Source organism: Biomphalaria glabrata, chromosome 4, assembly GCF_947242115.1.
Source record: "Biomphalaria glabrata chromosome 4, xgBioGlab47.1, whole genome shotgun sequence".
NCBI classification, from domain to species: Eukaryota; Metazoa; Mollusca; class Gastropoda; family Planorbidae; genus Biomphalaria; species Biomphalaria glabrata.
This window is the reverse complement of record NC_074714.1, coordinates 53,499,371-53,643,549: the sequence shown is the minus strand read 5'-3', so window position 1 is coordinate 53,643,549 and position 144,179 is coordinate 53,499,371. Positions and strand designations below refer to the sequence as shown.

At 36.2% G+C, this 144,179-nt stretch overlaps 3 protein-coding genes across 4 annotated transcripts in view; 1 reads left to right on the top strand and 2 right to left on the bottom strand.

The window, feature by feature from the left end:
- Nucleotides 1-2,269: 2,269 nt before the first annotated feature.
- LOC106062642 (transient receptor potential cation channel subfamily M member 2-like) lies at nucleotides 2,270-60,144 on the bottom strand. The gene is made up of 26 exons (XM_056027600.1): nucleotides 60,025-60,144; nucleotides 57,249-57,332; nucleotides 55,805-55,867; nucleotides 54,032-54,125; nucleotides 53,347-53,465; nucleotides 53,064-53,169; nucleotides 50,370-50,620; nucleotides 49,662-49,672; nucleotides 40,530-40,600; nucleotides 35,056-35,162; nucleotides 33,098-33,229; nucleotides 32,381-32,453; nucleotides 28,780-28,859; nucleotides 28,578-28,678; nucleotides 28,123-28,345; nucleotides 26,236-26,295; nucleotides 25,031-25,162; nucleotides 18,223-18,477; nucleotides 16,588-16,771; nucleotides 14,053-14,200; nucleotides 11,825-11,976; nucleotides 9,283-9,370; nucleotides 9,138-9,169; nucleotides 7,476-7,536; nucleotides 6,527-6,576; nucleotides 2,270-3,324 (listed from the first exon to the last, which is right to left on the bottom strand). Exons 2-26 carry the CDS (start codon nucleotides 57,309-57,311, stop codon nucleotides 3,233-3,235), a joined length of 2,748 nt encoding a protein of 915 aa, XP_055883575.1. The 5' UTR covers nucleotides 57,312-57,332; nucleotides 60,025-60,144; the 3' UTR covers nucleotides 2,270-3,232.
- A 6,280-nt stretch (nucleotides 60,145-66,424) lies between these two features.
- On the bottom strand, nucleotides 66,425-127,040 carry LOC106077793 (transient receptor potential cation channel subfamily M member 1-like). 2 transcript variants are annotated; one of them, XM_056026187.1, is made up of 27 exons: nucleotides 126,896-127,040; nucleotides 123,044-123,221; nucleotides 114,546-114,617; nucleotides 113,060-113,122; nucleotides 110,528-110,621; nucleotides 106,697-106,818; nucleotides 104,527-104,635; nucleotides 102,828-103,108; nucleotides 100,105-100,115; nucleotides 99,335-99,408; nucleotides 97,675-97,778; nucleotides 96,701-96,832; nucleotides 95,235-95,310; nucleotides 94,551-94,580; nucleotides 93,903-93,982; nucleotides 91,215-91,315; nucleotides 89,267-89,516; nucleotides 86,847-86,903; nucleotides 84,010-84,141; nucleotides 81,549-81,815; nucleotides 80,305-80,491; nucleotides 78,460-78,513; nucleotides 76,805-76,961; nucleotides 75,464-75,615; nucleotides 71,508-71,595; nucleotides 69,531-69,589; nucleotides 66,425-67,078 (listed from the first exon to the last, which is right to left on the bottom strand). In XM_056026187.1, the coding sequence occupies exons 2-27, from the start codon at nucleotides 123,071-123,073 to the stop codon at nucleotides 67,044-67,046; spliced, it is 2,817 nt and encodes a 938-aa protein (XP_055882162.1). In that variant the 5' UTR covers nucleotides 123,074-123,221; nucleotides 126,896-127,040; the 3' UTR covers nucleotides 66,425-67,043. The 2 variants fall into 2 exon arrangements, with proteins under 2 accessions (XP_055882162.1, XP_055882161.1); XM_056026186.1 differs by having other exon boundaries at nucleotides 126,907-127,040.
- Nucleotides 127,041-144,035: 16,995 nt separating this feature from the next.
- LOC106062716 (transient receptor potential cation channel subfamily M member 2-like) overlaps nucleotides 144,036-144,179 on the top strand; it is a 61,691-nt gene continuing 61,547 nt past the window's right edge. Inside the window, exon 1 of the mRNA XM_056027599.1 lies at nucleotides 144,036-144,124. The gene's annotated coding sequence lies outside the window, so the exon portion shown is untranslated. The remainder of the gene's footprint in view (nucleotides 144,125-144,179) is intronic.

Here is a 144,179-nt window from a genome sequence, read left to right as displayed (position 1 = left end):
TTTCTTACTGTGTCTAGCTATCTTATTGTCTTTCACCCCTACCTCTCTCTCTCTCTCTCTCTCTTTCTCTGTCTCTCTTTCTCTCTCTCTCTCACTCTCTCTCTCTCTCTTAGTTACTTTGTTTCTCGTCATTTCATCCCCTCGCATTTTATCTCTTTTGCCTTCTCTCTACACTCCCTCTTTCGCACTCTCTTACTTTCTCTCACCTTCATTTCCTCTCTCTTTCTCTCGCCTTTTTATCTTTCTTTTTTCTGTTTTTCTTACTGTGTCTAGCTATCTTATTGTCTTTCACCCCTACCTCTCTCTCTCTCTCTCTCTCTTTCTCTGTCTCTCTTTCTCTCTCTCTCTCTCTCTCTCTCTCTCTTAGTTACTTTGTTTCTCGTCATTTCATCCCCTCGCATTTTATCTCTTTTGCCTTCTCTCTACACTCCCTCTTTCGCACTCTCTTACTTTCTCTCACCTTCATTTCCTCTCTCTTTCTCTCGCCTTTTTATCTTTCTTTTTTCTCTGTTTTTCTTACTGTGTCTAGCTATCTTATTGTCTTTCACCCCTACCTCTCTCTCTCTCTCTCTCTCTTTTTCTCTGTCTCTCTTTCTCTCTCTCTCTCTCTCTCTCCGTCTCTGTTATTATTTCTCTTGTTTTTTTTATTTTTTATTTTTGTGTGTGTTGCTATCAGTGAAATTTCTTATACCATTACAAACGTGTAGATTATATTTATAGATGAATGTATTTAGTTCGATGAATTTAATTTTCTAATATTTATTTATTAGTTTACTATCTTCTTATCTTATCTTATATAATACAGACGTTACTTCAAAATAGAAAAAAAAAAAAAGATGATTAGGTCCTACTTGTCATGCATCTAGTCATGCATATTAACCAATGACTTAAATTCAAGTTCAAGCGTACTTACCCTCTCGACCACGCTTCCCACTTTCATTAGTGCTATTAGAGCATAAAATGGGTTGCCTGAGTCAGCCAGGAAAATTAGTGACTTGGCAGAATTAAAGTCATTGGTTAACATGCATGCCTAGATACATTAATATTAAAAAAATAGTTCTACCTCTTGAGTTTTCTCTTCACAAATTTGTTATTTAACATTTACCCAAAACATAAAGAGAAATAACTATGAGTGCGAACAAAAAACAAAAAAAGTTATTAAATTTAATTAATTAGTGAAAATAATTCTGAACCATGTTATATTTTATAGTTTAAAGTTATAAGTTTATTAGTTTAATTGCGTTTTAAGGAAATCGATTTCATTTTAATACAATTAAAACGAAACAAAATTAACTCAACTTTGATCAATGTAAACACAAAGTAGCAATTTTGTCAATATCGCGTAATATTTACAAGAAGTTTCCGAGCAATTTTTTAATTTTCTTCATAGAAGGAAGCACGGAAATATTCTCATAAATTCCCCCCCCCCCAAACAGATCCGTAAAAGTGATAAGCATAATGGTTGCGCAAAAATAGAACAACTAATTAAAATATTTCAAATCGCACAAATATATAATCGATAGTCTCTAGAATGCCGTGACTGATTCAAATTTTTTTTTAAAATTAAATAACAAGCTTTCACTTTAGCCTTAAGCATGGCAAACTTTAAACTAGATTTAGACTAGACCCTTAAAAACTACAACCGAACAACAGCCATCGTGAAATTGCTCTGGATATTTATTCTGATAATTACTAAATACACACTATTTCAACACATATCTAGATCAACCTCAGTCAACACTAAACTTAAAAAAGAAACAGTCATTACCAATCATCACACTATGTTTGCTGTAAAAACTGTTTGACATGTTTTGGATGTTCCTTCATAGCTGAAGATAGTTTACTTCCTAGTCCAAACCTCCCACAGGACGACGTGGGATAGGAGCGGGCAGGGTTTGAACCCTCGACCATCGATAAATCCGAACGACAGTCCAGCGCGCAAACCGCACGACCAGGAAGCCATCCTATAGATCAATGCAACTTCAAAAATAATCTAACATACACATCCATAACATTAAAGATAGAAACATTACATACAAGTTAAATAATGTTTGATATTGTGATAATAAAATATTCAACAAGCATATGCAGGGTTGACAAAAGTAGCATAGTAAAAAAGTATAATATAATATAATATAATATAATATAATATAATAATAATTATAATTATAATTATAATATAATATAATATAATATAATATAATATAATATAATATAATATAATATAATATAATATAATATAATATAATATAATATAATATAATATAATATAATATAATAGCTGTGATAGTAAAACGTCCAACAAGTAAGTCAATAAATTAAACTTTTATTTAATGGACTAGCGTACAAAAAAAAAAAGAAAAACATTTAAAATCTATAGTACGTTTTCTTTATAAAATAAAAATAAAAAAACAGAGTAGTTATGAACAATTCATAAAATAAATTCAATAACGTAATATGAAATTTTCAGACCTAGTTTTCTTCTGGGGGAGAAGGGTGCTGGGGGTGGATGATAAAAGCACAATGTTATAGTGTTTTGTTTTTTTTTGGAAGTCGTTTAGTCCTGGCAACTCTAATGGGTACCTAACATGCGTTGAAGATGTAATGACGGCTGGTCGTGGTGCTGGCCACAATGACGACGCTGTCAACCGTCATAAATCGAAACGGTTAAGATGATATATGATTTATGGCTTTCATTAAAACTGTACACATAAAAACAATTACAAATCCAGCAAAGTAAAAATATATTTATCTATAGTTCTGTATATGTCTAGGTTCTACGTTTCGTTCGCCAATCCTAAATTTTAAAAGTACTCTTTTAAAATCATATCAACTGGGATAAGACTCATATTTACCAGTTAGCATTGTTAAATGTAATTTTATCAAATATCACTAGGTAATCACGATTCATCGTTCTGATATATGTATCCATTTTACGTTATACAGTAAACTATTAAGAAGTATATAGGATGCCACCCAACCAGGTCGGATATTGAACGCAGCACAATATGTGACGTTACTAAAATATATGGAATAGTAGAATATGAGTTGAACTGATTGTTACTGCACATACAAAATGTAACCAGGGGACAGAAGGCCGAGACGTCTTTCCTAGATTATTAAAGAAACTGATGTTAACGCAGTAGCCATGGTATCTATCTTGTAAATTGTAAAATGAATTTATATAATGTTAATAACAGTTCCAGAAGTTTGCAGATGCAATGTCCTGAATCTATAGTCTTGTTGTAGGGTATTTTCTGCCACCATCTAAGCCGGTGAGCTTGTCTTCTTCAAGTCTGCTGGAGTTGAGCTGATCGTCAAAGCCTAGAGTTAAAAATGACATTTCTTATTTTTATTTTTTTTTTTTAAATTTAACAATGTCTAACAAATTTAACTATGCCAGACAAATTTAACAATGTCAAAAAATATAACAATGTTAGATGAATTGAACAACGTCAGACAAGTTTATCAATGTCAAACAAATTTAACATTGTCAAACAAATTTAACAGTGTCAAACACATTTAACCATGTCAGACAAGTTTAACAATGTCAAACACATTTAACAATGTCACACAAATTTACAATGTCAAGCAAATTTAACAATGTCAAACAAATTTAATGTCAAACAAATTTAACAATGTCAAACAAATTTAACAATGTGAAACAAATTTAACAATGTCAAACAAATTTAACAATGCCAAACAAATTTAATGTCAAACAATTTTAACAATGTCAAACACATTTAACAATGTCAGACAAGTTTAACAATGTCAAACAAGTTTAACAATGTCAAAGACATTTAACAATGTCAGACAAGTTTAACAATGTCAAACAAGTTTAACAATGTCAAACAAATTTAACAATGTCAAACAAATTTAACAATGTCAAACAAGTTTAACAATGTCAAACACATTTAACAATGTCAGACAAGTTTAACAATGTCAAACAAATTTAACAATGTCAAACACATTTAACAATGTCAAACACATTTAACAATGTCAAACACATTTAACAATGTCAGACAAGTTTCACAATGTCAAACAAGTTTAACAATGTCAAACAAATTTAACAATGTCAAACAAATTTAACAATGTCAAACACATTTAACAATGTCAAACACATTTAATGTCAAACAAATTTAACAATGTCAAACAAATTTAACAATATCAAACGACAAAAAAGGCATCGTGTACGTTTAACGTTAAAAAACCGGAGGAGCCCAGTGTGTGTGTCACGGATATCATCACAACAAATAGTCATCGACTCCAATAGAAAAAAAAAATCCACTTTTGTTTAATCAGCACAAATTCCAAGATACGAGTGGCACCGGCCACTGACCATATAAGGGGGGTGCAGTGGCTGAACGGTTAAGCGTTTTGCTTCCGAAACTGGGGTTCTGGGTTCGAATCATGGTGAATTTCACGATTTAACATCATCTGCCCGACAGATCGCAAGGTCTAAAAAGGGAACTTTACTTTTTTTTCAATGACCGGATAATGCCGTGAGCTGTTGTTTGGTTCGCTACGTTTAAGAAATAAAATGTTATCAGAATATGAGACTTAAAAGCCGAACTCAAAGACCAACTCAACATTCTCATTCAATAAACGTATTTCTAAGGAATACTACGACATTCACACTTGAATGACTTTGCCACGGATGTCCTTACGGTCATACCTGACACCAAACACAAGTGGTATCAATAACTTTAACTCCATATAACTGTTGAGTACTTCGAACTGACGATTTTATCAGAATTACTTTTTTTCCTTTAGTATCTCTACCCTAGATAAAATCGGTAATCTTTACTATAAAGTAGAAAGTAAGGCGTATGTATGTTTGTATGTATGTATGTTACCAATAGAAATCAAAACCGCTTGACCAATCTTGATAAAACTTGGCAGAAATGTTCCTTGGGTACCGACTTAGACCGTAGTGTATGTATTGTAGCCATAAAACAGACTTAAGACCCTCAAAAAAAAAAAGTTGACCAACTCTATTAAAGGTATAGTATTTTTTGGATCTAGGCTTTGATTACAATGTTGACATGAGAAAAGATCGAAAGGATTTAGATCTAGATCTACTTTTAAGAAGTACACTTTGCACAAATAGTTTTTTAGTTTGACACAGACACATGTAGATACAAAAGATAGTCTATTGATTTCATTACGTAACAAATTAACCTTCAAATTTGTGTTTCAAAAACATTTTTACATAAATTTGTTCCATATAACTGCGAATTCAGAACGTCCTGACGTACTTTATAATCCCTTTCATTTAACAAATCGGGTAAACCATCATCTATCGCTTCTTTCGTTTTTAATAGATATGAATGTATCGGCTTCGGGTAAACCCAATTTCGCAAAACTAATTTTATTTCGTAGCGAAAGACAAAAAGTTGAAAGGATCATTAGCTAAGTTTAACATACATCTAAATACAGTCCACTAGAATAGTAAACACAAACTAAGGCCCGCAGGCCGCGGGTAATGTCCAGCTAGTTCCAAATAAAATTGGGTAATTCGAAATTGATTTTTGTAAAATCTGACCTACTTGTTGCCCTTTAGTATCTCTACGCTAGATGAAAATTGTATTTATTTTTATGAAACCAAAAAAAAAAAAAGGGTAACATTAAAATAATTTATTAACTATCCCCTATTTTGTGAAATTTTAAACCGCTACACTATAACCATTGGAGGCGCTGTGGCTGTGCGGTAAAGCGCTTGGCTTCCGAACCGGGGACCAGGGTTCGAATCCTGGTGAAGACTGGCATTTTTAATTTTGGGCGCCTTTGAGTCAACCCAGCTCTAATGGGTACCTGGCATTAGTTAGGGAAAAGTAAAGGCGGTTGGTCGTTGTGCTGGCCACATGACACCCTTGTAGGCCACAGAATTAGATGACCTTTACATCATCTGACCTATAGACCAAAAGGTCTGAAAGGGGAACTTTTTTTTTTTACACTATAATCATTAAGCTTTTAAATTTTGAATGTCACAATTACTATATTTTTTTACTCCCTCAATCAATTTGGAGAAAAGCTTATTAGAAACTGCAATGGCTATTTATTTTCATCTATACCGAATACGCACTAATTGAATATATCTCAGTTTAACCAAAACCGAAAATGAAATTTTTGACAGTAATTACCAATCGAGACATCATAGACCAATTCAATCTCAAAAACAATTTTTGACGAATTGCCTTCGCATTCAACAAAACATATAATTTAAACTACAAAAGGAAAATAAGAATTAGAAAAAGTAGAAAAAAAAATGTACATATTATTTTTCACGTTAGAAACTAAGAATGTAGAATCAAACAGTTGAACCACAGACCTAAGACTGAACATGCAGATAATTTAAAATTACAAAGAATTTGAAAAGCTTTTCAATAATTTACTCGTACCATAAACGTTGGTGTGAAAATAAATAATTTGTATATTTAGGTGGCAGTGAGAAAATTGACACAAAATAGACACAAATAAATGATGACACCTCATAAAAAAACAGGTGAATAGCTTGGAGACTAACCTTGTGATTTTTTTTGTGCCGCACCTCTCCGCAATTCAGCCATTATTTGACTGTAAAGATGAAACATTAAAAAAAAAATTGTGTACATAAGCATTTCAGCAATGCATTTAATATATATCTGTTTTGGTTTTCATGTTTTGAAGCGCAAATAACTTTAAAATGTAAATTGAAAACACATTTTCTTTCGAACATTATATTTTCTCATGCCTAAACATATTTAATTTTAATTATTTCTCATTGACTATACTTGGATCACAAGATAAAACTTTAGATGTGTACACAGCAAACAATCATTCTAATCTTAACTTTTTTCTCTCCGTAATTACTTGTCCTCGTTTTGAGGGAATTCTTCATTTTGCTCATTACTATTTCACTGCCCCTGTTATGATTAAGCTTCAATAACTTTGTTGTTTGTTATCAGACAATGTTGTATTAGGTCTAGAAATCAAGGGAATTACAAGCTCTTTTTATATAACACAAAGTAATGTTTATTTAATCAAACATAAATTTAATTTAATGAGCTTAAATTAAGGATGGTATAGTCAATTAAGAGAGAAAGAATTAAACTATATCTTAGCAAAATTCATACTAATTGTTCAGCATTGCTGCTATCATATCTTATCATATCATATCATATCTTATCTTATCATATCTTATCATATCTTATCTTATCTTATCTTATCCTATCCTATCTTATCATATCATATCTTTTCTTATCTTATCTTATCTTATCATGTCTTATCTTATCATATCTTATCTTATCTTATCATGTCTTATCTTATCTTATCTTATCGATTACAAAAGTTACTTAAAAAAAAAAGAAAGCTACGTCCTGCGCATTTCATGCGTCATTCTAGTCATATCACTAAGTGACATAACTACTACTTCGCTTATTTTGGGCAAACGTGCATATCCACTTGCCCAACTATCTTATGATCTAAACACTGACCTTTTCAGAACATTTTCTGGTAGCTCGGTTAACAATTTATTGACTTGTGCAACAAAAAATGCTTTAATAGAAAAAAAAAGATTTATAAATACAAAAATCCTCGTATATCTTTTTCAAATGCATAGTTTATAAAAAAATGTTTTCAATTCTGTACACTAAAACACTAAAAAAAAACAACATATGTAGAATTATTCGACATTGATGGAAATCTCCTAAACATATTTCAAGAAACCACTTAGACTATCCTTTTTACAATATCTCTATTACACTCGTAACTTCGTGAAAAAAACGTCTGGGATCAATTTGAAATTTTGCAAGATTATCTCTTTTACCTGACAACACAAGAATCAATAAAAAAAATGAAACGATTATTGGTAATTTATTATTTAGTTTTGTATCTTGGAAAAGGGAAAGAGATTTTACTTGACTGAAGTAGAGAAGTAAGCTGAATGATAGCAGCGTATACTCAAGAAACATGCCGTAGTGCACTCCTGACAGCAGTCACCTTGTTGTACAAGGAGACTGCTATCAGGTCCTTGGAAGCTGGAGTGATGTTTTTTCAACATAGTGTGGCGGTCACATAATAAATCTATCGATAAATTCTGCGAAATTAGCCTCAAAGACCGGGCTGGAGGTCTGCTATGACAAACTGTGTAACAGAACCAAGTAATGGTTATATCATTTCAGCTAGCTTCATACGGGATTAGGTGAGGAACTCATGAGGAACTAGGTGAGGTGAAAGCCTGTGTACTGAGAGAAAGTCATCACAGTGGTCAAGGGGATTAAGTCATTTCACTACTCCCATTCACCAAAACTGACTTTATTTAACCTCAGTTCTCTGGGAACGATCGTTTCCAATGCACCTGAATCCTTAATTTCCGTGGTATAGATTTTCAAAGTTTAGTAGTCAAGGCCGAGGCTTCAAAGCCATTTCGTATGTGTGTGGTTGTGAGGAGGGGTGTATACATTATCGTATTCGATAGAGCGCAACCATTTCATGGAGGCATGGATGGGACGGACGTGGTTTGAACCCGGCACATTAAAGAGGATAGTCCAGAGTGCCTACTACCTGACCAAGCAGCAAGCCAGTGGGAAAGAATCAGCCAATCGTTAACAGTTGTCAATAAACTTGTACAATCAAATAATTATTGGCATAAAAATATACAATGTCGGCGTTTACATGCTAAACAAAAAATACAATAGAGATAATACAAGTCCATTCTTGAGCATTTCGATGAGAGAAATGTTTCAAAACAATTGATAGCAGTTTAAATATTTAAAAAAACATAATAATATGTTCACTGTATTTGAGAAGCAGAATCAAAGAGCTTTCATATATTAATCGGCACAGACTTTACTATCGATATGAGCCAGAAAAAAATCTTTTTGAAATTTAAGATAACTTTGACTGGTAAAAGAATTTCTGTACACATCAAATATATTGTAACCGTTTCACTCGTATTGTGATTTTGTTATGTATTACTAGCTTAATCAATGATAAATTTAATAACTTTTGAAATTTTATTAGACTGCTTTCGGCTCATGGTATTGTTTCCTCTCACAACCATGTTCTGTTATATAAGTTGAAAATAAATGAATCCTTTTCTAATATAAAAAAATAAAAATCAATCATCTTAAACGTTTGAACTTAATGTACTTTACCTTTCATATCTTCTGCATCGTTTTTACCATATCTGTATAAAAAAAACAACAAAATAAAACTTTAAAATAATCTACTAGCACGACAACAAAATTTGCAGTCTGAATTTATATATTCTTGAAAACGTTAAACAAATAAGGTTTTTACCTACAATGGACGATTTCATAAATTATCTTTTTTGCTGCGCCTTTTTCAAAGTTCTTCAGAAAAATGTTTTTTTTCCTTAAATCTGATTCTGAAAAAAACATGTGAAGTCAGTGATTCTTTGTATTCTTTTAGCAATCGCTTAGTAAAATAAGTATGTTAGTGACGTTAATCAAAATTAATATTATAGTGTTGTTGTTTTTTTCTCTATGGTAAAACCATTTTAACCTTATACCATAAATCTTTTAATACAAAATCAATGAAACATCAAAGTTAATTTATTTATGAATGTCTAAAATATATTATTTTTTTTATAAATATTTATTTATTTATTTACTAGCTCCTGGCCCTCAAATTCGACTAACTTGCACCTCCTTAGACTAAACATTTTTACCTTTACCTATCCCTTAGTCTGTTCAACCGTTGGTGGGGGGGGGGGCAAGACTTGTCGACCGTCTTTCTTAATTCCTCTCTGTCTTTTGCCTTGTTTAGAACCTCTCTCAATAGCAGGCCTGTCCATTCTTTTATGTTGTCCTCCCATCGCTTTCTCTGTCTGCCTCTTCTTCTATTTCCTGGTACTGTTCCCTGAAGGAAGGTCTTTGCGAGCCCCGCAGATGTTATAATATGGCCACAAATTTTAAGCTTGCGTTTTTTTTACAATAGTTAGCAGGTCATCATGGGGTCCGATCGCTGCAGTAACCCAGTCTCTAATCTCTTGGTTTGTGATTCGGTCTTTAAATGTGATACCTAGGATCCTTCTGTAGCATCTTAATTCATTGCTAGGATCCTTCTCTCTAGCTCTGCAGTCAGCATCCACGACTCGCAAGCATACAAAATGTGGCCATGACCAGGGAGCGCATCAGTCTGATTTCGGTGCCGAGGATATTATATATATAATATATTTTAAGTATTATATTATTTTGAGTTTTGAAAGGGCTGCTGTGGGCTGTGCTATTCGGGCTAATAGTTCGGGTTTCGTTCCCTCATCTGAGACTATAGTTCCGAGGTATTTGAAGCTGCTTACAATAGTCAGCTTTTCACCTCCAATACCGATGCCCCTTTTAAAGCCCTGTTGGCTATTGGTCATAATTTGAGTTTTTTTCAGCATTTATTTGCTTGCGATATGCTGCGGAAGTCTTGTCAATGCGCATCAACAGGTCAGCTAGTTCTTCTTCTGTCCCTGCTAGGCCGTCAATGTCATCTGCGAAGCGCAAGTTAGTAATTCTTCTTCCTCCAGTACCTTCTTAGCCCTCGAGGGCATCTTCCATTATCCTTTCAAGGAAGATATTGAAGAGTGTTGGTGAAAGTAGGCAGCCTTGTCTTACTCTAACTGTGGTTTTGAACCAGTCCCCAATATTATTGTTGAAGTACACCGCACTGGTGGCATCCTTGTAGAGGTTCTGGATAACTTTGATTATGTTTTTATTAATGTTGTACTTTTCCATTGTCGCCCAGAGTGCCCCGTGCCATACTCGATCGAAAGCTTTCTTGAAATCAATAAAGACATGGAAAAGATTCTCTTAGTGTTGGAGGTATTTTTCATAGAAAAATTGAGGATTAGGAGTTGTTCTGTTGTGATGCGACCTTATCTAAAACCCGCTTTCCTTGTGATATGATTTTGTATGCTATCGGTTTTAGTCGATGTAATATAATTTTTAACAGTACTTTGCTGGGATGAGGCTAACGGTGTAATAGTTTTGACAGAGTTGTAAATTGGTTGCTTTTCTATGGAAGGGTTATGATGAGTGATTGGGTCTAGGGTTTGGGCCATTCTCCTGATTGACAGATCTTATTGTATGGAGTGCGTTTATCATGGTTTCTCTTCCATCCTGTAGAAGTTCCCGAGGAATTTTTCAACTCCGGCCGATTTTCCATTTTTCAGGGCTTTTACTGCTGCTGCTACTTCCGAGCGAAAAATTGGATAGGCGTCAATATTGGGTACAGCCGGGACATTTAGTATCTCTGTATCTCCTGAGATTTCAAAGTTGTATAACTCTGAGCAGTATTCACCGAGGCCTCGTGATTGGCTAAGGCCGCCTCTGCTGAAATGGTTTGTTTGACCTGAAATATTTTTACTTTGATATGCCAACCTTTTTTATGCATTTTTGGCAGAAGCTTTTTTAAAATCATGTAACAAACCACATATTACAGCTTCGCAAAAATAAATAACACTCGAACGCACGTTCCATTATCTTTAGCTTATTATAAAATTGGCCTACATATAAATCTTAGTCGTACCATAGAGGCTTAAACCAATAGTTCCACATGGAAATATTTGATAGACTCTCTAAAAACGTTAAGATAAAAAAATAGCAATGACAAAATATCGTCAATACTTTTTATCTTAATTTTACTTATTATTATTCATTCATTTTTTTTAGAAAATACTTAATTAATCGAAAAATAGAAATTCACAAACAAAAATTACTACAGGCTAAAACAAAATTATTTTGATAATTTATTTAAAATGTGAGGCGAAATAAATCACTACGCGTGCTTACAAAAAATCACTATAAAAAAAACATGTAACTTATTTTACACTTACTAAATGGATTTCCATACTTTCCTTTTAGTAAGAAAATTACAATTAAAAAAGGAGGTAATAGAATTTTGCTCTTCGAATACTGAAGGGTCATCAGAAATTTTTGGTACCTCCAGATCATGTCTCTCTTTGCTTCATTTTCTGAGATAGCATTGCTGAATGGACAGATATTTAAAGAATTACACAAACTTGATCTTGTAAAAAATACTTCATATAACTCATTTATAATAGAGGTTTTGGTCTAGCAGTTGCTTCAGATGACTAGTCTAACTTCACATGCTTGGTTTATTTTTGTTTGTTTGATATAAAAATTAAACTAATTTTTCTACAAACAAAGTTAACTAAACTTTCTATTATAAATGTAAACTACATTCAGTTGGGATGTAGAAAAGTTTCGAAATTTAATTACATTTAGCAATGCCCAATGTACTTAACAATATACTCCAGAATTGAACATATTTGGTTTAATCTTCTGTTGTACGTAGGCTACGACTGCTATTCGACACATCTTAATCTAGTCGCTCGAATAGTCCTTAAAAAAACTAGACGAGATTCTGCTACTACTCTTTTGCGCACGCTCCATTGACTTCCCGTGAAAGCGAGAATCGAATACAAGGTCGCCACACTTTGTCATCAGTGTATATATAACAATGAGATGCCCTTGTACCTTAGCGAACTGATTACTCCATATGTCCCCCAGAGAGCCCCTGCGCTCAATGGACTCAACGCTTTTAGTGGTGTCACGTTTCTCCCTCAAAAGCTACGGTCTGCGGGCTTTTTCAGTTCACGGACCAAAGGTTTGGAACTCACTCCCCATTGATCTCAGACAGACAGCATGCTACACCACTTTTAAGAAGAACATTAAGACCTATCTGTTTAAAACTTTTTTAGATTAACTGTCATTTTAGCTCTCGTGTTTTTGTTTGTAATGTTATTACAGTGCCTTGAGCCTACATTTTGTTTGTTAACAGCGCATTATAAATAAAATTATTATTATTATTATTATTAGTCATCTGTCAAAATCCTTCTTAAAAGTCTCTAGGACTTAAACATTAGACACGTATAATATTTGCAAACGTCAGTATTCTTTGTTATATACATTATTTACTTTCCAAATAACAATATCCTTCTTCAACTCAATCTATAATACATATTTTCTCACTTATAATATTGACTTTTATTTTTTTTTATTTCTCACAATTTACATCTTTTTATAATAAAAAAAAAATAAAAAGATTATACAAATTTCTATACTTCATACTGTTGTCGTGGGAACCGTGGTCTAGAGGGTAAGTACGCTTGAACTTGAGTACCTATGAAGGGGTGTTGAGGTTCGACACCCGATTCGGGCAGAGTTTTTGTTTACTGAGCGCCTAAAGGCAGCATGGAGAGCCTTCTCCCATATAACCACTCCCCCCCACTGGTCAACAAATAAGATTGGATCATAATGCTCTGAGCACGCTATAAGCATAAAAGCTATGACTTTTAAAAATATTGTAACACAAATATCTTAGTTTAATACATTATTTTACCGACACATCTAGATTGCATTTTTGCATCTTAGAATGGAAGCGTAGCTGATGTGGCTGAGTGTTAGAGTGCTTGAATTCGGAGACGGGGGACCTGGGTGCGAATCCTGGTGAAGACTCGGCTTTTTTTTTCTTACTTCGGCGTCTTCTGGCGCCATTGGGTCAACGCAACTCTATTGGGTACCAGATTTCCGGAAAAGTAAAGCCGGTTGTCGTTGTGCTGGTCAAAGAAACAGACAACCTTTACATCATCTTTTTAATATAGATTTTTACAATAGCTGCAATTCATGTATAAAGTGCGCAGCCTATATTGAGCATCACTGTGATACTAATAAATAAAGAATGTAACTAACAACTACATCTAAGTGAAGGTACAATGGCCTATGTGTGCAAAAGTACGCTGATTTAAACAATGACAAGGTGCCATTTTGCCCTATATTAATACATAGCCGATCGCGAGCATCTTATCTTTTCTCTGCCAAGCGTAGATAAGATAAGAAGATTAAGATTAGAAGATTAAGATTAGAAGATTAAGATTAGAAGATTAAGATTAGAAGATTAAGATTAGTAGATTAAGATTAGAAGATTAAGATTAGAAGATTAAGATTAGAAGATTAAAATTAGAAGATTAAGATTAGAAGATTAAGATTAGAAGATTAAGATTAGAAGATTAAGATTAGGACTAAAACAGTGAACACTTACTTGAACAAGGCGATGAGTAAGCTGAACATCAGAATCTGAACAAACAAAACATAGGCAGCCAACAAAACTGGCACGGAGTATTCCCCGTCTTTAGTTGGGCAGCTATTTATAGAGGTATTGGCTGAGTTCAGATTGTTGCAATTACCAACTGAAGATACATCGAGATTTTTTTTTGAGGGGATTAATTATAGTATAATTTAAATCTACATTTACATTTAAACCATTATTGGATCGATACTTTTAAGCGGTGGAGACTTTTTTTTTTCTTCAGCAGAAGCGGTCAAAAGATGATGGTTCAATGTTCTGAGAAAATTCAAACGTTTTAACATACGCAAAACGGATATAATTGGTTTGGCGATAACATACTAAAATTTCAAATTTTTTAAGAACCTTTTGAATTATGTTTTTACTTAAATACATTAACTTGATACGTTTTCAAATATAAATTTATAGGCCTTTAATACATTTGAAACACAAGCGATAGTTATTTCTAGAAACACAAATATCTGAAAGTTTTACCCTCCACTTCAAAATTCATCTTTTGTTCCCCTTTGTACTTCAAAGTTTCTTATCAATTCTAAATTTTCCAAAACATATTTTAAAGAGTTCAAAAAAAAATGTAGTAAGCCATATTTGACTGTTCTGCTTTAAGAGTCATGTTTTGGCTAAAAAGTCGAAGATAAGGTAGCATAAAAAAATTCAAAGATAAGGTAGCACAAAAAAGAGTCAAAGATAAGTTAGCATAAAAAAGTCAAAGATAAGGTAGCATAAAGAAGTCGAAGATAAGGTAGCATAAAAAAAATTCAAAGATAAGGTAGCAAAAAAAAAGTCAAAGATAAGGTAGCATAAAAAAGTCGACGATAATGTAGCATAAAAAAGTCGAAGATAAGGTAGCATAAAAAAGTCGAAGATAAGGTAGCATAAAATAAGTCGAAGGTAGCATAAAGAAAGTCGAAGATAATGTAGCATTAAAAAAGTTGAAGATAAGGTAGCATAAAGAAAGTCGAAGATAATGTAGCATAAAAAAGTTGAAGATAAGGTAGCATAAAAAAGTTGAAGATAAGGTAGCATAAAGAAAGTCGAAGATAATGTAGCATTAAAAAAGTTGAAGATAAGGTAGCATAAAAAAGTTGAAGATAAGGTAGCATAAAGAAAGTCGAAGATAATGTAGCATTAAAAAAGTTGAAGATAAGGTAGCATAAAAAAGTTGAAGATAAGGTAGCATAAAGAAAGTCGAAGATAATGTAGCATTAAAAAAGTTGAAGATAAGGTAACATAAAAAAGTCGAAGTAATGTAGCATAAAAAAGTCGAAGATAAGGTAGCATAAAAAAGTTGAAGATAAGGTAACATGAAGATAAGGTAGCATAAAAAAGTCAAAGATAAGGTAGCATAAAAAAAGTCGAAGATAAGGTAGCATAAAAATGTCGAAGATAAGGTAGCATAAAAAAAGTCAAAGATAAGGTAGCATAAAAAAGTCAAAGATAAGGTAGCATAAAAAAAGTCAAAGATAAGGTAGCATAAAAAAAGTCAAAGATAAGGTAGCATAAAAAAGTCAAAGATAAGGTAGCATAAAAAAGTCGAAGATAAGGTAGCATAAAAAAGTCGAAGATAAGGTAGCATAAAAAAGTCGAAGATAAGGTAGCATAAAAAAAGTCAAAGATAAGGTAGCATAAAAAAGTCAAAGATAAGGTAGCATAAAAAAGTCAAAGATAAGGTAGCATAAAAAAGTCGAAGATAAGGTAGCATAAAAAAGTCAAAGATAAGGTAGCATAAAAAAAGTCAAAGATAAGGTAGCATAAAAAAGTCAAAGATAAGGTAGCATTAAAAAAGTCAAAGATAAGGTAGCATTAAAAAAGTCGAAGATAAGGTAGCATAAAAAGGGAATAACAGTTACTGATCTCTCTATCCATTTCATATTTATTAATAATGTTTGAATTAGACATTTGCGAGTTGGAGCGACTCCATATAAGAATATAACATATTGCATATGCACAAAAAAAAATTTTTAATAATAAAATATAATGACGACATACTATAATAATGGGTTTAAATTTCTAAAAAAAATGCATATAATATATGGATATCTGGTTAATTTTGTTCACAAATTGTGATTTCTTGCTAAGAAAAAAAAATAAGTCGCCCCTTTTCATTTAAGATAGGGTTGGATGTTATATGAACAATTCAAACACAACAGTGTTGGCCAACATAACAGAGGAGGGCACACAAATCAAAATTTTAATAAAATATAAATAATTTGTATATATTTTTTAAACATTAAATAATTTCCTACACAAATTATGTCATTTCTCTAGAATAAGGAAGTAGAGCTAGAAGGGCGGGAAGCGAGCGCCTCTACCAATTCAAACCTCCCCTCCAATCCACCAATGATTTAAGATAACTACATAAACTTTTGTACTTTAAAAACTTAAGTAATGAAATAGAACATGTTCACATTGCAAAATTGACTTATTTAGTAACAAAAACTGAGACATAACATATTTAATGCTATACTACATTTACAGTATCTCTTCTACCTGAGTAGTGTTCTATTTCATCTAGGAAATATTCTCCCATCATGGCCCAGAATCCTCTGCGAAAGACTGAATAGACGATATCTGCTTCCAGCTCCTTCTCTGGAAATAATATACTCTCTGATACTACGGAGTAGGTCACCCAGAAGATCGCCAGTATTAAAAGAAAATAAATGTAGGTTTTCACCTAAGACATAAAAAAAAATCATATTACTTATAAAATTGTATGGTAGAGATTGTATATATCTAATATATAAAGCATAAAGTAAGGCGTATGTATGTATGTATGTATGTATGTATGTGTGTATGTATGTGTGTATGTATGTCCCCGTATAGAAATCAAAACCGTTTGACCTATCTTGATAAAACTTGGGTACCAACTTAGACCGTAGTGTATGTATTGTAGCCCTAAAACAAACTTAAAACCCTCAAAAAAAAGTTGAACAGCTCTATGAAAGCATTATAACTTCATCGATCTAGGCCATGTTTACTTGTATGTAAGGATCTAGACCTAGATCTAATTTTAAGAACTACACTTTGCGCTGGTAGTTTTTTACTTTGACACATGAAAATACAAAATATGGTCCATTGATTTCATTATTTAATAAAATTAACCTTCAAATTTGTGTTTCAAAAGCATTTTTTTTTACATAAATTCGTTCCTTATATCTGCGAATGTAGAATTCCTGATGAGCATTCTTTCATTAGACAATACCGTAATGTTACACATCTTTTTATTCCTAGGTCTAAAACTCTAATTCAACTCTAAGATGTTATAACTTCTCTTCGCAAAGATAGTTTTATACTTTAACACATGGGCCTACTAATTATAGTCCATTCATTTCATATTTAAATCAAATTAACATTCAAATTAGTTTTTTTCTAAAGCGTTTTTCATGCATTCGTTCGCTAAAGCTGCGAAGCCGTATTGAGATATATTCTAATAGTTTCATTCATTCGCGTACATCTAATTAAAAAGGTCACGCGTGCGCACGTGCAAAATGAACTCTATCCAAGCCAATATTTAACTCTAGATTTCTCTAGATCTAGATCTATGTCTAACTCAAGATCTACTTTATTCTTTAACACATGAACATACAAAATTAGGTCTATTCATTTAATTTTAATCAAATATATGTAGGCCTACAAGCAAATGTTTTTATTTGAAAAAAATGGATTTAAGTCGATTAGCTATTTTGATAGCTCCATTCATACTATTTTTACATTTACGCATTCGCTTTACTTATAGCATTATTATTTCGTTTCACTGTTTACAAAACACTCTCAGTGATCGACAGTTATACGCAAACAAAAAACCCGCGGGCCGAGGGTAATATATGTCTAGTACATATATATATATATATATATATATATATATATATATATATATTGCCTTACGTACCACTGGGTCGATATCAAATCCAAGTAAATACAAGGATTTAGAACTTCGGGACCTCGGAAATCCCCTGAAAACAACTAATGTCATAACATTATGTTCGTGGACACACGAAGTCATGAGGCCGTCTTAATACGCTGTTTTGAGTTCACAAGGGAGTACCTATACTAACCTTGTTATTAAGACTAAGAGACTAAAAGTGATACAATATTTACTTACAAAATGGGACACACTGGACATACCATGTTTATGATGAGTACCAAAATGGGTCCAAGAAATTTGTTCTGATAGAAGAACTCCAGGAAACGGAACATGTAGAGCATGAAGTTAAGACACAGAAGGTAGCGAGCTGCGATCATCAGTCTCTCCTCTTCGGGTTTGGTGTAAGCCGCCCACCGAAGAGACCAGGCAAGGATGGCAATCGTAATTGACAGCATATCCAAGATATTAAATGGATCGTAAATATAGCGCCAGCTCCTTTTCAGATTTTTGAAAAACTAAGGTAAAAAAAAAAATCAAAAAAAAAAAAAAAAAAAAAAATCACAATTTTAGAGCAAAGTATAAATTTCAAAAAAAAAAAAAAAAAAATTTATTATAATACAAAGAATAGAGGACGTAATTATTTAATTATCGGCCTTATCCACCGGCTAAGCCCACTGATTTGTTCCAGAAATATATAATGTTTATTGTTACGAATCTCACTATCCAGGCTCTCTGCAAACTGCACCATACACCACCAACTTAAAGAACTTGACAAGTCAGGGCTCCAAAATAACGTAAAGGTTTAATGTCCATAAATAACAGCCAATACTGTACAATTGGCAGCACGTAGAACAGTACAAATAGCTCTGCGATAACAAATATCTCTCCGATAACACCGTTCCGCCGTATCAAGTCTTGCACTGGTCTCTCCGTCTCGTTCCGGGCTTGCACTGGGTTCAACAGTTCAGGACTGACTTCACACACTAGGCTCGTTGTGTCGGACTCGATCACGGACCAAGATCAAGACGCCAGCCGTCTCAACTGTACTTGATAGTACTCCGCACTGAACCGTCGTAATGCTCCGTACAGGACCACACCGTTGAACTGTGCTGTAGTCGACCGTGTTCTGAACTCCTGTCGTAAACCCGCTTTCTGAACCGTCTTGACTGCGACACCTCCGCTCTTTATATAGGGTCCCTACTGGCCTTCTAGAACCGGACAGAACGTCGCTCGACCATTCTGGGACGCTCCTGAGCTCTGTTCACGACGCCGATCCTACTCGAACCTTCATGTTGTTAACTCGTCTCGGCCGATCGTCGTAACTCGTCACGGTTGACCGCTCGTCTAGCGCTGGCCTGGGGCGATTTGCGTCGGCTGACTACACACACACCACTACCCCTCTCTGTGCCACCACCAGGTTTATAACACTGCCCCCTCCTTAGATCTGTCCGTCCCGGACAGAATCAACATCATGGCATTGGCTGTGAAGTTTCATCGCTGTAGGTGGGGGTCGATCGGTGGCAGTTGGCTTGCCTCTTGAGCTTGACGGAGTCATCCATGTTACAGTCAGCAATGGTCGCTTCCTTCTTCTTCGCCAGTTTGCCTCGACCTGGTTGCCCCGCCGTCGTGCTTTCATTGCCATCCACGTGGAATTCAGAAGACGTTTTCTTCTCCTCCAGTTAGCCTTCATCTGGTTGCATCGATGTCGTGAGCGCATCGTCATCCATGTTGCACTCAGGAAAAGTCGCCTTCTTCTTCTTCTCCGCCAGTTGGTCTTCATGTGGCTGCAGTTATTTCTTGGTTGAATCACCATGCACGTTGGACTACGCAAACGCCGCCTTCTTCTTTTCCTCCAGTTGATCGTCCTCTTGTTGCAGTGACGTTTTGGTTGCATCGCTCTCTTTTCTGTCAGTACTGAGGACAGCCACTTGACACATGGAGAGGTATAGGATGTAAGGGCAGGGATTACCAAGATTGTTGACCAAAGAGGTGGCTTCATAGGGCTTTGCGAAGAAGGACTGGGATGGGCTTCAAATCCACAGGACAGGGAATTGTTGGACAGGTCATCATCTTCAGCCTTGTCTGGGGGGCATGCTTGTGGGGCAGGTTGGTAACACTCCTCGTGCAAAGGTCCCTTGTCTTCGGCTTCAGGCTCCATTTGGCTTTCTTCACCACCATCAGGACCTCTCTCTCTCGTCTCAGTATCGGGCCAATCGCCTGTTGGTTTCAGACCTGGTCGATGACTTTCATCGTGCGAATGTCCATCAACTTCAACGTCAAGCTTCCTTGGATTCTTTTCACCACCATCAGGACTTTCCTCTCCAGTCTTGACAGCCTGACCAACGTCTGTTGGGTGCCGATCTGGCTGGTATCTTCCGACTTGCAATTGTCTCTCAACGACTTCATCAGGTATCAATGGGTTCTCACGATCACCATCAGGGCTTCTCTCGCTGATCTTAGCATCTGGACGAACGTCTGTAGAGTCCAAGCCTCGTCGGTAGCTTTCATCATGTAAACGTCCCTCAGCAACAGGCTTGTAGGCAAACTCAGCGTTCTCTTGATCTGTCTCTTTCGGCTCCACAAGTCTGTACTCCTTGTTTTCGGATTCACAGGCAGCACCACCTTCATCAGCATTGCCATTGTTACTGCTTATTGATTCGCAGCATTGGGTGGGTAATTGTTCAATGTCCAACGATGGTGAATCTCCTTCATCTTTCAAGTCTCCTTGGTCGTACAAGGTTTCTTCCACCACGTCCATCGTTTTCACCACGGGGCTCGTCATTTCCTTCACTGAGGTACCCATCTTTTTAATCTCTCTACAGAACTCCTCGGTGTTCTTCTTCAATGTCACACTCATCTCTTCTAGCATGATACGGGTACTGGTGAGCTGTTGCTGCATGCTACTGGTGAGCTGTTCCAGCAAGTTAGGTTCGACTTCAAAAAGATATGTGTCCGGATCTTCTTTTTCTTCCAACATGTCTTCTCGGAGGCGTGCTTGTAAAGTTTCCTTGTTACCATATACCTTCAGCCTTCGTCCACGGAGTTCTTCCTTCAGTTCTCTAAATTCAAGTTCGTACAGCAGTTTCAGACAAGCCATAGTAGATCCGATCCAATCCGATTCCGATCCGATCCCACTTCTGACACCAGTTGTTACGAATCTCACTATCCAGGCTCTCTGCAAACTGCACCATACACCACCAACTTAAAGAACTTGACAAGTCAGGGCTCCAAAATAACGTAAAGGTTTAATGTCCATAAATAACAGCCAATACTGTACAATTGGCAGCACGTAGAACAGTACAAATAGCTCTGCGATAACAAATATCTCTCCGATAACACCGTTCCGCCGTATCAAGTCTTGCACTGGTCTCTCCGTCTCGTTCCGGGCTTGCACTGGGTTCAACAGTTCAGGACTGACTTCACACACTAGGCTCGTCGTGTCGGACTCGATCACGGACCAAGATCAAGACGCCAGCCGTCTCAACTGTACTTGATAGTACTCCGCACTGAACCGTCGTAATGCTCCGTACAGGACCACACCGTTGAACTGTGCTGTAGTCGACCGTGTTCTGAACTCCTGTCGTAAACCCGCTTTCTGAACCGTCTTGACTGCGACACCTCCGCTCTTTATATAGGGTCCCTACTGGCCTTCTAGAACCGGACAGAACGTCGCTCGACCATTCTGGGACGCTCCTGAGCTCTGTTCACGACGCCGATCCTACTCGAACCTTCATGTTGTTAACTCGTCTCGGCCGATCGTCGTAACTCGTCACGGTTGACCGCTCGTCTAGCGCTGGCCTGGGGCGATTTGCGTCGGCTGACTACACACACACCACTACCCCTCTCTGTGCCACCACCAGGTTTATAACATTATTTTTAGCAGTAAACTCAACCTTATTTTCTTTAATCAACTTTCAACAATAATAAGGCTTGTTTTAGAGTCCGAAGGTAAGTGAAGAATGTAACATTTCCCCTTGGCTGCGCAGCCCCAGCCTCAATCTACATACTTTACGTGGACCACCTTTTAGCTCACCAAAAAGGACTGCCTTTTGCATACGTTCGTCTCCCATACGGGATACGTGCCCTGCATAGCGTGATTGTCGGACCATAAGAAGTCACTCATAAGAAGTCCATATCGGCGATCGCAATGACATCGCTGTCTGTAGTGCGGTCCATCAATACAACGGTTGAAAAATCCTATTTATTGCATCCTACGCATCTTTACGCTCTCTGGTAGGAACCCCTCCCAATCTTTTTTATTCATTTTCGGCAGTTAGTTTTTTCCCGAATTTACTTTTAGCCCTTAAAATCAAGTATCTTTTACTGCGGATTAAAAGGGTTAACTTTACATCACGCCTCCACACCCCCCTACCCAATTTTTGACTGTGATTTAAGAACTTTGTTTCCGTCACCTCCATCTGTTATGGGATTTTTTGTTTCTCATCACATCTATTAGTATACGCTCTACAATGTCCTCTCGACGATCTCAAACCCAAATGGTTGATCACACATTAATAATAATGAAACCACTCCCAACCAGCCAACACATGTCCTCAATTTTTTTATCTCTTACTATTCTTTGGATTCTCAGGTCAGTATCGAAACATATATAGGCTTAATTCTGCTTGCGTTTTTTTTTGTTTTTTTTTTATATTTTTTTATGGCCGGAAAGTAAAGTTCCCATTTTTATGTGGTCTATAGGGAGGATGATGTAAACGTAATCTTTTTCTGTGGCCCACTGTTCTGTGGCCCACTGTTAACGAGCAGGGTGTCATGTGGCCAGCACAACGACCTACCGCTTTTAATTTTCCTCACCTAATGCCAGGTACATATTAGAGATGTTTTAACTTAGATGCGTTCTAAGTATCACAAAATGAAAAAAAATCCTAATCTTCTCAAGGATTCGAACTCTGGAACTCCCGTTCGGCACCAAGAGCTTTATTACTCAGCCACCACGCCTTCTTTTTTGTAAAAGATTTTTAAAGTTCTCAGTTAGTTTAAAGTAGACTTATGCTAAAGAATAACTGTCATTTTTTCGAAAATAATAAATTAAAATACCCCACTAACAGACTTGTTATATATATATATATATATATATATATATATATATATATATATATATATATATATATATATATATATATATATATATATATATATATTAGGGGTGCACCGGATAGTCCCTCCGGCTCCGGCTTCTGCCGAATATCCGGCATTTTTTACTATCCGGTGCTATTCGGCTCCGGTCGGATATCACTACCGGATAGTAAACCGGATAGTAAAATATATATATATATATATCTAGATGAATAGGCCTTCATTTACTACAAGACTTTTTCAAATTTTAAATCCATATATAACTCATGTCGATCTAGAATATTGATCTAATTCATCCTAGATCGTACATACTTTTCTTCTTAACAGAATACATGGTAATAAAATAGTACTTCAAATGTTTTTGACTTCTTACAGATATTCTGTGATCTACATATTTTGCCACATCCTTTACCTTCATTGAGGGTCAGCAAGGAATCGGCGCAAAAAAAAGGATATCCAACGACCATGCGTGGACCGGGACCTCTTCCCTCCAAATCCTGTCTGCTGATTCAGATATATGGCGAATCCCTTACAAAGCACTGGATGTCGAAAAGCAAATAATTAAATTTAATTTGGATTTCTTTCTTTCAGGAGACGAAACTCAGTATCGAAGCTCGATAGAAGAGTTTACAAACTGGTGCACCGACAACTTTCTAGAACTAAATGTCACAAAAACTAAAGAACTTATAAAAGATTTTAGAAAGAAAAAACAAACTATACGTGAACTGCAAATAAACACTACATCTATAGAACAAGTAAAGGCATATAAATATCTAGGCGGTATTGTCAACAACAAGCTTTCATGGGAAGACCACCTTGGAACTCTGACAATGAAAACAGCCCAGCGACTCTTTTTTTCTATACAAACTCAATAGCTTTAAACTAAACAAGAAGATCCTTGAGACTTTTTACGGCGCAACTATACAAAATCTGCAAACATACGGAATAACTTGTTGGCAAGGCAACGCCTCATCTAAACTGTTGCGACGTCTAGAAAACATCATAAAAAAGCATCAAAAATTACAATCACAGCATTACCACATTTAAAGGAACTTTTTGAACAAAAGTGTCTAAGGAAAATCGAAAAAATCATGGAAGACAACGGCCACCCGCTCCATCAGAACTACGCTAGGTCGTCGCGAAGTGGGCGACTGCTGTCAATCAAAACAAGAACGGAGCGGTACAAAAACTCGTTCATACCTCACTCGGTCAGACTCTATCACCGCCACTCATTGATCAGGGAACATGAAATGCACCAAGATACCTATGTGTAGTCGCTGAATGAACTCTTTATGTTGTCTGTTGTATTTATGTGTATTTTTCTGTTGTGTTGTCTTTATATGAGAAAAGAGTCCTTGTAATCACAACACATTTCCGTAAGGATCAATAGAGCAGTCTAAGTCTTAGTCTTAGTCTTAGTCTTAGTCTTAGTCTTAGTCTTAGTCTTAGTCTCAGTCTCAGTCTCAGTCTTAGTCTTAGTCTTAGTCTTAGTCTTAGTCTTAGTCTTAGTCTTAGTCTTAGTCTTAGTCTTAGTCTTAGTCTTGATTTCTTTTTTTTTTTTTCGCCTTTTTCTTTTCTAGAAGGTAAAGAATTACGAATTAAGCCAATAAAATAGAGAGAACAAAGTTACGCCCGAATCGGCTAGAGACCTAGACCGAGTCAATATAAACGTTGTAAAAATAGCCCAAAAACAGCTCAAAACCATCTTGCATAAAACACTAGTATGTCACATTTTTACTTAATTTGACCCTCAACTCTACCCGCCGGCCTTATCCCATCTCATTGTAACAACAAAATAAATGCTGATCTATATGCGCGTTTTGCGCACTGGACTGTCGTTCGGATTTATCGATGGTCGAGGGTTCGAGTCCTGCCCGCTCCCATCCCTCGTCGTCCTGCGGGAGGTTTGGACTAGGAAGTAAACTATCTTCAACTCTGAAGGAACATCCGAAACATGTCAAACATTTTTACCTGGTCGAACTCCTTTACAATAAAGGTAACTATATAGACCATGACCACAGCCTCCAGCCAGTGAAACGTTGTCTGGTGTAGTGTTGAGACCAACAGAAAGCTGTAAGCTGTTAAAAATATCAAATAGGAGATCTGTAAAGAAAAGAAATACATTCCTTTAGACAAGAAAAATGTCTATATTTTAAACTATGTACTTCCATTGACCAATAATTTGTAATATAGTTCATCTACCCTGATCATCAAAAAAGTGTTTTCATCCTCTCCTTGTCCTCTTATTTTTCTTGCTAAGTAATACGAGATAGTTAACTGAATATTTTCGGTTTTCTAGCTTTTACAGAATATCTTTATAATACTAGTATTTCTAATTTGGGGTGTTTAAAAAGTTGATACATTACAGAACGTGTGATCATGATACTAAAGAATTACATATTGGTTACTGGCATGGTGCGGTGGCTTAGCCTATAAAGTCCCGTGTTCGAATCCTGGTGAAGATTGGGATTTTTAATTTCGGGACCTTTCGGCGTCTCTGAGTCCACATTAGTAATATTAGTTGGGGGAAAAAGCAATGGCGGTTGGTTGTTGTGCTGGCGACATAGCATCCTCGTTAAGCCGTAGGCCAATAAAATCAAAACAGATGACCTTTACATCATCTGCCCTATAGACCACAATGTCTGAAAGGGGAAATGTACTTTTACGTAGCGGCATGGCAAGATATCTTGAATGTTCAGGTTTCTTCTTTTTTTTTTTAACGGAAAAAAATATCAATAACACATCGTGTAAATGTTAATGTTTCTTTAAGAAATAATCAGCCAAAATCATCTATATTGCAAAAATTATCTAGCTGCTTTATTACTGAATTTAGTTTTAAATTTAGGATATTTATTGAATATAAAAAAAAAACATCGATCGTAATAGTATTATGGATCTGGTCGTGCGGTTTGCACGCTGGGCTGTCGTTCAGATTTATCGATGGTCCCGGGTTCAAACCCTGCCCGCTCCCATCCCCCGTCGTCCTGCGGGAGGTTTGGACTAGGAAGTAATTATCTTCAACTCTGAAGGAACATCCGAAACATGTAAAACATTTTAAACATTTTATTTTTATTTGAAGCAACCATACCTCTATACATGACTTGCTCGTCCAGTGCTTGAATGAAAATAATTTTCACAGATTAAAGATACACATTTACACACAAAAAATAACTTACCATATCCATTTTACAACGTCCATGGGGTGAAAGAAAAGATTCTTTTTTGTCGCGGCTGGACTGGTGAAATGCAAATAATTGTTTGAAAATTACTTTAAAAAAAAACATCATTTTGTATAAGTTCATCATCAAATCATTTTCTTAAGAGTTATTAGTGGGACTGCTATAAGTACCTCAATGCAACTAGTGTTTCCATCACTATTTCCAGTCAATTTGTTTGAAAATTACTTAAAAAAAAACATCCTTTTGTATAAGTTCATCATCAAATCATTTTCTTAAGAGTTATTAGTGGGACTGCTATAAGTACCTCAATGCAACTAGTGTTTCCATCACTATTTCCAGTCAATTTGTTTGAAAATTACTTTAAAAAAACATCCTTTTGTATAAGTTCATCATCAAATCATTTTCTTAAGAGTTATTAGTGGGACTGCTATAAGTACCTCAATGCAACTAGTGTTTCCATCACTATTTCCAGTCAACTTAAACAATTAAGGATAAACTAGTAAAAATACTCCTAACATATTTTTTTAGCTTTGATCTCTCTGCTTTTATACTACTCTATATTTGTATTAAAGATTATATCAACTCCCTCTGTCTGTATGGTAAAAAAAATGTGAACACGTTATTTCTCCCACATCAAATCTCGAATTTAGTTGACATTTTTCACAATTATACTTTCTTACCTGGCGAAAAAAAAAATCAATGTAAAAAAAAAAAAAATTAGTTAATGGACTATTGTTATTTAATTTTCTGTTGATATCTTCAACAAAGAAAATAAATCGTACTTGACAGATGAGTTGATATAAGTTGAATTAGCCCCCTTGAATACTATTGAGCCTTTAGTGATTTTTTTTTTTATGCATATAAAAAAGAACGTGTAAGCATTCGCCAAGATACCCCATTCTTCTCTCCCCCTTTCACGACTGGTCAAGAGAAATGAAGGATCATAGCGTATTGAGAGAGTTAAAAGCAAAAAAAAAAAAAAAAAAAAAATTGGTACACATTTTTCTAATCGCATAGATTTGTTATGTCTACGAAAACAGTACACACAATTACATTGTTAATCCAAACTATTTGATACCATTACACTTAATATAAGTTTTTTTTGTAAGTATTTTCCCCCCCTGTTCTCTTTTTACATGAACACGATCCAATGTAGAAACATTAATATTGTATAAACATTTCTTGTCGAAGCATTTCTTGTCAAAACATTTTTTTGTCGAAACATTTGTTGTCGAAACATTTTTTGTCGAAACATTTTTTGTCGAAACATTTTTTGTCGAAACATTTTTTGTCGAAACATTTTTTGTCGAAACATTTTTTGTCGAAACATTTTTTGTCGAAACATTTTTTGTTGAAACATTTTTTTGTCGAAACATTTTTTGTTGAAACATTTTTTGTTGAAACATTTTTTTGTCGAAACATTTTAAAACATTTTTTGTCGAAACATTTTTTGTCGAAACATTTTTTGTTGAAACATTTTTTTGTCGAAACATTTTAAAACATTTTTTGTCGAAACATTTTTTGTCGAAACATTTTTAAACATTTTTTGTCGAAACATTTTTTGTCAAAACATTTTTTTGTCGAAACATTTTTAAACATTTTTTGTCAAAACATTTTTTGTCGAAACATTTTTTATCCAAACATTTTTAAACATTTTTTGTCGAAACATTTTTTATCGAAACATTTTTTTGTCGAAACATTTAAAAACATTTTTTGTCGAAACATTTTCTTGTCGAAACATTTTTTGTCAAAACATTTTTTGTCGAAACATTTTTTTGTCGAAACATTTTCTTGTCGAAACATTTTTTGTCGAAACATTTTTTGTCGAAACATTTTGCCAAAACATGAAAACTGCATTGCACTTCTGTGTTAGGTTAAACTTACTTGTAATGACTTATGAGCATCCCCCAGATAAGTGCGCCAATGTACATCATTAATCATAACACAAGCCTCTTGTTGTAGAAACAGTTTGTTTTTAGTTTGTAAGGCAAGCGTAATACAGGATTCTTTCCAATTTTTAGATATATTTATCAGAAGTAACGACGTTCTGCTCCTGTGGCAGCCATAGCAGGATCTCAATACTGTAACAGCAATATCCTCGTAAATCCTGTAAACGTCAAACATTAATTAACGAGGCTATGACATTGTGACATTTTTATTTTAGTTGCGTTTTTATTTAAGAACTATTAATAATAAAGTGATAGTTTCAGGTGACCGAGCCTTGCTTGATTAGAAAATATTAGAAAAATGAGATATTATTAGAAAATATTAGAGAATATACAACTCAGAATATTTACATTACAAAATGAAAAATTTCCTAAATTACCAAGTGGACTTACTTCAAATATTTTTCATATTTATCTTTCTCAGTTTGAAACACAGCTTTTTTCTTTTTTCTTTTCAAAACATACTGCGCAAGTAATGCCGTCCCAATCAGATTCTTAATTAAAATATAGCATAAAGATATATACATAAAACCCAGTATATATATATATGTATACATGTTAAATGTTTAAAATAAAATATTTTCATTTAGCTTACATCCTGTTTTGTCCAGTAGTAAAGTGATGCATCAAATTTATTTTTCTCAATAGCGTCTATGAAAAGTATCATAAAACAGTCTGTAAAAAATAATTTGTAAATTTATCTGAATAGTCGGATAAAACCATTCTTCTGTACAACTTCCACAATTTTACTTACCAATATATGTTAAATATGCACAGTCTTACTTTTACCTGCAACCTAAATTCTAAGTAAATTAATCACTACAGCACATGCCCGGCCCAGACGTCCTGATGAGACATGGTATTGTTAATTGCAAGGACAATGGCAGACTATCGCTGGAGCTCAGCTCCGAATTTAAAAGATGTTGTGACATAATTTGGAGTTGTCTATTTTTGAGAAATTGTAAAGGCAAAAGTGATTCCCCTTTATTAGGTTATATAAGGGTATGCAAAGTGTGTTTTAGTTGTCACCTGCTCCTGAGTTACAATCTTGATCATTGGATCTGTATTGTAGTAACTCCAGTGGCGGACTGAAAGGGTTAATGTTTTTGCGGCCTACTGACATACACGACTCAGGCCAATCATACAGGTCAAGGGCTGTTGATAGACAAGGGACAGTACTGCTAGTACACGCAAGTATGACCCGTGTTGTAGTCATGTGACCGAGAGCCTTTACGGACGAGAGACAATGTGTGAGAAAGGACAGTAGAGTCCAGGACAGCAAGGCAGTAAGGACTGTGCAGTAACTTGTGAGTCCTCGAGAATGTAGCTGTACGAGCTAGAGAGACTTGTAGGGATTAGTTAGGCAGTTCTGTTAAGTACAAGAAAAGCATTTAAAGTTAGTGTAGCCAATTGTATTGTATTGGCGTTGATGTATTTGTCATTAAACCGCCGCGACATCGTTACTTGACGTTCTTGGTGTCAAAGTCTAGTGTTAGATTTGCTGTTGTGTTTAGCAGTGCTTACAGAAGGCCTTATAGAGAAAATCTTAACAGTATTTTGAACTGTATATATTTTTTCTATTAGTTATTGGTCTAGTGTCTTGGGGTAGTCGGGAGAAGTGTGCCCTGCTCTGGAGATCTTTTAGGGCTAATTATATCTTTAGTCATTATTGTATAAATTTTCATTAATTAGTAGATAAAGCCTCAAATGATTTACAGGCAGTATATTTATACCCTGATGTTATGCATCCTGGAGTATGTGGCGTTTTTTTCCAGCCTTGTATCTGAAAGATTCAGACTTGTTTTTGAATCATCAGATAGGCTTTCCTGAACGGATGACTATAAGTGTTTTTTTTCTGAAGGCTTATAGGTTTCCATAAATCTTATAGTCCATCAAGACCTTATTTTGGTTAAAAGTGGCTCTCTCGGCCTGAAACCTGAGATCATCGAGTGGTTAAAGGAGGGCGTATGTTAACCTGAAGCCTCTGACCTTAGAGGTTAGTTGTTGTTTTTTCTACACTGATTTGTGATTTTCCGAATGAGACATTATATTTCATTATTTAATTATATTTCATTATGGCATATGTATTTATTTGTAATATATAACTTTTGCGGGGCAAATTTATTTGACTCTGTTTGTAAATAAACAATTTAAATATGTTTGCCTGTGACTTTGTTAAGTCTTATGATATCGCATAAATAATTATATACCTACAGGTTTTGCTTAATAACCTAGGAAATATAAGTAGGGACAAAAGTACCACTGGACGAGCATGCCGGCAAACTATTAACACTGAATGGTTGTTCTTAATCACCTATTCTAGCTATTAGTCTCATGGGAGCTCGTCATTAACACTAAAGTCACACGGGGACTGTTTTTGACGATACATCTCAATAACTACTTTTAGCAATACCCGCTAATAGATTAAATTTGATATGTAATAAGGGGTGCTCTTTAGAAGCAACCTCATTCTATGAGTTTGAGTTTAGGCACATCGGCACAATTTAGGCCATGTAACAGGTGACAATGGCGCTGTAGACTATTACTAGTGAGCACACCAAAATTATGCCAAATGTCGACTGTTTTAAGACCTTATTTGTAACACGTTTTTATCAAAGCTTCAACAAAAAAGTAGTTTACGTTTTGGATATGAAACTAAATGTCAAAGGTTTGATCGGTGGATAGGACAAGTTTAGAGCCATGCTTGAGGTTGAGCTCAGAAAAGTACCATGAAATTAACCCAGATGCAAAATGGAACCAGCTAAAACTGACTCTTCAGGACGCAACGGACACGGCAGTATGCACAGAGACTGATTTGACGAGAACAGCACAGCTATCCAAGAGTTATTAATGTTAAAATGCTCTCATTATATTTCTGTTCACGTGAACCCAATAACATTGATAATATGTACAGAGATTTGTGTAATTTTTTTGTAGGTTTAGTTCGTGAATAAAAACAGAAATGATGGCTGGAGCTTTCAGAAAACTTACAAAGATATGCGGAGGATGGAGACACGCACTCTTTCTTTAAAGCACTCCGCTCTGGCTACTGCCGAACATAATAGGCTATGGCGGATTTAAGAAATGCCGGACAGCTAGTCCCGTTAGCCCCCAAAAAATAAAGGACTGGCCAATTGTACCGGTCGTCAGACCACTATAATTAGCACATTTTAACAAAGAAAGGGTTGTCTCGGCTCACTTTAGCTCAAATGTCACAAAAAAAAAAAAAAAACACAATGAAAATGGAACTCAAATATCCGTCTTATTGAGGTTGTAAAGGCAATCGGTTAAAACAAAAGACACAAAGCGTCTGGCCTTTTATCTATCTATCTATCTATCTATCTATCTATCTATCTATCTATCTATCTATCTATCTATCTATCTATCTATCTATCTAACTATCTATCTATCTATCTCTTATCTTATCTTATATGATACAGACGTTACTTCAAAAAGAAGATAATTACGTCCTATCTCTCTATCTATCCATCTATCTATCTATCTATCTATCTATCTATCTATCTATCTATCTATCTATCTATCTATCTATTATTTATCTATCTATCTATTTATCTATCTATCTATCTATCTATCTATCTATTTATGTATGTATGTATCTATCTATCTACATCTATCTATCTATATATCTATTTATCTATCTATATATCTATCTATCTATATATCTATCTATCTCTTATCTTATCTTATATGATACAGACGTTACTTCAAAAAGAAGATGATTACGTCCTATCTCTCTCTATCTATCCATCTATCTATCTATCTATCTATCTATCTATCTATCTATCTATCTATCTATCTATCTATCTATCTATCTATCTATCTATCTATCTCTCTCTCTCTCTCTCTATATATATATATATATATATATATATATATATATATATATATATATATATATATCCTTGCAGACAATAACAATAAAGATTATTATATTTATAATTATTATTTTTATTATTATCTCTCTATCTCTCTATCCATCTATCTATCTAAATCTAATATAATCTAGCTTAATCTTATATTGTCTTATTTTAATATCTGTCTGTCTATTTTCCTATTCTACTTCTCGATTTGCAAGTCTCTATGAATAGCCTTTAGTCGGTCCTATTATGTTTTTTGTCTTTCTGTCTCATTGTTTTCTAATCTAGCCTTCTATATGTCAGCAAGTGTATTTTTACCTAAGGACGATATATCCAGAAAATCTGTGTACTTTTTAAGGTTTTCATCTAGATTGTCAAGGTTTTTAGCAACCTGAGAAAGAAATATAGAAACAAAAGTATGTTTAAAACGTGTTTTATATCTTCGAAATTGAATCATGGGAGATAGGGCCACAAAAAAATTATATTCAAATGAACTCATAAAATAGGAAATGTCTATGTATTAGAGAAAGAGACGATAAAATGCTATAGTTTGGTACATATTATAACTCCCCTATAACTTAATTGAGTGAACATTTTTTAAAGGGTTAGATTTTATGTTAGGAAATTTGTTCAACTCATAGCTTTATTTCTGGAAATAAACTTATTTAATACTAAGAACTTCTTAATTTTAAATTGCTTACGTATTTAAAAAATCGCTTGAGTCTCTAAGGCGTGATTACAAGCCTGAGCAAAACGAACACAAATGACCCAGTGAGTACAAAGACGTTATGCGGTGGCGTAGCAAGGGTATATGATGCCCCCCTGCGGCTCACCCCACCCGCACATTACCAGCCACTAATCTTGCTTATTAAAGTCACTCATTAGATATCGAATTCGTTTAAAATTCTGATGAGACATGAAGATTAATTAAAGATTTATCCTCATATTATTGGTCATATTAACAATAAAAAGTAAAATATGGTAGTCAAGCATCATTTAATTAAATTTGTAGGAGAATATACAACGTGCCCATACCATTAATAAATTTTTTTTTACAGTTGAAAAAGATTCGTAACGATTCAGCAGTTGCTCTAGGAAGTCTGTTTTGAAGTCTGTCACAATTACTTGTAAAACTTGTTTCAGGCTTTCTTCCATCCATTGTAATTTCTAAATAAGATTATATTTAACAGAAACGAATTTAAATGAAACAATGTATTGTATAAGAAACATACACAACTTTGAATTAAAGGTTACTTGATGAAAATAGCGTGTAAAATTGTTTCACTATCGATATCAGAAATTAATAAATGTAATGTCGCGATTAGGAATTAGTTATTTTTTTTTTTAGAAAAGGAACATTTTGACTTAGAGACAATGACGAGACTAGTGAAAACAAGACTATGATTTTAGAAAGAATAGCGAAATGTATACAGACTACTTTTAAAGGCTTTAGAGAAAAGTAGTTTTATGAATGTAAAGATTTAGCCTTACGACGGTTCACTTCGTTATTATTAAACGTCTTGTTCAACATTCACTATCAGCGTAGACTTCTGAAACTGTCAGGTAGAGTTGAGCCTTCGGCTCTTGGAACTCTAGGCCAGCAAAAGTGAACAAGAGCTCCCTCTCACCGACCTGTATGAGAACAGTGTACACTGTTCTGTCTAGCGGGTGGGTCAGACTCGCGGCAAGAGACCGCGTACACTAAGACCCCCGCCATTTTCCTTTTCTATACCAGGCGAACCGTGCGGGACACGCCGTTTATGTAACGGCCCCTTGAGAAACAGCACCTGGATTGTGACAAGGTTGTGGGAGCTTTTTTACAACTCCGCACAGTGCAATGAGGATGCTCTCGCACCCTCTTAGGCACCCCCACGGGAGTCTTGTTTTGCTACCCTTTAGCCTAATCGTTTCCTCCTACGATCGTTTCCACCCGGGCGCCACTATGAGGCAGGGTAGCATGACCGGGTCAGCGTAGACTAACTTCTAGTGTTTTCCTTTCGCCTGTGTTATTTCGCTATAGGATAGTTACCCCCCTTTGACTTATCTGGATTAGACGCAGCGCCTAAGCGTCTAACATAAAGGAACAAAAAAAAAAAAGTCGGTCCTACAGATTGGGGGGTCATATGCGAAACGGATTTTGGGGGGCCCATTCTGGGATGTGATAAGGATATTAAGTGAAAATTAAGATTTTATATTAGAAAATAAATTCGTCTTTGCATTTTATTTATACTTTACTAAGTACAAAATTACTGTCAAATTAAATTTACGAGCCATCCACAGTAGATAGTTTTACAACAAAAAGTCTATGAGAATTATGAACTGATATTTAGATTTACCATAGAATAGCAAAATATCGCTTTTTCTTTTTATTCCAAGAGGTCGAGATAGATTTAGATCTATATTTGTATGCCATGATTATTAAAGTAAATTAAGTATTTGAACTTCTTTTTTTTTTTTGGTTAAAATTTGCCTTATTATTAGATTTTTATTAAACAAAAACCGACAATGTTTTTTTTAAATCGCAAGTAGGAATGACAGCCCTAAATTGCAATTTTGTCTGTTTTTTTTTAAGGAGAATTTAATAATTTCAAGAGATTTTCATGACTTTTCGTATATTTTGCAATTTCTGGAGAATTCCAGGAACCCTTTAATAATAAGTTAAAATGGTTTTATTTAATAATTTACATCTAGTATTTGCGCGGGGCCTATGAAAGTGAGTGGGCCCACTTCGGCCGCATAGGTTGCAGTGGCCTAAGACCGGTCCTGCCAAAAATTAAGAGAGTACGCTGACTGGTGAGTTTTGAAAGCGTGAAACAATAAATAATTAGTTACTCAAACGTTTTAGACTTAGGTATGGCTCCACTAGTAGAATTGTCTTCTACATATTACGCGATTTTCAGCCATATGCAAAATGTGCGATCAATGTGTAAGCTTTAGTTTTTAATGAGATACTCAAAAAAAAAAAAAAATCAAAACAGCAGATATTTACTTACAAACTTTTCAGCTTTTGCATTCAAACTTTTATTCACATGGGTCAGTGCTAGGCCCAGGTAAAAAGCTTCTATTTCATTAGGCTGAATGTTATAATGTTTTATTGCTCCTGAAGTTAATGAAAGAGATTATAACATAAGTGAACAGTTTTCAACATATAAGACTTCCAAATGGACAGATAATTTCTATCTGTGTTACCATATTATTCAGGGGCGGACTGAGTGTCAAAATCGGCCCGGGCATTTCCATTCAATCGGGCCCATAAATTACTTACCATGTGATGGGCATCCAAATATAGGCCTACCTGTCCTCAAAATCATTATGTTAAGTTTTAGTGTCGATAATTGTGAGCTCCGTATTTGAAAAAGGGCCTTATGTTGCTTTTTAATTGCCCAAGGTGAAACCCACTACTAGTAGCGCTGTCTACGGATGTAGGCTATTACTTTATCTTGGAAAGTTTACTAGAACAAATTAGTATTACACTGTAGAGTGATTTCTTTTAAATACGATTCTCAGATGTCCGCTTTTTTAAAAGAGAATATTATAAAACCTTTATCAATTTAATACTTAGTGGCATCCATGCGGACCTTTCGGTGGCCCAACCTGCCCATTTGGGTACCGGCCCACCGGGCATTTGCCCAAAAGCCCATATAGCCATTCTGTCCCCGGAATCTGAACTCTATAATTAAAATGTACTATAGCTTCATTTATGTTACAGATTTATCGTTTTTGAAGTGGTATGGCAAGATTAAGAATGTGTAATTTGTTTCGTAAATATAGAAACAAAACTAAGCTTATCTAAAGAAGAACAACTCCGTCCCTACAACTATATCTACCAATAAGGTACACGTTATTTCCCTTGTTCTATTTTGAACAAAATAATTAATTGCCACTTTGCTAATTTTTTTTTTGGTTCTTGTTTATTGATCAACTTTTATATATTTTATTATTGAGCTTTGAAAGAAGATATTTATCTGATACAGTTTTATTTCTGTACATACATATTATTGTGATTCCAAGTTTTGAATTAAATTTCTGTATTTGGGAAGCGTGGCCGAGAGGCCAAATGCGCTTGAACTTGGCTTGGCTACCTAGAAGGGGGCTCGAGGTTCGACACCCGACTCGGGCAGAGTTGTGTTTACTGAGCGCCTAAAGGCAGCACGGAAAACCAACTCCTAGATACCCCCTCCCCCCCCCCCCACCGGTCCACAAATGAGATTGGACGAAAAGCACTCTGAGCATGCTGTAAGAATGAAAGTAGCGCTATATAAAAGCTAAATATATATATATTGTTAGACACCTTATTTATATAGATTAGTTATTTAGCGACGCACCAAAGAAGACGCATATTGAACGGGACTAGTGACGTTTGGGATATGTTGGGTTAGAGACCGGAAAATCAGTTAGAATACTCCAGGGTAACGACGTGTTTAGTGGCCTTTTATTAGAATAAATCTATGTGAAGTTGTTCATCAGTGTTGACTACATCTCTTCACTAGTTAAAACCAATGTTTCTATGTTTGTCTGGCTTGTTGATCAACTACACGGAATACACCCGAACAATTATACACAAACGCTTGCAGAGTAATTGGTTGATATTCAACAGTCATCCATAGTTGACCTCAAGACAGTCTGAACAAGCAACAATATATATATATATTTGAATTAAAAAGGATCTCTAAGATCTATTTAGATCGAGAGATACATTTACAGAATCCCCGTCATGTCATAGTAATATCTCGTAACATCTCAACACTGTCAACAAAAAAAGACCAGTGACACTATGTTATGACACATGTTATAGAGGGATAAAACAGGAGAAAGGAAGGTCTATAATGATAGGTGAATGGTCTTTCTTTTCATGCCCAATAAGAAAATCTTACCCTTCCCTATGCGGTATGGGCCTCGTTAAATGATTAGGTATTCATTCTATTTGGTAGTAACTAAATGATAATTATTTTAAATGTAGATATGTTCAGCTACGAGAGCAGGGTGCCAGGACATCCGCTCTGTTGTCAGTAGCAGACGCCTTGGATGGCTTGGCCACGTTCGTAGAATGCTAGAATGCCAGCAGGTCGACTTCCACAAGACATTCTCTATGGCGATCTAAAAGAAGGCAGGAGAGCCGATGGTCGCCCACTTTTGCGGTATACGGATGTATGCAAACGCGACATGAAGCTCTTCAAAATCGGCACTAGCAGCTGGGAAAAAGTAGCACTGGATAGATCCACATAAAGGAAGAGTCTCGGATTGTAGATGCCGAAAAGCAGAAAGAAGGGTGAAAATGAAACGGCGCCTGGTGATTGCATATGCCCAAACTGCGACCACAGCTGTGTATTAAGGATTGGCCTCTTTAGTCACAAAAGAAGTTGCAAAGGGGAAAGATTATTCCACTAGACGTAAAATTCCAAAGATAGATATAATCTGCTTGATCTACATGTTTCAAATTTTACTTCTAATTTGTTTGTGCCTTAGCTTAAATCATAGCTTTCGACAACTAAGTCAGACTAGTGCGCTCCCTGGTCAAGGCTTGCAAAGACTATCTTTCATTAAACAGTAACAGGAAAAAAATAAGCTGAGAAAGTAATGGAAATACAATATAAACAAATAGACGGGCCAGCCAATGAAAGAGGCTCTAGCCAAGACAAGAGACAGAGAGAAATGTAGAAAAACGGTCAATAAATCTTGTGTTTTGCGAAACTGTCCAACAGACAAAAGAATTGGTAACATTAGAAGTAAAGGCTATGTTTTGTTACACAGGACGGCAGGGAATCGCGGGGAAAAATGCTAAAAGCTTGTTCCATCGAAACCATCATTCTTCAGTGCACAGATCATTTACAAAATTATCAGCCAGACATCATTTTATAATATATAAAAACTTAAAAAAAAACACAATGTTACAAAGACAGTTTGTGTTAAAACACAAACTCTAAATCGGCCCCCGAAGTGGTCTACCTAGGATTCGAACACTGGACTTCTGGTTCCAAGTGCTTTACCACTCAGCCACAGCATCTCCGTTATATTCACTTATTGTACACGTATATTTAAAAAAAAATATTATTAACCTTATGCATACATTCAAAATTAATAACATGTTAATAAAGAGGGACTAAAAAAGATTTATTCTTCTTACAAAATGAGACACAATGGTAACACACAAAAAAATTCTTGACCTATTTTAGTTAGGTAGTGAGCTAGCTAGAAATGACTTGAAAGACTTGCAGTGGGTCTACTTGGACCAGAAATTCCCCTCGCAAAATATAAATTAATATCTCCATTGTCATTTGTCATACAAACTAGAAATAGATCTAGCTAGCAGTGGCGTCACTAGGAGGGTGCTTGGGGTGCGGTCCGCACCGGACGACACCCGTAAGGGGGGGTGACACCCAAGTAAAAAAAAAATGCACTTTGTGAATATCTGACAATTAATAAAAACCTTTGGAACATGTTATTCGCAATTAATAAATAGATCCATATTGCTTTTTATTTTCATTTGGACTAAACATATTTTAAATGTTTAATGAAATTATTTCAAAAGGTTAAAAATGCGATATCATACTTAATCTATCAAGAAAAACGTGAAACCTTACTTTCAGATGTTTACCAGCTGCATGTATGTCTATGAACAAAGCTTTGATTTTTTAAAAAATGTTTTAATCGAATCTATTGAATTTGTAGCAAGCACCGTATTATCAGGATGCCAAACCATAGTCACTGTTTAACCTAAGACGACATTCTTCAGGCATAAAATATTGATGAAATCTCACATATCATTAATGTAAATCTTGTAGAATTGAAAAGTGAATTAGTGGCCATTGAGATTGTTGAATAAAACAATGTTATTTCATTTTTTTCTGTTAAGGAAGCTGTAGCCAAGATGAAGGAAATATTACAATGTGTCAGTCAAATGTTATACTTGAATATTTTAGGGGATTTTTTTTTCTTGGCTAGTGCCATGAATGGTTCTGATGCTTCCTAATTGGGAAGACTTTGTCACTTAATAGCAAAAAGCTGTATTCTTTCGTTGTCGACTACTTTCAACTAATTGTATTGAAATGAAATAGAATTTTGTAACTTAATTTAATGTGTGGTTGAGATTAAGTCCGCTCTTGGAATATTAAACGTCGTGTGAAGAATTCCTCTGGATTGAAAAAGAAAAAAACTACATCCGGCTACAAATACAATTGACTAGGAATTTAATTTGATTTGATTGATGTCAAGAAGAAAAACAATGAAAGGATATATTGCACGGACTCTTTCTATAAAAGCGGAAAATTTGACATATGTGACTATACTAACAACGAGTCTTTATTGAATAAAGAATTTCCATGAGATGATACAAATGTTATGTAGACATATCTGAAAGTACATCTGTAATGTAATTTTTTTTATATGTTTAAGCAGACGTATCAAAAGATAGTAGAAACAGAGAGACTGTTAGCACCTTTGTATTTTGTTTGACAACACACCTGACATAGCACTCCTAACATAGCACTCCTAACATAGCACTCCTAACATAGCACTCCTAACATAACACTCCTAACATAGCACTCCTAACATAACACTCCTAACATAACACTCCTAACATAACACTCCTAACATAGCACTCCTAACATAGCACTCCTAACATAACACTCCTAACATAGCACTCCTAACATAACACTCCTAACATAGCACTCCTAACATAACACTCCTAACATAGCACTCCTAACATAACACTCCTAACATAGCACTCCTAACATAGCACTCCTAACATAACACTCCTAACATAGCACTCCTAACATAACACTCCTAACATAACACACCTAACATAACACTCCTAACATAGCACTCCTAACATAACACTCATAACATAGCACTCCTAACATAGCACTCCTAACATAACACTCCTAATATAACACACACTGATCAGATTCAGAAGTTAGGGTTGAGCTTGAAATTATATTGCAATAAAATCACAAATATTTTACATAAAATTCCTACTTTTTCAAAAAAAAACCAATTGTAACAAAATAAATCACATATTGCAACAATCGTTTTCAGAGATTTGCAAAAGAGAAACGCATCTTTGAACTAGGAATCATTTTTGGTAAAGCTCGTATGCTTCTGTCAAAATGAAGTTTCAGATATTCCAGTTTTATAGAACTCGTAAAACAAAATTGGCAATATATTTTATTTTCATAACGTTTTTTTTGATCGAGATACATGTTCATCAGTTGTTCCATGTTAAAAAGTGTATTACCTTCAATAACATTGATTTTAAAACGAAGGCGAGACAATCAAAATATAAACTGAATGCATTTTAAATACCTCATGATACATGCAAATTTCAGCAAGGCACATTATCCAAGTTTGCCTTAATTAGACTTTGTTTTTAAATGTACAGTTCTGAATGATTAGCCCTTTCCAAGTACATAAACTATAAAATTATGAAATATTTTACTATGTTAATGTTGAAAACATTGTATAACCTTACCTTCATAGATATGTTTTCTTAGAATGTCCAATTTACAAGTTTCTAATTTCAAAGCAGGATAAAGACTTTTCCTAAATATATAGAAACAAGACGATGAACATTAAAATAATTCAGGCTTATTTGGCTATAACAAACTAGAAGTAGATCTACAATATTCGCATCTTAACTCCAATATTTTTTTTTACAATAAATAAGAAGTGAGTGTAAAAGATTTAAATGACCAAAAAAAAAATTCTGTACCTATTTCCCGAAGATAAATCCTTTGTCTTATAGAGTTATATTTAAACGTTTTTATTAGTTGCGCTTATGTATATACAATATATATATATATATATATATATATGTTTGTGTGTGTGTGTTTGTGTATGTTAGGTATATATAAGTATATAATAACTTAAGTGGGACAGATATTTGTATGAGGTTTCAGGACGTTTCCACGAATTTACAAGTTGAATAGTGGAATAGCAAAATTGTAGCTAAAAGTAAGGATTACATTATTCTTTGTCTAGAATTTAGATATAGGCTTAATCTCTTTACATACTTTATTCTTTGTCTACAATTTAGATATAGGCTTAATCTCTTTACATACTTTATTCTTTGTATAGAATTTAGATATAGGCTTAATCTCTTTACATATTTTATTCTTTGTTTAGAATTTAGATATAGGCTTAATCTCTTTACATACTTTATTCTTTGTATAGAATTTAGATATAGGCTTAATCTATTTACATCTATGTATACTAGATTTATAACTCAGTATAGTCTTTACTCTATACTTGTAGAGTTAATGTGATAAAGATTTAAATTATATAATTATGAATTTTACAACTAGATCTCTAGATATTGCAACTATTAGATCTAAATGTAGATCTAAAAAAAATATTTAATAAGAAAGGTATTAGAGCTAGATTTAAAAAAAAAATAATAAAGAGAAAGGAATGGAGAAAGACGGTCGACAAATAATATGTGGTGCCCCAACGGCTCAACAGATTAAGGTACAGGTGAAGGTGGGTAGGGTATTACGTCTAGAGTAACTTGGCAATTGTTGTCGTCAGACAATTAGTACAATCGGTACTTTATACTCTTATGTCATAGGTACTATTTACCCCAAGTGGGCAGCGCACATAACGGTACATTTCGTCGACAGGCCGTAAATTAAATTGTCCAAAGGCATTATTTCTAAGACGTAATATTGTTAACAATACAATTGCTATTGGAAATGATAGGTATCACCATGAGTTAATACTTCCATCATGAGCGAAAATTGCATGAATATAAACATGAAAAAATAAAAAATATAAATACTTGAAAAAAAAAACGTATCTAAGGCACTAGCGGATCCAGAACTTTGGAGTGGGGGGGGCGATTTTTTTCCAAACCCTAACCCTAACGCCCAATAAACCCTAACCCTATGCATAAACGTGTGTACAGAACACACACACACATACACATATATATATATATATATATATATATGAGAATTTTAAAAAGCAGCATTTCTCAACCTTCGGCGAAAAAGTGGGACAACGCTATAAGGTTCCCTAGTGGGGTTTGGGGCAAAGCCCCGACGACAAAAGCGTTTTCTTGCATTCTTCACTGCAGAAACGCATTCTCCTGACATCTACAGCTCATCATTCATCAATGAAGTTCGGGGCGAAGCCCCGACGACAAAAGCATTTTCTTGTATTCTCCTGACATCTAAAGCTTATTATTCATCAATGGAGTTCGGGGCGAAGCCCCGACGCCAAAAGCGTTTTCTTGCATTCTTCACTACAGAAACGCATTCTCCTGACATCTACAGCTCATCATCCATTAATGAAGTTCGGGGCGAAGCCCCACCGACAAAAGCATTTTCTTCTATTCTTCACTACAGAAACGCATTCTCCGGACATCTACAGCTTATTATTCATCAATGAAGTTCGGGACGAAGCCCCGACGCTAAAAGCATTTTCTTGTATTCTTTACTGCAGAAACGCATTCTCCTGACATCTACGCTTATTATTCATCAATGGAGTTCGGGGCGAAGCCCCGACGCCAAAAGCGTTTTCTTGCATTCTTCACTGCAGAAATGCATTTTCCTGACATCTACAGCTCATTATTCATCAATGGAGTTCGGGGCGAAGCCCGAAAGGACAAAAGCGTTTTCTTGCATTCTTCACTGCAGAAACGCATTTTCCTGACATCTACAGCTCATAATTCATCAATGGAGATCGGGGCGAAGCCCGAAAGGACAAAAGCGTTTTCTTGCATTCTTCACTGCAGAAACGCATTTTCCTGACATCTACAGCTCATAATTCATCAATGGAGATCGGGGCGAAGCCCCGACGCCAAAAGCGTTTTATGGCATTTTTCACTGCAGAAACGCATTCTCCTGACCTAAAGCTCATTATTCATACTATTAAAAAAAAAAGGACCTTTTGAATAATATTGTACTTAAAAGATATTCTAATATGAATTTATAGGCTCTTAATACATTGCAAATAAAACCGATTTGTTCCTTGAAAAGATAAGATACCCCACATATTTAGATTTTGGCTTTGAGGATCGCCGCCGAAAAAAAATTATTCGATAAATAATATTCAAAAACGTTGTGGTATAAGTTATGAGTTATAGTCCCAAATTTATTTAACTAGAAAAATATCCGATTGAGTAAAGGTTTGGAAAAGGTGACTATAAATGTATTATATTCGGTTTAGAACTCATCTCAATCATGATTCTTATAGTGAAAAATTTCATTTGAATTCTAACTTTTCCAATGCAAAGTCTTTCTTAAAATAATTATAATAACTTCATGTGAAATTACATAAACTCTGGAAATGGGAGGGGCTGTAGAATGAAAACGATTAATCCTCGCTCCTTTAATAATTTCTGCTAAAGATTGCATTTGGCATTAAAGAATACAAAAAAAATAGGGCGACTCGATAAAAGAATTTAATTTATAGTATATATAAATTATATTAGTGTGTGATTTTTTACATTTTGTAATTTCTAAACTATAATACTAAAAGAAAAAGTATTGGTTTTTCCGATGGTGGAAATGCAATTGCATATATCGCCCTTCCCACCTGGTACAACCTTTTTTCATTTAAACTTACTAATGATAAAATTTGAGATTAGAGTATGGTACGACATAATATACAATGGGTTCACATATCAATACGTAGTTTATATTATATAGATATTCAACTAATTTTGTTCACAAACTATGATTCTCCATAAAAATAGGACCGCCCCCCCCACTCAGAGGGCTAGAGCGGGAAGGGCAGTACATGCAATCGCCCTCCCCCCAACCCACCGAATCGACCAAGATACCAGAAAGGGAGCGACATAATATAAAATTTATAGATTAATTCAACTAATTTTGTTCACAAACTATGATTTCTCCATAAAAGTAGGACCGCCCCCCCCCACACTCAAATGGTTTAGGTGGGAAGGGCAGTAGAGGTATTCGCCCCCCCCCACCCCCAAACGGTAAACAGGGAACGACATAATATAAAAATCGGTTAAAATATCAATAACAAGTTTTAATCATATAGATATTTAATTGAATTTGTTAGCAAGCTGTGATTTCTACAAATAAATTGGACCGCCCCCCCCACTCGAAAGTGTATAGGGGGGGGGTGATACCATTGCCCCCTCCCGACCCCACCAAATCGGTCAACATACTAGAGGAGGGGGCGAAATGATAAAAAAATAGGTTGAAATATAAATAATTAGTATATATTATTAACATAAGTAATAAATTTGTATACAAATTGTGTGAATTCTATACTAAAATTCGTCCGCCCCCCCTTTCCGAAGGGGGGGGGGGTCGGCCGAGTGGGGGGGGCGATCGCCCCTACCGCCCCCCCCCTGGATCCGCCAGTGATCTAAGGGGTACAACTCCACCCTTACAACGTTATCCATCAATAATTTAGAATTTATTTCCCCCTTTTCTGTATCAAACAAAATAATTATTTAAAAATAATTAAAAAAAAAAATATTTATGTCTTGTTAGGTATAGGAAAGGCAGGGAGCGTTTTCCAAAGGCTGCAACCTATTTGGACTAGCCAAGCCATTGGACTCGAGGCAAAAATACACCTTCTCAACACAATCGTCATTCCAACTGCTACATATGCATGTGAGACATGGAAGTCATCTGTCAAAATTGAGAAAAGACTAAATGTGGAAGTCAGTTACACAGATCGGGTCTCAAACAAGGAAATCCTATGCCGAACTGGGAGTCGAACACTTAGTGAGGTTGTGACAGAGCGTCGCATGAGGTTTGCGGGACATGTTCTACGTCAAAATGAATTACGCACACCAAGAGTTGCGATAACATGGAAGCCAATACGAGGAAAGCGCAAACAGGGACGTCCTCGTATTACTTGGCGACACACCTTCATGGAGGACCTCAGAACAGTGGACACCAGGTGGGAGGAGGTTTCAGACATTGCCAATGACAGATGTTTATGGAGACAGCTTGCCGACCAATGCGCCGAACGGCGCGGGAGGACCTAAGTCTAAGTAAGTAAGTTAAAATAAATAATTGTTTAAAGTATCAACTTGATCGGAGGTAATGCGTATAGTAGAAAAAATGTTAGCAATTATTTAAAGGTGCTAAACCATATAATTTTAGCCATTCCTATACATGCTGAAGGATTAATTTTCCCTTGTTTTGTATCAAACAAAATAATTAATTACTAGTGATTAATTGTCTATGACGTTGTTGTTGCTTTTTTTTTAACTGATTCATGTCCAGTGAATAATTGTGCAAAGTTCCAACATGATCCGGGAACTGGCGAGGGAGAAAAATACTTTTTTACCAGACAGACAGATAGAAAAACAGACAGACGGAGTGATTTAATATAATAATAATTGTTATTATTATATGGCTTCTATTCAAGGTTAATGAGGAATGGAGTATTTCCTGTGGCTACGCAGCCTTAGTCGTGACCTATTTATTTTGCCACATTCAGGGCAAGCATAGTCATTGTCCGCCTGTGGTCGGTGATTTGACATAAGCTTTGTGCAAATTAATTTAGAATTACCATTTTTGCGTTAGTAGACAAAACTCCATGGCATAAGCATCGATGAAAACGCTTAAATCGTAGGTCAGTATGCCTGGGTTAATCTTATATTTTTAAGACAGTTTCTACATTTGAATATGCCCGGTGGTACACATAAGATGACAATACTAATTTTGCCCCCTTTCATACTGGAAAAAAAAGAAGAAGGATTATGCGACCTGTCTTTAAAGTGATTCTAGTCAAAAGACAGAAAGGAATGGAGAGAGACTGTCAGCTGATCCGACAAACTATGGAATAGATGAGAATAAAGGTGAATTATCATTGCTCTGTTTTAGTCTTTTACGTAAACTAAAAAATCGTTGTACTGAATCGGACGAATATGTTTCGCAGTCCTTCTACCGCCTAAAAATTCCCTCCCATATCAATTTAGTTATTTTTTTTAGAATTCCGCTTTCTAGCTTGGAAAATTTGCCTGCATGGACAGACAATGACTGGCTGGCTAAAGCCTGATTAGACACGGATTTCGAAAAAAGAAATAAACTTTTTGTTTAGAAATTTGACAGTTTATTTATATCTTTGGGAAAATATCAAGCTGATTGGTTATAAAGTGAAAAATCTAGTTAGATTTTCATAATATATTATGTATAATAATCTTTAAATTCAATTTAGTCTACTGTTAGTATATGTTAGTTAACAATAAGAAATCTGGTGCATAAAAGATGCTTTTATTTTTTTTTCTTATTATGGATAAGTCATATCGATAATAATGACACATTAAAAGCAAACACTTCAGTTAGATATGAAAAAAGCAAACAAACAAGCAAAAAAAAAAAAAAAATTAAAAAAAAAAAAAAAAATTAAAAAAAAAAAAAAAAAAAATTAAAAAAAAAAAAAAAAAAAAAAAAAAAAAAAAAAAAAGCTTATATTAATGTGTATCAATTAATATGGATCAGTCATGTAATTAAATTTGTTAAATGTATTTTATTTTAAAAGGGAATGATCTAAATTCAGACTTGTGGGCTAAAGTCTTCTCGGGCTTCTCAGGCCAACACGGTGACCACTCTAGTAGTGAATAGTCTATGAACATGGAATATTGTATACTAATCTATTGTTTCTATTTCATGTTTGTGTTCACTGTCTAAAACGACAGCCTAATTTAAAGGGGAATAACTCAGTTTACATTACCGATTCAGGCAAGTAAAGCTTCTTTCACTTGTTCGAGATTCCATGCAAAATAGTTTTTTTTACCAATAGTAAACTAATTGGTTAAATATTTAATTGATTCTTGTGTTTTAAGGTAAACAATAGTGAATAGTGCAAAATTTCTGCTTGATACGAGATTGGATGTCGAAGAAATAAGCTTTGTAAAAAAAAAACAACTGTTTAAATGTTAGCGTCTTTGGAAACATTCCAATTAGGTTAATTAACAAGTTTTTGAATTTATTTGGTTAGCGACAGAGACGAACGACATAGATCAGGGGTGGGCAACCTTTCATTACCGAGCGCCGCATAAAAACTGGGGGGCCACATAAATATCTCCCTCCTTGATTTTCCACTCTCAATGGAGGAATTACTATAAGAGTTAGCAATTTCTTGAAGTAAATTTGGTAGCCAACCTCCCCCCCCCCCAAAAAAAAAAAATAATTGAAGGATAAAAAATAAACAGTGAAAAAATTATAATTATGCAATTAATTTTAAAAAACTAGTGTACTTCAACAATAACATTGAGACAAGTTTCGCTAATTCTTTCCTATAATAAATTAACACATATCTTGCTTGAGGGTCCATGTCATTCAGAGGCCCTAATTTGCCTATGCCTTAGGTCTGCCCTATTCCATTAATTTAATTATATAGTATAAACTATTTGTATTTGAAATTCAATGCAGCTTTATTTAAACTTTCCCTTTATGAGTTTATGGTTGGTATATTGTTTTTTATTTTATCAAAAGCCTGTTTTTCTCATTCAAAGCACGGGCTCCATCAGTTGTTACCCTTACCATAGTGTACAAGCCAACCCAACTATTTCAACACAGTTCTTCATGGAATTAAATAAATACTGGCCTGGGCTTTTGTCTATGAATGATTGTTTCGAAATATTAAAATTTAAAATAATTTCGTTTACTTTATACTTTTTAGAATGACGTTTTATAATGACGTTTAGAGACAATGTTTCTTTAGTCTCTTCATTATAAGTGATAATAATCAAATGTTTCAATAATTTCTATTCATATTTACAATTATTTATATTTAATATATGTGCATTTTTATGTCTAATGTGTGTGAATTCTTTAGCTGTCCGCGGGCCGCATAAAGCACATCGGCGGGCCGCAATTTGCCCACCGCTGACATAGATGGATTCCCTTCAGTACCAAACGTTTGGATCTTCAGCACTCTTGATTATTTCGTTTGGTAATTGTAGTGGGGGAGGATACTGGGAAGACAAACTTTTGACCTAACACCAGTCCACCAACAAAAGCTGGCCTCTGCCCCGGAAAAATCGCCAAAAACAACCGATTTAAAAAAAAAAAAAGGAACAATCAAGGTGGCCACTTTCTTCTCTTGCTGACATCCTTCGCCGTAGCTTTGTGTTCCGCATCTACCCCCAGATACCACCTTTTGTAATCCTGTTGTATTCTTTTATAAGTTCTTTGTTTTGTTCAAGGCTGCAGGTAGATACATTTTTACTGCTTATTGCATATTCTATATTTTTTATTTACTGTTTTTCATAAAATATTGCTACCCTGGTTTTATCCACTTTGTTAGACTTTTAATTGTAGGTGGACAGCATGTAGATAGATAAGAGTTAATTTATTTTTGTGTACTTGTACTAGACTAGAGCTATACACACTTCTTGTTATGTATTCTTTACATCTAGTGTGTGGATTTTTTTCTGTTGATACAGAATAATATCATTGATTTTATTAGTTATTTTCGTATTAGTGTTATATCATGTTTCACTTGTACATATTTCTGTACTAAGTCTAAGAGATGTAAGTGTACATTCCTTTAACTTGTCCATCATTGGACAGCTAGTAGAGTAGTGTATATATTTTCCATGCTAGATCTAAAGTACTGGATCTATCTAGCTATGGCTATAATTTAATTGGATTTTATTTATTTTTTTATTTCTTATTGCCCTGTTTATATTGCGACAATTATGTAGTTTTTGAGATGTCTTTTTATTTATAATTATAGCTTTTATATAGCGCTACTTTCATGCTTATAGCTTATTATCATTTGAGGACCAGTTGGGGGGGGGGAGGGGGTTTCTCCGTGCTGCCTTTCGGAGCTCAGTAAACACAACTCTGCCCGAGTCGGGTGTCGAACCTCGAACCCCCTTCTAGTCAAGCCAAGCCAAGTTCAAGCGCACTTAGCCTCTCGACCACGCTCACTCTGTGTATAATGGGGAGATTTCAGTTCCTATTTTGTTTTATCGAGCAAAGCTCATTGTATCTCATGTCTCACGTTGTTTTATGTCCATCTTATTTTATAAGCTACGCACAATTCATTTCATGCCTTTGATTTCTTTAATTTTTTTATGCTTAAAGATATTTTATTTATAATGTTTACGTTTTCCGTTGGCAGTTTGTTTTTTTTTTTGCTAATAAAACCCTTAAATTAGCCCAAGAGTTGCCTCTGTTGTTGTATTCTGTGCCAAACCCACCACATAATAATTATTGCTAATTATTAATAGTTCCCAAACAGGGGCGTAGCTAGGAATTTTCCATCGTTTGGGGGCCCGGGGGCTTGACCTCTTTGGGGACCCTTGGATTTTTAGGTGGCCCCTCTCAAGTGGGGGCCCGGGGGGATTTTCAAATTCTCCCCCCCCCTCCTCCCCCCACCCTAGCTACGCCACTGTTCCCAAAGCCCTTTTCTTTAGTGCTATTAGTAGAAGTATTATCTTCAGTCCTATGACAAATGTAAATATTGCTATTGTCAGAGTTAATTGTTATGTTCATGTTAATATCATTAAGAATTATTAATATAACTGTTATTGGGTATTATTATTTTTTTTTTATTCTTTATTACTATAAAATTAATACTTTAACTGATATTGTCAACCTTCTGCATGAGTGCGTTGTTTTTTACAACTACTATTACAGCTAAAGTAAATTGAACTGACCTTTGACCATCCTGAAATGTAAATAAAGAACATACACTATTATTAATGTTAATTGCAATAATAACCCCCGACGAACATACACACACACTGAAACACTATACACTTGCAATTGTGCACTATCACAAGATAACTCTTCAATGGCCTGCTTCAGTGGCGAAAAGACCATGGATCACCTCATGGAAACGATCAGTCACCCCCCCCCCCCTTCACGCAGCTGATGTATCCAGAGAAACGGCAAGTTTCGATACAGTTTAGTGTTAGCGACGTCGCAGGTTCCGCCAGGGTGTAGTGCTGGGTGCTGCAGACTGCCTTAGGGTCGCCAGCTCCTGATTTTTCCTCAGGGTTGACTCCCGAAGCCTTTCCTATGATTGGGTATAGCTGCAAGGCAACAGAGGTTTGAATTCAGAGTTTTCCTTCTCCTAGGTGGGTAGCTGGCTATAGCTAACGAGCACATCCTGCCCGAGCCTTACTGGTTAAGGCGCCAGTTACTCGCCTTTGCCCCTTTTTTTCACTAAGGTGTTTATTTTTGGTTCTATCAAGCAATAAACTATATAAAGCTTTTGCGATATTGATACTACTTTTTAAAAGACATAGATGCATTACAAAATTGCCACTACAATAGTTCACTATAGATATTTATGTATATATGTATTTTTAATTTCTTGTAGTTATTTTTTAAAGTAGAAAATAATAAACGAATTTATTTACCCCGAAAGATAGCTGAACAAACTTATTCTTTGAGTTTTGTTCATTTTCGTCCAACACTTCTTCATAACCATTACCATCATTATCCTCATTATCGGCAGTGCTGTCGTCACCACCTAAGCCGTCAGGTTCGTCAAGCAAACTAGAACCGCTGAAATCATCAACATCAGATTCATCTTCACTTTCACTTTTTGTGGTATGTTCCGGTTTTCGCGCTCTACTTCCAAAGATTCTCACCTCACATCTATATAATTCTGGAAAATAAAAATTCAGAGACGAAAAAAATAAAGCTGTTTGTGAGAAAAAAAAAAGGTTAAGTTATCATATCATAGTACACATCATAGACTATTCCACAGAGGAACCTTCCTGACCAAGTTCTAGTTGGTTTGGTGTATTTCCGGTTTCTGTAGCAATAGTTTAGAGATGTGAGGTTGCTAGCCTTACGATCACCCCTCCTCCTTTACCCGGGCTTGGGACCGGCAAGATACCCCTATAAGGTGTAACCAGGCGGAGATGCCTACGCCGGATATTAGGAATTAGGTGGCCAGAAAAGATAACTACTATCGATTTGTGGGAGAGAACTAGACAAAAGCCCATAGCCCAAGACATCACAAAACGAAAATGGAGCTGGATAGGACACACCCTGCGAAAACCAGCTACCAATGTTGCAAGGCAGGCACTTGACTGGAACCCACAAGGAAAGTGGGCAGACCCAAGCCAACCTGGAAGAGGTCAGTCATCAGTGAAGCTAAGGGTACTGGAATGACATGGGAGCAGATGAAGAAAGCTGCTCAGAACCGAGTTCGGTGGAGAGGTGTGGTTGAGGCCCTATGCTCCCCTGGGAGTGCACAGGATTAAGTCAAGTAAGTCAAGTATCATATCATATGTTATATATTACAGACGTGACTTCAAAAAAAGAAGATAATTAAGACCTACGTATGTCATGAATTAATCTAGTCATGCAAGAAAGTACATGACTTAAATTCTGCTAAGTCGTAGGTGTGACAAGAGGGACAATAAGGGTGGCTACCTTTATTTTTTTTAATTAGAGTTGGTCCCCTTTATTACTTGATTTAAGTCCCTGTTAACTGTTTACAATGGCCACTCTCTCCTGAGTCTTTCAACTGACCAGTGTAGTTTGAACTAAATCTATATAATGTTTAACTAATACTTGTGTTGTTGTACTATTGTTATGTTACTCAAAACGAGTGTGCCACTGTTGTGGGAAGAGTATTTCGATAATGAGCTAAGTAGACTTTATTTATTTGTTAGTAATACGTTGATTTATGTAACTGGTATAGGTCTACTTAGTCTCTTATCCTCTTCTGTATGTTTTTTTTTGAAAGACATATTTTGTTTAGATACGAGACAGTAGTGTGTCTCATGAATGACGTCATTTCATTGTTAATGCATGTATGATATTATTGTAAACTAATGTAAACTATCTTCTTGTTTTTTCGGCATAAGACATTATTGTGCCTCTATGATGGTGATCCTTTCATTATATTGACCGGAAACTGTCTTGTTACTTTACTTTGTTTCATTATGTCATTTTCTTTTGTGAGCCTTTATTGCCATTTATATTTTCCATGATCTTTTTCTTTTGTTTGTAAATAAACTCCTTTTTTTTGTTGCAACTGAAATCTCAGTATTATTACTTGTCTATCGCAGTAGTTTTATACATCTAGAGGCTATAGTTATTAGCCTAGATAATATAATTGGGACCACAAAGTACCACTGGACTAACTTGCCAGTACAGTACAGGTCACTGGTCTTATGATCTATCCTATTTATAGGTCACAGTAGGTTTTGCTGGCTGATTCAGGCAACCACTTTCATTCTTTAACAACAGGAGGACTTGTACAAATTTGTTATAGCTTATGGAATTAGAAATTTGCCTCAAATAATGCGCATTTAAAGGGTTCGATTTAGAAACAATGGTTATTGTAGGGATAATGAATATTTACATGATAACTTTTCAATCCACTTCACTCATTTTTTATCGAATCTGTCCACATTATTAAAACAATCAATTAGAGCTACACGAAAAAATAAAAGAATACTTTAAAAAAAAACTAATACAACTTAAACAGCGATTTTTGTTCTCTCAAAAACTAAATTATATTTGTAGGCTCAATTCGAAGACGTAATCAGGTTCTGATTTAAATTGATACGAATACCTAGCAACAATATAAATAATTGATTTACTTTTCCCCTACTAATGTCAGGTTTGTAAAATGTTTTACATGTTTCGGATGTTCCTTCAGAGTTGTAGATAGTTTACTTCCTAGTCCAAACCTCCCGCAGGACGACGAGGGATGGGAGCGGGCAGGATTTGAACCCTCGACCATCGATAAATCCGAACAACAGTCCAGCGCGCAAACCTTACGACCAGGCAGCCATTAGAGCTGGGTGGACTCAGAGACACCCAAAAGATCCCGAAATTAAAAATCACAGTCTTCACCAGTACTCGAACCCGGGACCCCCGGTTCGGAAGCCAAGCGCTTTACCGCTCATCCACCGCTCCTCCTTTCAAAAATCGCCCTATCAAGCTCAAAATATTTCAACAGTTATTTTTAGTTTTCTGATAGCAAAAACTTTTAATTCTAAAATTAAATATTGGTTTATTCACATTTCTGGTTGTATCTTCTTCAAATTTTCAGACAATAATCCAACATTGAAATAACATTATCTTACTGTCGGTTTCTTCTAAATTCATCTTTAGTTCTTTGTTATCTATCACAACAATATACTTGAACTTTGAGTAGGCAGCTATATTCGTGTTGCTTTTCGGTTCATATTTCTGAGATGAAAAAAGGCGCAACATTTCATTTAAGTAAGCAATTAAAAATTTAAAAAACTTTAAGAGAACATCTACAAACATTTAGATTTGTCAACCTTTTTTTTTTTTTAAATGATCGAGCAAAACAACCAAACAAATTATGAAATGCATCACATTTTGTAATCTGAGTTACGTTACCATTTTTAATAATTCAAAATTGGAGGCTGTCATCATCGCTTTGACTTTTCTCTTTGTTATGAGATCTTCACTTCCAATGAGATTAGCGACATAGTCGTCAAGCTCGATCAGAAGGCCGCCTGAGTTTTAGAAAGATAAAAATATATAAGCACGTTACTTTTTTACCAAGTTTATATTAACAACGGAGATGCGGTGGCTGAGCGGTAAAGCGCTTGGCTTCCGAACCGTGGTCTGGGGTTAAAATCTATAGAGGTGAAGACTGGGATTTTTTAAAAATTTCTTCGGGCGCCTCTGAGTCCGCCCAGCTCTAATGGGCACCTGACATTAGTAGTTGGGAAAAAGTAAAGGCGGTTGTGCTGGCCACATGACATCCTCGTTAACCGTAGGCCACAGAAACAGATGACCTTTATATCTTCTGCCCTATAGAAAGTTATGAAAGGGGAACTTTACTTATGTGCTAGTTGTTTAGACAGTTAAAGGTAGGTCACAATAATTTCCGATGTTTCAAGTACAATTAACCCTTCAAAGAATGTAATCTTGGAAACACTTTAAAAAAAAATAATTACAAAGACCTGAAAACATTTTATTTCTTACAGAATGCATTCAGAAGGGACGCATTTCATATGATCTATAATATATTAATGAAATAAACTCTAGAGCGACAAGTTTTGAATAGTCTTCTCACCTTCATAATCAATGGACTTGATCAAACTAAGGACAAACACTCTTACTTTCTCTTTGCTCACATCTGAAGGCAGCAATTTTAGCTGAACAAGTAGCTGGTGAGATATGTAAATAGAAACTGAAATAGAAACTGAGATAGAAACAGAAATAGAAACAGAAATAGAAACAGAAATAGGAACAGAAATAGAAACAGAAATAGAAACAGAAATAGAAACTGAAATAGAAACAGAAATAGAAACAGAAATAGGAACAGAAATAGAAACAGAAATAGAAACAGAAATAGAAACTGAAATAGAAACAGAAATAGAAACAGAAATAGAAACAGAAATAGAAACAGAAATAGAAACAGAAATAGGAACAGAAATAGAAACAGAAATAGGAACAGAAATAGAAACTGAAATAGAAACAGAAATAGGAACAGAAATAGAAACAGAAATAGAAACAGAAACAGAAACAGAAATAGAAACTGAAATAGAAACAGAAATAGAAACTGAAATAGAAACAGAAATAGAAACAGAAATAGGAACAGAAATAGGAACAGAAATAGAAACAGAAATAGAAACAGAAATAGAAACAGAAATAGAAACTGAAATACAAACAGAAATAGGAACAGAAATAGAAACAGAATAGAAACAGAAATAGAAACAGAAATAGAAACAGAAATAATAACAGAAATAGAAACTGAAATAGAAACAGAAATAGAAACAGAAATAGAAACAGAAATAGAAACAGAAATAGAAACAGAAAAAGAAACAGAAATAGAAACAGAAATAGAAACTGAAATAGAAACTGAAATAGAAACTGAAATAGAAACAGAAAGTTGAAGTAATACGAAAAATGTTAAATTAAATTTTGATATTCTTATCTATGGTGTTTTGATTCTGAGGCCAGCAATAAGAGTCTGGGTAAGATGGGGTCGTCACTGGCTACAGTTTACATACTTGTACAACAGGCTTTGTTTACGATGTGATATGTGATTGAGAGGCTTATACCACAAAAGAAATTGAACCATTACACACTTATCGTACAATAAACTTGACAAATGCGCACACGGCCGCCGCTATCTATTGTGCAAAGTGTGCTTTGCACGCAGGCAGTCGACTTTAAGGGGCGGCCAAATCATTATTCCAAGGTTACTTTTTAAAAAAAATTGTTAAATACTTAAAAATTACTTAAATATTTTATATAAATTCTATTAATTGCAGTGTCCTTTGAAAATATTAACGATATTCGTACGTAAAAAATTATTTTGGAAACTAGAACAAAAAAAAGAGAGCAACGTGGGAGGAATTTTTCCAGAAGCGCCTACTCATTTCTGGCCTTAAATTTTCTCCCCCGCAAAGAACAATCTACAATTTTCCAACTAAGAACAAGACACACACCTCTATTAAATTACCATCTGAACAAAATAAACTCCACACAACTGCCCCCTTTGCAGACACTGCGCCCACCCTTATGAAACCTTAAACCATATCCACTTTGAATGCCCCTTACGCAGACCCTACTTCCACTACAGCCCAAAATAACCAACACCCTGTACGGCAGTGCTGAACAACTGAAGCAAACAGGACACTTTGTTTTTCCTTGGCATAGTCTGGAAAAGAGCTCACAGCTCAGCAGCAATAAAGCTGTCTAGAAGAAGAAAAAGAAGAATATCTACATTTGTTTTTTTTATTATTATTATTTCATGCAAAATCACGTAGTAGGTAATGCCGTGCTCAAAAAGATATACAATTGAAATGTAATTTAAAAAAAAAAGCTTTTAATAATTTACCTTGCATTTAGGACTCTTTTGTAGGTCTAGGTCAGTCAATTTCAATTCGTTTTCATGGATGTACTGATTTAAAAAAAAACAGCAACAAATATTGAAGCTCATACAATATCGCATAATTCGGATTTTAATATGTAAATTTAGATCTAAGTTTACACTAGAGTTATGTGTTAAGTCTACATTTCTATTCCATAGTCTTTAGTGGCATCGAAAGGTTATAGAAAAATTACAGCACCACTACAAAAGCTACATATACCAGACTGGTCATTCAGTAAGATCTTTGTTTGATTTCATTCGACATATCGATATTGATTAGAGGTAATCAATATATTCTAATTATGGTAGACGAAATCCCCAGGTGGTCACTCAAAAGAATTAAAACCGTTGACGTTGATTGTAGTAAAAACACTATTTACAAGATTTGTATTTCCCTGATGAGATATTGTCAAATAAGAACACTCCATTCATCTTCTTATACAATACAGACGTTACTTCAAAAGAAAAGAATGCCCTACGCGTATCCATGTGTCCATCTCGTTGTCCATGACTTAAACTCTGCTAAGTTTTTTGCTTTCCTGTCTGACTCAGGCAACCCATTCCATTCTCTAAATGACACTAGGGAAGTAGGATCACTTGAACGAATTTTTTTTTCTAGCGTATGGAATGAGAAATGTGCCTCTATCCTTGTATTAGTAATAGCACTAGGAAGAGAAAAAACTGTCTTGTATTCCACTGTTCACTAACGACAACATTCTTGAACATGTTTGAAATGCGGCAAAAATGTAAAAGATCCAAAAGGCAATGGCATATGCAAAGTTTGTTTTTTTAATTTCCTTGAATAAAGAATTGCCGAACGTAGCGGATGACAATCCACAAAAATGGGATATGGCACTACCATCAATACTGTTTGCATACAGAAAGCCTAAGAGATTCGCCATTTCAAATGATTTATGATCATCTTTAATTAACTGATACTCTCACAAAAAGATGTAGAAAATGAAGAAAATGACGATATTGTGACACAAACTACAAATCAGGTTATAAATACCTCGGTAATGCTATTCTGCCTCAACGTGGCACACTGGGTGGAAACGATTACTCAAGGAAGTAATTAAGCTAAGTGAATAGCTAAACAAAACTCCTGTGGGAGTGTCCAAGGGAATGCCAGAGCTTTCCCATTGCACGGTGCAGAGTTGAAAAAAAGTTTCCACGTCCCTGTCGATAATCCATGCGCCGTTCCTCACGGTACCGTTACACTAATGGCGAGTCCTGCACGGTTAGCTTGGTACAACATAGGAAAATGGCGGTGTACTCGGACTTCGGCCATTAAAATGCTTTTGTTTTAACAACTAATACTGGCACATTATCCATGAATTGACTATCTAAATACATATAATGTCGTTGTATGGTTTATCTGTATAAAACATAAAAAATATGTTTACCCTACCATAAATTGACTTTGTCCGTTATGCATAAAATTCTTCCACCTTGTATTTGTAGAATTAGCCATTCCGTTATCGCACAGTGTCACCTTTAGAATGCAAAGTATATTCAGAAAGTTACTCTTTAGTTTATATATTCTTTAAAGGCTAAATTTAAAATGTAATTTTTTTTTTAAAGACAATATCAAACTCTTACATAGCCAATGATCAATATTTTATTTATGTATATTTTCAAATAAAAATAATCGTGCTTAAAATGTGGCTGAATGTGTAATAAACTGCCTCTATATTGGTGATTCTTTGGTTTGTTATGGTATCTCGTTGTCATAGGGCTTGGGTATCTGGAGAGAAACTTCAAACCTTAGTTCATTTCTTTGTTGACAGGAAGATCTTTTATTGGAGCACTAGAACTAACATACTCTTGAAGAAGACTCAGCGAAAAAAAATGTATTGAATTACTGAAGAGCCAGTATCTCATAAAATTGGTTACTTAAGTATTTCAGTTGTATCTTATCTTGTGAGATAAAGAATTTACTTCCAAAAAGGAGATGATTTCGTTCTGGTATACCACACAACTCAAACTATCTCTATCCCATGTCGAGAAATGTGACGATCTAATCTACCGATGCAGAATATGAAGTCACACTCTTCAACTCCGGCCACCTCCAGCTAACACAAAACTCACGTGCACACCTTTTATACCACTCCAAATTCTATTCACGTGCACCAGTTGATCAGTATATTACATGATAGAGATGGTGAACTTCTTGGCAACTGGGATAGAGTAAAAAATTTACTTATTTACCCCTAACGTGGTGGGAAGCGTGGTCGAGAGGCTAAGTGCGCTTGAACTTGGCCTGTCTTGGCTACCTAGGTTCGACACCCGACTCAGGCAGCACGGTAAAACAACTCCTAGATACCTCCCCCCCCCAACTGGTCCACAAATGAGATTGGACCAAAGCGCTCTGAGCATGCATGCGATATAAAAGCCCTAACGTGATACTAAACAAACATGGTTTGTGACAGACTGACATAAAGCACTTAACTATATAAAGATAAATCATAAGTCCGAAATCTTGTCTAGAAGTTTTAATTGAGTCAAGCTATTTGGTTTGCTATTGAATGATAGTAAATTTAAAGGACAAAACATAGCCATCGACTCTATTATCAGGCTGATGCTTTCATTTCTTATGTTTGTAAATCTTAAACGCTGACTGCAAATTTAGAGAGAAGGACCTTGCAGTTGAGTTGAAAGATGTTACAGAAAGGTCATTTGTATCACTTACAAAGAACTTATTACAAATAAAGAGATTAGAAACAGAATTAATACAACAATCGGACCACATGATGATATATAACAAGGTCCTTAGGGCTCGCAAAGGCCTTCCTTCGGGGAACAGTATCAGGAAAAAGAAGAAAAGGCACACAGAGAATACGTTGTGAAGACAACATAAAATAATGGACTCAAAGGAACCCTAAATACGGCGAAAAATAGATAAGGCTAAAACCGGCTCATTACTTAGCAGCAACCATGTACCTGTTTAGCATCTATTTAGGCCAGTGATGCCCAACCTAATTCGACCTGCGGGCCATTTTAATTTCTGACACTCTTGTCGCGGGCCACACGAACGAAAATGTACACAAAAAAAAAACGCAATGAAATTGACCTGAATTTGAAACTATTAGATTAGAAACCAGTGGAGCTAGTTTTTACATTAAGGAATTGGATATCTGAAGGGATTTTCTTTTTTCACGCGTCAGAAATTGGCCTTATTTCTGTACTTAAAATAAGAGCAACATTGTAGCTAGCTTTGACGCCGACTCATTTTCTTGTCGCTTTTTTTGTAGATATTCCCACCGACCCTGCAATCTCTAGGCGTAGTTTAACAATCTTTTTATTCGCGGCTCAAAACAAGAATGACGTCATATTTGTTTCATAATGACGTTCCTATGTTGTTCTTTATTGAAACAGCCACACTTTCTTTACACATCAAATATGTTGTCTTGTTATCATGCTCCACACAAAAAAATGTTAAGATCCGTTCTCTTTTTTCTGGTAGATTCTCATTTCATAAACACACTAATGTTAAAGGTCATGGTGCCAATCAATTAAAGAAAAATTTAAGGGCCCTAACGTAGGTAAAGATACTTAAGTAAACCTTTTATTTTTTGATGGGGGTGTGTACCCTTTGTACCGACATTTCGGCGGGCCATATGGAACCACGTCGCAGGCCGGATCTGGCCCGCGGGCCGTATTTTGGGCATCACTGATATAGGCCATCCGGATCAATGTTAAAGAAATATACCTCAGGTCAGTATTAGAAGCCTTGCCTATGCCTCGTTATACATAACTATATTACTTTATAATACCGGTATCAACAATCTTATAATATGTTTGATACATAGAAATGCAAGCATTCAGTGTATATTTCAACATGTTATTACTTTTTAAAGTTTATGCAATGTTCTAGCCCATTTCTCATATACGATATCAGGGGAGGATACCGGCTATATTTCGATCTAAATACCATTCCGATTACAACCAGAAGTGCACATCGCATATTCAGACAATCGAGTTACCTCCCTGTGTTCAGTGGAAACACTTCAGCTAATATTACATTGTAGCAATATTGTTTACTTTCGAGTAATCATTTATTGCCTTCAATGACTTTTAGCCATAGGATGTATATTTTTCAACTCAGAAAGGAGCATCCGAAACGTGCTAAGAAACTATCGTTCGAGTTAATAACTTATAGTCATTAGAATAAATGCAATATTCACGTGTGGCTTCTTGAAACCATGAAGATCAATGACGTTTTATATTTTCCATTGTACATCAAGGAGTACGAGCTTTCATTCTACAATCTGTGGAATTGTTTTAAATTCTTTAATGAAAGCTGCCTGCGTTTAAATATAAAACAAACCCGGATGTCAAGATCACTCAGGTAAAACGTCTTTTAAAAATTAAGGTCTAAGTTTTTCCTGAAAATTTTTAAGAAAGTTTGTTTGCAACCACAAAATGGTCGTCCTGTTATGTAACTCACAAAGACGATGCGCATGACTTCATACTATCCTGCTGACTGGAGTTGATTATTGGGAGCAAAAGTACGGATTCATTAGGGTGCCGAAATATTTTATTTAGGAGTATTACACCAGAAAAGGGGTGAGTTGGCCTGTTGGTAAAGCACTAGACTTTCTAACTACTTCTTGGTTAGAATCACGCTTGATTTAAACACGGAATTTTTTTTTGTCACCCATCATTTCCCAAACTTTAATGGACCTCATTCTCCAATCGTAAAACAAACAACATTGACCCACGTGATTCTCTATCTCTTCTTTATCTCTTCTTTACAAAATACGGTGTAATTTTAGTCAACAATGGTTATCACGTGACGGGATTTTTCATTGTTTTATCAATATTATCACGTGGCCGTTTGTTTTGGTGAATGAGGTCCATGGGTACCAATACGTTGTGGAAAAAGAAGCGGTTTGTCCATTTTTTGGTCCAATGATAAGCTTGTAAACAACTGGCCATAAGTATTAAAGGGGCACTATTCCATTAGCGTGTAAGTGCATGCCATCGTTGTGAGAAGAAGCTTCTCGCGACTGAAACTAATGAAGAATTACTTGAGGTCAACAATTCTAAAAGATAGATTAAAACATTTGGTAATTCTTGCTAATTCTTCATTAGTTTAAGTCGCGAGAAGCTTCTTTCACCACATTACACAATTACGGCTAATGCATAATGCCCTTTTTTTTTAACGCGCGTAGGAATGGAGTTTTCCATATTGAATGACACCCCAAAATGACAATTTTCGTTTATATATTTCTGGAGATGTGTATGAGTTTTCAAAAGATTTTAATAATTTCCGGATATTTCCAAGACCTTTTTTTGTATATTTTGCAATTTCAGGAGATTTTCAGGAGCTCCCGGTAAATCGACAAGAGGCCGCGGGAAATCTGTTATAAGTTATAAAATGGTTTAATTTAATAATTTATACACCTATAATTAGCAGACTCATAGGTTGCAGTGACCTAAGGCCAGCCCTGCAAAATAGCGGCGTTTGTTACGCCTCCGGTCAACTAGTTATGCTATAATGTATTAATTGTTAAAAGTTATTAACTAGAAGATAAAAATAACTGTATAAAGAAGATAGGGAAATGTAGCGAGTTTTTTTTTAATAAACGTATTGTTTTCTATAGGACAAATGTATTTTTTCTCCCCACTTAGCTATAAGACAAGGAGGCCCACCCATCCATATTTTAACTTGTTCTCACGCGTGTGTAGAAACGCCGCTGGATTATTTATGTTGTGGTTACATTTGTCGTAGAGTTTTTTTCACTGACATAAAAAATGACTTCAGGGGCTGAAGGAGAACAAGTATAGTATAAATTTTTGTTTCCCCACGAGGACGCCTATGTTAAGTGTATAATGGTATCAAATAGTAGGAATCAATAATGTAATTTATTTGGTGTCAATGACAATGAATAATTATGTAAAGTTTCAACTTGATCCGAAAATGGGAAGTAGAAGAAAGAAACGTATTTTTTAAAATTCTTTCTGACTGACAGATTTTCGGGTTAAGTGAATACAAGCCTTGCAACAAGCAAAATGTAAAAAAAAAATTTAAAAAAAAAAAATGCGTATCTAAGTTGGAAAAGGGAGATAACTCCACCAATAAGCATACAGCCACATCTCTCAATAAATAGCTTTTATTTACCTTTTCGATAAAAAACAAAGCAATGAAATATCACTATTTAATACATTTTACTGGGGTTTTTTTTTATTGATTCATGATTTTTTTTTAGAAACACAATAAATAATCGTGCAAAATTTTAACTAGAACCAAAAAATGTAATGTGTAGAAATAACGTGTATTAAAATTGTACCAGACAGACAGAGTGAGTTAATAATAGTTTTCTCAAAATATTTTCGTCGATCGATATTCTTATGTATCTCTATTCCCATTCATTGGCCGTTTGTCAAGCTCATTCCTCATTACATAATCCAATCGATACACACGCAAACACACAAACACACACATACGCACACTGAATAAAAATTTAAAACATTTATTGTTCTTGTAGGCCGAAGTAGAAATACAATTATTAAATAAAATGTTATCATTTCTGGAATTGATTCCATAATTTGGACGATTAAATTTTCTAGAAAAATAATAATAAAATGTTTGGCATTATGTAGGAGTATTAGTATCGTATCTAGGTCAACACTTTTCGGTGAGCTTACAGTTAGTATACAAGGACCGGTGTCACCTGTTGTTTGGTCCCAGCACCTCCATTTTTAAGAGGACCCCCCCCATACACACACACACACAGTTGAAGACAATAGCTAAATCCAGGAAATGTTGACTGCCTGGTCCTGCGGTATGCGTAAAGCATTGTCGTTCAGACGTCTCGATCGTCCTGGGTTATATATTATACCCTGCCCGCTGCCATTCCCAGTCAGCCTGCGGTAGGTTTGAACTAGGAAGTAAACTATCTTCAACCCAACAACAAAAGTAACATTCTAAACATGTACACAGGGGCATAGCTAGGAATTTTTCATCATTTTTGTGGCCGGGGGGGGGGGGGAGATGGGGGGCTTGACCTCTATGCGGTTAGCGTAATATTTAAAATTAAATGTAAAAAAAAAAAACAAAACACATTTTTAGGGTTCGCCTTGGGTCAAACGGTAACCTGTTTCTGAAACTTCTGTTGTAAGTCTGTAAATACGGGCGAGTTAAACTAAGTCAACCCCTTACACTGATTATTTAGTCAGTCGCCTCCATGTCTAAAATTGTTTTTAAAAAAAAGAACTGGTCAGGGTCTAGTAAAAATTGAGTTCGTTTAGTTGTAACACTGGTTTCTATAGCACTATTTTTTTTTCCTTGGATAGGTTGTTAGCCTATCGCACAACCCCTGTGTCCCGGGGAGGGGGGATGCACCTTTTGTCTGGCCTCTTTCTTACAGGCCTGTCCGGCTTAGTAGGACCTGCCAGGAGTGATGAGCTCCCGCCGGTATAGCTCTGAGGGTTATTGAGGCACTCAAGCTGTCACACCAAGGCAAGGTATGTGCATCACGTGACAGTACAGACCTTCATCAACAGATGCCTGAGAAATATCCTAAAAATACACTGGTATGACAAAGTGGAAAACACCAAACTGTGGGAGATGAGTGGGCAGAAAAATATAGAGGTGCAGATCTTAGAGAGGAAGTGGAGATGGATTGATCACACACTTAGAAAATATACCAGCAACAGATCTAGGCAGGCACTAGAGTGGAACCCCCAAGGAACAAGACGTAGAGGAAGACCAAAAAAAAAAGGGGTGACGCTGTATACTAGAGGAAGCCGAGAGGACAGGAAAGAGCTAGGTAGCCATCCATCAATAAGCTAGCAAGAGACCGTGGAGAGTGGCGTGTTTTTGTCGAGGCCCTATGTTCCATGAGGAACCCAAAGAAATGATGATGATGATGATGATGATGATGAGTAAGACTTTCCGAATTAGGGGAAGTAACAAAACAATTATGAAGCTATATTAGGATTAGCCCACTTGATATATTATCAAAATTTAAAACAAACAATTCTTGTTAATCGCAGCTTTTTCTCTTGGTAATGATAGAATTTATAAAATTAAAATTAGAAGGGCCTCGCAATAATCTATTAAATCTATTGAATTGAGCCCCGTAAAAATTGGTACTGCCAGCTCTGCCCAGTGGATCTTTACACATCCGGTATAAGTAGTGATGGTCTAATCAGCTCTCACTATTTAGTTTGCAATTTTAGTCAAACCTGGTTATAGTTAAATTCGTTTATTGTCAAATCCGGTCAATTGGACAACATTTGCAGCATTCAGTGTCTTATGTGGACTAATTGAAAGGTACTGAAACATTCTTTTGCACATGAATTTTCATTTGATCCCACCTGTCTTTTAATGGCCACATGACACCCTAGTTAACCTTGGGCTACATAAACGTATGGCCTTTTCATAATCTCTAGAAGACTTGGATTTAGAGTTTAGGGATTTTTGGGCGCCCCTAAATTCTAATGGCTACCTGACTTTAGTTAGGAAAAGTAAAGGCTGTTGGTCGTTGTCCTGGCCACTTGACACCCTGCTTGTTAACTGTTTGCCTTAAAATAATATGTCTTATATTTCGCAAGGTCAGAAAGAAAGGGTTACTATTCAACACACACACAGAGTACTATTTCCTGCACATAAATAGCAATTAAGTCAGTAACGTTACAAGAATGCTGGGCATTGGCTCTGTACATTTTCTTGAAAAAAATATGATTTCAATTGTCTTAGATTATAAATTTTTCTAAATTATCTCGCTTCATTTAGCTTAGGCTGACATCGTGTGTCCTTCAGCCCAAACATTCTATTACCACATGACCTTAAGGATAAGCATAACATATCTCTCCAATGATATAATATACGGAAGAATAGGGCAATAAGAAACATCACGTAAAGTAATCCCACCCACACACAGTCACACATTCCTGTCCTTCAAAACAATCAGTAATTTCAATTGATTTGCTAGCCAAAAAATTGGCTCTTTCCCTAACTCCATTAGAGCATGGATATTGCTGTCTTTGCTATCTAGGGCAGGGTTGGCCAACCTATGGCGCATGCACCAAAAGTGTTCGATAACAATTGGCGCACTATGGCCCCGAAATAAAAATCAAAGGCATCCCGACTAGTAAAAAATAATAATAGCCGATTTCTAAAAAAAAAACAAAAACAAAGGAATTTAACTCACTGGCAATTACGACTTCCTAACCGTTCAACATTATTATAATACTAATCTACTAATAAGCCCAGAACACATGATCCTTATATCGTCTGCCCAACAGATCGCAAGATCTGCAATGGGACTCTACTCTTTAACTTGTCCACTTTATGATTTAGACTCCCTAGCACTAATTTTCACTGCATAACTTCTTATTTATAAATAATAATAATAATAATAATAACATTATGTTGAGAAAAAACAAGTTCTACTTATATAAATATAAAGTAAGCTGAGGCTTATTAGGAAGCGTTCAAATCCACAGGGGACATTAAAAGAGGTAAAACCTCACCAAGGGGGACAAAAAAAAAAATGAGACAAAGTGAATGTTACAAAATAGGCTTACAAAGAACAATCTGGTATAAACTTTGTCCCATGTAAATTATGAGTGAGTCTGGTGTGAATGTACACTTTGGTTTCTTATAGTTATAATGTTTTTTGTTTGGTGTAATGCACAAATTGTAAGACAAATTTCCTTACGGATAATAAAGATTATTATTATTATTATTATTATTATATAAGATACGATTTAATGGATAATGATAGTGTAAAGGCTGTAAAATAAGTTAACATGTTTATAAGATTTTTTTTATGGCGAAATATGTGTGTCGAGATTTCGGGCAAAAAATGTATGTGAGCAAAGTTGTATCAATTCGTTTTGATCAGTCATGTCATTAAATTTGTGATAGATCTAAACTAACAAACAAAAAATGCATTTATAAAAATAAAAATGGGGGGAATGACTTTAATTCTAACTCATGTCTCAAGCCTTCTCATGATTCTCAAACCAACACGGTAACCACTCTGCTAGTGGAGAACTTATGAATGTGGAAGATTGTTTCTATAATCTCCTCCTATTTTTCATGTTGTGTTCACTAAGATCACCTCTTCAGTCAAGTACAATGTCTTTCCCTTGTTCGAGATACCAAAAAAAATTAATTACTAATAAATTAATTTTTAACATTTTGTGTGTATTGGTTCTTGTGTTGTCAGGTAAAAGAAATAATTATGCAAATTCACTGCTTGGTCTGAGATTGGGTCTGGCAGAGATAATGTTTACAAACTTTTTATCAGACTGACAGAGTGAGTTGATGTAAGCTTTGTAATATAAATAGGATGTAACAAAAAAATGGATCAAAGGGATTTTACAATAATTTCACAAAAGTAACAATGGCAAGGGTGTTCAAAAAATGTCCAAGTCATACTAGATAATAAAAATCAACTTGTGTTTAAAGGTAAAGAAGCGGGAAGTGTGGTCGAGAGAGGCCTAGTATGCTTGAACTTGGCTTGGCTTGGCTACATAGAAGGGGGTCGAGGTTCGACACCCGACTCGGGCAGAGTTGCGTTTACTGAGCCTAAAGGCATCACGGAAAACAAACTCCTAGATACCCCCTCACCCCCCCCCCCAAACTGGTCCACAAATGAGATTGGACCAAAAGCGCTCAGCTATAAGCATGAAAGTAGCGCTATATAAAAGCTATAATAATAATAATCCTAAAGACATAGGAATGTGCATCTGCATTGTTAACAAGTTAAACAAAATATTACAAGGTTTAAAAATATTAAATAACATATAATATAATTTCTATACGTTGATTTCACTTATTACTAAGACGACTTTCAAAATAGTTATACATTTAAGTTAAAGAGGTTTTTGTTAAAATGAATATAGAGTAAAAGGCACAATAAAAAAATTAAAATAAATAAGGTAAAAAAAAATTTACTATTAAAAGAAAGAAGACATTTCAATGAATCGAGTTACAAATGAAATCATGTTAAATAACATGATAAAAAAAGATGAAAGTATATGATAAACAAATAAATACAAATATGATAAAGAAAGAAAAAAAATATAATAAACAAAGAATGAAAATATTGATAAACAAAGATATGATAAAAAAAAAGGAAAAGAAAGGCAAAGTTCGTGAACATTTGTTGGTTCTTTTTCTTAGTCATATCTGACACTGTCTCTTACAATGGACTCTACATCCTCATGAAAGACGGTCTTGCTATTACAGCCTGGTGGAGGTGTATTGAGGTGTGCTATCTGCAATTTGATTAAAAAAAAAAAAAAACAACAACACTTTTTGTTTAAAACAATACAAATAGTTCTAGGCTAATAAAGAATAGTTATTCAGTGTATTAAATTGTTATGAACATAAAGATAAGAGAGTCAAAAACCGTGTGTGTATAGTATGGCTTTAATACACTGAATGACTACACAGCACACATTCTCACGGACGAGTTACAAGCACATGTAAACATAAGAACGACAACCCGATACAGCATATAATTTTCATAACAAACATTTTCTTTAAAACAATACAAATAGTTCTATGCTAATAAAGAATAGAAATCTAACACACACACTCACACACAGAGTCTAAGACTCAATGTCTCACACACTCACATTTATTGTCTATAGCTCATGACTAAGTTAAACAATCTAGAAATCAATGTTTGTAAAATGTTTGCCATGTTTCAGATGTTGCATAGAGTTGAAGATTACTTCCTAGTCCAAACCTCCCGCAGGACGACAGGGGATGGAAGCGGGCAGGGTTTGAACCTAGGACCATCTATAAGTTCGCACGACAGTCCAGCGCGAAAATCGCAAGACCAGGCAGATAATATAACACAGCATGCGGCCCCAAAAGAAAATTGTCTTTCAGTCAAGTGATCATTATAAAACAAATTTCTTGTAAATAGGAATATTTGTATTTTATGCCACCGGTAGTCAATAATGGATGACCATACTATTTATGTCAAATTTTTTTTTCGACGCAATGTATGTCATTTGTCCATCCGCCATATTTTTTGGTTAAGATGATGTATCCCAGGTGTCTACATTTCTTTTTATCCCATTAAATAATGGAGGTGCTAGTATGTATGTTAGATGTGTGTATATTATATTTATGTATGTTATATATGTGTATGTTATATGTGTGTATGTGGGAAGCGTGGTCGAGAGGCTGAGTACGCTTAAACCTGGATGAGGGGGGGGGGGGGCTCGAGGTTCGACACCCGACCCGAGCAGATGTGTCCACAAATGAGATTGTACCATAGCACTCTGAGCATGCTATAAGCATGACTGTTGTTCTATGTGGAAGCTATAACTTAAAAATGATGTTGTATGTTTCTAATAAGTAAAGAAATGGTGGTTATTTGGTTTTTATCTCATCTTCTTGGAAATACGAATGACTTATCAGATAAAAAGAAGCTTTAGACAGCAACTACTAGCTAACATGGCTTTTTTTTTTTTTTTTTACACTGTTACTATCACAATCTTGATACTTAATTTTAAGTTTAGGCGTATTTCTAGTAATTTGTCTTCCCTAACATGGAAGAGACCATGATTCTAAACCTTAATCTCAAATCGGAATTTGCATTTTAAGCGCGAAAACATTGAAATAAAAAGTAAATTTTTATAACGTTCTAGGTATTTCTATAAATTTTCTCAATCGTATGTTAACCCTTAAAATGCTGAGCTTTTTTACAAATAAGTGCATACAAAATGGAATTACAATTGTGTTGTTTAGAGGCTAAACTACCACACGCGTTTTAAGGGTTAACAATGTCTTGGTAAATCGTGTTTTCTTGTTTCTAGTCTTATCTTTTATAAAGTTATTCTACTGGATTGATTTACATGGAGAGAAAGCATAAAGGAAGGGTCCTGGATGGTACACACACCGGAAGTAACAACAAAGTAAATAAAAACAGATCAGGCATCTAATTAAATTTGTAATAGATCTAGACCCGTCATCAATAAATCTGTGCGAGTAATAATATTTTTACAAATTGATTTTTTTTATCGCTATTTGATACTTTAAGTATCCTGTTACTTATTCGGACAAGTTGGGAAAGGGAGGGGGGGGGAAGAAAGGGATATCTGGGTGAATTTTACCTTAATTGGTTTTTAAAAGCCTTTAAAAAAAAACTAAAAGGATGAGAGTCCTGAATTTGAACTCGAGCTCACGCTTCCTCAGGCAAACGTGCTAACCACTCTGCTAGAGAGGTAGGCCTACTTATGGCTAGAGAAGATTGTATAGTTATATATTGTTTGTTCCAATTTAGAGCGGAGATCTATAAAGGGGACTAACTGAGCTTATACACCACTTCAGTCATGTACAAGTTCTTTCCCTTGTACGAGATGCTATACTAATTATTTTTCTCAACTGATTCTCGTGTTTTCAGGTAAAGGAAATAATTGTGCCAACTTTTAGTTTGATCCGAGATTGAGTGTGGTAGAAATAATGTGTACAAATTTTTTACCAGACAGAAGGAGTTGATATAAGCTTTGTAAAGAAAATAAAGGGCGAAAATACTTCAGCTTCTGGTGATTAAAAAATTATGACAGATGCACAACCTGCGACTACAGTTTTGCATCAAGGATTGGCCTGTTTCGTCACATGAAAAGTAACAAAGGAGAACGTATACCTCCCCTGACGTAAAATGACACAATGATAACAATGATGTGTACATGAATGTAGCTAAATACAAACCTGATACATTTGGATGCAAGTCTTTTTTCTCTTTAGTGTCAGGCACATCAGGTCCTCGCCTTTGCACAAAGGAATATTCAAAGAAAATTTGATTAATTATAAGCCATGAATGCAAACGAATACTAAACTACCAAATATTATTAAAAAAGGCATATTTTAAACCGTTGCTTTTACAAAAATAGTAGTAAACAGTCTTTAAATTGATCAAAAAGATGGTTTAATACTAAAGCAATCGTAGTTATAATAAGAGAATTACAAAGAAATCTGGAGATCTGAGCCTCGCTCTCTGTCACCCCGGGTAACTCTAGTCCAACTTGCAGAAATAAAAGAGTAATCTTTTCATGACATTTTCATCGAGGTATCCCGCATGGTTGAGCCACGAAGAAAATTATATATAGAGAAAATGGAGGTATTGCCTTTTTAAAAAAAAATGTTGTTTTTTTTATTCTCGTCTCATTCGCCATGTCTTCGTCCACCTTCACGAGGGCTCTCCCACTGAGAGGAAATGGTAGGTCAAAATATGCTAAAAAAAAATGTTGTTTTTCGCTGCCGCTGATCTAAAGATGAATCGCTCTATATGTAGGGATTCCACAAAGTATCAAGCGAAATACCTTCTCGAGTCTCGACCACATAAAATCACAACAGTTTAACAGGGTCAATGGTTTTAGAACCACCCTCTTCTAAATCTGCCATGACTGTTTCTTTGTCTCACCGTGGCGCTAGGGCGGAAACGATCGTTATAGAAGATGATTAGACCAGTAGGGAAGCAAAAAGGATCCCCCGTTGCGGTACCTAATAACTGAGTCCATTGCACTGCCACAACAAACACATACCTTTCACATATACCATCTACGTATCGTTCCTCAAAGGATTATCTTTATGGCGGATACCTGCACGGCTGATGTAAAATACAGAAGGAATATTGAAGATTTTTCCTGATGTGCTCGGCCATTGGCCTCGCTTCTAATCTGAGCGCCTTGAAATATGAGTCATCGGCAATAGGGATGAAATACTTAACCTCCACTTGGATCTTTCCCAGACAGATGTTTGCTCAGAATGGCAGGTGGAGGCAAGCCTCCATAAGCCTAGAGTTCTAAAAGTCATAGACCTAACTCTTAGAATAATGCACACACAAAAAATATCTGCCATGACGAGGCAGACATGACGAATGTCAGCAAATTTTTCTTTCCTTCTAACCATAGTATAGAGCTTCTGAGTAGGAAGATGACAACATAGACCAGTGATGGACAAACTACGGTCAGCGGGCCAACTCCGCCCCTTCGAATGGTTTAATCCTGCCCGCCCCATATTTTGGCTCTCAAAAAGGAAAAAAAAACAAAACAACTCAATTCTGTGCAGAGACGAAAGCTGAGCTAGTTTGGTCATAGTATAAGACATGACTCACTGTCAAAAGTCATCCTTCACGGTACAGTGGAGGGACCATGAAGAAAGGGTCCTCCAATGGAGGGATCTAAAATGGACTAGAGTTTCTCTTGCTATCCTGCTAAGACCAGCCGCTGACCAAGTAAAGTGGAGGCATTTTGTTACGCGAACTGCACAGAGCCCCCCTTACACCGAAACTCAACGGACAGAGGATGATGATGATGATGAATAGTCTGGCCCGTTGAAATTTTGTCTTTATGCTTTTGGCCCGCTGAAAAAAAAATAGTTTGCCCAATACTGAATTACACTATCCTGTATGTAGCATTGCTTTTCCCATTTTCTCTCGACATTTTGACAAGAAGACCGATGAGAGTCGATAGGTGTTTCTACTTTCCATAATAGATGGGTACAACAAATGACATCTCAGGTAAACCATCCTCCATTAACATTTTGTTATCCACCATCTACAAACTACTTCATAATATCTGTTAATACAATGCAAACAATTTTCAGTCTTCTTCTAATTATAAATTAAAAGTAACCTTTCTATACAATTTTTTTGTGAATGTCTTCTTTTTTTAAATGTGGTCTTACCTCCCTTTAGTAATTTTATATAGCGTCTTTTGCGCAACAATTCTTTCAAAGTCTCTCAGTTCTACATCACCTCCAGTCACGGTCGACTCTAGATAAAAAAGGTGAAGTTATTCATTTTATGGACTTTTTTTTTTTCGATAAATGTATTTGTTTTTTCTAGTATTCAGTAAATTCCATTGTTAAGGGTGAAAATAGAGTATAAACTCACACCTACTAACCTATTGATATGAAAATAATTATATCTCCTACTTTCAAGACAAGATATTATACATTAGAAGGACTGATATATTATCCAATTTTATATTGTGTCGCTCCCCCCCCCCAATCCGCTGGTGAAATGGCGATTGCGTATAGCGCCCCGCGAATTCTAAAACTTCGTGGGGGGGGGGGGGGGGTACATTTTGTGCAGAAATAACAGTTTGTGAACAGAAAAAGTCCAAACCCTATATAATGGTAAATTAGTGTGTATTCTACTTCTATTTCAACCCATTATTATATTGATAGAAGGCTATTGGTACCTTCAATGAAGTCCAGTAGGGATTTGGCGACGTTAGGCGCCGTTCATCCCGTTGGTCGTTAGACAAGCTTTTATCCAACAACCAGGCCTGGACATTAGGATTCTTCATCCCATGTTCTGTCTGAGGGCTGCCAACGGTAGACGGCCATATTGGTTGACTGGGCCAGACCGGACCGTGCAGCGTACACAGCGCACCGTCCCCGAGCTTCCTCACCCGCTATAAGTGATCAAGGACAGTGCTAACTGCGGGGAGCTTGTCTCATATTCCTATAATGTAACCGCCACAGTTCCATGCGAGGGTCGTCAATCGACCCCTTTTGTGGAACGGCGTGACGGACTTTTTGGACTGGGGTGCAGGTTACTAGTTCCATCCCCACCCCGAGTGAGATAAAAAAAATAAAAAAAGCTCACCCAGGGAGACCTGCTAGAAGGCCTGGTTCGCTACTCGTAATTCGCCCATCTAGTTTCACCACTAGACGTTTCCACCGGAGGCGCCACGCTGAGGCGACGGGTAACTGGAAATCCTCCGCGCTATTGGTACCAGGTTGGACCGTGAAATAAGCGAAATCCTCTCCCCGACAGCTACAACAGGTCCTGTCCAGGGTGAGGCGACTTTCAGTCCAGAAAAATGATTGAGATATGACCTTTTATCGAGTCCACTGCAATCATTGATAATAAATATAAAATGGAGAGCTAACGCTAACCTCATTAATCGTTTTCACTATACCGCTCCTCCATCTATATAATAATAATAATTGTTGTTGTCCTATTTTCCATATGACTTTGAAAATAAGATAATCCAAAATGCCGACAATGGACCTCATTCACGAATCGTAAATAAACACATTTAGCCACGTCATAATATTGATAAAACAATGAGAAATACGTATCACGTAACAGCCACTATGGATTACATAATTTGCATAGAAGATATATAGAATCAGGAAAGCTAAATGTTGTTTGTTTACGATTGGTGAATGGGGTCCATTTGTATGTAATTCCTCGTGCTATTTCCCCCCCCCCGGCATGATTTTGTCGCATTTATTTAAAGACTTTGTTTATGTAAAATTTTGAATTCATAAGAAACTTTTAAGTATAAGTGGAACCAATGAGATTTTGAGCCCGAATATTTTTTTCCTTTTTTTTTTTTTTTTTTTCGAATATATCTCATATATCTGTTGACTGGTGACTAATTAAGAAAATATCTACAGTACACAGGGGCGGACTGGGTGTCAAATTTGTCCCGGGCATTTCTTTACAATCCGGCCGATAAATTGTAAATCATAAAGATATCAGATAAGATCAAGTGCCTTCACTTTTCCCCCGACCAATGTCAGGTTCCCATTTGAGCTAGGTGGATCCCGAAATTACAAACCACAGTCATACTTGGATTCGAAAGCCAAGCGCGTTACCACTCGGCCACCGCGTCTCTTGTCTACGGATGTAGGCTGTTACATTATTTCGGGAAAATGTGTTAGATTAAATTAGTGTCACATTATACAAGATTTTTTTTTTTTAACACGGCGCTCAAAAGTCTGTTTTACAAGGTAATGTTATAGAATCTCAAATAGTCATAATGACATCCTTGGAGCCCAATTCGGGCACCGGCCCACCGGACATTTGCCCGAATACCCATATAGCCAGTCCGCCCATGACAGTACAAGTAACACACAGCAAGGCCCAGTGGTCTAGCTTTTAACTTCAGGACCAATTGGCAACAAAACACACTGTTCATGGTCTTGTGTAACCTTCTTAAGGGAAATCACTTCAGTCATCACATTTAGTAAAAAAATAGTTAACTCCTCCTTGTGTTAACAATAGCGACTTTAATACGAATGTATGTATTATATAAATTGCAATTATGAAAATGCTTGACATTTAAATATGTTTATTTTCATTCAGAAGACGTGTTTGTGTCATCGCATTGTTATCTCTCAGTAACTCTTACCCCAACCAAAACTGATCTCCTCATCAAGCTGAGTACTATGTTTTATTTTTTATTTTATTTTTTTAAAACACTCTTGTTTAAAACAATTAATTCCGAATCAATTAACTGAATAGCAACAAACAGTGGCGTAGCAACCATGGCGCGAAGAAGATCACTGCGACAGGGCCCATATGATAATGTTCTATTTATATGATGTATAATATTTGCTTTTGTTTTGGTCCAAGTGTTGTTTCTTTAATATTACAATGCATATTGACTAGTTAAAATACTTGAATAAATTGTTTAAGTAAACAGTAAATTTGACACATTATTTAGATGGCGATATCTCTAAAAGTTATTTAATGCAAATAATGTGAAAATGAAAATACATCAAATCTTAACGAACCACCCATATGTACACCTTAGGTCTTACAATTATTTGAAAGTATAAGCATTTGTGCATGGAAACGAGCTTAAGACCACAAACAACTTTCCACTCAGTAGGTTAAACATTCATGTCTTTACAAAGGTGCTTTAAAAACCATCGTCTTCTGAACAACGAAGCTGATATAAAACAGTTCGGACAATTTCGATGTGAGAAGTTCCTAACACCTGTGACCATGACCGGCCTAAGGCCACTACAACCTATGCGGCCGCAGTGGGCCCCGCACTTTCTTAGGCCCCGCGCTAATTCCACGTCTAAAATATTAAATTAAACTATTATAATATATATATATATATATATATATATATACGCCACGTTGTTAAGGCTTCCGCGCGGTGTTGATTCTTGGCAATATGTCTAGTGTAGATCTGACTGGAAGTAACGCTGAACTCAACTACTTCAGTAACACCGGCGAAAGGCCGAAACAATCAAATATGTAGTCGACGCTGATATGTTGTTCTATAAAGATATTTAATACTCAAGAAGGGAATCGTCCGATGTCAGCTATATCCGTAAATCCGTATATCTATTCTACTGCTCTACAAGAAGCGTCTTCTTTGTAGCGTCACTTAGAGCGTTCTTGTTTTTTAACCAACTTTACGTCATCGTCGCTAAGTAAAACTTTACCCTATTCCCGAAAATATATATATAATTACAGGGTTTTCGCGGCCTCTTGATTTTCCAGGGCATCCTGGAAATCTCATGAAATTATTAACATCTCCTGAAAACTCATAAAATATCCCGAATCGTCATTTTGGGATGCCAATCCTATGTGCGATTTTTCTTTTTAAAAGGTATTGTCAGCTTTCAATTAATAAAATGTATTGCAAAGACGAATTTGTTTTCTAATACAAAATCTTAATTTTGACATTATACTTATCCCTACCCAGACTGGGCCCCCCGCAATCCGTTTCACATATGGCCCCGCCATTGTTAGGGCCGGTCCTGCCTGTGACGACCAATACACATTTAGAATATATGAAGATTCAGCATGTGACTGTCATGTTATATGGTTGACCAATGACATTGGCCCTTCAAACGAACTGCAGGGACTTTTGTTTACTTACTGAACGGATTGCCAACCATTTCTCTCAAGAAGAAAAATAAAAATAGAAAGGGAGGTAATAGAATTCTCATCTCAGAATACTGCATTGTCAGTTGAAATCTTTGGTATCTCCAGATCATGTCCCTTTGAGTATCATTGTCTGAGATAGCATTGCTGAATGGGCAAAATAAAACAATAAAAATGTGAAAAAAAAAAATACTGTAAAGAAAAAGCTAATTTAATAGAAAGAGCTCAATATTGACATCCCTTAATATCAATATACTTCTAGGGTTTATTTTCCTTTTCGATATTAAACAGGATGATTATTTTCCACTTAGTATTCTTGTTTGTTAGAAAAAATGAATGACGGTGTTGGGTTATAGCTTGATCCCAGAATGGGAAGATGAGAAGAGACAATACAGTGTGCAAAGACTGTACCGGTCAGACTTAAAGTTGATAAGAGCGTTGTAAAAACAGTAAATATATACTATGATATTATGTCAATTTTAATCGACGTCTACATTTAATTTAAAAAAAAACAATGAAAGCAAAAATACAATGAGTTCCATGGTTGTTCGTCAGTTGAATATTAAGTTATCTCTAACCTGTATCGTCATTATGTATAGTGCATTATATTTGTTGTGTCTGTCGCCCACAATGAGGACAGTATAAATAAAACTTTAGGACTGCTGATCCCACTTTATGGTTGAACTCTAAGCGTATATAATGTTTGATACGCTTTATAAATTATATAATTATTATTACGTTGGTTAATTAAATAAACCTTTCTTTGTTCGCCTTGAGTTGAGCATTGTTCAAGAGTCGAGATTATATTTTTTTTTAATTGTCAGCATTTTTGTGATGACTTTACGATGTTAAGCCTGATCTAGATGCTCTCCCTTGAGCTATTTATTTAAGTGCAAAGAGAGCAGTCAGCATGGGGGAACGAAGTGGCATCAAAAGTCTGAGAGAAGAAGCAGGCCTATCCGCAGTAGACCCAACCTACCCACGTCATGTATGCTTGCAATCCCATTGGACCCGGTCAGGGAAGAGAGGCGCGTGCTGACGTATGGGCAGCCCAGCACTCGCTAATTTACCACCCAGGCTTTCGCCCAGCAATGGAGAGATCACTCCATCTCTGACAGTAATGTCTCTGACAAGAAGCTGCAAAGGGAAAAAGATCGTCTCTCCAGACAGTATGTGGCCGGCATTTTAAATTGAAAATTGGACTTTACAGTTATCTTCGTGTTCATAGGGTATTGTGCTCATCTTCAAGCAGGAAGGAGGAGTCATATATTATAAGCTCAATTAGTTGTTTACTATTGTAAATGACATCACTTCAACTCTGGCTTTGAGCTCTTACTTGAACAGCGCGATTACCAAATTGAACATCAGTAACTGAATAAACAGAACATAGACTCCCAGCAAGAATGGAACCATGTACCGCCCATGTTTAGTTGGGCAACCCTTCCTCTTGACAAAAGTGTAGTTGGAGGAATAGAGACTGTCGCAACTGGTATCTGGAGACATAAAATCAAAGACAGAAAATCTCACCTTTTTTTTATACGACAAAAGTAGAATATCTATTGCACTAAATCATAAAGCTCTGTAATTTAGACTGTATTTCTAATCTAGATGTAAAATTAGAAGAAACTAAAAGCATTATATTGGCCCATACTAAATTTCAGTTTAAGCAAAGTAAAGTAGTTCCCTTAACAGACCTTACGACCTATAGCGCCAACGATGTGAAGGTCATTCGTTTCTGTGGCCCACGGTTAACGAGGAGGTTATGTAGCCAGCACAACGACCTACGCCTTAAGTTTTTCCAAATAATGTCAGTTTTGGTGGACTCAAAGGCGCCCAAAGATCCCGAGATTAAAAATCGTAGTCTTCAAAGGGATTTAAACCCAGCTCAGCCACAGCGCCTCCAAATCTTTGTTTAATTGTGAGCTATTTCACAGGTTTAATTGTAAATGATAATCATAGAAGCAGAGTTAAAGAGAAAGGAATATAACAATCTAAAATAATATTCTAAAAAAAAAAAATTAAAAATAACAATCTAAAAAAACAATTTAAAATAACAATCTAAATTAACAATCTAAAAAAATATTTAAAATAACAATCTAAAATAGCAATTTAAAATGACAATCTACCTGTAGGAAAGTAGTTAGGTCTATAGCCTAAAATTAAATTAAATTATTGCTTCTATATAGCGTTACTTTCATGCATAGGGCATGCTCAGAGCGCTTTTGTCCAATCTTGTTTTGTGGACCAGTGAGGGAGAGGTATCTGTGAGAAGGTTTTCCGTGCTGCCTTTAAGCGCTCAGTAAACACAACTCTGCTCCCGTCTGGTGTCGAACGTCGAGCCCCCTTCATAGTTTGCTATGCCAAGGCACGTTGAGACTCTCGACCATGCTTCCCACAGAGCCTAGAGCAGTGTTTCTCAAACTTTTGACCTAGTCATACCTCTTGTAGCATGTTCGTAACTTTAAGTACCCTTGGCCTCCTCCCGCCCAAAAAAAAAAAAAACAACTGGATTTTTAGAAATAACAATCTTTTTTTTTTTTATTGTAGGCCCACATACACGATATAATAAAAAACTCTATTACAATTAAGTATTCAATTAGTGAGTCTATTTTTTTTTTTGCATGCTTCAGAGACACATCAAATGCATTCTAAAAAAAATGGAAACCTAGTTTTTACATTGAAAAGTGGGCGTGTTGACGTTAGTTGTAATGTCCCTATAAATTTCCACAAACCTTGTAAAAACTTTATCTTAAAATGTAATATAGCGCTGTATTAAAAAGGATTTAAACCTTATGATATTTTATTCTAATTTATAAACTGAATGAATATTTTAAAAAAATCACCCTTGTTAACTAAGTGCAATGCGTACCCCCTTCAAACTCTTCCCTACCCCCCCCCCCCCCGGTGGTACGCTACCCCACTTTGGGAACCACTGGCCTAGAGCCATGATTGTTACTAGTCCAGATTATTAAATCATTGAATTAAACTTACTTGTCAGCCCATCTTGACATCCTGTTTTGTTCCGAATTGGGGCTTTACATCCTTCTAAAAAATGTTGAAAAGAAAATGTTCATTTTGCGTATAAGATAAGATAAGATAATTGTATTGGTTTAAACAAATGGACATTCGGTTTTCCTAAATTGTATACCTTAGCGTTGCTATTTCATAAGGCTTGTCTTCGAGTCCAAAGATCAATGAAAAATGCAGTATTTCCCGTGGTTACGCAGCCCCAGCTGTGACCTACATATTTTGCAACATTTAGAGCAGATATAATCGTTGTCCGCCGGAGGTGGATTTAGATTTTTTTTTGTCCTCGGCATCGAATTTTCTTTTGGTCTCAAATGTGTATCCCGCGGCGTTTGTAAGTGACCTCCAGCTGTCTTGCTGTTCTTGACAGGTCTGGGAAGCCTAAAATTCTCGACCTGTATGGTGACATGTATGTACTACGCAAGACAGCAGGGTTTCTGTCCAGGGCTTTTGCAAGAGGATTTAAGCCTCTCAAGCCCTCACTGAAATGGAGTTTGATGATGGTGATGGCTTACTGTTATAAAAATAACAGTATAGTATTGTTATAATTCTGCCATGCGCACCGCAATCCAGGCTAGTGCAGAAAGAAGGTTCGCATTATTAGTGACAAGACTAAGTCGGATGTTGACATGGGGGAGAGAAGGATTTCCGTCCAAGTGGAGAGCTGATGTAAAGAGGCTGTGCTCAAGACATGTTGTTCTACATGGATTTGTGATGTCCTGTAAATAAACATCTATGTCTCGTTGAGTTCGCCTCCCTTCAGCTATTACAGTATGGATATCTATAAAAATGTTTGGCTGCATCATCTGTTACACAACTGTAACGGACTGGCCCCTTATAAGACAAAAAACGCTCTTAGTTTTCCTTTTTTTTTTGTCTTTCACTTTCACATATCCCTAAGTGCAGCGGTTATCAACCTTTTATGCTCGGTGACCCCTTTTTACAATCAGTCTATCTTCCGCGACCCCCCCCCCCCCACACACACACACATACATACGGCAGTAGAAGAATAGACAATAATAATCTATATTTTCTATGGTCTAAGGCGACCCCTGGCAAATCGTCAATCGACCCCCAAGGGCGTCGCGATCCACAATTTGAGAACCTCTGCCTTAGTGTGTTGGACAGTTGGGGCACCACACAAGATTTGTCGACCGTATTTCTCAATTCCTGTCTTTTTGCCTTGGATAGAACCTCTTTTGTCAATTCTTTTATGTTGTCGTCCCATCGCTTTCTCTGTCTGACTCTTCTTTTTTTTTCCTGGTAAGGTGTCGTGAAGGAAGATCTTTGCGAGCCCTGAGGACCTTGTCTTTTACGTTGACATTTTTAACCTTGCCATAACAAAGTTTATTTGTTTGATTTGTAAAAGAGACTTCTATTCTTCAATTCCTTCTATAAACACATTCTTTGTTATAAAAATGATTCATTTATTTTGATAACTTTTCATTATTCTTTGACATTTTGTACCTACACTCTAGCCCTTTACAACAAATTAGTTTACAATTTCTGAATGATCACTTCATTTACAACAATCAAAATATCTTCAAAGATGTTTACAAAATATATTGCGCAGCTGAAATTTTTTTGTTCTTAAATTGCAACAATGAGACTTAATTACACAATATATCAAGTGAATGTCCCATCGGTACCCAAAGCGGCTTTTATTTTTATTTTTATTTTTTTTTACAACGCTTTGTAAATACAATTATATTTTGCTAAATCTTAAGGGTTAGCAAGTTATTTATCTTACCTTATCAAACTTATTTAGATAAAACTGTATCTAGTAAAATACATTCCTAGCTCTCTTACCTGGGGAGGGGGTGTTTATGTCGTCTAGATAATATTCACCCATCATGGCCCAGAATCCTTTGTGAAAGACCTTATAGAATATATTTGTGGTCAGTTCCTGCTCTGGGTGTAACAGACTCTCTGAGACAACGCAGTAGGTCGTCAAGAAGATTAGCAGAATCAAAAGGAAGTTAATGTAGGTTTTGACCTAAAAAAAAAAAAAAGAGTTTGTGTTTAACAGGCACTCGTGGCTGTACCCTTGGGTACGCCCCCTATGGCAGGTAATGCGTCATGAGATAGGATTCTTCAATTTTAGTGCTTAAAAGGGAATGAAAATACAACATTGCTACTTGGTGGCCACCAATAAAAAAGAAAAGTCGCTTTTTGTGTGTTCTGTCTGTTCTTACGCCTGTCACATTTAGATTTAGAAAAAAAATTAAGCGAAAAATTAGCACATTATGGTGAAAGAAGTACATTTTCAAAGCGATTTTTTTTTTGGTTTTCAAAATGAAATATATTAGCGAGTTTACATAAGAACATATCGTTTAAAAAAAAATTAAAGAAAATTAAAGAAAATCAGTCTTTTTTTTTATATTTTGCAAATATTAAAAATCAGATGTATTGGGACGAAACAGCGAAAAAAAAAACGTTTTGTAAAACAAAACCGCTGCCAATAAGATGGTGAAGGCTGCTTAGTTATTCTAAGCACGAGATAATTAATGTTGTTGTAACCCTGCCTTGCACCAGTGCTCTAGATGCGCACTAGCGCATTGTTGAACGTAAACAGGAAGACACTAGAATAGAGAGAAGAACAGTGCGTCAGAAATTGTGAAGAGTCTGAATGTTTGGGAAACTAAGAGGTCAACTTTTGTGCTGCCTGAAGGTTGTAGTAGGGAACTGGAGCGAAGCGGGGAAGGCTGTCGTTCGTCCACATTCGGGTTAAGTAGCAAAGGACTGGTATACTTAGTAGTAAGACTCTGAGGAAGCTGAAGGAAGTTATGTGTTTGCCCTAGTGAATAAACACAACTATTTATTTCCTGTTAAACAGTGTTGTGTTGCTTGCCTTTTCGTTGAGTGCTAATCCTAGAGTTACAACAATATAATACGAAGGGAATTTTTTTATATTTATCTTACCAGCCTAAGTGGTAGAATTAGTACTAAGTAAGCGAGGACTTACTGTATATGAGTATTTATATATAAATAGATAACTTGGTAAATTTATATAAACACTTGAACATAAAATCTAGCCCCAACAATTTGCATACCATATTTCTGATGACCACTAGCATCGGTCCAAGAAATTTGTTCTGATAGAAGAACTCCAAGAATCGAAACATGTAGAGCATGTAATTTAAACACAGAAGGTAGCGAGTCGAGATCACGAACCACTCTTCTCTAGGGATTGCGTACGCCAACAAGCGGAGAGCCCAAGATGCGACGGCAATGAAGATAGACAGCTGGTCCAGAATGTTGAACGGATCAGTAATGTAGTACCAACACTGCCTCGGACCTTGGCGAATTTTGCCGCAACACTGGTGGAAAAGAAATTGTGAATTTAATTCAATCTTAAAGACATGAAGAGATCTCGAAACGCGGAGAGAGCAATTTAAAAAAAAATAATTTTTAGTATTCTATGGTTCTCTTCTAGACACTATGTCTCATCTCATCTGTCCCTTGACTTTCGTTTCAGGGAGTCTGTGACAGTTGGCGTAACAAAATCCCTCCACTTTTCCCTGTCACCAGCTAAGACTTAGACTAAGACTAAGACTGCTTTATTGATCCTTACGGAAATTTGTTGTGATTACAAGGACTCTTTTCTCATATAAAGACAACACAACAGAAAAATAAAATACACATAAATACAACAGACACAACATAAAGTGTTCTTCAGCGACTACACACAGGTATCTTGGTGCATTTCATGTTCCCTGATCAATGAGTGGCGGAGATAGAGTCTGACCGAGTGAGGTACGAACGAGTTTTTGTACCGCTCCGTTCTTGTTTTGATTGACAGCAATCGCCCACTTCGCGACGACCTGACGTAGTTCTGATGGAGCGGGTGGCCGTTGTCTTCCATGATTTTTCGATTTTTCTTAGGCACTTTTGTTCAAAAAGTTCCTTTAAATGTGGTAATGTTGTGAGTGTAATTTTTTATGCTTTTTTAATGATGTTTTCTAGACGTCGCAACAGTTTAGATGAGGCGTTGCCTTGCCAACAAGTTATTCCGTATGTTAGCAGATTTTGTATAGTCGCGCCGTAAAAAGTAGAATATCAAGAGAGAGCCTGGTCCATTCGTTTATGTTTTACAGCCAGTTTTTCTTTGGACGGGACTTTCTTCCTTCTACCTGCACTGTACTTTGAAGGATGAATTTAGACAGTGAGTTGTGTCTTACAATATGGCCAAACTAGCTCAGCGTTCGTCTCTTCACAGTAGGGAGAAGTTCAAGCCTTTGAGAGTAAATGCTACAGAAAAAATGTTGGGTATCAGATAAAAGAACAAGAGGACAAACGTGTTTGTATTTTTTACAAGTCAACACTGTGGCTGATAAAAAGAAATTCTAATCTCTTTTTTTGGTCATAGACTTTCAGGGTAAAGGTACAATGCGCATTACCAAATCCTTCCAAGAGTTCCGGTTAAAGGCTGTTTTTAGCGGAGTATTCAGACCAGTACCGAGCCTGCTTTTTTTTTCCTGTTTCCAGCCAGCTTTTATTTGGGCGACCCTTTCTTCGTTCTCCCTGTCGTGTACAATGAAGGATGTCTTTTGACAGTGAGCCATAGGGGACCGAGCCAGCTCAGCTTTCGTCTATTCACAACATTGGGTTCTCCTTCTTGCCAGTCAAAATAAAAGAATTCAACTGTTCTTCATTACTTGACAGTCATATTAGTCAAAATAAAATAATTCAACTGTACATCATTTCTTGCCCGTCAAAATAAAATAATTCAACTGTACATCATTTCTTGGCAGTCAAAATAAAATAATTCAACTGTACATCATTTCTTGCCAGTCAAAATAAAATAATTCAACTGTACATCATTTCTTGCCAGTCAAAATAAAATAATTCAACTGTACATCATTTCTTGCCAGTCAAAATAAAATAATTCAACTGTACATCATTTCTTGCCCGTCAAAATAAAATAATTCAACTGTACATCATTTCTTGCCAGTCAAAATAAAATAATTCAACTGTACATCATTTCTTGCCCGTCAAAATAAAATAATTCAACTGTACATCATTTCTTGCCCGTCAAAATAAAATAGTTCAACTGTTCTTCATTTCCAGGTATCTGATACCTCAGTAATATTTTGTAGCATTTACCATCTAAGACTTCAATTCTTATTTAAGTCTCCGAATTCAGCCCATGCATTCTCAACAGTAAGTATAGTGACCACTAACGCATCATAAAATTCTTATTTTATTTGCATATGCATACTTTTTTAAAGCTTACTTGCTTGCTAAGTTACGCAGCATGCAAACATTAACTCCGAAAAGTCCGATAATGAAATGGATGCAAGGGAAAAAAATCATTACATAAGATTCAATTTGGAGTATTACATTGATTATCCCCCTTAGCATTTGGTATCTTTTAGCTCACGCTTTAAGTGTTTGATGTTATCAACACCCCCCCCCCCAAACACCCTCACACACACACACACACACACACACACCAATACGAACTTAAATATATTATAAATATTTTTTTTTATTAATACATCTCAAACCTACCTGGTCAAGCTCCTTTACGAAGAAGATAATTAAATAGCCAATGACCACGGTCTCGAGCCAATGGAATTTAGTCATGCTTAGTACTGAGACCAAGAGGAAGCTGTAAGCCGTGAGAAACAGTAAGTAGGAGGCCTATAGAGGAACAAAAATTGAATAGGTAAATAGATTGATAGATAGATTGATAGATAGATAGATAGATAGATAGATAGATAGATAGATAGATTGATAGATAAATAAATAGATAGATAGATAGATAGATAGATAGATAGATAAATAAATAGATAGATAGATAGATAGATAGATAGATAGATAGATAGATAGATAGATTGATAGATAAATAAATAGATAGATAGATAGATAGATAGATAGATAGATAGATAGATTGATAGATAGATTCATAGATAGATTGATAGATAGATAGATTGATAGATAAATTGATAGATTGATAGATAGATTGATAGATAGATTGATAGATAGATTGATAGATTGATAGATAGATTGATAGATAAATAAATAGATAGATAGATAGATAGATAGATCGATAGATAGATTGATAGATAGATTGATAGATAGATTGATAGAGAGATTGATAGATTGACAGATAAATAAATAGATAGATAGATAGATAGATAGATAGATAGATTGATAGATAGATAGATTGATAGATAGATTGATAGATAGATTGATAGATAGATTGATAGATTGATAGATAGATAGATAGATTGATAGATAAATAAATAGATAGATAGATAGATTGATAGATAGATTGATAGATAGATTGATAGATAGATTGATAGATTGATAGATAGATTGATAGATAAATAAATAGATAGATAGATAGATAGATAGATAGATAGATAGATAGATTGATAGATTGATAGATAGATTGATAGATAGATTGATAGAGAGATTGATAGATTGACAGATAAATAAATAGATAGATAGATAGATAGATAGATAGATAGATAGATAGATTGATAGATAGATTGATAGATTGATAGATAGATTGATAGATAGATTGATAGATAGATTGATAGATAGATTGATAGATAGATAGATTGATAGATAAATAAATAGATAGATAGATAGATTGATAGATAGATAGATTGATAGATAGATTGATAGATAGATTGATAGATAGATTGATAGATTGATAGATAGATTGATAGATAAATAAATAGATAGATAGATAGATAGATAGATAGATAGATAGATAGATTGATAGATTGATAGATAGATTGATAGATAGATTGATAGAGAGATTGATAGATTGACAGATAAATAAATAGATAGATAGATAGATAGATAGATAGATTGATAGATAGATTGATAGATTGATAGATAGATTGATAGATAGATTGATAGATAGATTGATAGATAGATAGATAGATTGATAGATAAATAAATAGATAGATAGATAGATTGATAGATAGATAGATTGATAGATAGATTGATAGATAGATTGATAGATAGATTGATAGATAAATTGATAGATTGATAGATAGATTGATAGATAGATAGATTGATAGATAGATTGATAGATAGATTGATAGATAAATAGATAGATAGATAGATAGATAGATTGATAGATAGATTGATAGATAGATTGATAGATAGATTGATAGATAGATTGATTGATAGATAGATTGATAGATTGATAGATAGATTGATAGATAGATTGATAGATAGATAGATTGATAGATTGATAGATAGATTGATAGATAAATAAATAGATAGATAGATAGATAGATAGATAGATAGATAGATTGATAGATAAATAAATAGATAGATAGATAGATAGGTAGATAGATAGATAGATTGATAGATAGATAGATAAATAGATAGATAGATTGATAGATAGATTGATAGATAAATAAATAGATTGATAGATAAATAAATAGATTGATAGATAAATAAATAGATTGATAGATAGATTGATAGATAAATAAATAGATTGATAGATAGATTGATAGATTGATAGATAGATTGATAGATAGATAGATAGATAGATAGATAGATAGATAGATAGATAGATAGATAGATAGATAGATATATAGATAGATATATAGATAGAGATAGATAGATAGATAGATAGATAGATAGATAGATAGATAGATAAATAGATAGATAGATAGATAGATAAATAGATAGATAGAAGGATAGATAGATAGACTGACAGATTGATTGATATATCGATTGATTGATTGATTGATTAAAATAGAAATACAAATCTCGCGTTTCTTAGACACATTTCCTGGCTTAGATTTTTGTATCTCTACAACCGTTCCTTATCTGTAGTAGGCATTATAGAAGTGAGAAGAACCTTGAACGAATTTTTGTGTTTATTTGTTAGGCTGTTGAAATGATTATGAGATGATCAATTCGTGAAATGGTTCTTCCCGTATATAAAGAGATTTGCATATTTTATTTTTTATTATTTTTTTGGGGGGTGGGGGGGGGGAGGGGGATTTGACGATCGAATGTTTTGTTGGCCTGGTCATTAGAGGTCTTATATTGATTCTAGGTGAAGTTGTCGATTCACTGAAACTATAGTCCATGCCTCGATCTGGACTGTCCTTAATTTCACATATTCGCCTTTTTTTTTTCTAGCTATGGATTCGATTCTTAAAATTGCCATTATATATATATATATATCTAACATCATTTGTTGTTGCAACGCTGAGCTTCATATTTGTATCAATTTTTATTCAAGGCTGCATTTACCACTTTTATGCTTTGATCTATCATAAAGACAGCCACACACATAGCACAAGCGTCGCTCTCAGCATTAGGAAATTTCGTACATGCTTAAAGTAAAGCACCAAAATTAAACTTACCATATCCATTAGGCATCGTGCCTTGGGTGAGAATAGCGTCTCTTTAACCCTGTGTTTCTGTTTGACACATACAAATAGTTACTCTTTTCAAACGCAGTATTTAAAATTATTCAAATAAATAATTAACACCTTATATAAAATGACTAATAACGAATAGACTTTGTGTAAAAACATAAACTTTAGGTCGGCCCTAATAAGTCCGCAAATGATATGCAAAGTTAAAGAAAATTGAAGGGAAAATCCGATAAGAGTCTTGGTGTTTGGGGATATACATGCCATTCAGAAGTTCGATCCTTAATGGTTTCCGGAAAGACAGACAGAAGCGATTGATAATTGATAATAGACACCACTCCAAGGTGCAGGATTAGGCATGTTTCTGTTCAAATTACGACTCCCTTTATCCATCTTGGTTCAATGATGACCACTTTTATCATCCATTGTTTCTTTACTCCTCAAGTGTCTGATGTCACCAATGTGAGCCCGTATTGTTCGGCTGCACACTGGGCAGGGTTTTCCCAGCTGGACCTAGTTTCATTTGGCCTTGCTTTTATCTCGGACTCTTTTCTTCTGCCAGCACTACACTCTTGTCCTCCTGCCCGCACTACACTCTTGTCCTCCTGCCCGCACTACACTCTTGTCCTCCTGCCCGCACTACACTCTTGTCCTCCTGCCCGCACTACACTCTTGTCCTCCTGCCCGCACTACACTCTTGTCCTCCTGCCCGCACTACACTCTTGTCCTCCTGCCCGCACTACACTCTTGTCCTCCTGCCAGCACTATACTCTTGTCCTCCTGCCCGCACTATACTCTTGTCCTCCTGCCCGCACTACACTCTTGTCCTCCTGCCAGCACTATACTCTTGTCCTCCGCCACATGCGTGCCAGTTTTCACAGCGCGACGCCTTGATGATGCTCTACCATGTACTTCGTCTTCGAGGCAGTGTCAATCCTGAAGGCTTTCAGAGAAACTTTGAGGGTGTCCCCGAAGCGTTTTCTTCGTTTGTTGGTTGTCATCTCAGCAGGAAGCGGGTGACATTATAGTCAAAAGTAAAAAAAAAAAGTAAGGTTTTCCCTTCAGACCTTGCGATCTATGGGGCTGATGATGTTAAGGTCATCTGTTTCTTTGGCCAACGGTTAACGAGCAGGATGTTATGTGGCCAGCACAACGACCAACCGCCTTTACTTTCCCCAACTAAAGTCAGGTACCCATTAGAGTTGGGTGGACTCAGGGGCGCCCTAAAAATTCCGAAATTCAAAATCCTAATTCAACGGGATACGAACCCAGGACCTCAGGTTTGGAAGCCAAAAGCTTAACCATTCGACCACTGCGCCCCTAGTCAAAAGTATAAACACATTATTACACTCTTGTATACTTGAGTAGTACTTACATTGTACTTACACAATGGTAAGAGAATACTTATATTAAACCTAATGCCCAAAATACTTACACAATACGTAGCAAGTATCTATTTCTAACACAATACTTATATAATAGACGTACTTGTGTAATACTTACATAGTTAGTATTTAAGCCACACAGGAGCTGGCTAGGAGCTGGACTAAGCTGTCAGAGGCTATTTGAGACGCATGCCATTAGGAGTATTTTATAGACAATGGGAGCTTATCTTCTTTGACACCCCCCATGCAACCTTGAAAACCCATGTATAATATTCACAATACAAAGCTCCTCCCCCCTCCCCACATTAAAAGCCCAGTTTAGTTACCAGCTTGCACTATTGAAACCAGAAGGAAATCTTTTCCCGAGGGCAGAAAAGATAATCTAGGTCGACATCCGGGAGACAATGGCTATGTCTGTGTGAGTTGTGGCAAAATATGTAGGTCACTCTTGGACTGCGTAGCCACGTGAAATACTGCATTCCTTCTTAATATTCAGACTTTAAGACACGCCTTCTTATTATTATACTACTTAAACAATACTAATATATTATACAGTGGCGTAGCTATGATGGAGGGATGGGAAGGAGAATTTTAAAATCCCCCCGGGCCCCCACGTAAGCAAAAACCCCCCTCCCAAACGAGTGATAGAATTTTTTTACATTAAATATTACCAATCTTCTTATCTTATCTTATCTTATCTTATAAAATACAGACGTTACTTAAAAAAAAAAAGATGATCACGTCCTAAACGTCATGCATCTAGTCATGCATGTTAACAAATGACTTAAACTCCGCCAAGTCACTGATTTTCCTGGCTGGCTCAGGCAACCCATTCCATGCTCTAATAGCGCTAGGGAAGAAAGGAGCATTTGTACAAATTTGAAAATTACCCCTTTATCTCATGTCATGATGTCAAATATACAACCGCAGGGGCCTTAATGAGATCAAGCCCCCCTCCGGGCCCACAAATAATGGCGAAATCCTAGCTACGCCATTGATATTACGTATACAAGAGCTACGTACTAGACCTCTTTGGTTATGCTTAGATCCCTGTGATAAATCCAAGTCTCTCCCAAGATAGTTGGACCAGCTGACACTGTTGACACCAGCACAAGCCTGCTGTTGTAGAAACTCTTTGTTTTCAGTCTTCAGAGCGATCGTTATGCAGGATTCACTCCAATCTGGAATCGCTTTCACAATAAGGCAGAAAGTCAAGTGCACATTCTTTTTATAGCAGGATTGTAAAACCTCAGTTGCAGCATCATGATAAATGCTGCCAAAAAAAGAGTAGCAACTTTTTTATATTAGAGATGTTTTATTTACAGTGGAAAAACAAAAAATGGCTAAGTGGTAAAGCGCTTAGCTTCCGATACGTGGTCCCGGTTTTGAATCCTGATGAAGACTGGGATTTTTTAAACTTTTTGGATCCTGAATGCGCCTCTGAGTCCACCCAGCTTGAATGGGTGCCTGTCAATAGTAGGTGAAAAGGCATTAGGTCGTTGTGCTGGGAACAAGACACCCTCGTTAACTCTGGCCACAGAAACAGATGACATTTACATCATTTGCATTATATTTCAATACGTTTGAAAGGGGAACTAATCGTCACCAGAGATTAAACCCTAGATCAGGGGTTCTCAACTTGGGGGTCGATTGACGATTTGGCAGGGGTCGCCTAAGACCATCGAAAATATGGATTGTTGTTGTCTATTCATCTATTGCTGTGGGTGGGGGGGGGGTCGCGGCAGAGCTGGGGATTGTAAAAATGGGTTTCCGAGCATAAAAGGTTGAGAACCGCTGCCCTAGATAGTTCTGAAGCCTGGCGGTTCACCACCCAATCACCCCTCATACACATACACACGATGCTATATATGTTACGATCTTCTCTACCAGGCCTTCTGTAAACACTGCTAAACACAACAGCGCATTTAAAACATCATCTTGACAACAAGAGCTTCAATAAACAATGTGGCGGTTTTATTTACAAATACATCATAAGCCAATAAACACAATAGGCTACAACTAACTTCAAATGCTTTCTCGTACTTAACAGAACTGCGTAACTTAACATTACAAGTCTCTCTAGCTCGTACAGCTACATTCTCGAGGACTCAAAGGTACATCACAGTCCTTCTGCTTTTCTGTCCAACACACTGTCGCTCGTCTGTAAAGGCTTTTTGGTCACATGACCATAACATTGGTCATATTGCGTGCATTAGCAGTAATGTCCCTTGTTCAACAGCCCTTGACCGGTGTGATTGGCCTGAATCATGTGTGTCAGTAGGCCGCACACATATTAACCCTTTCAGTCCGCCACTAGGGTTATAACAATATATATATATATATATATATGTATCACTGAACTGTTAATCCCGAGTTTAAGTGAAGAGAGAAATTGTGCGTAGTGAGTGAAAAGAATTAGCAAATAAGCAAAAGAACAGGGGAGAGGACAGTCAAAAGAAGATTTAGCTAAAGATTTAGAGGGTGCTGGAAGAGAGCGAGAGAAAAAGAAATTTAGGGAAGGAAAGAGAAATAGCAAGAAAGAAGGAGTGAGGGAGGGAAATAAAGAGTGAAAGAGTGTGTGAGAGGGCGTAGTAATAAAATTAAAGTAAAAAGTTGTTAAGTAAAGTTCCCCTTTCAGACCTTGCTATCTATGGCGCAGATGATGTTAAGGCCATCTATTTCTATGGCCAACGATTAACGAACAGGGTGTCATGTGTCCAGCACAACGACCGACCGCCTTTACCTTCCCCCAACTAAATTCAGGTACCCATTACACTTGGGTGGACTCGGGGACGCCCTAAAAATCCCGAAATTCAAAATACCTGACTTCGCCGAGATTCGAACCCAGAACCTTAGGATCGGAAGCCGAGCGCTTAACCACTCAACCACCGCTTAGAAGTAAAGAAGAGAATTAATTACAAGAGCAATTAATGAATATTTTAAACACCCAAAACATTTTCCAAGAACTTACTTTAAATACTTCTGATATTTCGACTTCTTATCTTTGAAATTTTTATTGACCATTTTTTGTCTCAAAGCATACTGAGCAAGAAGGGCCGTGCCTGTCAGATACTTCCGGAAACAGAAAGCAGTCAGAATTATATATATAAAAAAAACAGAAAGAAATGATGCTAATAAAACACTAAATACATTAAATACACCTCGTTAAATGTTTGCATACTAAATTAGTAAAACTTTCTCTCCTAACTGACGATACTAGCGTTGATTCCACCAGAATGTGGTAAATAATTACGGAGATAAAGAGTTAATGTGAGGGTGCCAGGTAAAATTATCTGCGCTCCGAAATGTCGTCACGGTGGCTCCAAGTTTAATTCCTGCCCTCTGACATCATGTAATAAATAATCCTAACCCTTGTCTCAAATATAAATCATCTGAAAATTAGAAAAAAAATATGCCCCAAAAAAATAAAAACAATATATTAATAGGAAAGTATAGTAATTTATATAGCATTGGTCTGCTACTATCAACTTCACCTATCCGCTAGTCTGTTGCACCGTTGGGGCACCATGCAAGATATGTCGACCGTTTTCTACGTTTCTCTCTGTCTTTTTTTGACTTTGATAGAACCTCTTTCAATGGCAGGCCCGTCCATTCTTTTATGTTGTCTTCCCATGGATTCCTCTATCTGCTTCTTCTTCTTTTTCCTGGTACTGTTCCCTGAAGGAAGGTCTTTGCGAGCCCCGAAAACCTTGTAATATGGTCGAGAGGCTAAGTACGCTTGAACTTCGCATGGTTTGACTACCTACGAAGAGGGCTCGAGGTTCGACACTCGACTCGGGCAGAGTTGTGTTAAATGAGCGCCTAGAGGCAGCACGGAAAACCTTCTCCAAGATACCCCCTTCCACCCACCAACTGGTCCACAAATGGGATTGGACCATAGTCCTCTGAGTATGCTATAAGCATGAAATTAGTCCCATATAGAAACTGTAATTATTATTTTTATTTATGACCATAGATATTTAGATAGAGTTGTTGTTTTTTTCACGATAGCAGGTCATCATGGGCTGGACTCGCTGCACTGACCCTGTCTCTAATCTCTTGGTTTGTGATGCGGTCTTTAAATCATTCTGTAGCCTCTCAGCTAAGATTGCTAATATTGCTACATTGCTAACAGTCAGAAGTATTCAATGACCAGAGATGGTTCAGCTTGAGCTTTGCCAAACTGAAGTGTAATGGATGATCTATAAAACTCACGCTTAAACGTGTGCGCGGGACACAAGGTCAAGGCTAGTTGCAAGCATGTGACATTGCATGATCAGATGAGTGCAGGTCCATGCGCGTGAGGTCACAAAAAGGCGGGAAAAAGAAAGGTGAAGGCTACGATAGCGTGGGCGCCAAAGGAAGGATATAGAGATTTTGGGGGACGAGAGTATAAAGAACGTAGTGAATTTGTTCTAGTCAGCTGCAGTTAAAATCAGAGTTAGGAATTCGAGACTAAGGGTTACTAATTAAGGTACAAAATTGATTAGTTAATTTGATCAGTACTAATGTTATAGTATGCTGTATGCCAAGGTTTCCTAAACTGTTTCCTTAACGGAACACTTCACACATTCTGAGTATTTAGCGGAACACTTTACTTATTTTTTAGAGAGGTTAATTCACGTGGTGGCCTACTTGTTAATTATATCAGTAGCTCGTGGAACACATAATCAGACCTCTCGGAACACTAGGGTTACGAGTAATGCAGTTTCGGAAACACTGCTGTATCTGAATACTTTGTATCATGGGCGTAGCCAGGATTTTTTTTTTCGGGTGGTGGGGTTTGGGGGGGATTTCATTTTAAGGGGGGGGAGGTTGAACCCCAACACCCCCCCCCCGGCTACGCCCATGCTTTGAATATATATTTATTGTTCCGAGTAATAGTTAAAAAGAATTGAACTCAAGAAGTTTTATACACTGTTATCTCATCTTAGTAGTGTTTGATCAGCATTTTTCTATACGGAAATGAAGCATTGGAAAAAAAGCTGAATGTCTTTAACCTCCGATGCCTAAGGCGGATCTTTAAAATTAGGCGGCAAGATAAAATATCCAATAAGGAAGTGCTACAAAGACCTGTTATCAGCAGCAAACGCCTTGTCTGACTACCACAAGACATACTGTATGGTGATCTAACAGAAGGCAGGAGAGCCGCTGGTCGTCCACTTGTGCGGTGTACTGATGTATGTAAACGCGACAAGATGCTCTTTGTGGTCAACACTAACAGCTGGGGAAAAGGTTGAACTAGATAGATATGCATACATTCTGATCAATAGTTTTTACAAAATTCTGACTTTTTATTTGTATGGAATAAACAATATGGCCGCCGTTACCACGGCAACCACCATTCAAAAAAACTTTTTTTTTAGCATTATTTATTTTAGAATATCATTATATGTTACCATAACAATTTTCAAAGGCCTAGCTTTAGAAATAACAAAAATAAGATTTTTTATGGTTACCTCCCCTTAAAGTATTTGTTTCACCTAAATTTTGCAAGCTACGAACTATGAGGTCAGATTTAAAATCCATTTTCTGGATTTTTAAGATCCAAAAATACCGACAAACGGACGGACAGAAAGATCGCACAAAAATTTTCGCCAGTTTTTCATTTTTAGGGGCCACAAGGAAAATATTTTTAAGAAATTTTTTATTGATTTACGCTGAGTTGTGTCCAGTAGTACAAAGATGCCTTAAATTTCTCCTTCTCTATAGCGTTCATGAATAGTCTTACAAAACAGTCTGCAATGGGATGAAAAAAAAAAAGAAAGCTTATACAAAGTGTTATTGCATCAATCATTTTGGATCATTAATGTAATTAAATTTATAATAGAATTAAAACAACAACAATAAAAGAGAGAGAAAAGGGGGGTATCTGGGTGATCGCTTTTTTAAAAGTGTTTATAAAAAAAAAAAAGTGATCGACCTGAATTCGAGCTCGAGTGCTAAGGCCTTCTCAAGCCAGTACAGTAACCACTGTGCCAGGGAGGTGCTTGTGAATACAAAGGTTTTATAGTTGTTTACATAATGGTCTTTTAACAAACACTAAAGGGGACTAACTCAACTTATACCACCTTATCAGTCAAGTACAATTTCTTTCCATAGTTCGAGATACCAAACAAAAAAACTCATTACGAACAGTTAATTAACTAATTGGTATCGTTTTTGTTCATTATTGACTCTTGTGTTGGCAGGTAAAGGTAATAATTGTGCAAAATATCAGATTGATCCGAGATTGGGTGTGGGAGAAATAACGTTTACTAACTAATTAACAGACAGAAAGACATGTAAAACAGATTGTATTACTTACCTGATTTTTCATTCGTGAATTTAATGTCAGCTAATAAAGAAAAGAACGATATTATTTTATCTATCTATCTATCTATCTATCTATCTATCTATCTATCTATCTATCTATCTATCTATCTATCTATCTTATCTATCTAACTATCTATCTATCTATCTTATCTTATCTATCTATCTATCTATCTATCTATCTATCTATCTATCTATCTATCTATCTATCTATCTATCTATCTATCTATCTACCTATCTATCTTATCTATATATCTATCTATCTTATCTTATCTTATCTATCTATCTTATTTATCTATCTATCTATCTATCTATCTATCTATCTATCTATCTATCTATCTATCTATCTATCTATCTATCTATCTATCTAATCTATCTTATCTATCTTATCTATCTACCTATCTATCTTATCTATCTACCTATCTATCTTATCTATCTATCTATCTATCTATCTATCTATCTATCTATCTATCTATCTATCTATCTATCTATCTATCTATCTATCTATCTATCTATCTTATTCTATCTTATTTTCTAACTATCTATCTATCTATCTTATTTTCTAACTATCTTATCTTATCTTATCTATCTATCTATCTTATCTATCTATCTACCTATCTATCTTATCTATCAATCTTATTCTATCTACCTACTTATGCATATTGTTTTAATACATTACCTTTTCCTAAAGTCGCTAGAAAATTACGCGGAGCCTTCTTTCTGTGATCAGAGACTTCTTTAAGTTTCCTAGTAATCTGCAAAATAAAAAAAAAATTTTACTAAACTATTATTAATAATAATAAGATAATTGGGAGATGAAATAAGTGAGGGGGGGGAGGAAAATAAAAAGAACAATCGCCTTTGTAGAGATTGTTGGATCATTATGATGAATATTAAAAAGTTTGTACTTTAAATAAGTTCCAGTGTCTGGTCAAGCGGAACGTGCTATATTTATAGTATACTTAAGATATCATGTATGTTTCTGATACGACTCACTGACTCACGATGCAGTAATGCAGGTAAATCTACTCTTTTCACTCTACGATTTAGTGGGACAGATGATTTAAAGCCCTTCTGTTTCTATAACCGACGGCTAATTAGGGTGTCATGTGTCCAGAACAATGACCTATCATTTTGCCTAAATAATCCCCAAGTTCAAAATCTACTGGATTTGAACCCGAGACCACCCAAGTGTAATACCAAATAGCGACCACACCTCTATCACAGGTAGCAATGCAACAACAATATATCTCCTAGTCGTTCGAAAGTTTTTGTCAAATTTTAACTTGATCTAAAAATGGGAAGTAAGAGACATAACGTGTTAAAGTTTTTGTACGAGACAGACAGACGGACGGACTGACAGACAAAGTGAGTTGATATTATAATATTTGAAAAAAAGAAAAAAGAAAGTTCCTCCCTTGCTGGCAGAAGAATACAGACAGAAAGCAATGGAAAGACAACAGAAAATAATCGATGGACCTGTCATTGAAAGTGAGTGTAATCAGAGAAAAAGGAATGGAGAAAGACGGTCGAAAGATCATGTCTAGTGCCCCAACAGTTTAGAAAAATAAGGGAAGGTGAGATCCTCCTAGTAGAGCGAGGTCATTAGCAGCGTTACTCTCTGTACGGCTGTTACTTCGGCCCTGCCATAAAAAAGTCCTCCTTTTTAGACCTTGTGATTTATAGATCAGATAATGTAAAATTCAACTGATTCTGTGGCCCACGGTTAACGAGGGTGTCATGTGGCCAGCACAACGACCAACAGCCTTTACTTTTCCCTAACTAATATCAGGTACCCATGTTTGTTAAATGTTTTACATTTTTCGGATGTTCCTTCAGAGTTGAAGATAGTTTACTTCCTTATCCAAACCTCCCGCAGGACGACGGGGGATGGGAGCGGGCAGAGTTTGAACCCGGGACCATCGATAAATCCAAACGACAGTCCAGCGCGCAAACCGCACGACCAAGCAGCCATACCCATTAGAGTATGTTGGACTCAAGGGCGTTTAAAAATTTAAAAAAAATTAAACTCCCAGAATTTAGCGGGACTCAAATTCGAGACTCCTCGGCTTAAAAGCTAAACATTTTACCACTAGGCCACCTTCCCTCCCAGGGTGTTGCAATAGCGCAATGGTTGATACCCACCTTCTTTAGTGTTTTCATGACTTTTGAAGGGGAATAATATCCATCAAGAAGTTGTTCCAGGAACTTTGCCTTGAAGTCCGTCACAATGACTTGCAATACATCTCTGAGATTTTTTTCACTCCATTGCAATTTCTAGATAAGAAGGAATAGTATTGAGTAATCTAACGTTTTTTCAAAAGAGTTTGATTTAAACTAAAAGAGAAGATGACTTTCTGAGCTCCTAATGTAAAAGTTCTCCCTTTCAGACCTTGCGATCTATAGGGCAGATGATGAAAAGGTCTCAATTTTCTGTGGTCCACGGTTAACGAGGGTTTTCATGTGGCCTTTATTTTACCCCAACTAAAGTAAGGTACCAATTAGAGCTGGGAAAATAAAAGGTGCGCTAAAGATCCCTGAAATTAAAAAATCACATTATTCCCCAGGGTTCGAACCCGTGATCCCCTAGGTTCGGAAGCCAACTGCTTTACCACTCAGATACCGCGTCTCATTGGGACTTTCTAAATATTATTTAAAAAAAATGTGCAGCCATATCAGGAATTTCATTGGAACACGCCCCTGCCCGGAAACAATGAATTAATTTTTATTGTAAATTAATTATTTTTATGAAGCTGATAATTGAAACATTACAAAAAGTAGATGAAATGTAATAAATGATATTTTAAAAGAGAGTAAAGTTCCCCTTTCAGACCTTGTGATCTATGGGGCAGATGATGTAAAGGTCATCTCTTTGTATGGCCAAAAGTTAACGAGGTTGTCATGTTGCCAACACAACGACCAACCTTTCCCCAACAAGTGTCAGGTACCCATTAGGGCTGGGTGGACTCAGAAGTGCCCAAGGATCCCGAAATTGAAAATACCAGTTTTCACCAGAGTTCGAACCCGGGACTACCGGTCCGGAAGCCACGCGCTTTACCACTCAGCCATCATGCCTACAATAAATGAGATTGAAAAATGTTAATGATAAATAGTCTTACACTGTCTGCTCCTGTGGTGAGTCGTTTATCTACTTTGTTAAGAGCCAGTGTTATGTAAAAAGTATCAATCTTCTTTGGGCATAAATTATAATGCTTCGCTGTTGCTAAAAATAAATGAGTGAATTAAACCATAGTATGTATATTAATATCAATAAAAGCTTTCTTGAAATCACAAACCAAGAAATCAGAGACAAGGTTACTGTAGCGATCGGAGCCCATGATGACCTGCTAACTATTGTAAAAAGACGAAAGCTTAAAACCTTTGGCCACATTACAAGATCTACGGGGCTCGCAAAGACCTTCCCATCAGAGAACAGTGCCAGGTAAAAAAGAAGAAGAGGCAGACAGAAAAAGCGATGGGAGGACAACATTAAAGAATGGACGGGCCTGCCATTGAGAGAGGTTCTAAACAAGGCAAAAAAAAGGGAGGAATGGAGAAAGACGGTCGACAAATCTTGCGTAGTGCCCTAACGGTTCAACAGACTAAGGGATAGGTAAAGGTAGAGGTATGTATATTAATGAGGAAGCTAACATTTAAATGTGAACCAAATGAAAACATTTTATTTCTTAAGTCTTAATAAATAATTAACTTATATATTTAATTACAGACCATTGCCGTCTTTGACATTGAGAAACGATTTATTCCGGTCTAGTTTGGGATATATTTCGATGTTCGCTTACATTAGAAAGATAGAAAAACTTTGAGGAAAGGAAACGATGACCACTTTTAAAATTTATAAATTAATTCTTATCCCCCTTCTAAGAACAAAGATTACTGAACCGTATTGAAACACAAGGCAAGACGGGATGTGGACTATCCATATCCCCGCTGGAGTTTATTTTATGAGCGTTAAAAAGATGTAGTCAATTTTGATAATGCACCCACTTTCTACCAAGAAAAACAACAACTGGCAATTATTTTTCTTACGTCAATCTTTATGATTCTAGAAATGAGTAAAAGTACCAAATTCCAGAATTCAACAACAAATCTTTTCAACAAACTTATCCATTTCTTGAGCTCCGCTCCGTCATACATAGCCTACTTACCAAATATAAAATTTCCCATGTATGTTCTTTTTTATGCAATCTGCCTTTGGTTTCGTAAAGTTATTAATACCGGAAGTGGTAATGGACAAAAAAAAACTCTACTAAAGGCTTCCAATGACATGCAACTCAAATAGCTCCTGACAACCAGTCCAAGTTCTGTCATTCACGAGTGGGTTTGATATTGGGCCCCACGTAACTGTATCTATGACAGGAGAAGGGGTAAAGGCGAGTAACTGGAGCCTTAACTAGTTAGCTTCAGGCAGAAGGAGTTCTTCAGCCTTGGAGAGAGAACACTCTAAATATCTTCCGCCTTGCGGCTATACCTAAACACGGGAAAGACTTTGGGAGTCAACCTTGATGGAAAATCATGAGCCGGCACACACAGTGCTACACCCTGGGTGATAACTGCTACTCCGCTGATCCCAAACTGTATCAGCACTTGCCGTTCATCTCGGACGCATCAGCTGCGTAAAGAGCAAGAGTGACTGAGCGACATTGTTCAAACAATAGTTAATGTCCACTCCTATGAGATGATCCATAGTAGCTTGCAACTGAAGGAGGCCATAAAGTTCTACCTTAGACTTCGATGAATTGCAAATAATAAAGTTCTTACCTTTATATATTTGTTCTCTTAAAATGTCCACTTTGCAGGCATTTTTTAATGTCAAATGTTGTTGAGAACTGAGGCTAAATTAAGAAACAAGAAACATAACTCTAAAACATGCAGGATAAGCTTGTTACAAATTAATAGTACCCAGCAAGATGTTAAGGAAAATATGCTGAATATCAGCTTTTTTTTTTTTTTTTTTTTTTTGGGGGGGGAGTATCTATTATCTACTTTCATCTTCAATTTTATTTAACGGTAATTTTATTTCGTACCTCAAAAGTTGATGCCGATTGCTTTATAAAAGTTACTATGTGTTACATTCAAAAACCTGTTATTATGTGTTGAGTAATACTGACCAAACAACCACGGATCGGCAAACAGTCTAATGCTGCAGACTAAATAGGAACAATATTATCTATAACAACTACACATTAATATTTCAATATACACTTATGATAAGTATTTAAAAATTAAGGAAATTTCTTAGCAAGTTTTTAAACTTATAAATGATATAGGTCTAAAAGTTCCCCTGACAGACTATAGGGCCAATGATGTAAAGCTCGTCTGCTTCTGTGGCCCACGGCTAACTATGGTGTCAATCGGCCAGCACAACGAACAACTGGCCTTCACTTTTCCCCAACTAATATCAGCTACCCATCTACAGGATTCGAACCAGAGACCATCCGGTTCGAAAGCCAGCTCTTTACCACTCAACAACAGCGCATCCTAAATAGGTCTAAAGATATTAAATGAGATACTAATTAGAGTGTACTCACCCGCCTTTTTGCTGAAAATAGCAGTGACGCACATTTAGAGACATTAGATTAATTAAAACACACACATTTGCACACTACAATACACACATGCAGTAAGCACACTCAGTAAAAGTTCCCATCTCAGACCATGCCTTCTACAGGTCAGATCGATGTACATGTCATATGTTTTTATAACCTTCAGTTAACGAGGGCATCATGTGGTCAGGATAAGGACCATCCGGTTCTTACTTGTCCCCACCTAAAGATATTGAAATTAAATTTCCCAGTATTCACCAGGATTCGAACCCCGGAACTTTTAGCTCAGAAGCCAAGTGCTTTACCACTCATCCACGCGCCTTCCACATTCACACTAATCTAAAAATAGATTGAAATAAAAAAAAACACAAAAAAAACTCAGTAAACACAGCTAGAGTAAATAAAAAACAATTTTATCTTTAAGAATAACAATAGTAATCTTTACGCCATGTATTAAATCTGTGACTTTATATGCAGCTGCGCAGATTAGGCCAGATCCGACAAAGGAGTCAACAAAAACGCTAGCTGTGGCATTCACACTCTGCCGCTTTGACTACTGCAACACCGTGCTAGCAGGTATACCCGATGACAAAATAGCCAAGCTGCAACGAATTCAGAACATCGCCGCACGAATAGTCCTAAGAAAAACAAGTAGGCCTACTCTCTTGCGCACGCTCCGTTGGCTTCCTGTGAAAGGGAGAGTCGGCTACAATGTGACCGTATTTTGTCATCAGTGTATCTATAATAAAGAAATGCCCTTGTACCTTAGCGAACTGATCACTCATATGTCCCTCAGAAAGCACTGCGCTCAATGGACTCAACGTTTCTAGTGGTGCCACGTTTCTTCCTCAAAAGCTACGGTCTGCGGGCTTTTTCAGTGCACGGATCACAGGCTTGGAACTCACTCTCCATTGATCTCAGACAGACAACATGCTACACTTCATTCAAGAAGAACATTAAGACCTACCTGTTCAAAACTTGTTTAGATAAGATAGTCCTATTAGCTCTCGTGTTTATGTTTGTAATGTTAATGTTATGTTGAGCCTACATTTTATTTGAGTTAAGGTTAAATTATTACTATTTCTATTAAATGGACACTACAAGAAACTACCAAGTAAAAGTAGATGGCAACGTAGCACAAAATTATCCTAAAATTGACTTAATTAAACATCCTAATTATATATCTTGCCATTCTCAATCAGCTGTAGAGAACAAAGAATAGTATCAAATAGCTCTAACTCAGCACCAATGCCAGAACACTCAGTCGCACCTCAAGGAACAGTCTTGGGCCAACTGCTGTTTCTAATTGGCATTATTATTATAGCTTTTATGCTACTTTCATGCTTATAGCATGCTCAGAGCGCTTTTGGTCCAATCTCAGTTGTGGACCAGTGTGTGTGTGGGGGGGGGGGGTATCTAGGAATTGGTTTTCCGTGCTGCCTTTAGGCGCTCAGTAAACGCAACTCTGCCCGAGTCGGGTGTCGAACCTCGATCATACTTCTTGGTAGCCAAGACAAGCCAGGTTCAAGCGCACTTAGCCTCTCGACCACGCTTCCCACTCATAAAGGATCTATCTAATTGCATTATCTCGCGAACAGAGACTAGACTACATGTCTGTGCGTATAATTGCATAATATATAGAGCAATAAAAACATCACAGAACACTGAAATTTTACAAAAAGAAAATAAATGAATTACAGAAATGGGAACCTAATTAGAGCATGTCTTTCCACACCAAAAAAATGCCAATTATTAAAAGTAAATAAATAAATATATAACAAGGGTTTCAAAGACAGTGTGTAGTACGCTCACGTAGATAAAAAAAATATAAGGGTTTTAATATACAACCTAATCTCAGTCGATAAAAAAGAAGTGCGTGTGTGGAAAGTGCTGCCGATACTGTTGTAGTGTTAGTTTGGCGAACTTCTTCACACCACGGGATACCTGAATGAACTGATGGTTACGAAGATACGGTTCGCTGACTAACTACTACGTGACTACAAAGTTAACTTATTTACTGTCATTTTATAAGACGAAGTAAGATACACATGCAGACGCACTGATACCATGTATACAACCACAAACTACAATTTATATCTTCTTATCTTATCTTATATAATACGGGCATGCTCTGTGAAAGAAGATGATTACGTCCTACGCGTCATGTATTCAGTCATGCATATTAACCAATGACTTAAATTCTGATAAGTCACTAGTTTTCCTGGCTAGCTCAGGCAACCCATTCCATGCTCTAATAGCACTAGGGAAGAAGGAGTATTTGTACAAATTTGTCCTAGCATATGGGACAAGAAATGTGCCTTTATCTTTGTGTCTTTCAGAGTATTTTATTAAATTTTGCTTTTGTATTTGAAGATTATGGTTCAGTGTTTTATATATAATTGCTACTTTAATTTTGAGAACTGTCCTGAAGGCTTTCTAAATTTAGTGATTTTACTAAAGGTGTTACTCTAGTCAAATGTGAATATTCGTTTGTTATGAATCTCACTACTCTATTTTGTGTCTGTTCCGGTTTCTTAATGTTTTCTTGAGTTGAGGGGCCCCAAACGGAGGATGCATATTCTATTAATGGCCTAACCAAGGTTAAATAACATTTTAGTTATTACAATTATTACATAGCCTACAATTTATTTTTCTTTTACTATCATACAATGTTCCATATTTTTTTGGGTAATCGTATTTTCCGATACCTGGATAATTAGCTTGGCATTATCTTCATCAGATGGCTCGTCATTGCCATTGGGCGTAGAGTGAGAGATTTGACTTTCATCGTCACCTTTATCATCATCCTCATCATCAGAGTCCTCGTCGTTGAAGTCATCGTCCTCACCAAAGGTAGTCGTAGTATTACCATCACGAACGCCATCGACGCCACCGTCTTCCTCTTGATGATCAGCGCAGACACCGGTGCCGTCGCAGTGATGGTCGAAGTTTTGATGTTCAAGGACTTGTATGTCACACTTGTATATTTCTAGGGAAATAAAACAACATATTTGACATTCTTAAAATTCTTTCTGTGTAAGAAAAAAAAAATTTGTGGCATATTATGAAGTCGGAAAAACTTCTAAAAAGTGTATTTTCTTGTAGATTTGCACTTTGGGGAAGGTCTATTCACACATCGAAATTTTGGTGTTTTCGGTGTTCGTAATACAAAAAAATGCCGATTAAGCTATGTATTTTAAGAAGTGTATGATACATTTTTTTTAAGCTTATTAGCACTGTAAATTAAATTTCTAATTGCTTTCCCAAGCAGTACAAAGTAATTTATCTTCTTATCTTATATATTGCAGACGTTACTTTAAATAAAAGCTGATAATTACGTCCTACGCATTTCATGTGTCAATTTAGCCGTGCATTTTAATTAGAAACTCCCCCCCCCCCTGGGCCCCATGAAAATGTTTTTACATTAAATATTACGACATTGTCTGGTGTCATGATGTCAAATGTCAAAATGCAGGAGCCCCTAAAGAGGTCAAGCCCCCCCTGGCTCCCCTAATCCATAGCTACGCCACTGCAACTTTAGTAATGTTATCAGGAAGTTAATAGTCGAAAGTTAATAGTCTAAAACTAGACAAAGAGGAAATTCCTTTGTTTCAAATTTATTGTGATTCATGGAAGAGCAATGAAATATTTTTGGGCTACATAACACCACTGCCTTAGGGTCGTCTGCTTCTGATTTTCCTCAGGGTTGACTCCCTTAGTATTGTTATTGTGTTAGTATTATTATTATTATCATTATGATGTGAATGAACGAGTAGTCATTCTCTGGCGCTGCCAGGGGCAAGTTCCGCTAAAGGGAAACAAAATTCATCGTAGTCCCTTTTATCAGTTTCCACTGAGGAGTTTTCTGGTGATGTGACAGGTCTGCAGCAGTACCGCCCTCTGACAGGCAATGTTAAGGGCCTCGAAGGCGTCTGTGAGGTCAGTTGTTATTATTATGTTAGAAATGAACGAGTAGTCATTCTCTGGCGCTGCCAGGGTCGAGTTTCGCCAAAGGGAAACAAAATTCATCGTAGTCCCTTTTATCAGTTTCCACTGAGGAGTTTTCTGGTGATGTGACAGGTCTGCAGCAGTACCGCCCTCTGACAGGCAATGTTAAGGGCCTCGAAGGTGTCTGTGAGGTCAGTTGTTGTTATTATTATTATTATATAGACGTAACAGCACTGAATTAATATGTAATCAAGAAGTACACAATGAAAGGCCCTGGACCTAGAACCGATCCTCGAAATACTTATAATCTCAATGTTTCTAAAATTGTGAGACGCATGTAAAGATTTGTTACGTTTATATGTGATAATTTCAAAACCCCTTTCTCTTTAAAAAAAAAAAAAACAAGAAAAAATTATTTTCTTCTGAATAGTAGTGAGACTATAGAACCTGTGGACGTACTGTTTCTGTCCTCTTGTTCAAACTGAAACCTACTTCCACTACCGATAACAATAAGTGAACTAAAGTTTAAAAACGCAGAGTTCTGCTGACTTCTCTCTCTCTTCTCGCCCTGTTAGATGAAACAAACAAAATCAAAATCAAAATAAAAGAACCAGAGGATAAAAACTGCTAAGTCTGGTTGTCATGCATAATAAATTTACTTACATACATTATTTATAATTAAGAATATTGTTTTATTTTTGGTGGAACTGTATTAAAATAGGAAGAACTGTTTTACTGATAAATTACTTCCCTTGGTAACTTTCTAACGGGTCTGCACATTTCGACTTCGCCCATTTCTTTCGCACAGCTGTTATAGTCATGGCTACATATTCTTCTTGTGCTACTTCAGGGCCCCATTTAATGGTTGGAATGCGTGGCTACAACCCGAGGGACTCCATAAGAAAGGAGCTTCCACAAAAGAGATCAAAATATATCCGAAATGCTTGGAAAAAGTAAATACAGCTCCGGATTTATGAGAGGGCCTTACTGTCCATAAACTCAAAATATATTTAACTAAAATATGCATAATACATATTTTTGTGAAAGGAAAATGAGATTAAATTTACAAGATTTCTATTTTTTTTACTTCTAAAATATATCATTCTTCTACTATTAATTCAGGAGTGTGTGTTTATTAAAGCTTTAGAAAAATTGTAAACTCCTTCACAAAAATCCTGCCCAGGGGCCTCCACGTACCGAAATCCGGCCCTGGTCAACCCTGCCGATTTCCTTATTGTTGTAATTCTGGGACAACTTTATGGTCTTGGTGCTGCTTTGGGCTGACTTCAGAGTTTGGTTTTCACCCAATTAATAATCTTCTTTAGCAATATATGTTAATTATGTGGTATTGTTATGCCTGGTTGTCGATGCATTCTGTGATACAAATTAGCAGTTGGCCAGCCCGAATAAGTGTTGTAGAGATAAAGTGAACGCCCGTTTTGTTACACAAATGTTCGTCGTACGGCTCTTGGGCAGTAGCAGCCAAAATACAGCCCACGGGCTACATACGCTCGCAATGCGGGTCTATCGGTCAACCAGAACTACTGTCCACAATACAATAAATGGTAGCAACGTAAGGGATAACTTGATGTTCAACATTTGAGTGTTAATTAAATGGGAATGCTGAACAAACACAAATTTGGCTTTGAGTGTACACAATTAAAATGAAAATGGACAGATTATCACTTTTTGTACAAGTATATCTTTCTTTAATGGAGTATTAGACTTGCAGAATGTCATTCAGACGTTGGTTTCGGTAAAACACCTAGGGACATCCATCTAGTTGCTATGGAAATAATGTTGGTTACAACTTGTTTCTAATCAAAATGTCGTCTGCTCTATTGCATTTCTTTTTTTTTTCGCAATGGTGTGGCCCGCGACTAAAGTGTGGGGAATTTATTTGGCCCTTGGGCTGAAGGAAGTTGGGTATCACTGGTCTAGAGTACTTGAGTATGTTTATGCTGTGAATGTGAGACGGCAATGTAGATTCATTAATATCATCATTCCAATGCGTTATTAATTCATTTCACCTCATTGTAATATTATTATTATAGCTTTTATATAGCGTTACTTTCATGCTTACAGCGCTTTTGGTCCAATCTCATTTGTGGACCAGTTGGAGGGGGTATCTAGGAGTTTGTTTCCGTGCTGCCTTTAGGCACTCAGTAAACACAACTCTGCCCGAGCCGGGCGTCGAACCTCGAGCCCCCTTTTCTGGGTAGCCAAGCGCACTTGGCCTCTCGACCACGCTTCCCACATACCAAAATATTGTAAACATTGGCCTAATTCCTTAGCCTGTATTTAAAAGAGATAATTTTAAAGCGAAAAATTGAGAAAAGATGACAATACCCTGGTGTAATTGCTTTAGTTATTAATATTTGCATAAAAATTCACGTGACCGCAACCTAATTATGTAATGCAAAGAAGTCACATATGACAAACGTTTTGAAATGATCGAAAACATAGGGTACCTTTCGGGGACTTTCTGGGGACTTTTTGGGGACTTTTTGGGGACTTTTTGGGGACTTTTTGGCTACTTTGAAAAATAAAATTTATAATTCCGATAATGCTTCGTCAAAAATGTTCGAATTTGACCTTTTCCCCTGCCCTGTTACCTGAGCTAAATTACCTTTTTTGTGAATTTGTCAAAGTCCTTTTCCTTTATTATCCCAATGACTTTTTTCTTTTTCAAGAAGACGTCACTTCCGATAAGTTTAGCGACATGGTTGTTAAGTTCAATCAGAAGACAGCCTGAGTTTTAAAGAAATGCAATTTGTAAAAATGTAGTTCTGAAATTTTATTGTGATAGGCCTTGACCTTGTAATTGTTGATGGCATTCAGACCTCGACAAATAACTCTGAGGATGTATGGGTTTTTCCTACCACTGTATTAGGTACGTTTGAACTACTAAGAAATAAGGCAAACACATGTAACAAGGTTCAAGGACTAAGTCTAGACTGTTATATTCTAGAATGAAGTTTAATCCTGAAAAGGCCGCAGTCAAGTCACTGCCCATTATACGAAGTCTCCAAAGGGCTAAACACCAACTGACTAATCATAACATAAATAAACTATAACCCACTTCACCATGGCGTCATTCAAAGTCCATCAAATCACTACATTTCACAGGGAGTCTCAAACGAGGCTGTGACACTTATCTAACTTGATGAATGATAGCTGTATTTACGACAGTTAACGAGGATATCATGTGGCCAGAATAACCACCGACAGCCTTTAATTTCCCCAACTAATATCACGTAGCCATTAGTGTTGGGCGTCTCAAAAATCCCGAATTCTAAAATCCAATAGATCAATAGCTTCTTTCCAAGTCTTACAGACCTGTGACGTGGCGACGAGCTATTGATATAAACTGCCCACAGGTTGTGACGCTGCAGACCAGTATTCAGGCCTTCTATAACGGATGGTCTCGGCTCTAGTCAACACATTTACGTCATACCCAAGCAAAAAAAAACAACCCAACTCAGTTACACTACCATTACTAAATCTAAAAGCACGCCATATTTGTGAAGAATGAAATAGATGACATGTAAATTTGATTTCGTTATTTTCTTATATATTCAAGCCTGGAAATAAAAAAGGTGTGGGGGGGGGGTATTTTAATAGAGAAAATTACATAATTTGTTTAATTAAGCTATATGTTAGTTACATTCTTATTTCAAGTTGCTCACCCCCCCCCCCCTCTCTCTAATGCCAAAGGCATTCATTACGTGTAAGTATAAAGTGAAGAGAAGAACCTGTACGTGATCAATCATTTTCAATCTAGCTGGCGCCCATTCTCATCGACAACATGACTTTAAAAACATGACTTTAAAAACATGACTTTAAAAACGTGACTTTAAAAACATGACTTTAAAAACATGACTTTAAAAACGTGACTTTAAAAAACAAGACTTTAAAAACATGACTTTAAAAACATGACTTTAAAAACATGATTTAAAAACATGACTTTAAAAACATGACTTTAAAGCATGACTTTAAAGCATGATTTAAAACCATGACTTTAAAAACATGACTTTAAAACATGACTTTAAAACATGACTTTCAAAACATGACTTTAAAAACATGATAATAAAAACATGACTTCAAAAACATTAATTTAAAAAAAAAAACATGATTTAAAAAAAAAACATGATTTAAAAAAAACAACATGATTTAAAAAAAAAACATGATTTAAAAAAACATGACTCTAAAAACATGCTAGTCAATATGTCGATAGTTTCAGTGTAATTCGTCATCTATACTATAAAGTAGAATGTGAGGTGTATGTATGTATGTTACTTATAGACATCAAAACCGCTTGACCAATCTTGATAAAACTTGGCAGGAATGTTTCTTGGGTACCAACTTAGACCTTAGTGAATGTATTGTAGCCCTAAAACAAACGTAAGACCCTAAAAAAAAAATAAAGTTGTCCGACTCTATTACAGCTATAGTATTTTATGAATCTAGGCCATGTCTACAATGTTGACATGAGAAAAGATAGAAAGGATTTAGACCTCGATCTAATTTTAAGAAATACACTTTGCGCAGATAGTTTTTTACTTTGACACATGAAAATACAAAAGAAGATCCATTGATTTCATTATATAATAAAATTAACCTTCAATTTTGTGTTTCAAAAGCATTTTTTACATTAATTAGTTCCTTATATCTGTGACTACAGATTTCCTGACGAACATTCTTTCATTAGACAATACCGCGTACTAAAAATTATTTCGTTTAATTGTTTACTTTATAATCCCATCCCTAGATCTAAAACTCTAATCCAACTCTAAGATGATAAAACTTCTCTTCGCACAGATAGTTTTATACTTTAACACATAAACATATTAATTAAAGTCCATTCATTTCATATTTTGATCAAATAAACATTCAAATTTGGTTTTCTAAAGCTACATTCGTTTACGAAAGCTGCGAAGCCGAGTTGAGATAGGCCTAGATCTATATTCATTCATGAATCGCGTACTAAAAATTATTTCGTTTAATTGTTTACTTTATAATCCCATCCCTAGATCTAAAACTCTAATCCAACTCTAAGATGATAAAACTTCTCTTCGCACAGATAGTTTTATACTTTAACACATAAACATATTAATTAAAGTCCATTCATTTCATATTTTGATCAAATAAACATTCAAATTTGGTTTTCTAAAGCTACATTCGTTTACGAAAGCTGCGAAGCCGAGTTGAGATAGGCCTAGATCTATATTCATTCATGAATCGCGTACTAAAAATTATTTCGTTTAATTGTTCACTTTATAATCCCATTTATTGAACAAAGCTATCGCTCTTTTCGTTTTTAATAGATAAGAATGTATAGACTTCGGGTAAACCATTTTCGCAAACCTAATTTTATTTTCGTAGCGAAAGAGAAATAACGTGAAAGGATCATTAGCTACGTTTAACATACATCTAAATCCTATCCACTAGATTATTCAAACGCAAATGTTTTAATTTAAAAAAAAAAATGGATTTAAGCCTATTAGCTATTTTTACATTGACACATTCGCTTTACTTATTACCATAGACATATATATATATAGACTGGACGATAAAGAACAAATTATTATCGGAAATATTTGGGAAAAGATAAGTTTGTAGATCCACATCACAAACCTATATATATTTGCCTATGTCTATGATTATGAAACAAAGACAAAATATTGGGAATATGGCAGTTTTGTACTTTTCAAAACTAAAGATCAAAGGTATATATTGGCTGAAATGTTAGTCCTAGAATTTATAGCTCAATCGCCGCCATTTTTTTTTCACATAGATATAGTACATAAAACATATTTGACTTCCCCCAAATAAAAATAACTTCCTACTTCCAGTCTATATTTATTTATGTCTATGCTTATTACATTATTATTTCGTTTAATTGTTTACAAAACACTCTCAGTGACTATATCGAAAGTAATGCGCAAATAAAGACCCGCGGGTCGCGGGTAACATATGTCTAGTAATTATATAAAGAAAGACTTTGTTTTAGAAAATGAGGAACTCATGAGAAACATTTAGGTAAAAGTGAAACAAATGAGATAAGTTCTGAACGCAAATATTTGTGTCTTTGTTCCAAAGTCCTGATTTATTGTATAGATAACTTTAAAACTAGAACTCATTTTGAAATTATCCACAAAACTAATAGTTATAGGCATACTTCATTATTAGGAGAGACCCCTTTGTTGTTGTTCGTTGTTCTCTGTTTATAAATAAATAAATAAGCAAGTGTTTGTGTGTGTGTGTTTAAACATAAAGGGTTAGGGATTACTGAGGTTTGAAAAAAAACAACACCCCTCAACTCAAAAGTTCTTGATCCGCTACGACCCTGAACATTTTTTTTTTTACATATGAGAACTAAAAATATTCATGAACTAAACTCTTCAAGAATATGACGTTATGTACAGGGATATACACTAATTAATCATAACCCTCTGACCTTCATAGTCAATGGCCTTGATCAAGCTGCAGACGAACTTCCTGGCTTTCTTTTTGCTAATGTCTTTTGGCAGCAATTGTAACTGTACAAGTAGCTGATGATAGAAAAAAATAATCGAATAATAAAGTTATTAATTCTTGGAATCAGTGGTGGACTGGCTATATGGGCATTCGGGCAAATGCTCGGTGGGCGGTACTCAAATGTGCTGGTTTGACCACAGAAAGGGCCGCATCGATGCCACTATGGCACATATAAAATAGTTATGGGTTTATACTATTTTCTTATAAAAAGGCCCTTTTTCACAGACTCTACAGTGTAATACTATTTTTATCTAACACATTTTCCCGAAATAATGTTAGGCTTCACATGTAGATAGTGCAACTAGTGGACTTCATCCTTTAAGAACTTACATACTAAGAATGAAATAGCAACATAAAGCCTATATTTCTTATTAAGATATAGAGTAAAGAGTATGCTTGTATATCGATACATTATCAAACTTGACATAATGATTTAGAGGACAGGTAGACCTAGAAGCGGATGACCATCATGTGATTTAGAATTTGTAGGCCGAATTGTTTAGAAATGCCACTGGTCGATTTTGATAACCAGTCCATCCCTGCATGGAGTGTTGAATATTAGTGTATTTATTATACAAAATCATTAGAACCGAATTGATTAAACGAAGACAAGATTAAAGATTAAACAAGATTACAATCTTCGGAAGAAGATGATGTAAATGCCATCTGTTTTTAAGACTGTTTGTAGAATGTTTGTAAAATGTTTGACATGTTTCGGATGTTCCTTCAGAGTTGAAGATAGTTTACTTCCTAGTCCAAACCTCCCGCAGGACGACGGGGGATGGGAGCGGGCAGGATTTGAACCCTCAACCATCGATAAATCCGAACGACAGTCCAGCGCACAAACCGCACGACCAGGCAGCCATCCAGACTGTCTGTTAACAAGGATGTCGTGAGGTCAGGACAACGGGCTTTTCATGTCCTTTAGAATTGGGTGGACTCAGAGGAGTTTTCAAAATTCCCAGGCTCAAATTTCAGTCTTTACCTGGATTCGAACTCGGCTCCCCTTTTTATGAATTTAGGCCAATACGCCCCCTAATAAGACAAGAAAAAATGGCCAAAATGTATAATTAAACTTAACTTTTGGACATATGCCTACTGTACATTTATACAAGCAATATTTTGAAGACTTTAAAATGTCAATTTAGATAACAATGTACATGTTATTTATATAATATTATTGTATTCTAACAAATATACCCATATAAAGGTGTGACAAGAGGGACAATAAGGGTAGCTACTTTTGTTTTCAATAAGAGTTAGTCCCCTTTAATACTTGATTTAAGTCCCTGTTAACTGTTTACAATGGCCACTCTCTCTTGAGTCTTTGAACTGACCAGTGTAGTTTGAACTAAATCTCTATAATGTTTAACTAATACTTGTGTTGTTGTACTATTGCTGTGTTACTCAAGAGGAGTGTGCCACTGTTGTGGGAAGAGTATTTCGATAATGAGCTAAGTAGACTTTATTTATTTGTTAGTACTAAGTTGGTTTATGTAAATGGTATAGGTCTACTTTGTCTCTTATCCTCTACTGTATGTTTTGTTTTAAAGACATCTTTTGTTTAGATACGAGACAGTAGTGTGTCTCATGGGTGACGTCATTTCATTGTTAGTGTATGTATGATATTATTGTAAACAATCGTTTTGGTTTTTGACATAAGACACTACTGTACCTCTGTGATGATGGTTCTTTAATCATGTAAACCTGAACCTGTTTTACTACTTTGATTTGTTTCATTATTTCATTTTCTTATGAGAGCTTTTATTTTTCTAAACATATTCCATAAACTATTCTTTTGTTTCTAAATAAACTCTATTTTTTTTTGTACCAACTGAAATCTCACTATTATTACTTGTCTGTCTCAGTAATTTTGTATATCTAGAGGCTATAGTCAATAGCCTAGATAATATAATTTGGGACCACAAAGTACCACTGGACTAACTTGCCAGTACAGCCAGAGGTCACTGGTCTTATGACCTATCCTAATACTAGGTCACAAAAGGTAATTAATATGTTCCCCTTTCAGGCCTTGCGATCTATACGGAAGATGATGTAAGGGTCAGATGATTCTGTGGCCCACGAGGGTGTCTTGTAGCCAGCACAACGATCAGCCGTCTTTACTTTTCCCAACTAATATCAGGTACCCACTGGGTGGACTCAGAGGCGTTCTAAAGATACCGAAATAAAAAAATCCCGGTCTTCACCAGGATTCAACCCGTGATCTCCGGTTCGGAAGCCAAGCGCTTCCTGTGCTTAATAAGAAATTATTTAAATATTTTAGACCGAAAAATATTTATCACTCGCCTCCCCTTAAAAAAAAAATTAGAGGTGTAAGAATGTTTTCGTTTGTGCTAATGATAATAGAAAGTAATAGCATTCGCTTTGTAATGCAATATAGGTTACACTTAAACGTATTGTTAAATTGATGATCAAATAAATAAAAATTTACCTTGTATTTGGGGCTTTTATCAAAATGCAGGTCTTTGTAGTTTAATGTATTTTTCTTAATATACTGTAAATTATATTAAAGAAAACAAATAATGTTATGTAACAGTTAACTTAAAGTAAAATTATTGTATATCTTACCGTAGAGAAGGAGGGTACATCACTCATAACTTTCAACTAAAGTCAATTATGCCTCAAGTGTGGTGGTCTATATATTCACATGGCTTACCACCAGAGCGTTATCAATTTATTATGAGGGAAAAGAAATTTTTTCAAATATATTTTAATTGGAAAACAGTAAGCAGTTATATTTCCCATTTAAATGTGCTAGGTTTCTGTTAGGCTCGATAATAAGCCAAGAAGCATTTGTATTGAGAACTGATTTAGGTCTTAAGGTGCATGAGCGTCATTCCAAGGCGCCACGTGAAAAGAAAGAAGCAGGGCCGGATTTAAGTAAGAGAAAGCTCTGTGTAGAAGCAACCTAAACAAAGCAAAATATTGTTAATTTTACTTCAGTCTATCAGGTCTGGGATTCAGATATAAAATCCCCTCGTGCTGTTCGGCGCATCGGGCGGCAATCTGTCTCAATAGAGACTGGGCACTAGCACGTCTGCAAGGAAGTTTGGCCAGTTCACCGCATCGCTGCATTGTCCATGTGCCACTTAGGATTGGGCTCTTTGTATGGAAGAGTTGGACATGTATGGGGTATTGAACGTATTGTAATATTTGGTCCAGCGCCCTCATTGGGGGTTAGCCTGAAACTCTTCGTTAGAGAAAACCTGATCGCTGACCGGCAACGTCACAACCTGTGGGCGGTTTAGGCCAATAGCTCGTTGCCACAACACAGGTCTGTACGACGTTAAAGTTGTTGATAAGTACTGTGTAGTAACATAATAAAATAGTACAGGAAGTGTCATGACATGATTAGGAATTAGTTATTTGTTTCGGGAATAGGGTAAAGTTTTACTTAGCGACGATGACGTAAAGTTGGTTAAAAAACAAGAACGCTCTAAGTGACGCTACAAAGAAGACGCTTCGTGTAGAGCAGTAGAATAGATATACGGATTTACGGACATAACTGACATCGGACGATTCCCTTCTTGATGATTAAATATATGTGTAGAACAACATCAGCGTCGACTACATATTTTGATTGTTTCGGCCTTTCGCCGGTGTTACTGAAGTAGTTTGAGTTCAGTGCTACTTCCAGTCAGACGTAGATCTACACTAGATATATTTCCAAGAATCAACACCGCGCGGAAGCCTTAACAGAAGACATGTCTTGGTTCTAGGCTTTATTGAACAAGAATGTCAAAACAGTTCACGATAACACAGTACACACACACACACAAGCTGACCTGAACACCAAGACATTTTTGACACACAAGCACACATCAGTTCACAACACACAACAAGAACATAAATACATAACATACTGTGACAAGGATCTGTATATGTAGATCAAGCATCAAAATAAACTTTAAACTTACCTCGACTTTGTGATTGTTCACTTCTAATGTAGGCCAACCTCTTTCTTCCATTTCAATGTCCCCAAATGTTCCCTTTAGAATGAGAAATATACAAACAAGCAAAATTAAAAAAACATACTTTTTCAAAAGAAACAAATGCTTATCTAAAGGGAAAGAACTCCTTCTATAAAACTATATTTACTATATTTATGTACTAGCTATTCCCCTTATTCGATTTCCAACAAAATAATTGAATACCAAAAATTAATTTGACTAATTGAGTATTTTTGGTTTATTGATTCATGTTTTGTTAGATGCAATAAATAGTTGTTTAAAGTATCAACTTGATCAGACAATGTTTGAGGGAGTAAATGCATTAACAATTATTAAAGGGGACTAAACCCAACAAATTTAGCCATATATGCGAATACTGATAGTCTCCCTTGTTGCTTTTAAGCCAAAAAAAAATGAATTTCCAGTACTTAGTTATCTAGCCGGTTACTTTATTTTTAATTGATTCATATTTTGTCTATGTCAATGAATAATTGTGCGAAGTTTCAGCTTGATCCGAGAATGGGTGTGGGAGAAATAAAGTGTAGACACTTTTTTACCAGACAGACAGACAGACAGGGTGAGTTGATATAAGCGTTGTATTAATAATTGTTCAAGATAAAAATAAATATTCATCAACATACTAAGGATTCATTTAATTAATTATTTACATTCTTTTATAGATCTAGTGCGTTTTAGTAATTCTTTTAGCCACCACAGACAAGGAAAAAGCATCTATTAGCTATGTGAGGTCTGACCGTCTATTATTATTGTCACAACATGCAGACACAAGATGTCACAATGTGTTGTGATGCCGGGGATTTTACTTGAATTAAAAATAGTTGAATAAATGACGATCTAGAATCACAATAAAAGATTCCTTGTTAAAACAAAACTCTGGAACTTTATTTAAATATAAAACGTAAGTACAGCTTATGTACAAATTACAGATCAATCAACACAATATATCACAAAGGCTTTTAAAACAGAGCTCTTAGAAGACCGACTGACTACTATGAAAATATTTTATCGACCGGCGTTCTCTTTCCCTCGCCAATTCTCTGGCGCTAACTCTTTAAAAAAATGTCTTTGTTTAATTTCAAATCAACCAATAGATTTGCAACATCATAATCACGTATTGGGTAAATCCTGAGGTGCTGTCAAGGGTCTAAATTTGTGGGGTAATTCCTGAGGCTCAGTCAAGGGTTTATATTTCTTTTAAATGTGAAATGTACAAATAATTCTATAATGGCATCTGTGACAATTATTATAGCTATGATATAGCGCTACTTTCATGCTTTTAGCATGCTCAGAGCGCTTTTGGTTCAATCTCTTTTGCGGACCAGTGGGGGTGAAGGGGTATCTAGGAGTTGGTTTTCCGAGCTGCCTATAGGCGCTCAGTAAACGCAACTCTGCCCGAGTCAGGGGTCGAACCTCGAGCCCCCTTCTAGGTAGCCAAGACAAGCCAAGTTCAAGCGCCTCTCGGCCACGCTTCCCACTCATAAATGATCTATCTAATTGCATTATATCGATAACAGAGAATAGACTACATGTCTATGCGTATAATTAAGTCGGGTGTTGAACCTTCTAGGTAGCCAAGCCAAGTTCACGCGCACTGGGCCTCTCGACGACGATTCCCTCATTTCGTATGTCACGTTTAGATCTCAAAAGTAGAAAATATTTTTTAAATCCAATCCGATTTTTAAGTACATTTTTACAAAACGCGAGTTTAGCTAAAGCCCCTTTTTTTTATTTAAATATATCATTTCTAAAAGTAAAACAAAAACAGAAGGCAGTAGTCACTTTATAGAAACCATAGATAGATAGATAGATAGATAGATAGATAGATAGATAGATAGATAGATAGATAGATAGATAGATAGACAGATAGATAGATAGATAAATAGATAGATAGATAGACAGAAAGATAGATAGATAGATAGATAGATAGATAGATAGATAGATAGATAGATAGATAGATAGATAGATAGATAGATAGATAGATCGATAGATCGATAGATAGATAGATAGATCGATAGATAGATAGATAGATAGATAGATAGATAGATAGATAGATAGATAAATAGATAGATAGATAGATAGATAGACAGATAGATAGATAGATAGATAGATAGATAGATAGATAGATAGATAGATAGATAGATAGACAGATAGATAGATAGATAGATAGATAGATAGATAAATAGATAGATAGATAGATAGATCGATAGATAGATAGATAGATAAATAGATAGATAGATAGATAGATAGATCGATAGATAGATAGATAGATAGATCGATAGATAGATAGATAGATAGATAGATAGATAGATAGATAGATAGATCGATCGATAGATAGATAGATAGATAGATAGATAGATCGATAGATAGATAGATAGATAGATAGATAGATAGATAGATAGATAGATAGATAGATAGATCGATAGATAGATAGAAAGATAGATAGATAGATCGATAGATAGATAGATAGATAGATAGATAGATAGATAGATAGATAGATAGATAGATAGATAGATAGATAGATAGATAGATAGATCGATAGATAGATAGATAGATAGATAGATAGACAGATAGATAGATAGATAGATAGATAGATAGATAGATAGATAGATAGATAGATAGATAGATAGATAGATAGATCGATCGATAGATAGATAGATAGATAGATAGATAGATAGATCGATAGAAAGATAGATAGATAGATAGATAGATAGATAGATAGATAGATCGATCGATCGATCGATAGATAGATAGATAGATAGATAGATAGATAGATAGATAGATAGATAGATCGATAGATAGATAGATAGATAGATAGATAGATAGATAGATAGATAGATAGGAAGCGTGGTCGTTCAGTCGTCTTGGCTACCTAGAAGGGGGCTCGAGGTTCGACACCCGACTCGGGCAGAGTTGCGTTTACTGAGAACCTAAAGGCAGCACGGAAACCAACTCCTAGATACCCCTTCCCCTCCCCCACTGGTCCACAAATGAGATTGGACCAAAAGCGCTATAAGCATGAAAGTAACTCTATATAAAAGCTATAATAATAATATTACAATGAGGTGAAATGAATTAATAACGCATTGGAAATGATGATATTAATGAATCTACATTGCCGTCTCACATTCACAGCATGAACATATTCAAGTACTCTAGACCAGTGATACCCAACTTTCTTCAGCCCAAGGGCCAAATAAATTTCCCACACTTTAGTCGCGGGCCACACCATTGCGAAAAAAAGAAATGCAATAGAGCAGACGACATTTTGATTAGAAATAAGTTGTAACCAACATTATTTCCATAGCAACTAGATTGATGTCCCTAGGTGTTTTACCGAAACCAACGTCTGAATGATAGTCTGCAAGTCTAGTACTCCATTAAAAAAAGATATATTTCTTTTAATTGTGTACACTCAAAGCCAAATTTGTGTTTGTTCAGCATTCCCATCTCAAATGTTGAACAGCAGGCTATCACTCACGTTGCTACCATTTTTTGGATTGTGGACAGTAGTTCTGGTTGACCGATAGACCCTCATTGCGGCGTATATAGCCCGTGGGCTGTATTTGGCTCCTACTGCCCAAGAGCCGTACGACGAACATTTGTGTAACAAAACAGGCGTTCACTTTATCCCTCTACAACACTTATTCGGGCTGGCCAACAGCTAATTTGTATCACAGAATGTATGGAATATACGCTCTTGAATCAACAACCTGGCATATATCTACTATAGGAGAAACATGAATTGCTAAAGAAGAGTATTGATTGGGTGGAAACCAAACTCTCATAAATCTCATAAATCCGGAGCTGTATTTACTTTTTCCAAGCATTTCGGATATATTTTTATCTCTTTTGTGGAAGCTCCTTTCTTATGGAGTCCCTCTGGTTGTAGCCACTCATTCCCACCATTAAATCCGGCCCTGAAGTAGCACAAGAAGTATATGTAGCCATGACTATAACAGCTGTGCGAAAGAAATGGGCGAAGTCAAAATGTGCAGACCCGTTAGCAAGTTACCAAGGGAAGTAATTTATCAGTAAAACAGTTCATCGTATGTTGATACTCCTCTACCAAAAATAAAACAATATCCTTAATTATAAACAAATGTATTTGTAAGTATACAAGGTGTGACGAAACGCGCACTCCATCGCCAGGCTTAAATCTGGTTCTTTTTATACTATTTTTAAAAAATTAAAACAAATAGTGAGAATGTCTCATGTGTAATAACAATTAAAAGCTTATCATCCTAACAAGTAGAAATCAAATGCCTTCCAACTCGTCTGACCAATGCCCAGCGAAAGTACAACGAGCGTGAAAAGAGAACTTAAAGCAAACCATACAACCATAGATTCCTGATCATGCGTTATGCGCGCTGGACTGTCGTTCAGTCGTCTCGATGGTCCCGGGTTCATACCCTGCTCGCTGCCATCCCCCGTCGTCCTGCGGGAGGCTTGGATTTGGAAGCATGCAACCCCTAACTCTTAAAGAACATCCTTCCCTTGTGTAGGCATAAACGACATATTAGCAATTCTTATCTTATATAATACAGACGTTACTTCAAAAAAAGAAGATGATTACGTCCTACGCGTCATGCATTTAGTCATGCATATTAACCAATGACTTCAATTCTGCCAAGTCACTGGTTTTCCTGGCTAGCTCAGGCAACCCATTCCATGCTCTAATAGCACTAGGGAAGAAGGAGTATTTGTACAAATTTGTCCTAGCATATGGGACGAGGAATGTGCCTTTATCTTTGTGTCTTACAGAGTATTTTATTAAATTTTGTTTTTGTATTTGAAGATTATGGTTCAGTGTTTTATGTATAATTGCTACTTTACTTTTTGAGTCTTCTGTCCTGAAGGCTTTCTAAATTTAGTGATTTTACTAAAGGGGTTACTCTAGTCAAATGTGAATATTCGTTTGTTATGAATCTCACTGCTCTATTTTGTGTCTGGCCCAGATTTAAATTTAAATATTTGCAGCCGGACTTTTTAAAGATTCGCCACGCTGACAAACCCTAGGTCACGATGACCCTCTGAAGTAAAAAGACTTCCCATTCCGCCTTAACACGTGACTAACGTTGAAAACGAGATCGAAAGGATGTGATAGCTCTTTAGGAACACATGTGCGAATCAAGATAAAGAATGATATGTCCAAGGACTTGTTCGATTGTAAATGTGTTTCTAAAATCTTCAATTGCCACTTCGAAGAAAAGTAACAACAAAATCATAATAAAATACTTTTAAAGAAAAAAACCATTATGTTTGTGTCATTGTATCAATTAGTTTGCATTAGTCTAGTAATTATACACATCATTTTAAATGATCTAGAATATAAGATCGTAAGTAAGTAAGGTTTCCCACCTTGTGGTCTATTGGGCAGGTGATGTAAGGGTCATCTGTTTCTGTGGCCTACGGTTAACGAGGGTGTCATGTGGCCAGCACAACGACCAACCGTCTTTACTTTTCCCCAACTGATGTCAGGTACCCATTAGAGCTGGGTGGACTCAGAGGCGCCCAAGGATCCCGAAATAAAAAAATCCCAGTCTTCACCAGGATTCGAACCCGAGACCCCCGGTTCAGAAGCCAAGCGCTTTACCGCTCAGCCACCGCGCCTCCAAAATATAGATCGTACTATTGACGAATAAAGTTCCCCTTATAGACCTTGCAATCTATGGGCCAGATGAAGTTAAGGTCATCTGTCCTCTTAGCCCCTCAGCTACCGCCCCCACCCCCTTCCAATTTTGTACTAAATGAAAAATTTAAAAAAATAGTATCGAATGTTTCAAATTGTCCTCTAAGTGCTACTGCTTCCGGGCGTTTTTTTTCCCTTGATGAAAACAAAGTAGTCTGTATTAAGATGTTTAGTGCATGAAATTATCTAAATCTCATTCATTGAGGAACATATTGTAGGGGGACATTTTTGATTAGTGTCCTATAAACTATGCTCTCCCGTGTGAACAGAAGAAGCGCCAATCGCGTAATATTTTGTACCAAGTCATAGAAAACTATATATATATAATTCTCTTCATGGCTCAAGAGTTTGGACAAGAAGTAAAGTAAAGATCACTCTTTTATTTCTGCAGGTGGGACTAGAGTTACCCTACGAAAAAAAAATAACGGAGGGGGCGGGGGGGGGGAGAAGAAGTAGTATTCACCCGTCACAAAATAGCAGGGCCGGACTTAACCGTTGGGACCAAGAAGTCATGGAAAGATCACTCTTTTTTATTTCTACCCAACGTAGTTTTAGCGGTCTGCGAAGAAAAGAGGGGGGGGGGGAGAGGAGAACAAGTAATCTACTCTGTATTCACCCGTCACTGAATAGCAGGGCCGGACTCAACCGTTGTAGGGCCCTATGCGAAACGGATTTCGCGGGGCCAAGTTGGGTAGGGATAAGGATAATTAGTGAAATGTAAGTGTTTATATTAGAATATAAATTCGTATTTGCATTTTATTCATTCTTTACTACGTACAAAATCACTTTCCGAGCCTTGAGTGTAGCAAAGTCATACAGTACATCATAATAATTCTGTTTCTTAAAAAATCACGCTCAATAGCGAGAAATACCAAATGTTTCAATCTATCTACTAGAATTGTTGACCTAAAGTAATTCTACATTAGTTTGAGGCGCGAGAAGCTTCTTTCACTAGATTCCACAATTATATTGCCGGTTTTTTATCGCGCGTAGGATTGACGTTTTTCCATATTACATGACACCCCAAAATATCAATTTTTGTCTATATATTTCAGAAAATTTGTATGAGTTTTCAAAAGATTTTAATAATTTCCGGATATTTCCAGGACTTTTTCGTATATTTTGCAATTTCAGGAGATTTCCAGGAGCTCCTGGTAAATCGATAGGAGGCCGCGGGAAATCTGTTATAAGTTATAAAAATGGTTTAATTTAATAATTAATACAACTAAAATCAGCGCGGGTCCTATGAAAGTGCGAGCCCTATGAAAGTGCGGGCCCACTGCTGTCGCATAGGTTGCATTGGCCTAAGTACGGCCCTGCAAAATAGCGGCGCATGCTACGCCGCCGGTCGACTAGTATGTTCAATTCGCCATTGGTAACTTATTGAGCTCAGCAGACAAACTTTTTTTAAGACCAATTACATTACAGCGGTTCTCAACCTTTTATGCTCGGCGACCCCTTTTTACAATCCACCACTCTGCCGCCACCCCCCTACACACACACACATACAGCAATAGAAGAGTAGACAATTTTTTATGGTCTTAGGCGACCCCTGGCAAATCATCATTCGACCCCCACAGGGGGGTCGCGAGTCACAGGTTGAGAACCCCTGATTTATTACAAGTTCAAGTTGTGGTTAGCAAATTAAACTTAATGTGTAAGCACTTGTTGTTTGTTAAACAAATGCCTGAAGGTCTTTGTCCTGTTACTCGTATCACTCAACATCATAGCCAGCCTTCGTCTCGCGGATATATTTAAAGATAAATTGTGATTTAAGTGCCGGATTTAAGTTTGTGGAGGTCCAGGAATAAATTTTTTTCTAAAGATGTAATAAAAATCCACTTATTAATTTAAGAAAGTACTAATAGCGCACAGCCTGCCATAAAATAAAAGAAAGTACTTTTAAATTTAATTTAATTTTCGTTCGTTAAAAGAATTAAATTCAAATATACATATTATAGTAGCAAATTTTAAGGTTTACGCAATGTACATCAGGAGTATATTACAAGAATACGTGCACACTATAAGCCAGCGGTTCTCAACCTTTTATGCTCGGCGACCCCATTTTACAATCCCCCACTTAGCCGCGACGACCCCCCCCCCCCCGCACACACACACAGCAATAGAAGAATAGACAATTACAATCCATTTTTTTCAATGGTCTTTGGCGACCCCTGGCAAATCGTCAATCGACCACCAAGGGGGTTGCGACCCACAGGTTGAGAACCCCTGCTATAAGCGGACAGTTGTTTAACCACAACAGAGTTACCAACTGTAAGATTTAATATTTTCTCCTCTATTGGGGGGATACTGATAGCACAGGAACAATGTTTGCTAAAAAATGTTTTACATGTTTCGGATGTTCCTTCAAAGTTGAAGATAATTACTTCCTAGTCCAAACCTCCCTCAGGACGACGGGGGATGGGAGCGGGCAGGGTTTGAACCCTGGACCACCGATAAATCTGAACGACAGTCCAGCGCGCAAACCGCACGACCAGGCAGCCATTCATCAGTACGCATCAGTAGTCACCCCTCCTCCTTTTGTCAGACTCTGAAAACAAGGTTTTAGTTTTTAGAATCGGCTTTTACCAAAAGTGCAATTATTTTGTTCGCTTTGGTTTTATCCCCTAGGCTTCATGTAGGCCCCAATGGGTCATGGGCCCAGACGCAATGAGCACCTTGCACCATGGATGCTAAGCCACTGGAAGTGACCAGATTTTTATGTTTACTTTCAGTCGCTGCCAGATTTACTTACTGTCGCCATAATCTCCTCGTATCTGTTCATTCGTCAGCTTTCTGCAGTTAGAAAATAAAATTATTCGATATTTTTTTTTCAAATAGCTTATTTTTGTTGAGCTTGGTTCATACTGGAGGCATGGTGGCTGAGTTTTAAAGCGCCAGGCTTCCGAAACGACAGGTCCCTGGTTCAAATCCTGAAAAAGAGTGAGATTTTTAACTTCGTTATCTTTATGGCGCCTATAAGTCCAGCCAGCTTTAAGGAGTAACTAATATTAGTTGGGGAAATGTAAAGGCGGTTGGTCGTTTTGTTGGCCACACGAGACCCTCGTTAACCGTGGGCCAGAAATACAGACGACCTTTACTTCATTTTGGTTCACACTATTAAATCGTTCCGAAATTCTAAAATGTATAGTCTAACCTTGACCTTTCTTTGTCATGCGCATGTGAAGTAATTTTTTCATTGGGCAAAGGAAGTCTCTGCGCACATCATTGCTTCTTGGGCCCTGGCAGAATCTGGCTGTAGTTCCGTCTGTACAGTTGCTTGTAGGCCTTCTCTTAACTGTGATTGATGCTGGCCACTGCAAGCCCGTATCGTATCTCTACCATTGTGACCAAGGTGCGCCTTCATGCAAGACCAATCGTCACAGCTGATCTGAACACTGACCTGTGACGTGGCAAGGAGCGATTGATCTTCACTGATCACAGTTTGTTTTGATCATTAAGAAACTCCTTATTACAAATACTCTTCACAAGAGGTTCTCTAGTCTACTGATCACTTATTAAGCTGGGATAGGCCAATTTTGACTGACAAAACGGTAGATTTTAATCGCCCTGATCTGCTGTTTATTGATAAAAAAAAAGTAAAAAAAAAACTACCATTATTGACATCGCCGTACCACTGTCTCATAATTTAAGAGAAACTGAAATGGAAAAACAACGAAAATTTGGGAACCTCGGCTTGGAGATTGAGTGTTTATGGAAGTTATCTAAAACAACAATATACCCCGTTCTTATATCAAGCGAGGGGATAATGACAACTGACCTCACTGTTACCTTCAAGGCCCTTAACATTCCTAAGAAGATTCTCGTTGCTTGTGTTAGGCACTTAGTTTATATTTTTAGTTAGTTAGAGACGCACCATAGAAGACGTATGTTGAACGGGACTAGTGATGCTTGGGATATTTTGGGTTAGAGACTGGAAAATCAGTTAGCGATAGAATTCTCTAGGGTAAAGACGTGTTTTATTTCACAGAGACTCTGACTGTGGCCTTTTACTGGATTAAACGTATTATTCATTGTTCATCAGTGTTGACCACATCTTTTCACTAGTTAAATTCGATGTGTGTTATCTTTGTGCTGTTGTTCAACTACATTGAATACACCCGAACATGAAACCCAAACGCTTGCTGAGTAATTGAGTGAAATCTAACAAACATCTACAGTTGACTTCAGTACAGGATAAATATCCATCCCACTTGTCAGAGGGCGGTACTGCTGCAGACCAGAAAATACCTCAGTGGAGACTGATAAAGGGAGACTACAATGAATTTTCGCTTCTCTTTAACGAAACTCGACTCTGGCAGAGCCAGAGGATGAATACTTGTGTGACGATCACACTTGCCGGGGATTATATGATCAAACTTGACAATTCAATGAAATGAAGAAAGAAACATCTCTCTGTATTTTCTTAAAACTTCTTTAATAAAACTTCTTCAACTTTCACATCAAATTAACTTCTCAATTCAACAACAACTTGACTGGATACTTCATAAATAAAACTTAAAGATACATGAAACTTCACTTAGTATAGCTTCAACTTCAACTAATAAAACTTTAACTAATGGACCCGCTAATATCACAAAACTTATAACCATTACTAATCGAGGACTAAGCGAGGACCCCGTCAAACTGACTTTCCCTTAATTTATACCTTTCTTAATCGTACATTCCAGAATCATGGAAACTTCTCCCCCTAATTATTTTAGTAACTTTGACCTTCTAGAAGCTGACGTGTGCTATTTTTTTCCCTTAACCTCTTTCTTTGATTGGTTACCTAAAATTAACATGTTTACGCTGGACACTTGCACTGGTTTGACCTCGAGCTTCTAGAAACTGGTCGAAATAGGTCACAGACTGGACTCGTGACAACTTGTTCGTTTCTAACATAATAATAATAGTAATAATAACAATAAGGCATTGACTTCGATTCCAAAAACAAGGAATAAGTGCAGCGTTTTACATAACCACGCAAACTGTCTTGTGATTTGCATATTGTAATAACTGAAGGGAGGCAAACTCAACGAGACCTAGATGTTTATTTACAGGACATCACAAATACATGTAGAACAACACGCCTTGAGCACAGCATCTTTACATCAGCTCTAGACTTGGGCGGAACTCGTTCTCTCCCTAATGTCAACATCCTTCCTGTCTAGTCGCTGATAGTGCGCACCTTCTTTCTGCACTAGCCTGGATTGCGCACTCCTTCCTGTCTAGTCGCTGATAGTGCGCACCTTCTTTCTGCACTAGCCTGGATTGCGCACTCCTTCCTGTCTAGTCACTGATAGTGCGCACCTTCTTTCTGCACTAGCCTGGATTGCGCACTCCTTCCTGTCTAATCACTGATAGTGCGAACCTTCTTTCTGCACTAGCCTGGATTGCGCACTCCTTGCTGTCTAGTAACTGATAATGCGCACCTTCTTTCTGCACTAGCCTGGATTGCGCACTCCTTCCTGTCTAGTCACTGATAGTGCGAACCTTCTTTCTGCACTAGCCTGGATAGCGCACTCCTTCCTGTCTAGTCGCTGATAGTGCGCACCTTCTTTCTGCACTAGCCTGGATTGCGCACTCCTTCCTGTCTAGTCACTGATAGTGCGCACCTTTCTTTCTTGGATATGGTGTGCTTTCTGCACTATCTTGGATATGGTGTGCATGGCAAGGTTATAACAATATATTTTCACCTATGTGATACAGACAAAGCTGATGTCTGCTAGAGTCTAATTAAGTTGTTGTTTTTTCCGTGTTTGTGTCTGTATTTGCAAAAGTCCTTCTTTGGGTCTCCAATATCTGTAGAGCCTAGTTTTTAAAAGATCTCTTTCAAAAGCCGTCTGCTACCAGCTGCTTTACTAATAAGATCAATGAGAGCAAAATGGTGCCAAGTTTAATATTTCTAGCGCTTCCCCGGGGGTGGGGTGGGGGGGTGGGGGTAAGAGGTGAAACTCTTTTACGCCGTCCTTCATTAGTAACAAAAAAAAAGTTCCTCTTTCATACCTTGTGATCTATAGAGCAGATGATGTAAAGGTTATTTGTTTCTCTGCCCACAGTTAAGATAAGATAAGATAAGATAAGATAAGATAATTTTTATTGATCCAATCTAATGGAAATTCAGTTCGACTACAATTGACAAGCTCAGCGAAACCACTGTACAAAAACTGTATTGATTAAAAATTCGAACAACATTCACACACGAAAACACATACACATTGACAACCAGCGCTTTATGAATTTGACTTCTATGCACTTCTCGATGACGACAGCTGATCTTCTAACGAGGGTGTCAAGTGGCCAGCACAACCACCAAACGCCTTTACTTTTGAACATGTAGGGTCAAGCAGCCATTATAATTAACATGCATGACTAGATTGACACGTGACATGTATAGGACGTAGTTATCTTCTTTTTTGAAGTAACGTCTAAAAGATAAGATAAGATAAGACGTGTGACCATGATGTAGGACGTAATAATCTTTATCGTCATTAAAAACTAACTTATAAAATAATAAAGATAAAAGACTAATATTTATTAAAACGAAATTTCGTACAATGGTCTAAATTATAATTAAACTGTTTTAGAACTTATATAAAGTTACTTGTGACTGACTTGCAGAAATGATGAAAAGAAATTCCAATCTAAAGTTCTCAGAAGTTCAACACATAAATCAGGCCTTTCACAGCACCATGTTTGTATTTGTTTTTTCATCTACGCTTAAAGCAAGACGGTCTGTATTTATATAAACATTGACCCGGAAGTTTAAAATTAACAACAACTCCTGAACATGGTTGTTGGTTTTTTTGTTTATCAATTTAGTCTATTGATTTTGAAAGTTTTTTATAAACTAAGAATTTCTTTTACTGTAAAAATGTTTGTAAAATGTTTGACATGTTTCGGATGTTCCTTCAGAGTTGAAGATAATTACTTCCTAGTCCAAACCTCCCGCAGGACGACGGGGGATGGGAGCGGGCAGGGTTTGAACCCTCGACCATCGATAAATCTGAACGACAGTCCAGCGCGCAAACCGCACGACCAGGCAGGCATACTGCAAATGCATCCCTCATGTAGCTCATTCTTATACCTGGAGAGAGGTTAAGGGTCACACAATCATGAAAGGTCTTAGAGAGGAGAGTCCAGTCATGTCCTGTCATGTCCTGTCTTATATTGTATGGGTTGTCCTACACTACTTCACTTAGTCTAATGCAAGTCTGACCACATCCAAGGGACACAACAATTAAATATACTTAATAAAACTTGTGAACACCTCAGCGGATGTATACTTACAGATGGGGATGATCGTCTTGTCTATCTATCCGTCGTTTCAATTAGCAGTCTGTTCAATGACAATCTTTCTACAAGCCCGAGCCATATTCTTCTCCTAGCATGCACCCAACACATGCAACGTCATTCATCTGTCTCTCTGCGTCACTACTTTTTTCTTTCGCTAAAAACAATGCACAAAATATTTATTTACAAAATTAACATCTCTGCAGTAGCTGCAGATCATTTGAAGGGCAAATGCCATTGGTCAACCATGTTACATGTCGGGACTCCGAGTCACATGCTGAATCTTCATATATTCTAAATGTGTATTGGTCCAACACAGGCAGAGCCGGCCCTAACAATGACGGGGCCCAATGCGAAACGGATTTCGCGGGGCCCAGTCTGGGTAGAGATAAGCATAATGTCAAAATTAAGATTCTGTATTAGAAAATAAATTCGTGTTGGCAATAAGATTTTATAAAATGAAAGCTGATAATGCCTTTTTTTTTAATCGCACATAGGATTGGCATCCCAAAATAACAACCTTATTACTTCCTATAGCGCAATAATCCTGGGAGATTGTATTTGTTTTTAATAGAAACCATTAAAAAGATTAATGTTTAACCAACGGAGTAACAAGTCGATTGTGGTCTTAAGCCTAGTTTCCATGCACAAGTACTTATTACCTCAAATAATCGGAAGACAGATTGACTGTATGGTGAATTTCCGCGTGTGTTACTATATTTAGATAAGATTTGAATACAGTTATTTTTTACGAAATGGGCTTATGGTCCAACAGTCACGCTATGCAGGGCACGTATCCCGTATGGGAGACGAACGCATGCCAAGGGCAGTCCTTTTTGGTGAGCTAAAAGGTGGTCGACGTAACAGAGGCGCCCCAACGGGAAACGCTTGAAAGACCAGCGTAGACGCCACTTTGCCTTAACTGACATAGAAGAGAGCACCTGGTTGCATGCGGCCTCAGAACGAGACAGCTGGAGGTCACTCACAAACGCCGCGGTTTACACACGAGACAAAAGGAAAATCCGCTGCCGAGGACAGACGCAGATGGCGAAAAGAAAATCTAAATCGACCACCTGCGGACGATGGTTATACTTGCTCTGGTATGGCAAAATATGTGGGTTACAGCTGGGGCTGCGCAGCCATGGGAAATACTGCATTCCTCAAAATCTTTGGACTCGAAGACAAGTTTTTAACAAGTATTTTTTATATTTTTTAATGGTTATTCAGTACTGAAGAGAGTACATTGCCAACAACACATAAGACACTAACATAAGTTTACGGTTTACACGTCAGTTCACGTTAAAATTGTTCATAAACTGTCCAAACTTGACCATCACTGGGTTGTCCATTGTCCTGTGTTGTAGACGAATGAAGTTATTTGGGATTCTTTCGAAAGGATCTGTCCTTATTTCCTATGGAAGCCCGAAGGTGCCAAGAAGTATAAATGTTTTTGTTGGAGCGATTGAATACCTGAAACTGTTGTTATGTACCACAAGGCGGGCTAATCCACACAAAAGATTGTTCGTGTACATCACTCAGTCATAAGTCCCACGCCATTGTATACAGGCTGAGCTCTATTACTATGACCGCTTTCCCAAATCACTAGTAATCATGTTCGCATTAATAACTAGGTAATATTTTTTTATATTTATTTATATAATATATAAAATATATTTTACCCTAACCCTGACTCTAACCCTAACCCACAATCTACATGGGTTTACATATCACACGAAATGCCTGACCTCCGAAGTTTTGAAGGTAAATGTCTTTATTTTCTAGTAATTTTTTTTAAAAGGAAACCTCAGAATTTGCGCTATTGAGTTTTAGCTTTATCATCATAGGAATCCTTGGGCCTTAGGCCTCTTTTCTTTGCCTCTTTTTTTGGGTTTTATGTGCCTCTTATATGGGCCATCTTGCCTCTTTTGTGGGCTTTTTTTTTTTTTTTTTTTTATATGTTTTTTTTGTAAGTTATCATAATTCACAAGTATTAAATCATAAACAATTGAAAAGTGATTAACCTAAAAATATAATAACAGTAATAGAAATATTATTTAATAACAAAGACATACTACCTAACCAATGAACCCCCTAAAGACAGAAAAATGTTACAAGTATACTCTACTCCAGAACAATCAACACAATATCAGATATCCCTGACCCCCAACACCCTATTTCTGAAAAACTACATGAGCATTGTACAGGTATATGAAAATCAAACTAGATAATTCTCTACCCTAAAGTCCATTATTTTTCTAAATGTTAATTCCAAGTGATTAGGATCAAACACCTTATTATTATGTAGACATTTTAGCCAGCTAGCCCAAACAAGATTCCTGTATTCGGAAACAATAATCAAGTTAAAGTTATGTATCATTTTATTTTTTAGTTTTGGCAGCTTGTTTAAAATAATAGACAAGTTAACATTTACATAATTGCCACAGTTTGCTTCCAATAGGTCCATTACAGTACTTCTAACTTGAAGGAATAATGGACATTCCAAATACATATGTTTCTCGTTATCAGCATTTTCAAGGTGGCATAATATACATTCACGGTCATTTGCCCGTCTTCTAGCCATAGGGGTCATCCCAAAGATAAGTCTATAACTAATCTCTCTAGCTTTTGGTGGGATATGTTTACTGTGTAGGTTTATGAATGTGTCCTTGAATTCTGTCACCCCAAGAACTCTCCCCCACTTAATCCTATTCACTAGGCTTTCCTGTAACAGCTTTTTAAGTGTTGTGTATGATTCTTTGGTTTTGTTGTGTATTAAATGTTCATTACCAGGTAAGATTCTTGAAATATATCTGTAAAATGGATGAGTGACTGTACTAAAATAGTGAGGAGTATCATTGTGTATTGGAAGAAGACTACTTAATCTTAAACCATAATAGTAAATTGTCAAGGGAAAGTTTGTTGGGTTCCTAACTACTTGACCTACAAATTTTAGCCTTAGCGAATGTATTTTTGTTTTAACATGTTGCAAGTTTATCCTCCCATCCTCTTTGTTTTGAATGAGTGTAGTGTGCTTAATGCTCCTAATAGTGTTTATGAATTTAGGAGGTGGCTCTGTAATGATAGCTAAATAGACAATCTTTGGAATGACCAAACTATTTATCAATACAGCTCTACCAAATATTGTAGAACCTGTGTGCTGATAAAGTTTAATTAAGTTTGAGGCTTTGACAAAAATATTCTCCCACTGGTCTTTACAATAGAACAAAGGATTACAGGTATAGACAATACCACAAATCTTGATTTATCAACAATTCTTAAAGCGCAAATCTCTTTGAATTTCCATCTCCTTAGTCCCATTACAGAGGATTTATTTAAATATTTTTTTTTATTTATTTTCTAGTAAAGTTCAACATTATAGGGATGTTCAACATTACAGGGATATATATACGTCATGGTTATTAAAGATGCAATTTTTTTGTTTACTTATACAACTAATTTAAGTATTTTAGCTAGTCAATATACATTGTAATATTAAAGAAATAAATAACACTTGGACCCAAACAAACGCAAAATAATTCATCATATACAATTCTTTCAAAATGAGTAGTATTACAAGTAAATCTTTTTATTATTATAGACAACACAGAACGCGTAAGATTTAAATGAAACGCTGAACTATTAATTTAAGAGCTACCTCCCTTTAATAGATTACATACTGATACTACTGTGATCAGATTTACTCAAATTTGTCAAATTCGCTCGGACACTAGAAATATAATTTAAGAACGATGAATATGATGTAATTAAAATAAAGCAATAATGTGATGCATTGAAACTCTATTGTCAACACATTTCCTTACATAACCCCGTTTTGGGCCCCTAGCGGTCGTGGGCCCTGGCGCAATGAGCTCCTTGGCGCCATGGTTGCTACGCCACTGGTTGTTGTTGCTATTCAGTTAATTGATTCGGAGTTAATAGTTTTAAACTAGAGCGATTTTCTTTTTGGAAAAAATTATGAAAAAGTAGTACTCAGAGTGATGAGGAGATCAGTGGTTTGGGTTAGGGTGCTTCAATAATGCGAGGACACAAACACCTGTCTTTTGAATGAAAATATACGTATTTAGATGTCAAGCATTGTCATAATTGTAATAATCACATTGCGTGGCAAAAGTCGCTATTTTTGTCGTAAGGGGAGTTAACTATTTTTGGACTAAGTGTGATGATAGCAATGATTCCCCTTAAGAATGTTACATAATGATAAGGCCATGTACAGTGTGATTAGTGGTCAATTGCTCCCCCACCAGCTTGACCACTGGACCTTGACGTGTGTTACATGTACTGTCAAGGGCGGACTGCCTATATGGGCGTTCGGGCCAAGGCCTGGTGGGCCGGTACCCAAAATTGGCCTTAAGGGTATCATCATGTCACGTATAAAATTGAAGTTCCAGAATATTATCTTACATAAGTGACTTCTGAGCGTCGTGTTATACATTTTTTTTTACAACGTAACACTAATTGAATCAAACAATTTTCCGAAATAATGTAATAGTCTACATCCGAAGACAAGAGTTGCGGTGGCTTCCGCATCCTGGTGAAGTCCTTTTTTTATTTTAATTTTGGGATCCACCTAGGTCTGATGGGTTACCTGACATTGGTTGGGGGAAAAGTGAAGTCACATGATCTATACCCAACCTAATTCGACCTGCCGGCCATTTTCATTTCGTAAACTCCTGTCGCGGACTACATGAAAGAAAAGGTACAAAAACAAAATGAAATTGACCTGAAACTCTTTTGTTAGAAACCCTTGGATCTAAGTGAAATTGACCTGAAACTCTTTTGTTAGAAACCCTTGGATCTAGTATTTACATTAATTAAAGAGATATTAATTTTATTTTTTTTTTGAAGCGTCACAAAAGTGCTTCATTTTTCTACTTAAAATATCAGCAACATTGTCTCTAGCTTTAGTGCCGACTCATTTTCTTGTCTGTTTTTTGGTAAATATTCCCATTGATCCTCCAATCTCTAGGCGTAGTGTCAAATCAAATTACCCTTTCAGACCTTGTGGTCTACAGGGCAGATGATGTAAAGTTCATATGTTTCTGTGGCCTACGGTTAACGAGGGGGTCATGTCATGTCAGCACAACGACCAACCGCCTTTACTTTTCCCCAACTAATGTCAGGTACCCATTTAGAGCTGGGTGGACTCAGAGGCGCCTAAAGATACCGAAACGGAAATCCCAGTCTTCACCGGGATTCGAACCCGGGACCTTCGGTTCGGGAGTCAAGCGCTTTACCGCTCAGCCACCGCGCCTCCTAGGCGTAGTGTAACAATCTTTTATTCGCGGCTCAAACCACGAATTACGTCATATTTGTTTCATCATACTGTTATACGTTGGTGTATTTTGAACAGCCACACTTTCTTTATAAAACAAATCTGTTGGCTTATTATCGTGTTCCACAAAAAAATTAAAAGATTCGAAATAATAAACGCACAAATGTTAAAAGGTCAAAGTTCCAATCCATCAGAGTGCCCTAACGTAGGTGAAGATACATTTTTCAACCATTATTGTTCGAAAAAGGGGGGGGGGGATGTTTTACCGACATTTTGGCGTGCTAGATGGAACCACGTCGCGGGCAGGATGTGGCCCGCAGGCCGCATTTTGGGCATCACTGATCTATCTTATCTTATCTTATATCATTATGATATACAATTTATGACCCTGATTGTAAAGAAATGCCCTGGCCGATTGTGACACCTAGGCGTCCATTGTGTACTGTAGATATTTTTTTATGTCAGTCCCTGGTCAACAGAAATATCTAAGATATAAGTTTTGACCAGGAAAAAAAGTATCCGGACTAATGGGAAGAAGAAGATATATAATATTTCTTAATGTATATGCACATTTATATGTCTTCCTTTGTATTTCTTTATCATATTTCTATTTGTATATTTATCATATTTCTCTTTGCATATTTATCATATTTCTCTTTGTATATTTATCATGTTTCTCTTTGCATATTTATCATATTTCTCTTTGTATATTTATCATGTTTCTCTTTGTATATTTATCATATTTCTCTTTGCATATTTATCATATTTCTCTTTGTATATTTATCATGTTTCTCTTTGTATATTTATCATATTTCTCTTTGTATATTTATCATACTTTTCTTTCTTTCTTTTCTCTTTCTTTTAATCATATTGTTACGTATTTCTGAATCTTCTGGCTAAGTGTATTAGTAGGCACACAAATAAAAACACTGCAAAGAACTTGACGACTAAACTTTCAGCTTCATATAACTTTAATGACTATTAACTCTAACAATTCGTCACTGCAACATGTAGCGTATACGTCTTACATCGACTGTATCGACTGTAATGGCTCAAGTCCACTCTCTTCTACTGTCTCGCACAGTAGAAAACAGTAACGACGACTGTACTGACTCTTTTCACATCAACTCTCTGGTTTATATAGAGTCCCTAATCGCTTGTCTATTGTTGCACAAACACTGCTAGTATCCTCTGGAACAACATGGGAGGAAACATCACATCCTGTCGTTGTTTATACATGTCGATTCCAGAGAACACCTGCTGCAGTGTCATCTCGCCGGGGTCACACATAGTGACCTCTACCTGTCACTGTTCATTTGTAACACTGCCCCCTTCGTAGATCTGTTCGTCCTCTGGAACAACACGTGAGGTCACGTCACATCCTGTCTTTGTTTACACACATAGCTTCCAGAGAACACTCGGTGCTGTGTCATCTCGCCGGGGTCACACATAGTGACCTCTACCTGTCACTGTTCATTTGTAACAATATGTTTGTTATCTTTTCTTTTTTTTTATTGTCACATTTTATTGTCTTTTTCTTTTTGTATTTATTTTCACAAAAAAACTCTCTAACCATTTAGACAATCGTCGTCTTACTAAGTAAAATCAATGTCAATAAATTTTATTTGGTCAGACTAATCTTATCTTATAGATTATAGACATTATTTTAACTCTTTCTCTCCGTAATTATTTACCACATTCTGATGGAATCAACGTTGGTATCGTCGGTTAGGAGAGAAAGAGTTAAAAGAGAAGATGATTACGACTTACGCAGTTAATGTGTCAATCTAGTCATTGATGTTACATTGCCATCCCGTATTCAAGATCAATCATTTGTTAATCTTAAATCTTATATGAGAGTCCGATTGACGGAAGCACATTTATACATTGTTCATTCTTTTGTTTCCTGTTGTAAAGAAGAAAATAGTATTTCTAATTTGTGTATTTTAAAAAACATGTTATATTTAGTTTCACGTTTTAGCACAATTCTATATCTTTATTTTTGAATACACATTAATTTTTTATTATCTTGCATGAGTCGGATTTTTTTTAAAAGCAACATTAACATTGTTACTTTTGTTACATTATTTTAAAATCTCTAATTTTCTTTTTTTTTTTAAATTTTTTAATATTATGAATACTGTTTTTGTTTTTTTTAACAAAGCTTATATCAACTCACTCTGTCTGTCTGGTAAAGGTTTGTACACTTTTTTTTCTCCCAGACCCAATCTCAGATTAAGTTGAACATTTTAACAATTATTTCTTTTACCTAACAACACATAATCAATTAATAAACAACCAATTACTTAATTCACTAAATGTAATTAATTATATTATTTGTATCTCAAACAAGGGACAGAATCTGTTCTTGATTGAAGTGGTGGTATTAGCTGAATTAGTTCCCTTTATAGATAGTCGTCTGAGTCTTAGTATCACAACATGAACAATAGGACGAGACAATAGAAACAATTTATAACTCTACAATCCTCCGAGTTCATAGGCTCTGGCAAAGTGGTTAGCGTGTTGGCTTGAGAAGCCAAAATAAGAGCAGCATTTAAAAGTTTATTAATTACTTTTATTCTCGTTTACTGTTGCGTGTATAATTTCAATGTAGTCTAGTATGGAATTGGCTCCGTTCATCCCGTTAGTCGTTAGAAAGGCTTTTATCCAACAACCAGGCCTGGACATTGGGATTCGTCATCCCATGTCCTTTCTGAGGGCTCCAAACGGTAGACGGCGATATCGATTGACTGGGCCAGACCGGACCGTGCCGCGTACACAGCGCACCGTCCCCGATCTTAAGTCACCCGCTATAAGTGTCAAGGACAGTGCTAACTGCGGGGAGCTTGTCTCATATTCCTTTACTGTAACCGCCACTGTTCCGTGCGAGGGGTCGCCAATCCAGCAATCCGGTTCTGATGACGACCCCCTTTGTGGAACGGCGTGGCGAACTTTTTGGACTGGGTTGCAGGTTACTAGTTCCATCCCCACCCCCGAGTGAGATAAAAAAAAAAGCTCACCCAGGGAGACCTGCTAGAAGGCCTGGTTCGCCACTCGTACTTCGCCCATCTAGTTCCACCACTAGACGTTTCCACCGGAGGCGCCACGCTGAGGCGACGGGTAGCTGGAAATCCTCCGGTTGCGTGTAGACAGTTTTACCCGCTCAATATTTCAGCACCTTTAATTCCTACTTTTAGTATAATAAGAAGAAACTAAAGAATTTTATATTTAAAAATGTTTACTACTATTTTAAAATACGTTTTGCATATAATCTTTTTTATCTAATTAAAAAACTGAAATTGCACTAAGCATAGGGTATAAAAACATGGGTCTACAAACACTGGCGGATCCCGAAAGGGGGGAGGGGCGGACGAAATTAAGTAGAGAAATCACATAATTTATATAGAAATTCTTTACTTGTGTTAGTACTAATTATTTATATTTCAACCTAGTATGTTGGTCGATTTGGTGTAGTGGGGTGGGGTGATTGCATCAATTCCTCCCCCCCCCCAAGCCTTTACCTTCGAGAGAGGGGGGGGGCAATATAATTTTTTTTTAAGTAATCACAGTTTGTTAACATAATTAGTTACAGATCTATACGATAAAAGCAACTTATGGATATTTTGACCAATCTTAATATTATGTCGTTCCCTTTCTGGTATGTTCACCGATTTGGTTGGGTGGGGGAGGGTGGCTACATGAATCTGCCACCCCCCACTCCCGACCCTAAACTTTCGAGTGGGGGGGTGTGGTCCAATTGTTTTGCAGAACTCACAGATTGTTAATATATATATATTGTTAGACACCTTATTTATATAGATTAGTTATTTAGCGACGCACCAAAGAAGACGCATATTGAACGGGACTAGTGACGTTTGGGATATGTTGGGTTAGAGACCGGAAAATCAGTTGGCGATAGAATACTTCAGGGTAACGACGTGTTTAGTGACAGAGACTTCTACTGTGGCCTTTTATTAGAATAAATCTATGTGAAGTTGTTCATCAGTGTTGACTACATCTCTTCACTAGTTAAAACTGATGTTTGTTTGTTTATCTGGCTTGTTGATCAACTACACGGAATACACCCGAACAATTATACACAAACGCTTGCAGAGTAATTGGTTGATATTCAACAGTCATCCATAGTTGACCATAAGACAGTCTGAACAAGCAACATCACAATATATATATATATATATATATATATATATATGTGATAAAAGCTAGTCATTGATATATACCGAAACTAATATCTATATTATGTCGCTTTCCGTCTGGTATCTAGGCCGCCTCTGTGGTGCTTGGGAGTGAAAAGGATAACTGCCCTCCCACTCTAGACTTTTGAGGGGGGGGGCGGTCCAATTGTTAAGCAGAAATCACAGTGTATAAACAAAATTAGTTGAGAATCTTTATAATATAAGTGTCACGGATGAATGTGTGTATGTATGTATAATCTATTTTTACACTCTGCGCGAATGACCGGAAGTGTGTTTGTTGTCAGAGAGTGGGCAGAGAGAGTCCAGCTTGTGTGATATGCCGTAAAGATTATTAAAAGTTTATGTGTTTGATCGCGTGTTACTTGTTTATTTATAAATATAGCTGAACCAGGGACGCCTAGACGTATCGAGACTTGGGGTAGTTTCTACCGAGTTATAAGTAGAGTTATATAATAGGAAAGCTGTAACATATTTGGGGGGCTTCGTCTCGTTTATCTAGTTACTTGATTTAGACTTGGAAGACATTAGGCAGAACTGCGTTGCGCCATTGTGAAAAGGTCAAGGACCAAGAAAGCCGTGAAGTGTGTGCGCTCACGTGCAACGGCGGGAGAAAAAAAACTAAGCCTACAAACCGAAACAAAACTAGGTCTAACACATTGATAAAGCACTTTGTATTGTTTATATTTGAGGCTACACACATAAACAAGAATGTCAGATAAATTATCACAGATAATAGCCGCTGGAAAAGAAATGGGATTGACTTGAACTGCGTTACAAGAGTGGGTAAAAGATAGAGAAGACAGAGAGCGAGATGAAAGAGCTAAAGAGAGAGAGATGAGAGCTAAAGAGAAAGAAGCTGATGTAGAAATACACAAATTGAGAGTCAGAGAGTTGGAGCTTAGAGAGACAAAAGGAGAACTCAAAAGAGCATATAAAACCTGTATGGAAACCAAAGATGCCCCCTTTTAATGAGAATGTGTATCAAATGGATGCATATTTGGCGAGATTTGAAGTACATGCTCAGGCTACAGAAATACCTAAAACTCAGTGAGGAAGTCATCTATACACATTGTTACAGGGAAAGGCACTGCAAGCTTGTATCAACTTTGCTAAGAAAGATTTAGAGGAATATGACAAGGTGAAGGAAGTATTAATGAAAAGATACAACTTGACAGATGATGGGTATAGAGAGAAGTTCCATAAAGCTAAACCAGAGAGAAACCAGCCATTCCATGAATTTGTTGAGAACATTACAAGATACCTTAAGCGTTGGGTCGAATTGTCTAACACTGAAAAGACATTCGAAGGTCTTATCTTATCTTATCTTATCTTATATAATACAGACGTTACTTCAAAAAAGAAGATGATTACGTCCTACGCGTCATGCATTTAGTCATGCATATTAACCAATGACTTAAATTCTGCCAAGTCACAGGGTTTCCTGGCTAGCTCAGGCAACCCATTCCATGCTCTAATATCACTAGGGAAGAAGGAGTATTTGTACAAATTTGTCCTAGCATATGGGACGAGGGTTGTACCTTTATCTTTGTGTCTTTCAGAGTATTTTATTAAATTTTGTTTTTGTATTTGAAGATTATGGTTCAATGTTTTATGTATAATTGCTACTTTACTTTTGAGTCTTCTATACTGAAGGCTTTCTAAATTTAGTGATTTTACTAAAGGTGTTACTCTAGTCAACTGTGAATATTCGTTTGTTATGAATCTCAATGCTCTATTTTGTGTCTGTTCCAGTTTCTTAATGTTTTCTTGAGTTGAGGGGTCCCAAACGGAGGATGCATATTCTGTTATTGGCCTAACCAAGGTTAAATAACATTTTAGTTTTAGGTTCTTATTTGATTTATAGAAATTTCTTTTAATAAACCCTAATGCTTTGTTGGATTTTTTTATTTTCATCAATATGTGGATTCCATGACAGTTTTTCATTGATCTCATTGATCTGTTCATCAGAGACAAGATCCTCACATCGTGCAATCCTCAATTAGTGGCTTTTCTACATGAAAGGAAACCGAAAGACGTGCCAACAGCAGTCAAGTCGTGTCAGCAATATATTACTGCACATCCAGAGCAGACAATTCAGAGAGAGAAAGACTTGATAACTAGCAAGTTTGCATTTGCTGCAAAGACTAATGGTAACAGAAGTCGCTTTAAACAGGAATGGAGACAGGACCGTCTGCAGAAAAGGAGTGTGGGTGAAAAAAGAAAATGTGTTTCAAAACGGGACATTTAGTGGCCCAATGTAGAAACAAAAGCCCGCTAAGACGAAATGAGACTACGGGCTCAAGCAGAAGTCAGGAGTTTAAAACCAGCAACAGGGGAAGACCAACAGGACATCCGTACAATGAGTCAGTTTGCATAGACTATCAACATGGGGAACAATTCCCTCATGAAGTTGATCAGATCCAGATGGCTGGAGCTGTAACTTGTGACGCTGGGAAATTAAAAATGTATCCTGGATTCGTGGGGAAAAAAATCTATTTGGGTCTTGAGAGACACAGGAGCGACCACAATCGGAGTGAAGAGACTGCATGTGCACTCTCACCAGTTGACGGGTAAGAAAGTTTAATGTATGACATTTGGGGGAACAATTGAAGAATATCCCACAGCTGTCATTGACATTGATACGCCATTTTTATCTGGGAAAGTTGAAGCATGTGTGTTGGAGAGGCCTGCAGCTGACCTGATTCTAGGAAAAGTGAATGGCATAATTGAGCCTACCATCACAGATATCTACAAGTGGCAAAGGTTAGCAATGTCAGAAGTTACAAATGTGGTAACAAGATCTCAATCTGGTGTGATAGATATCATGGGACAACCGATCCTACATTGTCAGATTGAACAGCCAGTGCTTGGCAGTTGTTGGGGCAGTAACCAAGTTGGCCATGTACCTGTTAGGCAGAACATTCATACTCCGCACAGATCACGCACCCTTACGCTGTTTAAAATGTTTGTTTGTAAAATGTTTTACATGTTTCGGATGTTCCTTCAGAGTTGAAGGTAATTACTTCCTAGTCCAAACCTCCCGCAGGACGACGGGGGATGGGAGCGGGCAGAGTTTGAACCCGGGACCATCGATAAATCTGAACGACAGTCCAGCGTGCAAACCGCACGACCAGGCAGCCATCCGTAAGTACTTTTTCTTTTGATAATGTCGGTAATAACATTTGTGTGAGTATGTGTGTTAGAACAGAACGATGGTTTAACGCTCTTTAGAAATTCGACTTTTTTGACGCGCGCAAAATGTCTTACATTGATGAACCCTCTCAATAATGTTTTTACTTTTAAACATTATTATGTAAATGTAGAAGCCCCTAAGTACATTGTCAGGGTTCTCTTATGCTTGGCTGGACTTGGTTGGTGTGTTTCTCGACTTGGCTCGTTAGGGGGTTACTTAAATACGAATAATTATCACAAACAAACTCCGACTCCAAATATATATGAATAACACAAGTAATACTTTAATACTTTAATAGTATCTGATAGTATCTGATTGAGCACAAAAAATGATATCAACCTCAGTAAATATTAAATACACAAAACACAAGTCCAGGAACATAATACAACTAACGAACTACCAAATCCACTCTATCAACCAGCGGAAAAACTACCATTCAAAAACATCACGTGTATACTGTTCACATTCATGCCTTGGGGGGGGGGGGGGGGAGAGAGAAGAGGAGAAATAAACAAAGGGATATAACTCTTTCATACTTAAATAGTACAAAGAAATAACACAATCACTCTCGCCATACCTGCCCCTGACATACATAGCAAATACAACAGTTGTGTTCCTTGAAAAGAAAAGATACTCGACAGATTTAGATTTAGGCTTTGATGGCCGCCGCCGATGACATGAAACGGACAGATCTGGATGGAGCTATTCTTGTGTTCACTTCTGCTGCACAAAGGACCTGAGTCAGATGTCTTTTATGGTTCGAGACTTCCGGTCTCTTTTATGAACCATGTGACCAGGGAAAGGATTTTACCCCGTGGTCAGGATGAGAAATTGGCTCGTCACCAACTCCTCTGTCTGAGGTCCGTGTACGACTAGGTAATCATTTAGTCACACCCACACTAAAGGACCAGCAGTTTATACCTATACCAGTGTATCATTATAAAAAAAGAAGTTTTAATTTTTAGAACTTTTAAATAGAATGTTCTTGTAGCAATAAAATTTTAAACAAGCGACTCTGCAATATGTACAAACATTAAATAAGAAGTAGGCATTAAATTCACAGCAAAGTATTGCTGTTGTTAGATAGCTAGTTGAGTTAGTTGGGTTGCGCACTTTGTTAGACTGACGCTGAACATACATTTTAAAGTGACGACATAGACTTTGGGTTAGAGATTAGAATAGACTTTTAATTAATCAGTTACCGCTAGATTCTCAAAGGGATAACATCGTTCTATAGTGACAGACTAGACTGTGGCCCATTCTGTAATAAACGTTTTGTTTGACGTTCACCTTGAGTCAACTTGGTCATTGAGTCTGTGTTCCTGTTTAGTACCTTATCTATATTTGTGACGGTGTGCATGTTTTCCAAGAACCCCGCGATTGAAAATACATCATACAAGGTACGCACGCACTTAGTCGAATTAAGTCTTCTAGAAATACTTCAGCTACATCTGACTGTAACATTTTCGCTCCTGAAGTATCTTTCAAGCTAGAATATAATAACATGAAAATTTAACTTCACTCCTACCTCATAAAAAAGTTAGAGTTGACAATTTAACCCCTTAGCTGGCAAGGGAAATAGTATATACTGTTATCCCTTTAACGACGGAAAGAGTATATCCTAGGTCCTAGGGTCATTTAGACCGTGAAAAAAAAAAAAGGGGAATGAACTGGCCTTGCGTCTTGGCTTGCATGTGCGTGTATTTTATTTTGTAACTTCCCCTTTCAGACCTCGTGATCTAGACAAACAATAACAACAAAATAATTATTGCTATAATTATGTGTAAATGAAAACAAATCGTCACGACTTAAGTGCCAAAGAAAATTGAATTGATAGCCATTAATGAAGCAAACATGGTCGGACATGATCCACAGATTAGCCTATTCGAGTTTATTACAATAATAGCTCATCCTTATTAACTTTATCTCAGTGGAAGCACACTACATGTTAAGTAGCTTTATAGCAGAAGTTCATTGATTTGAAGGTGTAAAAAAAACTAACTATTCAGAATTTAGAGCGGTGCACGTGCATGTTTAGCCATCAATTCGTGATAAACCTAGGCTAGTCTACTACAATTTTACTTCAGTCACCAGTGGAGGCACTACTTGTTTAGTTGCTACTTAGATTTTAATTGATTTGGCTAGATTTCGACTACTCACAATCCGGGGGGGGGGGGGGTTTAAATGCATCTCACTGTACCCCAACACAAACTTAATTAATCGCAACTTTCTCAGGTCTTAGACATAAAAACAGTTCACATTTTATGAAGCATACGTTCATTACTAAATGATACATTAAAAAAAAATTCATAATTCTGACCTCAAATTAAGTAGCCTGTACTAGAGTCAGTTACAATTTCTCACAATATCTACCACCCTTATCTTATATAATACAGACGTTACTTCAAAAAAGAAGATGATTACGTCTTACGCGTCATGCCTTTATTCATGCATATTAACCAACGACCTAAATTCTGCCAAGTCACTGGTTTTCCTGGCTAGCTCAGGCAACCCATTCCATGCTCTAATAGCACTAGGGAAGAAGGAGTATTTGTACAAATCTGTCCTAGCATATGGGACAAGGAATGTGCCTTTATCTTTGTGTCTTTCTGAGAATTTTATTAGATTTTGTTTTTGTATTTGAAGATTATGGTTCAGTGTTTTATGTATAGTGGCTACTTTACTTTTACCACACAGACAGACATACAAAGTAAGTAGATAAAAGCTTTATAGAAAGATATGTCAATACAGCTTATTAAATCAAAATAACATTCACTCATCTGAATCAATGTTCAAAAACTCAAGATAAAGTGGCAATTTAATTCAGGAAAAAGAGGCTTGAGCAAATTACTAAAGAGAAAAAAAAAACTCTCTTTTACAAAATATGTAAATACAATTATTACCCCCCTTTTTTTCACATTGTGATGCCTTTTCATAGAAGTTAGTTAACATTTATTGTCGATTCAGATATTGGATATTTATTTTTAGTGAAACTTGGGGTATGTTTCATTTGATATGCCTACAAACTGTGCCTAAATCTTAGCATGCATAATTTATCCGTAGCTATGTATTAACAATGGATGGCTGCCTGGTCGTGCGGTTTGCTCGCTGGACTGTCGTTCGGATTTATCGACGGTCGAGGGTTCAAACCCTGCCCGCTCCCATCCCCCGTCGTCCTGCGGGAGATTTGGACTAGGAAGTAAACTATCTTCAACTCTGAAGGAACATGTCAAACATTTTACAAACATTTTACAAACAATCAGTTAGAATATATTTAATGTCTGTTACATTTCGTTCTAAGAACGGATAAATAAAGAGACGCATATATCAACCGGTTGCAGAAACAAAAAAAAAAACAACACGCTTCTTATAAATGTATATTTGTATAGTATATTTGGACATTTCTGTAGCTGTTGTAGACCTATCTTCATCGCTAATGAGAACAAAGAGTGCTAATCTTCCCTGTTACTTCCCTCCCCTCCCCCTTTTTTTTTAAACCAGGAGCTGTCATCTCCGTGAGATACCTTAAACAGGTTCCCGAAAAAAAAATATGCAAAAAAAAAGAAACCCACTTTACGAGAAGTTAGAGCATAAGGGAAATAACTTTCTGTTTCAATAAAAACATTCGTTTGTTCTAACATGCTGGACAAAAAAATAGAAAATTACAGCAGCGTTGAAATAGCATCCTGGTTAATGTTTCTATAAAATGCAGACCGTTGTTCTGATCGTTCTGACTATAAATCGAGATGATAAATTAAAAAAAAAAAGATAATTTAGCAAGGGCTATAATAGGCCTTACATGTTAAATTTTGCAGGACGTTCTTTTGAGGCATATTGGTGAATTAGTCTGAATCAATTACACATTAGTGAATTAGTGTCATTTTAATACACA

Excerpts from the sequence above, each read along its gene's own strand:
- LOC106062642 (XM_056027600.1), bottom strand. The coding sequence starts at position 57,311 with ATGGCTAATTCTACAAATACAAGGTGGAAGAATTTTATGCATAACGGA. Across the intron at positions 28,860-32,380 it reads TCTGGATATATCGTCCTTAG|ACTGTTTTATGATACTTTTC; the intron begins GTAAAAATACAC and ends TATTTTTTACAG. Across the intron at positions 28,679-28,779 it reads ACTACTGGACAAAACAGGAT|AATCTGATTGGGACGGCATT; the intron begins GTAAGCTAAATG and ends ATTTTAATTAAG.
- LOC106077793 (XM_056026187.1), bottom strand. The coding sequence starts at position 123,073 with ATGAACAGATACGAGGAGATTATGGCGACA. Across the intron at positions 114,618-123,043 it reads ACGAGGAGATTATGGCGACA|GGAACATTTGGGGACATTGA; the intron begins GTAAGTAAATCT and ends CTCATTCTAAAG. Across the intron at positions 75,616-76,804 it reads TTGGTAATCGCGCTGTTCAA|CAATGCTATCTCAGACAATG; the intron begins GTAAGAGCTCAA and ends TTGCCCATTCAG.